The sequence below is a fragment of the Carcharhinus amblyrhynchos genome, chromosome 13 (genome assembly GCF_965287045.1).
Source record: "Carcharhinus amblyrhynchos chromosome 13, sCarAmb.v2.hapA, whole genome shotgun sequence".
Taxonomy (NCBI): Eukaryota; Metazoa; Chordata; class Chondrichthyes; order Carcharhiniformes; family Carcharhinidae; genus Carcharhinus; species Carcharhinus amblyrhynchos.
Window position 1 is genome coordinate 50110070 of NC_137336.1, and position 106953 is coordinate 50217022.

General features: G+C 40.5%; 3 protein-coding genes across 6 annotated transcripts; all 3 read left to right on the forward strand.

Moving 5' to 3' along the window:
* Window positions 1-31869: 31869 nt before the first annotated feature.
* Window positions 31870-40747, forward strand: pttg1 (PTTG1 regulator of sister chromatid separation, securin). 3 transcript variants are annotated; one of them, XM_080201112.1, is made up of 6 exons: window positions 31870-31953; window positions 32954-33053; window positions 33376-33572; window positions 36659-36743; window positions 38350-38508; window positions 40531-40747. In XM_080201112.1, the coding sequence occupies exons 2-6, from the start codon at window positions 32969-32971 to the stop codon at window positions 40611-40613; spliced, it is 609 nt and encodes a 202-aa protein (XP_080057238.1). In that variant the 5' UTR covers window positions 31870-31953; window positions 32954-32968; the 3' UTR covers window positions 40614-40747. The 3 variants fall into 3 exon arrangements, with proteins under 3 accessions (XP_080057238.1, XP_080057239.1, XP_080057240.1); XM_080201113.1 differs by lacking the exon at window positions 31870-31953 and adding an exon at window positions 31988-32300; XM_080201114.1 differs by lacking the exon at window positions 31870-31953 and adding an exon at window positions 32449-32803.
* Window positions 40748-45765: 5018 nt separating this feature from the next.
* Window positions 45766-54463, forward strand: rpl26 (ribosomal protein L26). Its single transcript, XM_080201668.1, has 4 exons — window positions 45766-45844; window positions 46688-46860; window positions 46977-47117; window positions 54281-54463. Exons 2-4 carry the CDS (start codon window positions 46693-46695, stop codon window positions 54407-54409), a joined length of 438 nt encoding a protein of 145 aa, XP_080057794.1. The 5' UTR covers window positions 45766-45844; window positions 46688-46692; the 3' UTR covers window positions 54410-54463.
* Window positions 54464-75280: 20817 nt separating this feature from the next.
* atp6v0e1 (ATPase H+ transporting V0 subunit e1) lies at window positions 75281-99795 on the forward strand. 2 transcript variants are annotated; one of them, XM_080201670.1, is made up of 4 exons: window positions 75281-75453; window positions 77367-77414; window positions 94767-94885; window positions 99289-99795. In XM_080201670.1, exons 1-3 carry the CDS (start codon window positions 75350-75352, stop codon window positions 94858-94860), a joined length of 246 nt encoding a protein of 81 aa, XP_080057796.1. In that variant the 5' UTR covers window positions 75281-75349; the 3' UTR covers window positions 94861-94885; window positions 99289-99795. The 2 variants fall into 2 exon arrangements, with proteins under 2 accessions (XP_080057796.1, XP_080057795.1); XM_080201669.1 differs by having other exon boundaries at window positions 75285-75453; window positions 94767-94890.
* Window positions 99796-106953: the final 7158 nt, after the last annotated feature.

The window sequence follows — 106953 nt, forward strand, 5'->3', positions numbered from 1 at the left end:
CACTGAAAGCTGCAAGATGTCACAGATGTCCCCACTGAATACCTCAATAGACCCAGTGGTATAGAAGTTGAGGGCCATTATGACCTTCATTTCCATTGGGAGAGGGTGTCTTCCTGTCCCTCAAAGTGCTAGGCCTGCAAGGACCAGACACAGATGCCACAATGGGCCCAATTTTACCAACAATTTGCGCCGTTTTCTGGCACAAAATCGTGGTAAATTCAGGCACCGGGCCTTTAACGTGATCTGCACCCGAATGCGAGTAAATTGCGACTTTATCAACACCAGATTCGGGTGTTGAATCCGAATTGGGTGGCTTGACAATTCAAATGCATTTAAAAGCAAGAGGGCTGATCGTTGTCTGGTGGTGGGGTGGAGGCCCAAACATTCACTGATGGGAGGGGGGGGTCTCTGCCACTCTGCAGGCAATCGGTGGGGAGGAAGGGAGGAGGGGCAAGGGTGTCCGCTACCAGTCTGAGGGCAACCCCTCCTCCCCACCAAAGGAACGAATCCTTCCTTCCAGAGTGGACGTGCGACCAATCCTTTTGAGATCCTTTCATCATCCTTTCAAGACCTGCGGATTCTGTAGACCATGGGTTGGCGCCTCCTCCTTCACCTGCATATTCCCCCCACCCCTCCCCACCCCCCGCCGCCACCCACCAATCAGCTCCCTGCATTCTTGCTGCAGCTTCTGGCCTGAGTTAGCCTTGCAGTGGCTAAACATTTCCTTCTCCTCAACAGCCACCAGAACGTCACCATCTCAATTGTGCCAATCTGAAATCCATAACTACATTAAGGTTGGGGAGGGTTGAATGATGAATGAGAAAAAAACATTTAGGACAGTTATCCATCCCAGGCCCTTCACTCCTTCCTGGAAACCAGAGTCCATGACTCTGGATACTGGCAATCCCCAATGCCAAGTGTCACCTCAATGGGTTGCTTACTGTTGACAACCTCACCACAACAGGCATGGAGAGCGATGCCCTCTTCAGTGATAGGACTGTTTATAACCATGAAACTCATTGAGACTGCAGAAATAATTGTCATCTTTGAGGGCTCATAATACTTTCCCAAACCTAAGTAATGGAAAAGCATCCTCATGAGTCTCTGAGTTCAGGTACCGGTAATCAACACAGATCCTCAGTTTTCTGTTTTCCTCATGAGAACTTAGAGGGAGCGTTCGCACTTGCCAGGGCCAAGGACTCTTGATCCCCACAGGCCAACTTAGTAATCTGTTCTTAATGGTTATCCCCTTCTGCATCAATAATCACCTCCCTGACAGTGGCCTCTTTCCTGGTCTGAAGATTCCCATCTTTCCCCAGGATGTGGAAGATGTGGTGTGCACTTCAAAGGAGGAAATTAGAGTTTGTCACAATTAAGCCTCCTCTACTTGATCCAGACAGTTCCAGCCCTTACTGTTTCACCTAGGAGGTCCTTCATCTGATCAATTTGTGGATTGAATTAAGTAGGACGATGTGGCTGAACAGCTTCACCAGCTACAGCAATACAGAGGTTCTCTCCCTTGCCTTGCTTATCCTCATAAAAGTTCTGTAGTAACTATGACAGAGTAGTGTTATCCCCAGAAACCTGTGTCAGAACACCAAAGGCCCACTGTGGACTTCTCTGAATGTCTGTATCTCTTCCTAGTATTATCCGACAAACATTTTGCACAAATGTTCCATCACAAATGCTGCCTGCTTGTTATCATTGAGGGTCCTTGATGCCATGACCAACTGTGCACCCTTGATCCAGTCTTCGGTTACTGGTTCCTTGGGTTTCCTTTCCTTCCCCCAAATATGATCAGCTTCCTACCTGTTGGCACATAGAATACCTGAGCAGGGGTATCATATTCTTCCTTCAGAGCACATGGGGAGCATCTACCCTGGTTTTGGCCTGAAGGTTCAGTTTTCTCTTTGAATTCCTGAGCTCCTAGCGATACTGGAGGAGCTGCAGCTTCTCTCCTGGTCATTGTCACTGTCAACCTTCCACTATCCTCTCCATCCCAACCATACAGTTTGCCATTTTGTCTGCGATGATGTGATGCCTGTGCTGTGGGATTTTGCCGATTGGATGAAAATGTAACATGCAATTTAAGGACATACAAAGCACAAAGGTGAAAAAAATAATAATACTTATAAATAATAATAAATAAAAAATAATAATAATAATACTTCAAAACTATAAACGTAAGTCGAAGAAGTTATTACTTAGTTAAAGAAAATACTCACTGCTGATGTGCCAGATCTTTGGTTTAATCAGTGTCTTGACTCTTCAATGCAGTATTCACCAGATATGTCCAGGCTTACCCTGCTGCCAAGCTCTAGGCTACAGTCCTGTTCCACTCTCCATGGGCTTCTCATACTCAGTTTGTCTGACTGAGTTTCAGTTTTCATTCCTGACTCTTCAAGCAGCTCTGGAATCCTGCTACACTGCCACTCAAGTCCTAGCTATGCTAAGGTTGCATTTTCCCTCCCCTCATGGAATTTGGCTGTGTCTTTCAGCTTGTTAAACATTGTTTAGTGACCCAAAGGGACTGACTGGGGTTCCCCTGCTTGGTGCTCTTACCCAACATCACTACTGACTGCCACACTTGATTTTGGTGTTCCTCTCCTACCCTGGATCTATCCTTGCCCCCTCCTGTATCACATCCACAAGCTATCACAGGAAGTTCTGAAACTGGAGTCCTTGAAGGGTTTCCAGGGGGTCTTCGAAGTTGGAAGCAGCAATGTGACCGACAAACACCTGTTCAAATCCAAAAAGTTAATGAAGAATTAGAGAAATAAAATGGGCCAATCTGACCAAGACCCCTTGGGAGCACTGCATGTTGACAAGCTTACTAGTCAGCCTATCAGCATCCAGTGCTCAGAGGCATTGCTCTGATTTGGCAAATTTGAGTTCTTCAATCTCACTGCGGTTGGGCAGAAAAGCATGCGAACAACAACGAGGCCGAGCAATGGCAGGATCAGGCAGGCAATGAGTTGGTCAGCAGCAGGGTGGAGATCAGTAAAAGACTCCTATAGGCAGCGGTGGGGTCTCAGGAAAGGAACGGTATTGTTTTGGGCCTCAGGAAAGGAGCGGTGGGGTTCATGTCTTGACAGAACAGCAGTGATAGTGGTAGTGGTGTGGAAGGGGGCACATTCAGCCTCAAAAAGACGCAGGCAGGCGGGGGGGAGGGGAGGGAAGCCTTTGGCACAAGTAGGATTCAGGTCTTGGGAAAAGAATGAGTGGTATTTAGACTCTGGGTCAGGGGCAGGAAGGGGGTTGGGTGTTCTGGCCTCAGGAAAAGTTCAATGTGTGGACAGGGTTGAATCTGTGGGTGAGAGCGCAGTGTGTATGTGTGAATGCACGTGAGAGTGCAGTGTGTGTGTGTGAGAGCACAGTGTGTGCATGAGAGTGCAGTGTATGTAAAAGCACAGTTTGTGAGAGCACAGAGTGCAAGGGCGAGAAATGTATGTGTGTGTGTCTCTGAGAGAAAAAGGCATGTGTGTGAGTGAAGGGAATGAATGTGTCCAGTATGAGAATCAAATTTTCAACACCATTTATCCCGTTAACAATACAAAGAGTAAAACTTAAGTTTTTTTTAAACAAGAAAACTTTTTTATTGTTACCAGGTTACCAACTTCTAAAGTAGGCACTATTTCCAGAAGTTAATGTTAAGGGACTATGGGAGGGTGATTGGCATGGGTTAATGTGAGGCGGTCTTGTAACTAGTGAATTTATTTGTGACTATGTGTCTCTTCCTAATGTATAGAAAGAAATTGCTAGCTGTTTACACCTATTACATGCAAAAAAGGATGACAATATTGGGGATCACTGATGCATTTGGGAGGTCTCAAAGCTTTAAGAAACCCTGTGCTACCACTTGACGACATCATCTGAAGGCAATGTTAGCTTTTACATGTATGCTGACAGCAACTAGCTCAAGTTAACTTCCACATCTACTTCATTAATGCTTTCGTCCGCTCTAGAACCGACTATTCCAGCACAGTCATGAATTTGTCTCCTACATTCTATCCTCCATAAACTTTCTTTTCCCCAAGTGGTAAAGATAAGCTAAAATGTCACAGACAAGATTTATTTACTATGGCTGTACAATTTATTGACAAATACTATACATCATTAACTCCTTATTCATTATTATTATTGTCATTATTCTTGTGAAACTCATCTCCAAAGTCTGTGGCCTGGGGCTCAGCTGGGACTGGATCCTGAACTTCCTAACCCACAGACCTAACCCACAACGCAATCAGTAAGGATAAGCCTCCTCCACAATCATCCTCAACACCGATGCCCCACAAGGCTATGTCCTCAGCCCCTGACCATACTCCTTATACACCTAAGACTGTGTGGCCAAACTCACCTCCAACTTGATTTTCAAGTTTGCTGATAACACCACAATAGTGGGTCAGATCTCAAACAATGACAGAAAAATAGAGAATCTGGTGAACTGGTGCAATGACAATAATCTTGTCCTCAATGTTAACCAAATGAAAGAGATAGTCATTGACTTCAGGAATCATAGTGGAGGACATGCCCAATGGGGACAAATTACAAATGGTCAAGAGCTTCAAGTTTTTGGGTGTCCAAATCATCAACTTGTCCTGGTTCCTCCATGCCGACACTATAGTTAAGAAAGGACATCAACACCTCTAAAAACCTAGAAGACCAAGGAAATTTGGCATGTTCGCTACAACTCTCACCAACTTTTACAGATGCACCATAAAAAGCATTCTTTTTAGTTGTATCACAGTTTGCTATGGCTCCTGCTCTATCCAAGACCGCAAGAAACTACAACGGGCCATGAAAGAAGCCCAGTCCATCAGTCAAGCCAGCTTCCCACCCACTGACTCCGACTACACTTCCCGCTGCCTCAGAAAAGCAGCCAGCATAATTAAGTAACACTACTTTCTGCACCCTCTTCTTTCCTTCTCCCTGTATGGTATGCTTTGTCTGCATAGTGCACAAGAAACAATACTTTTCACTGTATACTAATGTATGTGACAATAATAAATCAAACCCTAATCACGCACAGTACAGAACTTCTCATTCTGATTCACAAGTATTTCTCCCTCTCTTCCAGCACCATGCTGTAAGAAGTCATTGCTGCCCATGGACCTCAATGTTAATCTTACTCTGGAGGTGTGGATCATCATCTTTGGCAGTACGCGAGGCTCTTTAGAAAGGTCATTCTTTTAACATCATTAGACTTCATGATTTCTTATATGTCCAAGAAATTCCAACTGCCTCTTCCTGATCTGTCAGCAAAGTTCTATTGGTTTCACATTTTATTGGCACCTGTTCCTTGCTAATGTGACTTGTCCAAGATAGCTCAATCATCACAACTGTTCGCCTCAATTTATCTCTGGATCACTTCACCCGATCATACAACACTTGCTTCCATATGTCAAAACTGTGTGATTGAACATACCGTGCTTTGTTTTCATGGCTAATTCTGAGCTGATTATATTTTTCAGTTTTTGAAATGATCTTTGGCCATTTGAAAGCATTGCTTATTTCTTGGTTGAATTTACAGGGATGGGTGCAGAAGTGGGGAGGGCTGGTTGAATGTTGCTCAAAGGAACCACTGAGGGTGGCAAGGGCACTGATTGTATTCTGGCTGGGAGACTTCACATGGATCACCGAGAGTAAACCAATTGTACCACTACTGACTGAGCTGCCCGGACTCTGAAGCATATAGCTGCTAAACTGGGTCTGCAACAGGTGATGGTGAAGCATAAGAGGGAAAAACATACTTGATCTCATCAATCCACCTGCTGTAGATGCATCCGTATATGACAGTATTGGTTGGAGTAAATTTGTGGAGTTACGGTTCTATGTTCACATTGAGAATACCCCCCATCCTGATATACAGACGTGAAATGGGATAGATTCAAACACGTTGTGGGAAAACAATACTAAGCATCCATGAGGTGTTGTGGGACATGAGCTGCAGCAGAACTGGTGAGCTTGCCCCTTTGCCTTGCTTTCCTGTTCTTGATGATTAGATTTTGGATGGTGTGATCATTCTCAGTGAACTTGTCTCGGTGTTGCCTGGTCTTATAGCAGATGGTTGCTGCACAGCTTGAAATGATAGCTGTCTTTGGTCTTTTCTAAGCCTTAACTTCCTTAGGAATGTTGGAGAGTATGGTGTCCAAGATGGAGTAGAAACCTTCTTTGGACTCATCATTGATATCAAGATTTGGAAAGTAGACACTCGCGACCATTACCTGCTGGTTCTTGGCAAGTTGTAGAAGGAGGGTTATAAGATGATCATTGATGTCAACAAGGAGTTCCAAAAGTTGGTTGATGTTTTTGTTCTTGACAGGGAATCCAATTCCATGCGTCCTGGGATAATTGTTGGGTTTTCCTTTTCAGAAGGTGTAACCACTACCATCTTCTCTCAGCTGCCCTTCACCTGTTCTTCAGGTCTCTAATAGGACAACAATGTTGACGTTGAAGTACCCAAGCTCACGGGCAACGAGGGCAGTTCCACGTTCGGTCAATTGTTTCGCTCATTATCCATGACAATTTGTGAATTCACATTTCAAAATTGAGTTAAACTTTGATTTCCTGAAGAGCCTGCTGATGTAGTTTTTAAGCCATGTTGCAGATAGAACAGACCATTTTTAGTGCACTTTTTCTAGCCCTTTCCCCATGTAAGATGAGCAGAGTGTATCTTTAAGAGGGCAGTTCAGTCCTGAAGAAAGCTGCCAAAACACAGACAACTAAATCAAACTCCATCCTCCACGTGTCAGTCTGAAGCTAGGAACTTCCAGATCTCACGGTCATGTCCTTGTCACCTCTATACGATCACCAAAGGCCCTATGTTGGTTTCCTCTGATGCCTGGAGCGGGGCATCTTTTAATGTCGGCATGCTGCCACATATCAGCAGACACACAAAGCTTCACAGATGGTAGGTCCAGTTCCAGACAAAAGGGAACCTTGATGACTGGGGATTTCCTTACTGCTGCAGCCTTCACCCATCATCTCAGCCCTTGATATTGCAGGAGTATCTTCATCGTGATCTGCCCTGCTGAGGATTTGTTTTAGATTGCACTTTGGTTTCTCTCCTCTGACATTACTATGCCAGGGGTTTAAGGCTCCCAATAGTACCGACCTTAAGATCACTCAGGACCAAACAGCAGAAGCAGCATGCAAAAGTAAGAGCTAAATGATCCTGCAACAAACAAATCAGATGTAGGGTGGGATTTTTCAGCCATGTTCACCCCAAGGCCAGAAATTCCCGCATGAGGTCAAAGGACCTTTACATGGTCCACTCCCGCCCACTACAATTCCCATGGTGAGCGGGACAGGAAAATTCTGCACCTAATCTCTGCAGTCCTGCCACATCCAGTAGTCAATGGTGCTATACAATTAAACAACTCATTTGAGGAGGAGGCTCCACAAATACCTCATCCTTGACAACGGTCAGCTGGGCACATTAGTGTAAAAGATAAATCCTGAAGCGTTTGCAATAAACTTCAGCCTGAAGTGCTGACTGGATGATCTCTCTCTGGAGGTCCCCAGCATCACAAATAGGCTTCAGCCAATCCTATTCACTCAACATGATATCAAGAAATGGATCAAAGTACTGGATACTGCAGAGGTTATAGGCTTGACAATATTCCAGCAATTGTACTGAAGATTTGTGCTCCAGCACTAGTTGCACTTCTAGACAAGCTGTTCTAGTCTATCTATAACACTGTTTACATAAGAACATAATTTGCGCGTTAACAGCCCGCCCCATCTCCAGATCATTATTCGGGGGCCTATAGACGACACCCACCAGCGTCTTCCTCCCTTTGCTGTTCCTAATCTCCACCCACAATGATTCCACCCTCTGCTCCTTGGCTCCAATATCATCCCTTGCTACCACCGTGATGCTATCCTTAATCAGTAGAGCTACGCCCCCCGCTTTTCCCTCCTGCCTATCCTTCCTAAACACTTGATAGCCCTGTACATTCAGTTCCCAGTCCCTGTCACCCTGCAGCCACGTCTCTGTAATGGCCACCAGATCGTATCCATTTGTGTCGATCTGCGCCATCAGCTCATCCACTTTATTCCGAATGCTTCGTGCATTATTTACCCAGCAATATGGAAAATAACCAAGGTATGGCTGGTACATGAAAAGCTGGACAAATCTAACCCAGCCAATTACTGCCCCATCAGTCTACTCGTGATCATTTGAGAAGTGATGCTAGAGATCATCAATAATACTATCAGGTGCTTAGCAATAGTAGGCTCGATGACACTGGGGTTTGGGTTCCAGTTGCATTGCTCCCCATCTGACTGGGTTCAAATATGCACAAGAGTTGAACTCCAGAGGCGAGATGAGTGACTATCCTTGACATCAAGTGACATTTGACCATGTGTGAATTCAAGGAGCCTAGCACAACTGGAGTCAATAGGAATCAGGAGGAAAACTGGCTGCTGGTTAACTGATGTCTAGCACAAAGGAAGATGCTTGTGGTCGTTAGAGGGCAATCATCTTAGGACATCATTGCAGGAATTCTTCAAAGCAACACCCATTACTTCCACCATATGGTTTGAAGTGAGGATGATCGCTAATGATTGCACAAGGCTTAGCACTATTTATGAGTCTTTAGATACTGAAGTATCCCATGTCCAAATATCTGGACTTAGACAATATCCAGGCTTGAGCTGATAAATGGCAACAAGCATGTATGTCTCACAACTGCAAAGCAATAATCATCTCCATCTTGACCAAATCTAACAATTGCCCTTGAAATTCAATAGCATTATCATCACTAAAATCTCCTTTTATCAAAATCAAGAGGGCTATTGTTGACTAAAATGTGATCTGGACGAGCCAAATAAATACTGTGGCTCGAGGCGAAGGTCAGAGGCTAGAAATCTTGTGGTGTATAATTCACGTCCTGACTGTCCAAAGCCTGTCCACCATCTGCAAGACACAATTCCTGAGTATGATGGAATACTTTCCATTGGCTTGGATGAGGGCAGCTCCAACAACAAAGAAACTCAATATCATCCAGGGCAAAGCAACTGCTTGATTGAAACTACATTCACACCATCCACCACTGATGCAGACTGACAGCAGCTATGTACTGAAAGGGATGATACTGTGCTATTCATATATTTTATATTTGAGGGGAGCTGTTTTAAGATTAAACATTTTTCTGCAAGCAGTCAGTTTGCATGGAGGGAATGAAGCAGATGCTGCAAAGCAGGATAATAACTAATTTTAGCTAGGAATGTGTTACTTTGTAGAAGGCTTAATGCATTTGTGTTTACTTAAGATCTCCTGGGTTTTCAGAGTGGCGTGGTTGAGAGAGTCATGTGACAGGGAGAGCTAGGCTCTTAGCAAGAAAAAACATTGTTGTTTTCATTTTAAAGAGAGTTGCTACCTGCAGCTGGTTCAAGGGAGAAGTCTGGAGGTTCTTTCTCTCTCTCTCTTCAGAAAGCTCCAGGACTGTAACCCAAATTACAGCAAATATCTCTGCTAACTATTTTGAAAGTGGGTTTTAAATCTAAAAGAAAAAACTGCTTAACTGGAATTGAACTAGTGATAAGTTGGAAGTTAAGAGTTATTTCCTTTTATGTTTAAAGATTGTTCTATGGTTAAGAGTTAAACTATTCGATTGTTAGCCTTATGCTTCAACTGTATTTGAATAGAGCTTATTTTGAATTTTTTTTAAATCTCTAGTTTGTCATTGAAGTTAATCCTGAGGTGGGGCATTCTTTCCTCACATTTATGCCAAAGTAGAAAAATCGTTGAGGTCTGGTCTGGCTTCAAAATGTACCTTAGGATTCTGATCTGACACCCTAACAAAGAATTCACAAAGGCTTGTTTGACAGTACCTTCCAAACCCAGAACCATTACCATCTAGCAGTGGATACATGGGACATCACTGCTAGGAGGCTCCCTACAAGTCACAGATAATCCTGACCTGGACGAGTATCACCCTTTCTTCCCTGTCGCTGGGTCAGAATTCTAAAACATCCTCCCTGACAGCACTGTGAGTGTATGTACATCACATGGACTGCAGCAGTTCAAAAAGCAAATCATCATAACTTTCTGAAAGGTAATTAAGATTAGTCAATAATGTTGGCCTATTTATCAATGCCCACTTCCCAGTAATAAGTTTTTAAAACTTTTCAATCTAATCTTGACCTATTTCCCACATAACAAAATTTGTCTACCCATGTGACCTTTTCATTCTTCACTGTGACTTTAATTCCAGCATGATTTTCTTTCTGGACATGACTAGCCTTTTTGTTTCCTTAGAATTTCTGCTCAGCTCTTTCTTTGTACATTCATTCACTCTTCTACTCAAGATCTTTTACTGTTTCTCTTCAGAGCTGGCAATAAGAACGACACTATCAAAGTATTCCATGTTATTAAAGAGTCACCTCAAACTAACAATCCAGCAAGGTTTTCAACCTCCAAGAATATTTTCACTGTATAAATTGAACAAATATGGGACAGAATGCAACCTGGACTTTTTTTTATAAATTTTCACAAGATCAGTTTAAGTCATTCTCATCTATTACAGCTACAGTTGGTTCACAGTAAATCTTTCTGATTGCTAAGATCCTTCCCATCGAGATTAAGGGTCTCTACTATCTTCACCAGGTTTCACTTTAAGTGCCTTACTATAATCAATAAATTCATATTTTTTCATCACCATGACTGTTACTGTTCGTATGCATACTATAAATATGGCATTTCTTCATTCTCTATCTCTCACAAAAACATATTGAAGTGCTCAAATTTCAAGCTCTATCTTGCTCATCACTCTATTCATCAGTACTTCAACGATGATCTTAGCATTATGACTCAATGAAGTTCACATTCAGTTGCTCTGGACCTTTTTAGGAACACAATACAGATTTCCTCAAATCTTTTGGGATTTCTCCTGTATTGTAAACTTCATTAAAGATGAGAACCAGTTTGATAATTCCAAATTCTTCTGAACTTTTAATTTGTTCAATTGGTATTTCATCTGGGCCTTTGGCTACATTGTTTTCCATATTTATTGCAGTTCTTACTTGTCTTGATCTTCGGACCACCTGCTATGAAGTGCTGCTGGAATCTCTTCTGGTTTTTTGCAAGGTTGGCTTCCAAACTGAGCTCTGTCAGTGGTTTCAGAATTTCCACTGTCACATTTAGGTCATTTCTGACATCATGTCTTGTTTTTATGTTGCAGGATCACCAATTCATTTACATTTACATGTGTTATCAAACCCACAGGTCAGGTGACCACAAAGTACTGAGTATACCTTATTAGTTCTAATACTGGAATCCACTCCCACAATAACTGTAATATCATGACATGAACTTCCTTGGTTTGGCTTTCAAGCTGAACTTTGGCTGGTGGGCTAAGATGTTTTCTAGCCTTTGAAGGGTGTCTCCAAACATTGAGCCAAAGATAAGGATATTATCTACATAAACAAGGAGGCACTGGAAATTGAGGTCGCCAAAGGCCTTATCCATCATAAGCATGAAGGTTGACACGCCATTACACATCCAAATTGAATTCTCGTGTATTCAGTCTTCTAATGTCCATTCAGAATGCCGTTTTTTCCACTTTAATCTTCAGTGATGCATAGCTGATAGTAACCGTGGGCCAAATCGAGACTGCAGAAGAAGTTTGCATCTTTAAGGACTTATCCTAGGTACAGCTAAGCATTCTTTAAGTCTTGACATTGTGTGTTGATAATCTATACCGATCCTCAGTTTTTTGACTTCTACATAAGGATATTGGAGGAGGCATACAGACTTGATGACACTTTGTTCAAGGGATTTCTGCAGGTACTCCCTGACCTCGGACATCCTTCCACTGATAGGGTGGGATCCAGTGCTGAGAAATTTTTGCAGGGAAGTCGGTCTCTGTCACTACAATCCTGTGGCTCACCCGATCACAATACCTGATGTCAGCAATAAGCTACCTCATTCTTGATGAGAGTGGAAAGGGCCATTCGTGTTGCGTTACCTCCAACCCATTGATATTCATCTTTGAAATGAGGTTTGAAATTACTTCCCCAGTTGGTGCACTGTCCAAGACAGTGGACATCTAAGGGCATTCTTGGTTTCTTTATTACTCAAATGGGTGATCTGTGTGTGTACCCGACACTTTGTTCCACAATGACAAGTGTGGTTCCCGAAGCTACACTGGATCAACTGTAGCTCTCCAATATGTGCAAAACCTGATGTTCTGGCAAGCTCTGATGTCGGACAGCTTCATGACGGCTGGCATGAATCTTCAAGGACAGTGATGGTGGTTAAAGGAATAGCCAATTCCTTCATACTCAGTCAGTTCTAAGGTCTTGTTCAGCCTGATAAACATTGACAGCATGAACCAAGGCTGAAAATTTTTGAATCCCTCTGGCCAACTTAGTAACCATGATGTGGGTATGCCGGCGTTGGACTGGCGTAAACACAGTAAAAAGTCTGACAACACCAGGTTTTAGTCCAACCTATTTATTTGATAATATACTCACAAGCTTTCGGGGTTAGCCCCTTCGTCAGGTGAATGGAGAGTTCTGGCCTCAGACAGGGCATATAAAGCACAGACAGTTTAGAGATTACTGATTAGAATGCGAATCCTTACACCTAACCTGCTGTTCAAGACCTGAAGTGGCTGATAATGTGAGTGGAAGGAGCACTGATCACAGGTTAAAGAGATGTGTATTGTCTCCAGACAGTACAGTAAGTGAGGTTTTGCAAACCCAGCCAAGTCACGGGGGTTACAGATAGTGCGACATGAACCCAAGATCCCTGTTGAGACCGTCCTCATGTGTGAGGACCTTGGCTATCAGTCTCTGTTAGTAACCTCCAGTTCGTATTGGTCACCATACATGTGTTGTTTGGCTTTAATTTTAAGCACCTTCCAAACATTCCAGTTTAATGACAAAAACAAGGACAGTAATTCAATTATTCCTTTATTTCACACTTCTTTTACTAACTCAAACATAAACAACTGCAACTCAATAACTCTTTACTGAAATTTAACTCTAACTGAACATCAATTTTCAACTCTTAAACTGCAAATTAACTTTAACTAAGCATCAACTTTAACTATTTAACTGAAAATATATTATACCAAGTTTAAGAAAACAGTGGCCAAGAAATGTCCTTGATGTAGAATGTATCTTCTCCTTCTCTGAAATATCCTTCAGGGCACACTTCTTCTTGCGATGGTTGGTCTCTTCAAGTTATAGCTGGCAAACAAAGACTCATATGTCTTTGTCCACAATTCTCCATTCGCTTCCAGAAGATTCTCTGTTATCCTGCCAGCTGTGTAACCAGAAATCAGTCGTATGGTTCGAACATCCAATGAAATTACTTGTGAACAACACCATCACTTAGTTCATTTGTCATGTCGCATACATAGCAGCCATATAAATCAGAGATGCAATGTTTGGGTTAATGTAAACAACTTCCCTTGTCGGTCCAACACAGGAAGCTTCAGATCACAACTCCCAGACCAGAGCCTCTTTACAACCTGCATCTGATTTTAATCTATAAATTGACCAAAAATCCCAGCATGCTTCACTCTCAGCCAGAGATGCCATTTTAAAGCCACTATTGCCATTATTGTTGTTACATTATTGTTGCAGCCAATATTTCTCCATCCAGACATGCTTTCTGACGATGCTTGATTTCTTTTGCTCCCACTGGGGTTTTGGTCAGGTCACAAACTACCAGAAACCCGGGAACGGGAAGCGTGATGGAGGATAGAAAGGGAGAGATGTAGCTATGATAAAGAATATCTGGTCCCTGCAAAGGCATTGGGGAACACTGGATACGCAAGGTGCAAATTATTGGAAGGCAAAGCTGGAGCCAAATAGAGCAGTGTCTGGTTGTTTCTTCTCTTCTCTTAAGCAATCACATATACAAGCAGCATGATATCCTGCCGTTAGATTGTGTTGCTGCTCAACTGCAATTGCTTAACTACTGTATTACTTTTTGATCCTTGTCACTGACTTTTTTATAAGGTACAAAGTGTGACATTGGTCCTGTAACATAAGAAATGAATAACTTTGGGAGGTTGCACTGTCACTTGTTCCATCTTTTCATAATACCATCACAGAAATTGGTATCTCTGGCTTATTAGAGGGGTCTGTACAGGATGCTTATTCAGCTGCTGTGCATGAATAGTGATGGTGGATAGGGCAGAAGATGGTTCAGAGGGGGACAGGTTTAGGTCTTAGCTCTGGAAATTAGAACAGAAGTAGAAGATTCAGTGCTCTAACTTTCAAGAGAAATCTCATGTACGCATCAAGAATTGTTTAAACCATTGGACTTTCTGCCAAAGAGCTGCTGCACCATTTCTGACAAGAGTGAAAAATTCACTTCCAACTTGTGACATTCTATGTTGTATAAGGAAATCAAAAGTATATCAACAATGGGAACAAAGATCTGTTGAGGTGTTATCTACCACCGGAAGCTCCAGGTTACAAAATTTATGCTTTGTAGACAACGCAACACTACTCCAAAGAATCACTACTTCAAATCTGATTGAATTTCAATCAGATTGAAATGTTTTTGTGAAAACAACCTTATACTGTTGTTACACTACTCTATAATAGAGTTTAAAACTCATAAAGATGAATTCCCAATCTGCAACACAAAACTTTCTTCCAAACAAACATATCTAAAATACAATTAATTTCCATTGTACACATTCTGGTTGTCAAGACTTTAAATAGAGTATTTACAAAACCATAGGACAAATGATTTATTTGATAGTAAACTCACTGGTTTTTTTGAGTTTACTATCAAATAAATCAGTTGGACTTAAACCTGGTGTTGTCAGACTTCTTACTGTGCTCACCATTAATGACGTAGGTACAAACGTTTGCTGGGAATCTTTGTTGGGGTCTACCAATCTTCCACTTAAGTTTCAGCAACAGGTCTGTAGAAAGCCCCCATCCCAACCCACAGAAATTCCCAGCAATTATTCTAAAAGAACAAGTATTAATAGTTATCATATAAGCAATCTCAAGTGAGTTTAAATGGATGGTTAAAATATGTCTGTTTAAAGGCAAATGTTTTATGAATGTACAAAACTTAAGTTCAACGCATACCATACTTTTCTTCTTCTTATCCTTGTCCTTGGCAGCATCACTCTTTCCAGGTAAAGGAAACTTGTAGACATCAACATTCTCTGCAACATTTTACAAAACAAATGTATCATTTTGGTTGAAAGTTGTCGATTTTTTTAAACTATATTGTGTCTTGCGCACTGAAATCAGTGTAATTGACAAATATTTTATAATCGATCAGGAATTCTACAACAAAAAAGTAACAATGGTTGAGCCTAATCAGGATGAATTTCCACCAGCATTCTATTTATATGCCACATCTTTTGTGGAAAATTAATGTAAATTTGTCTGATAGAAATTCATTATGACCAATTTTTAAATTGTAAACTTATGCTGGTTATTCCTCTGTTGTTAGTGGTCGAATATTAGTCTCTAATAGTGATACTAGGGGGTCACAGGAAGAGGAGACTATGCCAGAATGATGCGTGGTGTGGGGTGGGATCTTCCACACCCTATAGCAGCGGGCATCTTGGTGGGCAGGAGTACTCAATTTGGCCTGGACGGAGAAATCAGTTTCCCACCATTTGCAGCTTAGAATTCTGTTCTCCCAATATTCAAGGTGGGTTAAACGCAGGTCAGATTTCCCACTCAGCAATGTCAGAAACCACATTTGAATTCATTAACATCTCACAAATACCCATTAAAAGGTCAACAGGCTGGTATCATGATCTGCTTCCAAATTAAGTGTCCCACAAGCAGCTAAGTAGTACATTATGTTTTACGACTATAAGTGGTGCGGACCTGGCGAGCTTCACTAGGTCAGTAGATGTTGTTTTCACTTTCTTTTCACACAGATTCTGAAATATATCAAGTGCCTGTAACATAGGCTATTGCCAAGACTGGGCACGGGAGACATGACCAGTAGGAGATGGTGAGATGGATGCAGGATAAGGGCAGGGGAGGGGAAGGGTGAGAGGGGATGGATGAAAAACTGTCCAGTCACAAACCTTAACAGACTTCTGGAGAAGGGTGAAAGACTGTCCTAGGGCATGTCTAAAAGACAATTTGGGGGATAAGGCCACAATGTCAGGGGAATACTCGAACAGTGTGTGTTGGAGCCGACGAGGGAGCGAGCTATCTTGGATCTGGTGCTATGTAATGAGGCGGGTAGAATTAGGGATCTTGTGGTGAAGGATCCTCTTGGGGAGAGTGATCATTGTATGGTGGAGTTTCTGGTGCAGATGGAGGAGGAGAAAGTGGGTTCCCGGACACGCGTCCTTTGTTTGAATAGAGGGGAGTACGGTAGGATGAGAGGAGAATTGGCGAATGTGGACTGGGGGAGCGTGTTGGAGGGAGGGTCTGTTGAGGAGCAGTGGAGGATCTTTAAGGAGATCTTTCTTGGTGCTCAGCAGAAATTTATTCCGATGGTCAAAAAGGATAGTAGGAGGAGAGGTAATAAGCCGTGGATAACGAAGGAGGTGAAGGAAAGTGTTAAACTAAAAGCGGAGGAATTTAGAGTAGCTAAGAGTAGTGGGCGAGAAGAGGATTGGGAGAGGTTTAAATGTCAACAAAGATTGACAAAGAAGTTGATAAAGAAGGGTAGGAGAAACTATGAAGCTGGGCTAGCGCTTAATATAAAAAAGGATAGCAAGAGTTTTTATAAATATATAAAAAGGAAGAGGCTGGCTAGGGTGAATGTTGGTCCTTTAGAGGATGAGAAAGGGGACCTAGTGGTAGGGGATGGGGATATGGCTAAGGTATTGAATAACTTTTTTGTTTCTGTCTTCACGGAGGAGGACGTGAATAATTTGCCGGGTGTTAGCGATGGAAACGTGGTAGGACTGGAGGGTCTTAATGACATTACTGTTACTAGAGAGGCGGTGCTCGAGACTGGAGGGGCTGATTGTGGACAAGTCCCCAGGACTGGATGGAATGCATCCGAGGGTTCTGAAAGAAATGGCGGAGGTGATAGTGGATGCCTTGGTGGTTATTGGTGCAGAGGGACCTCGGGGTCCTTGTGCATGAGTCGCAAAAACCCAGCTTGCAGGTGCAGCAGGTGGTCAGGAAGGCGAATGGGATGCTGGCCTTCATAGCGAGGGGGATTGAATATAAAAGTAGGGAGGTCTTGCTGCAGCTGTATAGGGCATTGGTGAGGCCGCAGCTGGAGTACTGTGTGCAGTTTTGGGTGCCGCACCTGCGCAAAGATATTTTGGCCTTGGAGGGAGTGCAGAGGAGGTTTACTAGGCTGATACCGGAGTTGAGGGGGTTGAGCTATGAGGAGAGGCTGAATAAACTGGGCTTGTACTCGTTAGAGTTTAGAAGAATGAGGGGAGATCTCATTGAGACGTATAAGATGATGAATGGGATGGATAGGATAGAGGTGGAAAGACTCTTCCCGCTCAAAAAAGACAGTAGGACTAGGGGGCACAGCCTCAAGATAAAAGGGGGGCGGTTTAGAACGGAGTTGAGGAGGAACTTCTTCACTCAAAGGGTGGTGAATCTCTGGAATTCTCTGCCCGTTGAAGTGGTGGAGGCTGCCTCGCTAAATATTTTTAAGACGCGGGTTGATGGGTTTTTGATAAGAGAGGGGATTAAGGGTTATGGGGAGAGGGCGGGAAAGTGGAACTCAGCAGCGACAGATCAGCCATGATCTTATTGAATGGCGGGGCAGGCTCGAAGGGCTAGATGGCCTACTCCTGCTCCTATTTCTTATGTTCTTATTATGTTCTTATTATGAATGTTTAAAACGTTTGCCAGGAGACAAGGTCATGCTGTTGAGGGTACATTTAAGGGACTCTCTGGGAGATAAGGCCATACTGTCAAGGATATGTCTAAGAGATTGTCCTGGCACTTTCCATATCATGGTAGAGAGCTCTACATGGCACATGTCCTGGTCCTGAGCAAGGGAAAGCCTCTCTGGGCAGTGTCAGTCATGCACAGAATGGTGTACAGGCAACTAAAGCATTTAATCTTGGAGGTTAGGGTCACGGTATTGGGACTGGGAAACAGGGCATGGATACATTCAGGGAAGGCATCTGGATTCTGTCGTTAGGCAATTGTAAAGTCAGTTATGGAGTAATTGGATGGTCTCCTGGTCGGGGAGAACGCTCAGAACAAAAAGGTGCATGTGAGTTTGAGAAGGGCAGGGGTCAGATCAACAAAGCACATAGGGACATCAACATTGAAGGTTACGGGGAGAACAAAAATATCAATGTAGACAATGATGAGATCAACAGTAATGGTGGGGTGGGGGAGGCTTGATAGCAACATTGAGGGATTGGAAATAGAAAGTGTAACTGAGGGGGTTGATGGAAGGAACTTGGTGGGTGACCAGGGGAGGTTGGACGGTGTTGGTCACACTCAACCATCTTCGTCTTTATTGCGGAATTATGCATTTGGAAAAATAAGCTTGATGTGGGAAGGGCCTCAAAGCCATGGGAGTAGTTCAGCACTACTATTTTGGGTCCAAATGAAGGAGCACCCGATTAATTATTTGCTCAAGCCATGGCAAGTCTTAGCTGAGGGCTGATTTTAAAAATCAAATGCCCATTGAAGGACTATTGGTCCTTTACTAATGAGGGGCATCATGCAAGAATCCATTAAGCCTTCGGGTTACATTTAAGATGGTTCAAATGGCCATCTGTTCCTGAAAGGCGTGTGAAATGGATCAATCGAACCATGGCTGCTAGGCAAAAACTACATGCACACTATAAATCTCAATATTCTTATTATAATGTTCATGACTTACAAAGCACTGGGCTTACAGTCATGACATTCAAACAAGTCTAGTGTATTGACAGTAGTGTCTAAACCAATGAGGCTTACAATAGCCTGACTGAGGGTGATAGCGCATGGTTGTACTTACCTTCATTGTGATTGCAGTCATGTCTGAGGGGGAGGCTCAGCCACCTGTGGACATCCATAATTTATTTCACCTGCAAGGGGTGGCCTGGGAATACCATCTCTAGACAAATGAGGTGGTCGGGGAACATTCAAGAGAAAGTTTCAATGATACCTCCATTTTCTTCATTCACTGATGCAATCTAAGTTGACAAATAAGCTGCAATGCTACCTTGTTGTTAGTGGTGATTTGAATAAGAAGGGGCATCACTGAATAGGACAGGTCAGAAGCATCAGCCTGAGCAGCAGTTGAAAGCGGTGCTTCGGGAAGTTCCATAAGTTGTGTGGGAGGTACCAGCGGTATATAAAAGATGCAGTGGAATACCTGGAAATTAGTGCAAGATAATGCCATTGGATCCTTGGTTTGTCTAGGGATTGCCACCTTCTCTTTGAAGAACTAATGTCTCAAGGACTTGGAGGGAATCCCATGCTAGTGACTTTGAAAGTGACCACTGCACTGATCTATTTTGCTAGTGGTTACTTCCAGGGCTCCACTGGGGACCTTTTCAGAATCACAATTGGCAATGCACAAACACATAAGCAAGGTGATGGATGCCCTTTCCAATAAAGCTCACCATTATGTCCATTGCATGGATGACCTAAGCCAGAGCTGTTGGATTTGCAACAATCACAGGTTTCCAGCAAGTGTAGTGCTACATCGGCTGCACTCCTTGTTTTAGATTCTCTGATGAGATGAAACATTCCATCCATATCCACCCTGTCAATACCCTTCAGAATCTCAAAAGGTTTCAATCAAGTCACCTTACTTTTCTAAATTTTAGTGGATACAAACTTAACCTACCCAATTTTTCCTCATAAGGCAACCCATTCCTGGTATCAGTCAAATAAGCTTTCCCTGAACTGCTCCTAATGCATTTACCTCTTTCCTTAAATAAGGAAACCAATCCTATACACCAGGGTTTCCTCAACTTTTCCAGCCATGGAATCTTTTTGACTTCCAAGAGTACTGAAGGAACGCCTGAGGAACATCCTTATTATAATAAAAGCTTAAACCACAGAAATTGATTATTGCACAACAGGTACGAACATACAAATATAAACTTATGTTCCCATGTCTTATACATATACATTTATCAAAATAATTTTGGCTAAGATCAAGTGTAGTATTGACATGCTGTGCTTGCTTGAAGTCATTAGGTTACATTTTAGCTTCATCTGAAGCAATTTTTAAAAGCGGCATCTCGGCCTTTTGGCTAAGATGCAAATGAGATCAAGCTTTGGAGGAGGAGGAGCTATGCCTACTCCAATCAGCTTGGATCATGTAGATCAAGCCCAAGATAGAAAGTGAGAGCCCTGTCTTGTCAGCTTGGATCGGGAATGTCTCAACTTGTTGAGACTCTGAATTGGACTTGATTGATTGAATTGGAATAAAAACAAAAAAAACAACTTTTTGTCATTTTTAATGAGAGCACCTTCTCACATATGCACTCTCTCACCCTGTCTCATACTCACCTAATCTCTCTCACCCACATCCACTTATTCTCCTTTTGGACCCCTCATCCCACAGGCTCTTGTCAGGCCACCTGACCTTAGCTTTTCATGCACCCCACCTCCACTCAGTTCTTCTTGGGATCTGGTCAGGCCAACTGCAGAACCCCTGGAGGAGTCCAGAACCCAGTTTGGGAACAGCCGTTGTACAGAAATTCGTCCAGCAACTATGTGGATCATTTTTCCAAATCAATACTAAATTCATTTAAAATACTTTGGGTTTACTCAAGGACACCCTATTATGTGTTCTTATTGTCATCCAGTACCCAGATGTTGTTAATAACCACACTTTAAACTTGTAAAGTTTAGAAATTCTTTTGCTTAATACTATAACATTTGGTACAATAAAAGGACTGAGTTCAACTGGTTTTGTTCCGCTTCAGGTGAGTCTCTACTACTGCAGCTGTGAAATGTGGGCCAATGAACACTTACAGACAATTAGTCCCCAGATATTTACAGATTATACAATAATATATAACACTAATTATCTGAGGAAGAGGAGATAGGAAATTAGTTTAAATTTGCATTAATTTCCTCACTGATGACTGCAAGGCAGGAAACCTACCATTATTTTGCATCAATGTCCCTGCATCAGTTAGTTCAGAGGACAACTCTGGGCTTTTAACGTGTGTTGGCGGAATGAAAGTTGCTCTATTCCCTCTGTGACTTTTCACACCCACATTCAGAGGGGAGTCCGCTGTGAGGGGACGTGTATTTCCCTCAGGTGAACACACAGCCGCCTGCTGCTGCTTCTTCTCTTCCTTGGCTCCGAACCTGATAACCGCGCCCGACAAATGTTTGCCGAAACGGTTCACATAGACGGCGCTGAGGAGACCTTTCTTTCCCTTGGGCTTCACCTTCGCCTTTTCTGCCTGCGCCATTTTCTCTCGGATATTTACAGGCTGGGGTGCAGGGGACGGTCTGAAAAATGTCTCTCCGCCGACCGACACCAACAGCTAATTGGAAGGGTTTATGCAGAAAGACCACGTCTGTTCAACTCCGTTTCAATATGTCGGAAGGGGAGATGATAAATATCTAAGATCAGCACGCGCACGACTTCCCGCCCAAAGCGTTTTGTGCTGTGATTGGCCCGTGAGATCTGCTGGCGTTCAATGGTCCAGGCATCCCTGCAGGAGTCCTGGCTTTGAGCTATCATTGGCCCATGCGCCCCGCAGGAGTCCAGGTTTTGAGTTATCATTGGCCCATGCGCCCTGCAGGAGTCCTGGCTTTGAGATGTCATTCGCCCATGCGCCCCGTAGGAGTCCAGACTTTGACTGTCATTGGCCCCGCAATCCAAACCATGAGATGTCATTGGCCTCTCTGGAGTTCAGACCTTGAACTGTGACTGGCCCACACGTCCTGCAGGTGTCCAGTTCTTGAGCTGTGATTGGTCCACACGTCCCGTAAATCTCCAAACCTTAAGCTGTGATTGGCCCACATTGACTATGTGAATGACCCACATGCGTGCGCAATATGCACTGAGCCGTTTTGAGGTGCTGACCGCGCGATTTGAAATGAAGCAACCGTCGGTGGTGACCGTGTGCTGCTGCGTTGCCATTACCGACACGTCAGGCAGTGAAACAGCTTTGTTTATAATCTGTCGACAGTTTTTTTATTGGGAGCAATACTTATATTAGTCCCAGCACAGGTATGTTTTAATATCTGTAGCTTTCCTCATTTCTGATGAATTTGATTTGATTTACTATTTTCACATGTATTAGCATACAGCGAAAAATATTGTTTCTTGTGCGCTTTGCAGTCAAAACATACCGTTCATAGAGAAGGAAATGAGAGAGTGCAGAATGTAGTGTTACAGTCATAGCCAGGGTGTAGAGAATGATCAATTTAATGCAAGGTTGGTTCAATCAGAAGTCTGACAGCAGCAGGGAAGAAGCTGTTCTTGAGTTGGTTGAGGTGGAATAGAGAATATCCAGGATGTATGGGGTTCTTAATTATGTTGGCCGCTTTGCCGAGGCAGCGGCAAGTGTAAACAGAGTCAATGGATGAGAGGCTGACTTGCATGATGGATTGCACTACATTTACGACCTTTCGTAGTTCTTTGCAGTCTTGGGCAAAGCAGGAGCCATACCAAGCAATGACACAGCCAGAGAGAATGTTTTCTGTTGTGCATCCGTAAAAGTTGGAGAGATTCATAGCTGACGTGCCAAATTTCCTTCGTCTTCAGAGAAAGTAGAAGCGTTGGTGGGCTTTCTTAACTATAGTGTAAGCATGGGGGGTTGGGGGGGGTGGAACTAGGACACCTATTGGTGATCTGGACACCTAAAAACGTGAAGCTCTGGACTCTTGATGAAGGGTCACCCCTGACCTGAAACATTAATTAACTCAGTTTCTGTCTCCACTGATGCTTTCTGACCCATTAAGTATTTCCAGCATTTTCTGTTTTCAAATTTCTATTTCACTGAGTCCACTGTTTAGAGAAGCTATGGCTCAGGATGTGATGAATCTGTATTTTAATATAAAATTGGAGCTGTTTTGAAGCATCTCAGCGACAAGATGTTTGCCAATAGCCACATTGTCAGTCAGTCACTTGACTTAACTATTTGGAACCATGCTTATTGTATTGGTTCCTATTTTTAAGATCAAAAGGTATGACTATCACATCCATTTAAAATATGAAATAAAATCAAAAAAGTTATGGAAATACACAAAATATGACGCTGTGTCACCAGTGTGGTCAAACAGATATTTTGGCCCAGATTTTCCAAAATGCCAGCACTCACCATCCTTACCCTTCTGAATCTGACCGCAATTTTCAGGATTTACCACACACACGGATTACAAGCTGATGAATAGTTCTGAGAAGATGGCAAAGAATATTTGAATTGAACTCGAAATATTGAACAGGATTCTTCAACCTCGCCTGAGCTGGGATACTCTGGTCCCGGATGAGTGCCAAATTCTCTGTTCTCGCTGGCAGTAGTGGCGGGGCATGAATGGGCCAGAGAATTTATGCCATTAACTCTACTTCTCTCTCCACTGATCCTGCCAGACCTGCTGGGTTTTCCCCTCACTTTCTGTTTCTATTTCTGATTGCCCAATATTTGTGTTTAGTAAATCCGAAAGTTGTGGTCTGGCATTCACTGCTCCAACTCAGGATATGTGCTGGATCAGTTCTCCACCACCCCACCCCTTTTCCTCCACTCAGAACAGGCAATCAGTTAAACCAGTATGTGTGGTAGAACTTCCCCAACCCCTCTCACATCATTGTTAGAAATTCCATAAAAAGTTACATCTTGTACAATCCAGTGTAACTGGGTTTTTAATAGCGATCACAGAAGTGACTGTTTTTGAACAACAGATCTAGCCAAATATTGTTAAATGTCTTCATTATAATTAATTGGTAGATTTTTAAACTATTTTTGCAAGTTTTTTTTCATGATACTTCAGTTTCTATCCTCACCCCATTCAAGTACACATCAATCTTTATTTTCTTCCATGTAAAGTGTTTTGAAATAATTTGATTTTAGTTCTTTTCATTTCCTGGTTGGCTGTACTGGAGAATTCTATATTCTCATTGGCTGCTTGGAGAGTCTGATGGTATACCTGCAGTCCCACACTGGGAATTGGCATTGACGAACCCTACAATCCACTGCATAGCATGGGGAAGTAAAGTTTTCATGACAACGATTGCTCAGTCTCTCAGCAAGGCTTTATTTGAGATTGGCAGAGATTCCCTTTGCTTTGCATTGACCACAAAATCCAGGCGTGTGTCTAACACTCTTACTATACAGTCAAACTATGGAGAAACTACCAGTTTCCACAGCACCTTAAAGCAACTAAAGTTTGCCATCAGAAGTGGAGACAAAAAAGGTGGTGAAATAAACATAAGAAATTGTAAGATAGAACTATTTGATTTATACTTTACTTCTGAAAACATTTTGAAATTGAGCTACTTCATAGCAACAAACCATTTGCAAATTCAATGTTACTTTGTCTAACTTTGAATGTAATTGATACCTATTGACTTTTAAAAATATATTGATCGTTTTACTCACTGCTATTACGTTTCACTTTCATCAAAGCTTTGAATTTCTTCCAAATCCAATATGAATGGTAAGGGAAATGTAAAACTATAAAATTATCTACTCTTTCAGGATATCTTTAATATGAAAGGGCAACACTAAACTGCTTGTCAAAATAACAAGGAAAATAGATATTTTTGAAGAGAGAGTAGGATGTAAAAGCATTTTAATATGGAATTTTAACGAACAAAATATTAATTAGAAATATAAAATCAGTCAGAAAGGTTTACCAGGATGTTGCCTGATATGGAGGGTATTAGCGATAAGGAGAGATTGAATAAATTGGGATTGTTCTCCCTGGAAAACGGAGACTGAGGGGTGACCTGATAGAAATTTATAAAATTATGAGGTCTATAGATAGAGTGAACAGTTGGAAGCTTTTTCCCAGGGCAGAAATGACAATTACAAGGGGCACAAGTTCAAGATAAGGAGGGGAAAGGTTCTATAGTGATGTGTGGGGAAGTTTTTTGCACAGAATGTGGGAGCCTGGAATGCACTGCCAAGTGAGGTGGCTGAGGCAGACACATTAGTGACATTTAAGACTTATCTGGATAAACATATGAACAGACAGGAATAGAGGGATACAAGCGGTTAGTCTAAATAGGACAATGTGATGGGCACAGGCTTGGTGAGCCAAAGGGCCTATTCCTGTGCTGTACCTTTTTTTGTTCTGGAACCTGGTCTGATAAATATAATGCATGACTACTCCATGACCAAGTGTGTGCTGGGACCCCAACTGTTCACATTATATACATAATCTCCAAATTTGCAGATGATACAAAGTTGGGTGGGAGGGTGAGCTGTGAAGAGGATGCAGAGATGCTTCAGCATGATTTGGGCAAGCTGAGTGTGGGCATCTGTATGGCAGTTTCAGCAAAATGTGGGTGAATGTGAGGCTATCCACTTTATAATAGGAAGATAGATTATTACTTGAATGGGTGTAAATTGAGAAAGGCAGATATTCAACGAGACATTGGAGTTCTCATGCATCAATCACTAAAAGTAAGTGTGTAGGCAGGCAGTAAAGAAGGCAAGTGGTATGTTGGCCTTCATAGCGAGACGATTTGAGTAGAGGTATAGAGATGCTTTGCTGCAATAGTATAGGGCGTCAGTGAAGTCGCACCTGGAGAATTGTGTGCAGTTTTGTTGTCCTTATCTGAGAAAGGATGTCCTTGCTTTAGAGGGAGTGGAGTGAAGGTTTACCAGGCTGAATGGATGGCAGGTCTGTTATATGAGGAGAGACTAAATCAGTTAGGATTATATTCACTGGAGTTCAGAAGAGTGAGAGGGAATCTTATAGAAACTTAAAATTCTAACAGGGTTAGACAGGATAAATTCAGAAAGAATGTCCCCAGTGGTGAGGGAGTCCAGAACTAGAGGTCATAGTTTGAGGATAAAGGGGAAACCTTTTAGAACTGAGGTGAGGAGAAATTTTTTCATCCAGAGGATGGTGAATGTGTGGAATTCACTACTACAGAATGTAGTCAAGGCCAAAACGTCTGATTTCAACAAGAAATTAGATACAGCTGTTGGGGCTAAACAGATCAAGGGATATGGAGGGAAGAGGGGAATCGGGATATTGATTTGATGATCAGCCATGATCAAAATGAATGGCAGAGCAGGATCGAAGGGTCAAATGGCCGACTTCTGCTTCTAGTTTTCTATGTTTCATTAGAAAAGTGCTTACATATACATGCAGACCTCCTTTCCCCAGGTGGGGCAGAATGCAGGAAGAAACAGTTGTGACTGTTTTGAACAAATCTGCTTAGATCTGCATTATCTGCTGCCTGTGGTCACAAACAAGCTGAGCATTGAAGGAATAGAATGCCTTTCTGTCGAGAAAGATGCTTGGATGTTGAAGTGAAACTTACATGTCGGTTAGATGCAACACATCACACCTTGGGTCCTGAAGAAGTCTTGGCCTTTGAGAAATGAAGTATTGGAACTGTTTCTTCTAGTGTACAAGTGCCTTGGTGACCTCTGATATAATGGTGAACAGCAAACTGGGAGGTGCTACTATCATTTGCTGCAGCCTGAAATAATGGCATGCACCTTAGGAATACATGCTACTTCTAATAATTTCCTTAGTAACAGAGCTATTTTGATGTTGAACTGAACAGCTGCATATTGAATTTAAACATGACTAAAGAATGAAAGTTAATGCATGTATTTTTTAAAAATATTTTAACTATTCTCATGTTTTGACCTACATTGCAAGTTAGTTATATTAGAATTTTAACAGCTAACATTGGTAGGATTCCTTGAGAAGGAACTCTCATCTCCAATTTACTACTTTGTCCAATTTTTTAGGTTTTGAAGGAGTTAGAATTTTTTCTAACTTCTGGCTGTCATTCTGAGTGGCAAAAGCACTCAGCCAAAGTTACTTATTGCACTGAAACACTGACACCAGCAGGGTGAAGAGTGCATTAACTGTCAGACATCTGCCAAAAATGAATACCATTGCATAGCGTCTCCTGGTGGCTATTGTAATAATTACTGCAATCATTGTTCAATGTCTACTGAGATTAACTCTTACCAATCTATTCAGTGATCTATTGTGGTTTTCAAATGGTTCAGAAGGCACAGTTTTTTTTTATTCTTGTAGGAGCTTTCTTTCAATTTATGTCAACTCCAAAGTAAAAGTAACCTCTGTTTTCTTGTTTATAATTTCAGGTGATTTGCTGTGAAATTGAATCACGTACAACATTATATTATCCAATCCAGTCTCTCCATTTTATCAGCATAAATTGGGCAGCTCAGATCAAGAAATAGACTAGTTTTCTGTTCTGCAATTATTAATCCTTTTTAGCACTTGTTTTCACTTGTTAACTGCAGAGATAAGAGAAAGGACCCTTCTCAAGCAGATGGGGACTTATTTGAATATTAATTTGGGGCAAAGATACACAGAGTACAGCCCAAGGAAGAACTGATTAATTTTTGGCAAAGTTGCAGATACTGAAATTTTTTAACATTCAGAGGTAGGATGAATTATCATCTTATAGAATATTGTGGATTGTTTTATTTAGAATTTTGGTTGTTCTAGAATTTTGTGATTTTCTCAGCTGTTGCAGTGGAACTTTTCACAGCTATCAAAATGTGAGCTAAGTTTTCAGAGCCGATGGTTGTATGTGATTAATCTGAAGCCTCCTCAGTAAGAGTGGAAGCTCCTTATTAAAAGTTTATAGTTACAGAGCATCAGTCAGGCATGGAAAAGCTTCAAGGAAGAGCTGCGTAATTGTAATAATGTTGAACTAACACAGCGTAGCAGAGCTTTGAGTTCTACTGAGTGCTGTGTTCACTTGTTCCACTTTGTTTTGCTCCTGACAGTTTTACTAACAGCCATTATAGCCTTTAACTTCTTATAGTGTGCAGGCAATTTGTTTAAGTTCACATGCTCTTTGCCTTACGCACATGGTGACTTGTATGAGACCTGCATGGGAACTTGTATGTCAAACTGTTGAAGAATTTTGTACCCACCATTATTCACATCTGCTCGGGAGTGAACAAATCTTTCTTCAGAAATGTGAGATCTAACTAATCAATGTTGGATGCTTCTTCCGACTTCTGTTTCTGGTGTGTTTTGGACTTCTTGAAGAATACTCATGTAATGGAGCCTAGAGAAAATAGAACATGAATCAATATTGGAAATTTGCCCATTGGCTGGACATAGAGTATCAAGGCTTGTTTTTTGTAGCAAAGAGATAAAGTAGGCCATCATTGATTTAAGGGTCAGGTAGTAGAAGATAAGGTTGAAGTTATTTTTTCGAACAACTGCGGCAAGGCAAGTTACCAGGCTGACTAATATCAATTCCCTTAACAACTTCCATGTTCATTATTTTGAAGGAATCCCTCTTGTTAGGTGTAGGTGCAGTGATAGAGATTAGATATTTCACCCTAAACACAGGTTTTCTTAATGGTTGAGGACAGCTTTCTTACAAAGCAAATAGATGATTTCACTTTTAGGCTAGGAGCCAAATCTTACCAAATGGTATGAGCAAGAATAAATAACTCAGAAATAGTTTGAGGAGTCACTGCAGTTGTTACAAAAATGCAACACTGTCATGCGCTTACGTTTGTTATCAACAGAGATATGATACAGAAGAGATGTAGGGATATTGGTGATCTGGCACATTCTGTAGGATGAGTGTTTGCTACACGTTTGGAACAAACATCTCTTTCCGTTCAGTGAGCATAATTAATACAGGCTTATTCTGACACTCTTCCTCAGCCTTCAACATTTTGTTTATTTGCGCCCATAAACATGGAAAACATTGTGAATACAGATCTCCATGTCTTGCCATACTTGCTGTTCGTTGACTCTATTATAAGGGCGGGCTCTCCTTTGGCACTTTCCCACTTCCTTCAGTATGATTTCTAGGCCCTTTTTAGTGGTGGAGACAGGGAATATTGCTCTGCCAGCTATTTATACCATAGTGTTTTGCCTCTCTTTTGAGTCCAACAATTATTTAAAAGCAGATATATTCAGGGTTCCAAACTACTGTGCCATTTGCCAGTTCAACATATACATGAAATCCAAGCAATAAAATTTCTGGAAGAGTTCTGCAGCTCTGGAGAAAGAAATTAAGTTAACATTTCCAGTCCATAAGAATCATCTGCAGAAATCCATGCAAGCTGTCTTAGTTAAATAAGCCAAGCTCACAGAATTGGGATGGTACACAATCAGTTTAAAGTTTATTTATTAGTATCACAAGTAGGCTTGTGGTGAAGCCACTGAAAATCCCCTAGTCACCACACTCAGGCGCCTGTTCGGATACACTGAGGAAAAATTTAGCATGGCCAATGCATCTAGTCAGCGCATTTTTTGGACGGTGGGAGAAAACCAGTGCACCTGGAGGAACCCATGCAAACATGGAGAGAACATGCAGACTCTGCACAGACAGTGACCCAAGCCAGGAATTGAACCTAGATCTCTAGCGCTGTGAGACAGCAGTGCTAATCATTGTGCCACTGTGCCATGCAAGTGGGCCTGGGAAATGTGAGAGCATGGACCATATTTAATGCTAATCAAGACATCAGCCCAAATAATCTAATTGTGGCTAAGGTAATTTTTTGGTGTAGCTTTACAATTCTATCTTAGCTTTGTATTCTGTGTGATTGTTTATAAAATCTATATCTGAATTCTACGATCTTTGTGCCATATGACTTCTTTTACACTTTAGTGCATGTCTCTTTTTCTTAATGCTTTCCCAGACTGTATCACAGAAAAGCAGAAATAGCCCATTCGGCCCACGAAGCATGTTTCACTATTATTACATTCTAAACTCCACTTTTCTGCCTGATCTCCATATCCCTTGATTCCCATAAAAGTCCAAAACCTATTAATCTCGACCTTAAATATACTCAATGCATCCTCAGCCCTCTGAGGAAGAGAATTTCAAAATTCACAACCTTCTAAGTGAAGAAATTTCTCTTAATTTCAGTCCATTTCCTTGTGATAATAGAGTAGATGCTGAGAAGTTATCAAGCCCTCTTAGAATCTGTTTGAACAAGATCATTTCTCATTCTTTTAACTCCAGAGAATATGGATCCATTCTACTTCATCTCTCCTGATAAAACAGCCTCCTCATCTTAGGAGTCCTTCTAATGAAATAAAAACAGAAATTGCTTGAAATAGTCAGCAGCTCTGGCAGAATCTGGAGAGAGAAACAGTTAAATGTTTCAGGTGAGACCTTTAGTCAGAACTGGGAAAATTTAGAAATGTAATTGAAATGGGGAGGGTGGCTGGCTCTTTGTCTTTTGGGATACAACTCTGGTGGACGGTCAGCCCTTGCTGTCCCTTCTAATGGCTTTTCAACTACACAAGACAACACCTCTTTCTCTGGGCCCATTTGGGAACTTTTCTGGTCACCATTAAAGACGTCAGAAAGTTATTGACTAAACCAATCACTGGCTTCCTCACCTTGACTTTGGAGAAGTCACTCTCTTGTTCCGTGTTCCCTTATACACCTCCCTCTTCAGGTGGAAGTGCAAGTCCAGCTACACTCCTTAGTGGCTTTTCAGCTAGGGGAGGCTTCTTACTCCCTATTTGCTCACCTGTTTGGGGACTTCCTTTGCCCCTATCTAATTTCATAAAGAAGGTTTCTCCTGTTGATACTTCAGGCAAGTCCTTTACCTTTTTTTCCTGGTTTTATAACCTGACTATCTTTAGGCCCTTTGACAATATGGGGCACCTCCCTCACTATTTCATCCCCAACTCTGGGACATCTCAGGTTCCTATTTAATTCTGGGATCTTCTGTGAATCAATTTTAGATTCAGGTGGCCTTTCCTGACCTCTTTTAACTTTACTGGTCTGGCTTCGATATTCAGTCACCCTGTTTGTGGACTTTTGATTCTGAACTGGACACGTGAAAAAAATAATTATTTCCTTTGTAGTCTTTGCCCTATAAATCTTTTTTCTTCATCCTTTTTTATTGTCTGAGTGAAAAGGGGGCCATATTGCTACCCTCCTCCTGAGTTGAGGTATGTGCAAAATAAATTAACCCTTTGAGTTCATCCTATCATCAGTTTGCTGTGAGGTTATTAAAAGAAGTTGGATCACAGCAAACCCAGGGACTGTAAACACGCCATTACTAATAAAGGGGAAACTAAATTAAACATCGCTTGTGCCCGTAACATCTGGCTGTTCTAGATAGTCCTACTTTACAAACGTACATTTCCTCCTCTTATTCCTCCAAATCAAACAAAAGAGGAAAATGCAAAGGTACTGGATATCTGAATAAAAAAATGTTGGAATACTCAACATGATGAGGCAGCATCTGTAGAGAGAGAAACAAAGCTAATATTTTACATCCATGACCTTTAATTAGAGCTGGAAATGACAACATGCCACACTGGCATTTTGAACAAGATCATGTTGATTTGTTGTACTGTGAAATCTAAATTTGAATCACCCACTGGAAAACAATTTAATGTGTGGGATCCAGAGACAAGAATCCAACTATGTCTAACTTGGCTTTCTAAATAAGTTTTGTAGGATTGACAAGTCGAACTAAAAACCAAATCAATTCGCCATACAACACTTGTGAAAACTATGTTCAGTTCATCTCACTTTCATTCCAAGCATTTTAATATAAATGAATGTTTACAAATGTAGTGCAATGTGTCGGTGAAGCTTGACCGGTGAGTATTAATGCTGTGTTTACACGTATGTCTTGTTTTGATCCTCCAAACTATTAAAGAGCTGAACATTTACTTTAGCTCCGACATTCTGTTATGTATCTGACTGTATTTATTTTTTTTCTTCCTTTATTCCTCCGACCTGCAGGGGAGCCCATGTTGAGGCGTTGAGCATTTTTAGCTTTGTGATTTTCTGGTTTTCTCTTCGGATTGATTTAAACCAATGAAAGTCTAGCTTGTCCCAGCGCATCATTTAAAACAGTTGCTGTGGGAGTATGGGACATTGAAGCGATATTTGGTTAATTAACGAAAGGGTGGTGTTGGTGAATAATTGTCGTAAGTTTCGTAAGCTTTAATTCTGGAGTGTGAGTTGAGTGTTCCAGTGATTTAGACGACCTAGTGATTGGGCTGTTTTATTAGGTGGCCGGTATAGTTTAGATAAATTTGGGGACTACTTAAATGCTTTTCGAAGTGACTGTCAATCTTTGTTTCTAAAACTTTTTAACTAGGCGATAAAATTATATATTTAACGAGGTTGACAATTTGATATATGAAATGCTGAAAGATTTAACGTGGAGCCGTAAGCTGTAACTGTTCGCTTTTAAGTAAAGTGACGGGAAATCAACACATTCATATGACTAGAAACTTCCTGAATTATCGGGCAGTTCGGAAATAGGATTATGGTCAGTCGAATACCGTGAATTAATATTATCATTGATAAACGGAGACGTTGTTAGCTGAAGAACATTAGGAAGTTCGTCTGCTGCGATGTATGAATGGGTGGTTATTAATTTTTCTCTATCGTGAATCCTCTTCGGTAGGGCCGAAGAACTTTTAAAACTAACTGGTGGCCGTACCTCATCCGCTTTTTTTACCGTCGCAAAAAACTCATCAGGATTATGGGAAGAATTGTTACTTTTAATGTGATTTTTTATTTGAGCTAGTCCCGCGCAGGAATCCACTTTCACCCTGGTTCTTTGTTTTCAGTCCGCAAGAGTTGAAAATCTGATTAGTTGTAACAATAACAAACCTACAATGCTGTTGTCGTGCATATGGGAGCTAGTTTTATTGTGATATTCGCCAAATGGTGATGAGGGTTCTATCCTGTTTTCTCTAATCTTGACCTTTGCACGTCAGTGGCTAGCTGTTTGAACCAACCTGTGGATCATTTGTAGGACCCTAACAGGTCATATTAAGAACTCCAATGATTTCTTTTATCGTTAAGATATTTGTATGGAGTTTTTTTAAAAGGAAATCTTTTGAACAGCTTTTAAGCCTGATTGAGTTAAATGTCTAAAGTACAGTGATGAAATTCTACATTTTCTGGTATTTTCAGTGATCTGTAACTGAAATGGCAGTGAGAATATTTGTTGAGAAAGAAAATGAGTTATTGAGTACCCACACAAAGAACCATCCAAGGCTACTTTCTAGTTCATGTAAGTAATGTTGTAAATGTAATTCAAATTGTTTTAAAGTTCTAACATACACTTGAGCAAAAAGTTTCAGTAACTTACAAAACTTTGACCTAAGTGTAATTGTCTTGATTATAATTTCTTTGAAAACCTACCTCCTTTGACCAAGCTTTTGGTAATCTCCTTTTGGCTTTAGTGTTTTACTTTTTGTACCTCCAAGTTTAAATGTAGTTGACTTTTAATTTGGTAAACTCGAGTTTTTGTTAAATGTCAACTATAGTGGCACCTTGTGTAAGGATGACACTTATTAACTGAACTTGTGTGAATTCAAACTTTCTTGTTTCAGCTATAACTGACACATCTTTACTGCAGACTCCACAGAGTGGAAAGATGCTGACTACAACTCCTCATTTACAGCAATCGGCAAGAAAAGCCCTGCGGGATGTTAATTGTTCACTGCGTGCAGGTAGCAAGACTGGTAACTCTCAGAAAAAGAAACCAGATAAAGTCCATAAAAAGAAAAACTCTACTAATTTTGTTAAGGTATTTAAATAACATGTTTTACTAGTCATGTTTGAAGAATGAAAGCTTTTTTTTTGATTACTAGAAAGCCTTTGGGGCACAAAATGGGGTTAAATTTTGAAGTCCACAACTTTGTAAACATGGATTGTGGATGTTGCTGGCTGGGCCAGCCATCCCTGAGAGCACTTAAGATCACACCACTGGATCTGGAGTCACATGTAGGCCAAATTTCCTTCCCTAAAATACATTTCATAGTCATTATTGGACTCTTAATTCCACACTTATTGAATTCAAATTTATCATCTAGTGAGATTCAAACCTGGGTCTCTAGTCCAATGATAAAGCCACTATCTTCCCCAATTGGGCAAACCATTAGAACAAATTCATTACTCAATATTAAATGTTAACCTTGAATTTATTTTTGCCAATTCAGACAGCATTTGTGGCTGTCTCAAATTTAACCTTTTTGTGACTGACCCAGTTTTCAACATTTTCTATTTTGATGGGCAGATTGGTACAGAATTCTTGTGTGTATAAACCATTTTCACTCAGTTTAGGCCCTTAACGCTTGCACTAAAATAATTCTTAACACATCTGTAGCTGGTGGTGCAGCTTATCTTTATTGCTATTTAATTGTTCTTGAAATATAGAATTAATAGATTCAGTGAACTGAATGCTTTCTCCCTATGCAGGATTAACTGAGCAAAAGAAAAATAACTAGAGGTTCTTTCAGGGAACAGTAAGCCATGATTGAGTTTTTTATATTGAGCAGGTGGCAAGGCAAACAGAAAGGTGCAATGTTCCTGTAGGAGTGCTGCTGAACTAGCAGCAACCAGGGAAAGATTACTGATTCAGATTGAAGGCTAATTTCAAGAATGCAAGATGGGTGGCAGTCAAAGTAGTGAAAATTCCTTGAATTGCTTTTCTATTTTAATACTACCACTGGGCACACTGCTGGGGTCTGCAACATTGTGACTTAAGAACATAAGAAATGGGAGCAGGAGTAGGCCATCTAGCCCTTCGAGCCTGCCCAGCCATTCAATAAGATCATGGCTGATCTGTCATGGCTCAGGTTCCACATTTCCGCCCTCTCCCCATAACCCTTAATCCCCTCTCATCAAAAACCCATCAACCCGCGTCTTAAAAATATTTAGCGAGGTAGCCTCCACCACTTCAACGGGCAGAGAATTCCAGAGATTCACCACCCTTTGAGTGAAGAAGTTCCTCCTCAACTCCGTTCTAAACCCCCCCCCCCCCCCCCCCCACTTAATCTTGAGGCTGTGCCCCCTGGTCCTACTATCCTTTCTGACCAGGAAGAGTCTCTCCACCTCTATCCTATCCATCCCATCCATCATCTTATACGTCTCAATGAGATCTCCCCTCATTCTTCTAAACTCTAACGAGTACAAGCCTAGTTTATTCAGCCTCGCCTCATGGCTCAACCCCCTCAACTCCGGCATCAGCCTAGTAAACCTCCTCTGCACTCCCTCCAAGGCCAAAATATCCTTGTGTAAGTACGGCGCCCAAAAATGCACACACTACTCCAGCTGCGGCCTCACCAATGCCCTATACAGCCGCAGCAAGACCTCCTACTTTTGTATTCAATCCCCCTCGCTATGAAGGCCAGCATCCCATTAGCCTTCCTGACCACCTGCAAGCTGGGTTTTTGCAATTCATGCACAAGGACCCTGAGGTCCCTCTGCACCGTCGCCTGCTGCAGTTTTTCGCCACGTAAATAATAATCCTTCCTACCAAAGTGGACCACCTCACACTTGCCAACATTAAATTCCATTTGCCATTTCCTGGCCCATTTGCCCAGCCTATCTAGATCCTTCTGTAGACTCTCCACACCCTCCGCACAATTCGCCGTTCCACCAATCTTGGTGTCATCAGCAAATTTCGACACCCTACACTCGGTTCCCTCCTCCAGATCATCTATATAAGTGGTAAATAGCTGAGGCCCCAGCACCGACCCCTGGGGCACTCCACTAGTCACCATCCGCCAATCCGAATAGCACCCGTTGACCCCCACTCTCTGCCTCCTATTTGACAACCAATCCTCTATCCACGTTAACACCCTACCCCCAACTCCATGTCCCCTGACCTTCTGCAATAATCTCTTGTGAGGTACCTTGTCAAACGCCTTCTGAAAATCAAGAAAGACTAAATCCACTGGCTCTCCCCTATCCACCACCCTAGACACATCCTCATAGAACTCCAGTAAATTTGTCAGACACGACTTCCCTTTAACGAAACCGAGCTGCGTCTGCTCTATCAAGCAATTCCTCTCAAGATGCCTCGCTATTTCCTCCTTGATGACGGATTCTAACATTTGACCTACAACAGACGTTAAACTAACTGGCCTATAATTCCCCACCTTTTGCCTGGCACCCTTCTTAAACAATGGCGTAACATTAGCCGTTTTCCAATCTTCCGGCACTTCCCCGGAATCCAGTGACGCCTGGAAAATAACCACCAAGGCATCCACTATCACCTCCGCCATTTCTTTCAGGACCCTCGGATGCATTCCATCCGGTCCTGGGGACTTGTCCACAATCAGCCCCTCCAGTCTGTCGAGCACCACCTCTCTAGTAACAGTAATGTCATTAAGACCCTCCAGTCCTACCACCTTTCCATCTCTAACACCCGGCAAATTATTCACGTCCTCCTCCGTGAAGACAGAAACAAAAAAGTTATTCAAGACCTTAGCCATATCCCCATCCCCTACCACCAAGTCCCCCTTTCACAAGGTATAAAAATTGTTCATTTTCCAAGTGGCATTATGCTTGGCCCACTCCAAAATGGAGTGAGGGCATCTCCCGTATTATGTAAAGATGGACACCTTTGTAGATATGAGTAGATCTCTTTTTTTTTAATCCCTCCTAATGTCCAATTGGTTGAGATATTTGGATGTGTTTTTAAACTTGCTATCAAAGTTTTTTAATCAAGCATTTTATCTCCAAAAAAAAAAATTTGAAGCTCTGCATTAAATGTGGTGAAAGAGTCCTAACTGATATCTTTCTGACACTAGAGAGCCAACAACCAAAAATCAGTTCACATGTTTTAGTGTTTTTTTTGGCAGAATATTTAACTACTTGTATTTTCAGTCCACAGAAAAACCTTCCATTTTGGAACCACCAAAAACTGAAGACTACCCTGAAATTGAAACTTTTATTCCATATGATCCTTTTGGTAAGTAACTAAACTGGGTGGAAAGTGAGTTTTGAAACTATAAACACATTGTACTTCAGGTTTTAGGTGGGTGGTGGTGGTGGGAATTAGATAGATGTCCCATTCGGTTTTTTTCAAACCATTTCTTGAGGGGTTTTTTGTGTATTATCTTTCTGGCATTAAAAATGCAGTTATTTATGTGCAATGGTGAGACTATCTGGAAGTTTCTGCTGTCAAGATTTGAAGTTCTATAACTAGAAGGAGACAATTAGGTGGAATGGTTACTTTGGATGGTTGTTGCTCTGGATCTCCATTTCCGTTCCATCCCATATGTTCTCGGGACTCCCAACTCTCCTGATGCAATCTGTTGTGTGGGATTTTAGCATAAACTTGGTTTCAAAGTAGTAAGAAACATCTCAATATTATTACCATTGCTGGTAACATCCAACAACACAAGCTTGACATCATCCAGGACACAGCACATCACTAGATTGGCATCATATCCACCACCTTCAATATTCACTTCCTCTATTAATGATACTAGCAGCAGTTGCTTACCATCTACAAGATGTAGTGTAATGACTCACCAAGGCTTCTCCCCACAGCATCTTCCAAATCCATAACATCTGCCACCAAGAAAGACAAGAGCAACAGATGCACAGGAACAGCACCATCTGGAAGTTCCCCTCCAAGTTACACACTTAGAACTATATCACTGTTTGATTCAGTGGCAGTGATCAAAGTCCTGGGACTCCTTCCTAACAGTACTGTGGATGTTTTTTTGCATCACATGAACTGTAACAGTAAAGAAGGCAACCCACCAGCACCTTCTCAATTAGGGACAGCAATAAATGCTGACAGCCATTGTCACTCAAACTATGGAGTTTCTGCATGGGTTCCTCCCACAGTCCAAAGATGTGTGGATTGGCCAGAGGAAATGTCAGATTGCAGGGTTATGGGATGGGTCTGGGTAAGACACTTCTTCAGAGAATCAGTGCAAACTTGATGAGCTAAATGGCCACCTTCTGCAATATAGGGATTTTATAGGCTGTAATTGTGATGGAAGACTTGAGAGAATAGGGGAGTGCAACCATCAGCATTTATCCCTCTTCTAACATTGTTTGGTTTTTTTAAAAATAACTGGTACTTAATTTTTCTCTTGCTAGCTGCTTCCTCCTCAATTGAAGTATTTTGGGTCATGAGCCATGATCTTGAATGACAATCTTGATTTGATGAACAAACTAAATTATTGTGGTGGTGGGGGAGGAAGTCATCTTGAATGTTTGGACCTATATTCATTGGAGTTTAAAAGAAAATGAGATCTTATCGAAAACTCTCCTGAGGGGACATGCTTTGCAGGGTGCCAAAAGGATTTTTTTCCCCTTGTTGGGAAGACTACAACTGGAAAGCACTGGATTTCCCACATTAAAATTGATTTTTTTTTTTAAAAATGGTTGTGGAGCTCTTTCTCCCCAGAGAATGGGGAGGTAAATTCCTCTTCTAGCAGAGGGCCAGAAAAATATTCAATGTTTCAAAAGTCATACATTACTTGGTTCCTTTTAAGGTAAGCAATCCTGCTGTCTTCACTATAGTTGGGTTGAACCTTTTCAAAATGTATTCATTGCAGACTTTGAAGACTTTAATGTGCCAGAGGAACATAGGCTTGATCACATCTGCCTGGCAGGTCTACCACTCCTCTGTCTGGAGAAAGAAGAAACTCTATTGAGAAAGGTGCTGAACAAAATCCCATCACCACTAGAATGGCCTTCACTTGCAAAAGAATCCAGTAAGTCCCTGTTAAAAGTTCTATCTAATGTCTTAGTTAATGGGGCTTATGTTGGGAGTCATTCTAATGTAGCTTTGTTCTGGGTTGGATGTAGTCTCATGACTAGATCAATTTTTTTGGCCTCTTCAGGCTTATGGTTTATCTAGAGTGTAAATTAGAATATTTCTCGCTTTTCATTGCTAAATGAACTATATAGAATATTTTTCAATATTAGGTTAAATTTAAAAACTGCAACTTTTTATATTGGTTCTACTGGGGGAAAATCTGATACACTTAAATCTATTTCTTTTAATGGGAGTCTTTAAGGAGTAATTGATTAGGAGTGCACAACAAGTGTGTGCCTGTTTTTATGAAGCAAGGATAACCTGGGTAATATAGGTCAAGTGAGCTTGACATCAGTGGTAGGGAAATTGTTAGATTCTTATAGGATCTATACACACTTAGAACTGATAGTATCATTAGCAATAGACAACGTGGTTTTATACAAGGGAGGTCATGCCTCAAATTTGATTTGAGGTGACAAAAATGATTGACAAGGGAAGGACCATGGATGTTGTCTACATGGATTTTAAAGCATTTGACAAAGTCTGTCATTGCAGGCTGGTGCAAAAGGTTAAATCTCATAGGATCAAAGGTGAACTAGCTAGATGGGTACAAAACTGGCTTGGCCATAGACAAGGTAGCAGTGGAGAGGTCTCTTACAGATTGGTCTGTGACTGGTGGTGCTCTGCAGGGACCTCTGGTGGTGCTCTGCAGGGACCTCTGCTGTTTTGTGATATAATTTTGAAGATGTAGCTGATCTGATTAGTACGTTTTGCAGATGACAGATCGCTGGAGTTGCGGATAGTAATGAACATTGTCAAAGTACAGCAGGATATAGGCTGGAAAATTTGGGCAGAGAAATGACAGATGAAATTTAATCCAGATAAATATGAAGTGATGCATTTTGGAGACCTAATGCAGGGGGGGGTGCTATACAATAAATGGCAGAACCATCAGGAGTATAGACACAGGGACCTGGGGATGCAAGTCCACAGATTCTTAAAGATGTCAGCACAGGTGGTGAAGGCATATGGCATGCTTTATTGGACAGGGCATAAGAGTATAAAAGTTGTCATATGATGTTGCAGTTATATAGAACACTGGTTAGGCCACATCTGGAATACTGTGTCCAGTTCTGGTCACCACTCCACCAGAAGGATGTGGAGGCTTTGGAGAGAGTGCAGAAAAGGTTTACCAAAATGTTGCCTGGTATGAAGGATATTAGCTATGAGGTGAGATTGAGTGACTAAGCTAGGGTTAGTCTCCCTGAAAAGACAGGTTTATATGATTATAAAGGACATAAATAGGGTGAACAGTTGGAAGCTTTTCCCAGGTCAGAAATGACAAACACAAGGGGTCACAAGTTCAATACAGATATGCAGGGGATGTATTTTACACAGGGTGGTGGGGGCCTGGAATGCACTGCCAAGCAAGGTGGTTAAGGCAGACATGCTAGGATCATTTAATACTTACTAGATAGCTGCATGAATAGACTGGAGGGATACAAACGAATGGTCCAGTTAAGAACACATGATCAGTGCAGGCTTAAGAACATAAGAAATAGGAACAGGAGTAGGCCATCTAGCCCTTCGAGCCTGCCCCGCCATTCAATAAGATCATGGCTGATCTGTTGTGGCTCAGTTCCACATTCCCGCCCTCTCCCCATAACCCTTAATCCCCTCGCTTATCAAAAACCCATCAACCCGCGTCTTAAAAATATTTAGCGAGGCAGCCTCCACCACTTCAACAGGCAGAGAATTCCAGAGATTCACCACCCTTTGAGTGAAGAAGTTCCTCCTCAACTCCATTCTAAACCGCCCCCCCTTTATCTTGAGGCTGTGCCCCCTTCTTACAAAAGGGCCTGTTCTTTGTTCTTTTCAGTTTCAGTTGCACTTTCAAGACTTTATAAAGAATTTCTCATTATGCATTGGCTCTTTTGTATTTGAGAATGAAGCAATATTACATTTTTTTTAATTGTAGATTTGATGGATTTTGACATGAATGCTGACATTTTGGCAAACTTGGATGAAGTTGAATTGCCAATGATGGAAGATGACTTCTAGCTTGAAACCAAAATTTTACCAGATCTGTTTGTAATTCAGGTGCATGTATCCCACAATGTGGGAGAGATTGTATCACTTTCAGCTTCTGTATTTATGAATACTGTTATCTAATTTTCTTTAAAATAAAGACTTGTGTGCATATTATATATACAATAAGGCATTCACATTTTTGCCATTCACAATGTGCAGGAACTGTCGCTATTCCAAAATATCAGATTACAATCAGCATATTATCTCTATAGTCACCCCTTTGTACCCAAGATAAATTTAGACCATTAAATCCAGACATTGATTTCATCAGTACTTATTTCTCTCACATTCAGATCTTAACGAAGTCATCTTTGTCTTGTGTAGGATAACTACATACTACAAGAACGTGTAAAGAGTTGAAGCTAGGAACTGTCTGTAGACTTGTGCACAACTTTATCCAGCACTAGACTAACACTTGCATCACAACTCATGTATTCTTTTGCATCATTGGGGGAAACAGTTCCCAGCCCTATATGTGCCAGATGCACCCAATTTATTTGTCATGTTCAAATTTCTCCGTTTTGGCCTTGAAGGGATCCATTTTTAACATGAGCAATGCTGTTCATTTTGAGAGAACCTCTTGTAGTTTTCATTTTTCTTTTTGTTGGTCTTTTGTTATGCCTTCAATTTTCAGGCTCGATATTACTTTTGGTAACATTGCAGGCCTCTTTGATCCAGTATTAGTTTTAACCTCCAGCCATCAATGGATTTGTGGATGCAATTGGCTGTATTTGACTCTCAACCTAATGTGAAATTTATTAATATTTCCTGGGTAATCTCTTTATTCAAGATACATTTAATTAATTAATCGTATTGTTACTCCTGGATATTGTTTAAAACCTCTTCTCTTGACCAAGTGTTTAGTTACTAGTGCTAATATCTCTTCCTATGGTCAAAGCACTTACCATGTGAAGTGCTAGATAGTTAAATCCTTCATTGTGAATTCATTAAGAATGAAGGGTTCATGGAGCACCATAATCAGTGATCTGAAGAAAATTGACCAGAGATTAAGTCATCTGCCTATAGGGATTTAGAAGCATAATTCTAATTTGCTGAATCAGCAGCCATCAATCTGTTATGATAGCAGTAACAAACACTAATATGGATGTACTATTGCTCTCTGCTGTACCTGCATTGTAATAATTTCAGTTTTATTTGCAGATTTGAGCACTTAATCCCAAAACTGAAGGAGTCAGGGATGAGAAAATGCCTGTGCATTTCATTCACTGTTTGTAGTCCATCTTACCCATCATCTAATCTCATTTGCTGACAGCAAGTCTCTAGTATAATGAAATAAAAGTACCATTGATATATTCCTAACTTCAATTCTACTGAATTGTGAAACTCCTGCAATAGAAGCAGAGCTCCACAAGCCTCAAACAATAGCAGTAACATTATCCACTGGGACAGTCAGTTTCCCTGTGCATGCTGATAACACCTAACTCAACTGTTTCACCACTACCCTCAGCTCTATGATTGCTGCTAGCTTTGACTCTTGAAAATAAGGTGGATCAACTGTCAGCAGGTGCATGTTTAGGGGGCAATGTTAAATGTACTTCAGTGACTGGAAAAGGACACATTAATAGTCTACAGTAAGAAAACATAATTGAAGAAAGGCAACTTCATTGAGATAAGAACAAATTTTGGCTGAATAAATTGGAGTCAAAAGTTGGCAGGAAAATCAATAGCTGATCAATGAGCTACTCTCAAATATTATGATCCCAGTTGATATAACAGAATGATAAGACCCCAGACTAGAATCCTGATGCAAATGACTGTTATTTTACCTCTTCATAAAATGTGAAGGAAGTCAAAGGAGTTTTAATACCAAGGAAAAACATTTATTCATCATAAAATTGGATTGTTACATATTCCTTTACTCCCTTTTTAACAATTGCACACATTTTAAGATTAACATGGATTACAAAGTGCATTTTAAACTAATAGTTTCATGAATACACGATGACCCTTTTTAAGCATACGAAGTGAGAATGCATTCAGTTCTGAAGCCAAGTTAGTTCTGTGTGGATTTCTCCTCAGATTGCCCCAACACCACCCCCTGCAAATAAGGTGATTGTCACGTGAGAATTTCCGAACACCAACCTCAAAAATATGCTTTAAAATGTTTTTCATATTCATACTTCAGTGGTTTGCCTTCTGAAATCCAGTCCAGGTTCTCCAAATGATACTTCTAAACAACTCTTCAGCTCCGCTTTTAACAGTGAATCCAGTCTAGGTTTTACATCGTCCCCTTTAGGATTTCTTTGCCCTAACTGCTGTACAAACTGCACATTTGCTTTAAATCTTGATTCTCAGATTGTATTAAAATGGCATCAAACTTTTGATAGTTGCTTTCCCACTCCAGCTCTGGTTACTGCAATTGTCTCTTTAACTCAGAACATTTTGTTCACTTTTCCTTGAATTCATCTGACAATACCTTGGTCTCTATTCTCTTAACTTCAGTCATCTTAAGACATTCTTTCTGTCCCAAATCCCTGGTTATCTGGATAGCAACTGATTCTTTAGGAAACCTGCCTCTTTACAGATCCTGTCATATTCAGTCTTCCTTCTGGCAGGGCTGAGAGATGTTCACTTCCTGGTGTCCTGTCTCCAGTTGCAATATATCCAGATAAAACTAATGCTGAAATGTTTTCCTACTTTACAAGGGCCTCCAGTTGCTAAACAGTGCTACTACTATTCATTCTTCACGCATAACCCTTCCAAGCATAATAAGAATCACAGTTAGAACTGAAACCAACACCCACATGTACAAACACCTTTGTCCAGCATGAATCTAACAATAGTTTATCTTTTCCAGACACAGAACCATTAAGTTAAACACACCTAAATTAATATCTTATTTCTAATGTTTACAAATACAAATATAAATCCCTTAAAACTACCTTTGTTTTTCCTAACACGAATAATGTGGTATATTTCTGGAAAGGGACAGGTAAGGCAAACAAACTCAGAGCTCCCTGGATAAAAAGATATTAAAATAGAGAAGATGTGTGCTTATGACAGGTATCTGATCATAAATAGAATTGAAAACCAAGCTAGAGGAATAAAAAGTTCAGAAGAGAGGTGAAGAAGCAAAAAGGATGTATAAGCTAGCATAATAGGGAATCCCAAAGTCTTCCCTAGGCATTTAAAGAATAAAAAGGTGGCAAAAAAAGGAAGAGGGCTGGTTAGGGACCAAAATGGGAGATTGCACATGGGTCAAAGGGCATAACTGAGGTACTAAATGAAATTTTGCTTCTAACTTTACAAAGTTAAGTATATGCTACTCAAACCTTGGTAAAGGATGAGGTAACTCAGACACTAGATGGGTTTAAAATTTACAACAAGGAGGTATTGGGTAGGTTATTTGTACTTAAAACTTGATAAGGCATTGGGACCAGATGAGCCATATCCAAAGATACTGAGGAAACTGAGAGTGGAAATTGCAGATGCACTGGCCATAATTTTCAGTGTTCCTTAGACTCAGAGTGGCCCCAGAGGAGTAGAGAATTACAAATGTTACACTCTTCCTCAGAAAAGGGTGTGAAGATAAGCCCAGCAACTGCAGGCCGGTCAGTTTAACTTTGGTTTTTAATAGGAGCTTTTAATTGTAGAACAACTATGATGTAAATATTTATTTTGTGTATTTTGAGGAAAGAGCTGGTAGTTTAGATAAAGGGGAACCGGTAGATGTAGCATACCTGGATTTCTACAAGCTATACAATTTGGGTAAAGTGCTGCACAAAAATTTTAATAGGCAAAATAAGGGCTCCTGAAGTTGATAGCAAAATGTTAGCATGGATAAGAGGATGAGTTAACAGATAGAAAAAAAAAGTAGGCATAGCAAGGCTTTTTCAAGTTGGTACGCGTTATATGAAATGCTGCAATGACCAGTGATGGGGCCTCAGCAATTTACAAACTACATAATCATTCAGATGAAAAGACAGAGGGTAATGTGTCTAATGTGTATGTTGTGGGGAGGATGCAAAGAGACTGCAAAATGATATAGGCAGGTTAGGTGAATGGACAACGAGACAGCAGTTGAAATATAAAGAGATGTGAAGTTATTCACTTCAGTTGGAATAATACAAAAGCAGATTCTTTTTTTAAAAGGTGAGAAACGTAACTACAAAGAGACTGGGTGTACTGGTTCTGCAAGGAATGCAGGAAGTTAACATGTAGGTAAAGTAAGTAATTAGGAAAGCAAATGGCATTTTGCCAATTATTGCAAGGGAATTGGGGTATAAGAATAAAGAAGCCTTGCTACAGTTGTGTAAGGTCTAGGTGAGGTTTCACCCAGAGTTGTATGTGAAGTTTTGGTGTCTCCGTTTCAGAAAGAATATACTTGCATTGGAGGTGGTACAGCAAAAGTTCACTAAATCGGTTCCTGAGATGAGGAGATGACCCATGATGAGAAGCTGAGTAAATTTGGCTTTATATCCTCTGAAATTTCAAAGGGAGGCAATCTCATTGAAACCTACAACGTTCTGAAGGGACGTGGTGGGGTAGATGCTAAAATAAATAATTCATCAGACTCAAAATATTAATTCTTTCTTTCTTCCCAGATGTTGCCAGACCCACTGAGTTTATCCGGCATTTTCTTTTCATTATGGGGCAGATGCTGATTGCCCAACCAATGGAAACGATCTAAAATATGGGGCAATCTAAAAACCAGGGGGCAATCATTTAGGACTGAGACGGGGAGAAATTTCTTTACTCAATGGCCTGTGAATCTTTGGAATTCTCCACCCCAGTGGGTTGTAGATGTTCTATCTTTGAATATGTTTAAGCAGGCTTGATATTGTTTCTTTATGAATCTATATTTTGGATTTAAACATGTTGCTTGACCTGGGAATTTGACCAGAATACAAGTGCACGGTCCATTTTGTTTCAGATTATATCCCATTTTCTAGGGTTCTTTCCTGCTCCTTGTTACTACAGAATATAACCTTTGCAAACTATAAACCACATTGGACAGAAACACTAGTGTCCCAGAACTAGAATGGCAACAGCAAAAAGAAAAAAAAACAAGTGCACTGTCCATAGAATTATGTATGCTCCCATTGTGTTCCTCAGAGCCACATGAGGTGGCCCTTTAAGAACCTGAAGCTGAAATCTCGCGCGATGAGAACTGACGATCGAGGCGCTGCGCATGCGTGCGTTCTTTTTTCGGCGGCGGCCATTGAAGCTGTAGAAGGAGGGTAAGGATTCTGTCAGTGATATCCATTAACATCCGAGTTTTACTTCCTCATCGTGACAAAGCCGTCTCAGCTACTGAGCTGGACAACGATTCGCTAGCCTTTTAAATCAATATTGTTAAGATGCGGGACAGGGGGCGACTTAAATCGGTGTAAAATGTAGAAACCGGTGGGGCCTACGCAGCGAGCGTCAGAGACAGGGTGGGGGATTCGAGGTACTCTGTCCCCAGTGTTACAGAGCTTTTGATAGGCATATAATTCACCTTGTTGTCCCCAGTGTTACATTTGGGACACTCCACTTTGCTGTCCTTAGTGTTACAGAGCTCCTAATTGGGACACAGCTCACCTTGATGTCTCCAGTGTCATAGCGCTCCTGATTGGGACACCATCCATGTTGTTGTCCCTAGTGTTACATTGGGGTAGTTTGCTACTGTCCTCAGTGTTACAGAGCTCCTGATTGGGGCATCGTCCACCTTACAGTCTCCAGTGTTACATTTGGAAATAGCCTACCTTACTGTCCTCAGTGTTACAGCACCCCTGATTGGGACACAGTCCACCTCGTCCCCAGTGTTATAGCACTCCTGTGTGGGATACAAATCACCTTGCTGTCCCTCTCCCTTCCCCAGTGTTTCAAAATTTCTGAGTGGCCAGAGTAAGATGGATTGTAAGCATTTTAACATCAGAGAGAGTAAGGTGGATTGGGACTCAGTGTCAGAGCTCTTGATTGGATCATAATCCGTCTTAGTTTATCCAATATTTCAGAACTCCAAGTATGATCGGATTCCTTTAACTCTCATGTTTGACAGTTAGCAGCAACTTTAACTTTTATGTTTGTTCTGTGTGCAGCCAGTATGAAGTTCAATCCCTTTGTAACATCTTCACGGAGGAAGAACCGCAAGAGGCACTTCAATGCTCCATCCCACATCCGCAGGAAAATTATGTCCTCTCCACTCTCTAAGGAGCTGAGGCAGAAGTACAATGTTCGCTCAATGCCCATACGCAAGGATGATGAGGTTCAGGTAAGTGAAGTGAACCCTGAATTTTATTCCATGAAAAGATAAAAGGAGTTGTGAATTATGATTGCATATATTAATATTGTTCAACTGATGTTCTATGTTTAATATCTTACATGTAGGTTGTCAGAGGACATTACAAGGGTCAGCAGATCGGTAAAGTTGTGCAAGTGTACAGAAAGAAATATGTAATCTATATTGAGCGTGTGCAACGTGAAAAAGCCAATGGCACTACAGTTCATGTTGGCATTCACCCCAGCAAGGTAGGAACTTCTTTGAAATCTAGGGTTTTGACTGGTTGATATCTGTTTTTTTTGGTGTAATTATATGCGAAGAAAAGTAACCAAGCACACATCCTGCTACAGAAGCAACATTTTATGTTAAGTTCTTAAAGAGAAATGTTGGTTTGTGCAGTTCAAACCATTTTAGCAGTGTATCTATATGTGAACGTGTAACCTCGGCAGATCCTTTGCAGTACAGAGGGAGTGCTGTGCTGACAGGTGCCAGCTTAATGAACAGACGTTGAATCGAGGCCTTAATAAAGAATTGTAAAAAGTAATTTTTTTTGGAGGAGAGCAGGGAAGTCCTTTCAATGTCCTAGCCAAAATTTATCCCTCAACCAACTCTACTGTCACTGGTGGTGGGACCTTGTGTGCATATTGGCTACTGTGCTTGTATATGATTCAAAGGTGACTGCACTTCAGAAATACTTGGATAATATGGGTCATCTGAAACTTAGCACTGTAATTTATAAAGATCTAAGAATATTAGATTTTGGTGCTCTAAAACTAGCATACAGCTTCATAGTTGTTCAAATGCTGCAGTTTAAACTAGTGGGTGACGAGGTTAGTTTGGATGAATTTAGTTGTGATCAAATTCTATCTAGAATATTAATTTAGTGCATATTCTCATGTGGAAATCAACAGTTGCAGCTTCTGAATCGTATTCCGTTTGGAGTCGTTATTGTTTACACTACTGAAATATCCACCTAAAGGTTACTTTGTAATCTTATAACAGACTAGGGGACATATGTTTGCCTTTTAATCACAGGTTAAGATTTTAGAGGCATAGGTAAACACAGGTATGGCACAGAAGGATGCCATTCAGCTCCTTAGTCCATACTAGTTATAATGCAATCCAATTAGCCCATTTCCAAAACTCAATTCCTGTAATTTTGTAAGTTTATTTTGCTCAAGAGTCAATTTCCTTCTATTTGTCTCCACTTCTGCCATCCTCTCAGGTGATGTGTTACAGGTCATTATCAGTTAATTGCAGCACAAAAAAGTTATTTATCATATTGCTAACCCTGAATATCTTGCCCAAAACTGAAACCTGACCATATATTCTTGTTCTGTCAGCTAATGGGAAATGCTTTTCCTTTCCTATGTTTTCTAAACCTGTTGCTATCTTGTACACCAATATTAGATATTCCCTCAACTTCCTTTGTCCCAAAGAGAACAACCCCAGCTTCTTGACCCTAACCTTGCATTTAACTTTCCTCACCCCAGAACTTCTGTGGTAAACACAGTAAGAAGTCTCTCAACGTCAGGTTAAAGTCCTACAGGTTTATTTTGTAGCAAAAGCCACTGGCTTTTGTCAGGCGAGTGGGATTTCAGTTCACACTTCGTTGTCACCTTCTTGGGGGCAATAAGGAATAGGCAACAGATGGTGGTGTGGTAGTATCTTACAGGCAGGGCAAAGAAATCCCACAGCTTACATGTCAAATCAAGACTTTGCAGTCCTGCCACACCTAGATATGATTGGCCCTGGACATTTTAAAGTGACTAAAATAACTTCATGAACATCAACATCATGATTAATGGCAGAGTGCAGAGGCTAAGACCTTAACAATCCCTCCTCCTGAGGTATCACCATCACAGAACCCAGTCAGTTTGCTTCACTCTAGGTTATATCAAGAGGTGGCTGAGCAAATATCCCTAGAAACATTCCAACTGTAACACTCAAGGTTTGTGCTCTCAAATAAATTATTTGTCTAGTCAAGCTGTTACATTGCAGTTACAATATTGGGATCAACCTGCCAAAGTAAAAGGCTGAAATTAAAACAGAAAAACTCAGCAAGTTGTAAGGCATTTTTGGAGAGGGGAAAAGAGTTGCTGTATCGAGTCCATATGACTCTTCAAGCACATTTATTAACATCCTGCTGTATCCTTTCCACAAAAAGGATGCATTCAGTCTAACTAATTATTGCCATGTTTTTTTCTAGATCATCAGCAGTGACTAAAGGTGTCTGACAGTGATACTCAGCAGCATTTAACAATGATATGCTCAATTTGGCTCACCTCTGCCAGAACCACAGCTCCAAATCTCATTATAGCATTGCAAAGGTCTTCCCTTGGTTAGAAGGCCAGCAGTCAGTGTTTGACAACATTAGCACATGATACAAGTTTATTTCACACAGTTAATGGCACAGTGCACTCACATGTGCAGCAAGGCTGGACCACCTTAGGCTCATCATTGGCATGCACATTCGCATCATGTAAGTTCTGAGTGGTATCCATTTCCAAAGAGAGCATGTCCACCCTTCCTTGACATCTCTTGTCTTTTGTGGAATCATCAATATCTTAGAGGTTTTGTAGAATTTTCCAAGGAGGTGACTTGGTATATAGATGAGGGCAGTGCAGTTGATGTCGTCTACATGGACTGCAGTAAGGCTTTTGACAAGGTGCTGCATGGGAGACTAGTCAAGAAGATAAGAGCCTATGGGATCCAGAGAAATTTGGATTGCCCTGGATTCCAAAATTGGTACGAAGCAGGGGAGGGTGATGTTAGAAGGTAGTTTTTGTGACAGGAACGTAACATAAGAAATAGGAGCAGGAGTAGGCCATCTAGCCCTTCAAACCTGCCCCACCATTCAATAAGATCATGGCTGATCTGAAGTGGATCAGTTCCACTTTCCTGCTTTCTCCCATAACCCTTAATTCCCTTGTCTATCAGAAATCTATCTACCCATGACTTAAATATATTCAACGAGGTAGCCTCCACCGCTTCAATGGGCAGAGAATTTCAGAGATTCACCACCCTTTTGAGTGAAGAAGTTCCTCCTCAACTCCATTCTAAACTGCCCCCCCGCCCCTTATTTTAAGGCTGTGCCCTCTTGTTCTGCTATCCTTTCTAAGCGGGAAGAATCTCTCTACCTCGACCTTATCTAGCCCCTTCATTATCTTGTAAGCCTCTATAAGATTCCCCCCCTCAGCCTTCTAAACTCTAACAAGTACAGACCCAGTCTATTCAATCTCTCTTCATAAGCTAACCCCCTCATCTCTGGTATTGGCCTGGTGAACCTTCTCTGTACCCCCTCCAAGGCCAATCTATCCTTTCACAAATGCAGGGACCAAAACTGCACACAGTACTCCAGTTGCAGCCTCACCAGTGCCCTGTACAGTTGCAGCAAGACCTCCCTGCTTTTATATTCTATCCCCCTCGCTATAAAGGCCAACATTTTTGATCACCTGCTGCACCTGCAGACTGGGTTTTTGCGATTCATGCACAAGGACCCCCAGGTCCCTCTGTACTGTAGCATGCTGCAGCTTTTCGCCCTTTAAATAATAATCCCTCCCACAAGGAAGCTTGTGTCCTGTGGTGGGTCCTTAGCTGTTTGTGGTTTACATTAATGATCTAAACACGAAAGATGTAATAAGTAAGTTTGCACTTGATTTGATAATTGTTGGTGTGGTAACTAGCAAGGAGAAGAGACTTGGGTTACAGAAGGACATAGACAAGATTACCAAATATTTTGCTTCTGTGTTCGCAACAGAAGATGCAATCAAAATTCTAGTCATGGTTATAAATCATGGAGGGGAGAAAGGAGCTTGGCAAAATTACAGTTGCTAGGGAAGTGAAACTGAGCAAACTGATGGAGCTGCGGGCTGACAAGTCGGTTGGTCCTGATGGACTTCACCCTAGGGTCTTAAGGGTGACTAGTAGATGTGGTGGTATTTTCCCAAAATTTGTTCGATTCTGGAAAGACCATTAGACGTAGGAGCAGGTGGAGCCATTCAACCCATCAGGTCTTCTCAATTAATGAGATCATGACTAATGTGTGATAATCCTCAACTCCATTTTTCTGCCTTTTCCCCATAACCATTGATTCCCTTACTGATTAAAAATCTATCTGTCTCTGCCTTGAACGTCTTTAATGACCCAGCCTCCACGGCCCTCTGTAGTAAAGAATTTGACAGATTCACTATTCTCTGAGAGAAGTAATTCTTCATCTCCATCTTAAATGGGTGACCCCCTTACTCTGAGGTTATGCCCTGTGGTCCTAAACTTTCCCACAAAGGAAAACAATCTGTCAGCATCTACCCTGTCTCGCCCCCTGAGAAGTCTGTATGTCTAAATAAGGTCATTCTTTTAAACTCCAATGAGTACAGGCCCAACCTACTCAACCTTTCCTCATAAAATCCCTCCAAACCCCAGGACCAACCTAATGAAGCTTCTCTGGATTCCCTCCAATGCCAGTATATCTTGCCTTGGGTAAGGGGACTAGAACTGTTCAGTCTTCCAGTATCATTTTTCTGGTGCCTTGTATAGTTTTAGTGAATCTATGTTTATACTTCATTCCCTTCTAAACAAAAGGCTAACATTCCATTAGCCTTCCATCAGACTAGAAAATAGCAAACAATTTGAAGAAGGGAGCAAGGCAAGAAACTATGGGTCAGTTAAATTGGAATATGTTATGGGGAAATTTTTGGAATCAATTATTAAAAAGGTTATAGCTGGGCATTTTAAAAAAACTCAAGGTAATTGGGAAGAGTCTGCATGGTTTTATGAAAGGGGAATTGTGTTTAACCAATTTACTAGCATTCCTTGAAGGAGTAACATGTACTGTGGATGGTTGGGAGTCTGTAGACGTACTATGTACTTGGATTTCCAGAAACATTTGATAAAGTGCCACATCGATGGTTATTATACAAAATAAAAGTTCATGGTGTAAAGGATTAACATATTAGCCTGGATTGAAGATTGGCTAACTGGCAGAAAACATTGTGTGCAGAAATAGGTCTTTGTCTGATTAGCAGGATGTTATAAATGGAGTCCCACAATGGTCTCTGCTGGGGGTTCAACTTTTTACAGTTTACGTCAATGACTTAGATAGGGGAGCGAAGGCATGGGGGATAAATTTTCAGGTGACATGAAAATAGGCAGGAAAGTGTGATTATGAAAAAGGCATACAAAATTTGCAGATGGATATGGATAGGTTGAAAGAATGGGCAAAAATCTGGCATGAAGTGTAATTGGGAAACCGTAAAGTTGTTCATTTTGCTGGAAAGAATTTTTAAAAAGACAGAATATAATTCAAATGGGGAACAATTGCAGAATGCCGAGGTGCAGAGCTGTCAACCTTTTACACTATTGTATTGAGGAATATCTCAAAAGGGACCTGGGTGATTGTAAAAGATGGTTGGTCTAGTTGCAGCTTAGGTGTCAGAAACTACAGCATGATATAGGTATCCCCTCTTGTAGGCACACAATGGGTAGAATGTAGCCTCAACAAACATTCTTCCAGTCAGCATTTGCTGGGCTACCTTGCAATATTTTAAAAGTTTCCAATTAAATCTAAACGTCCACAGGGTTTATATCAGTGCACAAGTTCTCTGAGTCTCATCCCACTTACAGGTTGGCATGCAGTCAGCAGCAGTTCTGTTTTCAACAAAAACCTGGGTGTTCTTGTGCATGCGAAAAGTTAGTATGCAGATATAGCATATGGTCAAGAAGACTAATTGTTTTCCTTTATTATGAGAGGAATTGAACATCAAAGTAAAGATGTTATGCTCAAGTTATAAAGAGCATAGATGAGACTACATCTCGAATGCTGTGTGCAGTTTTGGTCGTCTTATTTAAGGAGCAAAGTAAATGGAGGTGGTTCCAAATAGATTTATTAGATTGGTACTTGGAATGAGTGGGTTGTCTTATGAGGATAGGATTGAAAGGTTTGGCTTGTTTCCAGAGTTTAGAAGAGTGAGCGGTGATAGGATTGAAGTAAATGAGATTCCAAACACGGTTGACAAGGTAGATGTTGAAAGGATGTTTCCTCTTGTGGGCAAGTCCAGAACTACAGGGTGTTGTTTTAAAATTAGGGATTACATCTTACAGGACACAGATGAGAATTTTTTTCTGAGGGTTGTGCAGCTTCAGAACTCAAAAGGCGGTGGAAGCGGGATTACTAAATATTTTAAGGCAGAGACAGATTCTTGTTAGGCAAGATTATCAAGTATATTTGGAAATGTGGAACTCAGCACAAACAAATCAGCTGTGATTTTATTGATTGGGTAGCAGAGCATAGTCAAGGGGCTGAATTGCCTACTTCTGTTTTGTATGTAGTTCATTACTCAATGTCACTTGATAAGCATTTAGAAATCAAAACAAACCACGTAATTTGTTACTTAAGAAAGTGTTAGTTGTGTTGATATTAGATGGAGTAAATGTATATGGGGATCAGGAAGTATAATTGTAATCATGTATGAGTTTGTATTCCCTTAAGCCAGGATGATCCACATCATTGTGGGTTCCATGCAGAGCATGCAAGTACAAGAGCATGCAAAATAAATTGTACAATAGAGAGCCATGGAGTTTTAGGCATGGTGGAACAATGGAGAGCAAAACTTATGTGGGGCTATAGGAATATACTGTCCTTTAAAGGAGTATTAGATCCACCTGTCCCAAAATAATAACCAGACATAAGATATGGATCAGGAGACACTGTGGTGCAGGGCATTTTCGTATTGTGATAGAGAATGCTTAAAGAAAATTAAGTGCAGGTTTTTTGAATTTTGCGTCACTTTGATACAGTTGTTTTCCATGAGTCAATAAAGACATCCTTGAGTGAGAGAAATGTTTTTATATTTTATTGCTTTATTGGGTCATGTTATATTTTACCAGAAGAATTAATTGAGAGATAGAGACCATTTGATCTTTTAAGAAACAAGATAAATATTTATAAAAGAGAAGGCCTGTGGGGAAAGGGATAGAGTTTGATTTGCAATGCTGACAGGTGACACGGGAAGAATAGCTTCCTGTTGAGTAAACTTGTGTTTCTCTTGGTGTATTGGCCAACGTTCCTCATTCAGCCATGTGAACTGGCTGTTTTTTTCACTCAAGTTATGGCACTTGAAAATAATCTATTGTATTTATCTGGAGATGTCCCCTTTCCCCCAGTTATGTCATTTTTGGGGTTCAGTAATATTATTGTCATGATTAAAATTGCAATGATGTTTCTGTTCTGAAATGCTGGCTATTGATATTTCAGGTGAAAGGAATGCATACCCAAAATATTTTGACAATTTCTTCTTTAGAGTTGGCTGTGCTTCCTTTTTTTTGTGTGTTTCGTGCTGGTATATGAATTGGTCTATTTGCCATTATTGTACATATGAAGAATTTTCACCAATAAATTTGCGATCTCTTGCAGGTGGTGATTACTAGGCTAAAGCTGGACAAGGATCGCAAGAAGATCCTGGAACGCAAGGCCAAATCTCGCCAAGTTGGCAAAGATAAGGGCAAATATAAGGAAGAATCTGTTGAAAAAATGCAGGAGTAATTGAATGTTGGAACTTTATACTACTTTCAATAAAGATTCAAAAATTGCAACCTGGTTTATTTTTTACCAGAACTTTATTTTTCAGTTCTTACTTTCTTGTACAGTTATGGATTATATCTTTCAAACCTCTAAAATAAATGTGAGAAATCTACATCATAATTCCTATGCTTTGGAATTTTTCAGTGAAATAATGGGTTCAGCTTAAGATGGCATTCCTTTCAATTTTTCCTTTCTGTGGGAAAGCATCTTGCCATGTAGTTTCTGAAAACAATCACTGGATTGTAAATGTCAATCTTGTACCACTATATCATATAGCATTTGAATTTTTAAAAATCCGTTTATGGGGTGTGGACATTGTTGGAAGGGCCAGCATTTATTGAACATCTCTGATTGACTTTGAGAAGGTGGTAATGAGCTGCCTTCTTGAACCACAAACTTTATTTGAATGAACCATGTACCATTAAAACCCAGGCTCTGCTCTTAATTACAAACAATAATTTGGTATTCTGGGAAGGAGTTGTAACTAGAAACATACATAGAAAATAGAACCAGGAGTAGACCATTCAAATCCCTGAGTCTACTCTGCCATTCATTTTAATCATCACTGATCCTGTTTTTCTCCCATATCCCTTGATCCCCATTGCCCTAAGAGCTATATCTAATTCCTTCTTGAAATAACAAACGTTTTGGCCTCAACTACATTCTGTGGTAATGAATTCCACAGACTCACCACTGGATGAAGAAATTTCTCCTCACCTCAGTTCTGAAAGACTTGTCCCTTATTCTCAGTGAACCCTTGTGGACAGACCAACGCCCCACCCCCTACCCTCCATTAGAAACATTCTTTCTGAATATATCCTGTTTATTAGGATTGTGTAAGTGTCTGAGCTTCCTTCCCCTCATTCTTCCAAATTCCAATGAATACAATCCTAACTGACAGGCTCCAGCATATGCTACTCCTGCCATCTCAGGAATCAGTCTGGTAAATCTTCGCTGCACTCCCTTTAAAATAAGAATATCCTTCCTCTCATAAGAACAAGAAGAATGCATGTAACACTCCAGGTGTGGCTTCACTAAAGCTGTCCACAATTGCTGTAAAACATCCTTATTCCTATAGTCAAGTTCTCTCTGACAATTAAGGATTGAGAGGGGGATGAATTAGGCTAACAAACATAACCACTAACAACATTAACGTTAGAATGAACATTCTTGGGATAATGGGAATATAAACCAGCCAGGGCTATTGCCATGTAAGACAGCTCTGCGTTATTAACAAATATTTTTCATTTAAAACATGTATTTTGTATTTACAAGATGGATGTGTTTTGCTTTTGATGACATTTTGTGAAACTTTGATGTTTTTGACAAAATACAGGGAGAGGGAAGAAACAATAAATTCACTCAAAGCAGTAATGCTATCAGCAGTGGTAGGAAACAAAATGGCTACCAATGCTAGCCTTATGCAAAGGGTACAACTCCAACAGAAAACGCTGGTGATGAGCAGACGTGAAGAATTTCTCTAGGCCGGATGACAGTCACAGGGGTCCAATTCAGTGGGAATCATTCTCCCATTTCACTGTCCAGTATCCCATGGTAACATCCATAATTTAACAACAAATGAAATCCCATTAGGTCATGATGTGTATTATTGGTTGAAGTTAATGACGGGATGATTATTGACTGGTTTGTATTAATGTTTATTTGGCAATGCCCACTGGAAAAGTTGGCAGTATGATTTTGAGAATCTATAATTGCCTTCGCAGGGGCATTGTTCTTTAGACTGATATCCGGTTGTCCACATTCTATACTTTGAGTGCAGGGCTTCCTCATATCATTCTCCCATTCGATCATTTGATTAAATAAAGTCATGACTTCAACATCAGTGCACTGCATTTTTGAGTCTTTGTATTAGCTTTAGCAGTTACACGTAGCTTCAAGAGGAAGCCTCTATATACAATTTGATGCTGCAGAGCAAAGTGATGTCACTGGCTTCAGATGGCAGGACAGGACTACTAAGTGAGGGTGAGTATGTTTTTATATTGACCACCCCAATTAAAGAAGCCCCTGTCAGGCCATCAGGACCGTAACTAGAGTCACTCTGAGGTTGAGCGATCATTGTATGGTTGAGTTTTTGAGTAAAAAGTCTGACAACCCCAGGTTTTAGTCCAACCAATTTATTTGATAGTAAACTCACAAGCTTTTGAGGGGAATCCCTCTTCGTCAGGTGTCAGACTTTTTACTGTGTTTATCCCAGTCCAACGCCGGCACATCCACATCATGAGTTTTTGATGCAGATGGAGGTTGAGAAAGTAGGGTCCTGGGCCTGTGTCCTCTGCTTGAACAGAGGAGAGTACAATAAGATGAGAGAGGAATTGGCAAATGTAGATTGGGGGCGCAGATTGGTTGGTAGGACTACTGAGGAACAGTGGAGGATCTTTAAGGAGATCTTTTTCGGTGCTCAGCAGAAATATATTCCAATGGTAAAGAAGGATCATGGGAGAAGGGATAATCAGCCATGGTTATCGAGGGAAATAAAGGAGTATTAAAAGCTGATGCGTTTAGAGTGGCTAAAAGTAGTGGGCGAGTAGAAGATTGGGAGAGGTTTAAAAATCAACAAAGAATGACTAAGAGGTTGATAAAGGAAGGATAGACTATGAAGCTAAACTAGCACTAAATATAAAAAAGGACAGTAAGAGTTTTTACAAATATATAAAGAGGAGGAGGCTGGCTAGACTGAATGTTGGACCCTTAGAGGATGAGAGGGGGGATTTAGTGGTGGGAGATGAGGAAATGGCGGAGGCCTTCACAGAGGAGGACGCGAATAGTTTGCCGGATATTAAAGATAGAAGGATGGTAGGAGTTGAGGGCCTGAATGCGATTACTGTCACTAGAGAGGTAGTGCTTGATCGACTAGCAGGACTGATGGTGGACAAGTCCCCAGGACCGGATGGAATGCATCCCAGGGTTCTGAAGGCAATGGCAGAGGTGATAGTGGATGCCTTAGTGATTATTTTCCAAACTTCGCTGGATTCCGGGGAAGTGCCGGAAGATTGGAAAATGGCTAATGTTATGCCGCTGTTTAAAAAAGGTAGCAGGCAAAAGGCAGGGAATTGTAGGCCGGTTAGTTTAACGTCTGTTGTTGGAAAAATGCTGGAATCCGTCATCAAAGAAGAAACAGCGAGGCACCTAGAGAAGAATTGTTTGATTGAGCAGACGCAGCATGGATTCGTTCAGGGGAAGTCGTGTTTGACAAATTTATTGGAATTCTATGAGGATGTGACTAATGCGATAGACAGAGGGGAACCGGTGGATATGGTGTTTCTCGATTTTCAGAAGGCGTTTGATAAGGTGCTGCACAAAAGGTTGCTTCAGAAGGTTAGGGGGCATGGAGTCGGGGGTAAGGTGTTAGCGTGGATAGAGGATTGGCTGTCTAATAGGAGGCAGAGAGTGGGTGCTATCAATGGGTGCTATTCTGATTGGCGGTTGGTGACTAGTGGAGTGCCGCAGGGATCAGTGCTGGGGCCTCAGCTATTTACCATTTATATAGATGATCTGGAGGAGGGGGCTGAGTGTAGGGTGTCGAAATTTGCTGATGACACAGAGATGAGTGGAAAAGCAAATTGTGCGGAGGGTGTGGAAAGTCTGCGGAGGGATCTGGATAGGCTGAGTGAGTGGGCAAGGACCTGGCAGATGGAGTACAATGTTAGCAAGTGTGAAGTTATCCACTTTGGCAGGAATAATAGTAGGAGGGATTACTATTTAAAGGGCGAAAACCTGCATCATGCTACGGTGCAGAGGGACCTGGGGATCCTTGTGCATGAGTCGCAAAAACCCAGTCTGCAGATGCAGCAGGTGATCAAGAAGGCGAATGGGATGCTGGCCTTTATAGCGAGGGGGATAGAATATAAAAGCAGGGAGGTCTTGCTGCGACTGTACAGGGCACTGGTGAGGCCGCAGCTGGAGTACTGTGTGCAGTTTTGGTTGCCACACTTGTGCAAGGATATATTGGCCTTGGAGGGAGTGCAGAGGAGGTTCACTAGGCTGATACCGGAGATGAGGGGGTTGGACTATGAAGAGAGATTAAATAGACTGTGTCTGTACTCGTTGGAGTTTAGAAGGATGAGGGGGGATCTTATAGAGACGTATAAGATAATGAAGGGGATGGATAGGGTAGAGGTAGAGAGATTCTTCCCGCTCAGAAAGGACAGTAGGACTAGAGGGCACAGCCTCAAAATAAGGAGGGGGGGGCAGTTTAGAACGGAGTTGAGGAGGAACTTCTTCACTCAAAGGGTGGTGAATCTCTGGAATTCTCTGCCCATTGAAGTGGTGGAGGCTACCTCGCTAAATATATTTAAGTCACGGGTAGATAGGTTTTTGGTAGGCAAGGGAATTAAGGGTTATGGGGAGAAAGCGGGAAAGTGGAACTGAGCCACTTCAGATCAGCCATGATCTTATTGAATGGCGGGGCAGGCTCGAAGGGCTAGATGGCCTACTCCTGCTCCTACTTCTTATGTTCTCATGTTCTTATGGGTTGTGGGGCATAGTGTTACTGAAGACTGGAGAAGACAAGAGGAGATTGGGATGCTTAATATGGAGGACCAGGGGTAAAAAAGACCCTGGATCAGTCCGGCGGCAGAGCCAGAGAGAGCCGTGTCCACAGGGGGCCACACATCGGGTGATGAGACTCCAAAAAAGTGAGGGAGCAGCACCATTGGGAGATGAGTCTCCAAAAAAGAGAGGAAGCAGCACCATTAGATGACAAGCCTCCAATGAGAGAGAAAACAGCACCATCAGGTGATGAGACTCTAACAAAAAGTCACAACGGGGAGGTTGTGCCAAGGGGTGTTAAAACTAAAAAAGAAAATGAGAAGTCGCCAAGGAGAGGGGGCGGGTGGTAATGTGGGTGGCAGGAGAGCAATGAGAGTCCTGAGTGGGCTTAGAGCAGGACTCAAGGGGTTAACAGAGAGAGAGAGAGAGAGAGAGAGAGTCAAACAGGCTGTAATCTGGCAGCCTGTGGAGAGGAGAGAGCTAGACGTTAGAAAAAAATCCAGTGAGAAATTCTTAGAGAGGAAAGTAAGGGGTTAAAAAATAACGAAGGGGCAGCCAGTGCTCCGAAAGCTAGTAGCTTTTGCTTCCAAATAAACCTGTTGGACTTTAACCTGGTATTGTGAGACTTACTGTGTTTACCCCAGTCCAACGCCAGCATCTCCACATCTTAAAAAATAAGAGTCTAGTTTGGAAAGAGAGAGCGATAGGCAGGCTGTGGGTGAGAGCGAGAGCATTCTTGTGTGGGTGCTTGGGAATTGCAGGTGACAGCAGAATTAAGACTAATGCAGACACTTTAAAAATCAAAGTAATATACTAAAGTCTTGAATTACTCATTTTTGGGACTGATCAATGGCCAAATCAGTCTTTAAAAGACGATAAGAATTTGACAGGGATTTGGGCTCCTTGTGTCTGCATTAGTCTAAAAATGGCAAAATGTTGTATCTGAAAATTTGCAAGCAGGTGAAGAAAGTGTGATAGTCTTTAGCAGGTATGGTTGAGAATTGGGATATTTAAAAGTGATAAATCTTGTTTTGAATTAATCATAACAATGGAAAGATAGGGATTCATCTTTGTTTCAGGAATTCAGGGTTTTAATATTATGACGTTCAGCTGAGAAAATGTACTATACCCAATTTTGAAACAAGTAGAGAGTTAACCCATTCTGTCCCACACAGAATGGTTCTTTAAGATATTGTGATAGCTTTCAAATAATAAAATCATTAGCTTAAATCAAAATATAGCAGAGGGGAGAGAGAGCATTCAGGCATTTAGTGAAGTGTTACATAATGTAGAATGGAAGTGAGTTTAATGATTGGCAGATTGATGATAAGAAAGAGGTGAAAGAAATGATCCAATGGAATAAGTGAACACTTAAAAGAAAGGAACAATAAGCGAGGTACAGATGAGATGTGGAAAGTGAACAGGATAATTGAAGAGACATTATGGAAGAGATGATGATAGACAGAGTAGGACAGGATTAAAGGTGGAATTCATTTGGTGAATACAGAGAACAACAATGGTAATAAAAAGAGATAATTAGAGGGATTTTAAGAAGTAAAACACAGTTTAGATAATAGCCATGGATGAAGGAACAAGCTTTTAAAAAAGAGATAAAATAGACATTAATGGACAACTGAAAGCTCACAACATTGTGTTCATTTAGCGGGGACATACCTAGCATGAACATCAGGAATTTACTTCAGGCAGCTCACAGTTCCTTAGAAGCTGCAGTAATAAAAATACAGGCCCATCAGATCATTTCTACTCAAGTTCAAGAACAAAACATTACAGCAGATAAGGCAGCTAAAAACTTATTAGAATAGAATTTGGAAGAAATCCAAACAGCAAACGTGGCAGCAGCTTAAGCCAGGGAAGTCACAGATATTGATGTGAAACAGATACAGGAGCAGGTGGCAGAGGAAGAGAAACAGTAATAGGAATAAACATGGAGGACAGCGAGGTCAAGACGGCATGTGGAGAAGGGAAGGTAGAATAATAGCCCCAGAATATTACAACAGACTTCACTGGAGGGAGTGCATGCACTCTTGTGGAATCAGGTTGTCCCTGCAAGGTCAAGATGGGTAATCAACCATGGCCTAAAAGGACGATGAGAAAAGTTACAGATGGATTTTCCAGGGCCCTTACCCAGAGTGCATTGGGCAGCATGGTCTGTGCAGACTTGGAGGGTCAAATTTCCTGCGCTGTAATTTTCTTTGTTCTTTGTAAAGAAAGACTTATGCCTAGTCATTATTGATCAGTTTACCCAGTGGGTAGAGGCATTCCCATGCAAAGATGCTACAGCCAAACAGTGGTTTTGATATCAGAAAATGAGATAATACCCAAGTGGGTACGCCTCTTCAGTTAGACTCAGACCAGGGAAACCATTTTACAGGGAAAGCTTTAAAAGAAGCCTATGGAATATTGGAATAAAGCAAATATTTCATGCTAGAGTTCAGGAATGGTAGAATGGATGAACAGGATGTTAAAGAACAGTCTAGCCAAGGCTACTTTACAGAAAGGAAAGAATTGGGTGCGGGCTTTGCCTGCAATATTGTTACGACAAAGAGTTACTCCTTCTCAAGGAACAGGGTTAATCCCTTTGTGACTGATGACAAGAAGAGCAATGCAACTCCCACAGGATGCAATATCAGGTGGGGGAGAACTTAAAATTAGCCGAAGTGCAGTGTTTCAGCACATGAGAGAATTAATTGACCATTTACATTCTCTTAAAACATAGATGGTTACCTTAACCAGCACGGAGACTGGACGAAACTAGCAGAGCAGAACACTCCTAAGTTACATACACCAGGGGATAAGGTAATGGTGAAACTTATGACAGACACGAAAAGACTAGGGGTCAATTGGGGAGGTCATCAATGTAATCATTGCAGGACAAACATGTGCCCTTATTGATGAGAAACCCAGGCTGCAACACTGGACTCAGTTAAAACCTTATCTCAATAAATAATCCTGAAGGGGATCGCCCCAGTGGATTTATAATCCTACTGAACTGGGGGTAATAATGGCTCTTGTAGTAGCTTGAGAACCATGCTGGAGTAATTTGAATTTGTAGATTAGCAAATTGGTTAAATTGGATAATACTGCAATATAATCAGGGTAGTATCAGAGGGAAAGAGATAGGAATGATTGAATTGATAAGGAACTAACTTAATGTCGCGCAGCATCAGACTTATGTTTTATAGAGTTGTGAGAGAGAGCTCTTGAAAAAAGACAAACCATGCCCAAGTCCACATCCCAGCGGCAGGTCAATGGGACTGATGACAAGAAGACCACATCGAATGTGTTGTCATTGTAATATGGGATATAATTGAATTTTGCTTGTTTAACATTGACCAGCGATCGAAACGTGCGTAAAGGGAAAATCATGGCATTTTTTATAATGAATGTGTACGTTTCCATTTTTCTTCTAGTATTGAATATGCAGATATTGGCTCAAATAAAACCAGCATCTAAGATCATTCAGCATCTTCATCAGGAAACACAGGTTAATAATTGTATTTGGCACACACACACAAGGACATTACGTATCAGGATTTTTAAGTAAGGGAGTAGTTTCACAACAGTGAAGCCTGTGCAGGAAGGCTAACTGCACATAGAGGTACACATATTTATAAATCAATAGGATCAGTTCCTAGCCTAGATTTAAAGCAGCATCTACACCGAGAGAAATCTATCGCACAGAGAAGTTAGGAAATGTTGGGAAAAACTTAGGGGTTAACAGAAGTGATTCTACAGTAAGCCCAAGGAGAATACTATGCCTGAAGCCACCCAGTCATGACCAGTCATGGAATACATTGTATTGCTTTAGTGAACCATAATATTCAACTTAAAAATGGTACATTGGGTTCGTGGAGATACAGCCTCCGCTTGGCTCCCTGTTGGATGGAAGGGATCTTGTTACCCTAAAGAAACTTCCGTACATGTATAAACACCCTCATCTGCCAAGATGCTGGTGAGATATGACAGAAAGAGAATGGCTTTCGACATAATATTTACCCAATATGGAGTGGTTACAACAATGTGAGAGATAATTGTGTGCTCTATTGGGAACAAGTTGCCAATACAGAAGTTGCCCTCACAATGATCAACGGTGAGATGGTTGCCAAACATACAGAGGGGTTATAATGGCACTGGCTTGCATCTTGGCAGGAAGGGGAGAGACATATGCAGTAATTAGATCAGTGTGTTGCACTTACATACCAGACAATTCAGCAAACATAACTAATCTGGTTGTACACATTAAGTAGGTGGTGGGGAAACTTAAAGACCCTGAACCATTCATCTTGGATGGTTGTCTCTCGGGCTGGTTAGGCTCTTTGGGAACATCACCCTTGGAAGGGATTTATTATTTTCATTGTGATCCCAGTGTTAATAGTAATTGTATAACTGATCAAATATGGAAGTGCACAACTTTCTAAGTTCACAGAAGGAACAACATTTGTGACGGCAGGTCGGGTAAAGAAGAGAATCTGAAAGTCAAAATACTTAGTAAGGACTAAGGTTAGTTACTTAGATACATCAATTTAATGGCCTTAGCTGGTCCTTGGCCAATGGCCAAAAGGGGGGACTGATGTAGTGGGGGGGGGGGTTGCGATTTAGGTAATAAACACATAACCGTAGATTTAGGAACACTAACACAACACTAACTTTAGAATGAATGATCTTGGATTATGGGAGTGTAAATCAGCCAGGGCTGTGGCCTGTCTAATAAGAGCCTTGCAATAATTAACAAATATTTCTCATTTAAAACATGGACTTTGTAGTTAGTTTTTGTTTTTGATTACATTTTGTGAAACTTCAATCGGGAACAAAATACGGGGAGAGGGAAGAAACAGTAGATTCACTGAAAGCAGTAATGTTATCAGCAGTGGTCGGGAAAAAGACTACCAATGCTAGCCTTAGAGACAGAGTCAGCCAACTCTGAGAAATAAGGCAGGTGGTGGGCAGACAAGAAGAAATTTCTCAGGGTTGGATGGGTTCAATTCAGTGGGAATCATTCTCCCACTTCACTGTCCAGCGTCCCATATTGCTGGTCAATGGAAGGGAGGTACTGTCCATAATTTAATAACAAATGAAGTCCCACTAGGTCATGATGTGTATTGTTATTGGCTGGAGTTAATGACAGGATGATTATTGACTGATTTGTATTAATGTTCACTGGATAATGCCCACTGGAAAGGTAGGCAATATGATTTTGGGAATCTATAATTGCCTTCACAAGGGCATTGTTCTTCAGACTGATATCCAGCTTCCCACATTCTATTACCTTGAGCGCAGGGCTCTCTCATATCATTCATCCATTCAGTTAAAGTCACCAGTGCAGTGAGGAGGCGATAAATCAGAAATGTCATTTTCAGCAGATTCTTCACTGCTTACACATGTCACTCTGCTGCTTCAACATTAGTGCACTGCATTGTGAGTCTTTATATTAGCTTTAGTAACTATACATAGCCTCAAGAGGAAGCCCCCATCTACAAGAGGGTAGCATTTGAATTGAATAGTTTATAAGCAATGCATAAATTATTGAAGGATTAAATTAAAATTTGTGATAGATGAGACTCAATCATGCAAGGCACATACATCCCTGATTTTAATCACTCCACCACTGGCAGTTATGTCTTAAGATGCCTAAGCTCTCGAATCTGTCCCTAAACCTCTCTGTATCAGTGCCTCCCTTTCCTCATTTTGGAGACTTCCCAAAACTCTCTCTACCCCCTTGAGATGTTCCTTAAAACCTACTTTCAGCTTTTGGCCTTCTTTCCAGATTTTTCCTGTGGCCTGTTGTCAATAGATGAACATAAACACTGGTTCAGTGCTTCAGAATGTTTTACTGTACATCGTAGATAGTATTTTTCCATATGACTTAATTCAGATTTACTTTTTAATGGCATTTGGTAAACAAACCAATCTAATCACAAGGACAGGGAAGTAAGCTATCCATTTACCCATAATAGTCATCAGTGGCATACTTAAAAATGACTGATACATCACTTGGGGTTTGCATTGCCAACTTGTAAGTGATTCCTTTTAAGATAAAATCTGATGTATAAATCTTGTTCAATGAATATGATCAAAATGTATACTTTGTTAACTGTTTTTTAATTTTAAAACAGCAAGATCTCTTCAGTTAACTAGCCTGAACTAAGGCTGAGAAAGACAGCAGTATGTTGTTAATGAAGTGTTAAATTAGGCACAGTTTCTGTGCTGGTTTGGTGTACACTAAGGACTAATGAAATGTGCAGTTAAGGGTTAGATTGGGCACAATTGTGATGTCTTGCACAATTAGTAATATGCCATCCACTGTGAATTATATCTTGTAAAAATGGCAAGGTAGATTTTGACTGAACTAAAAACGTAGCCTACATGTGTCTCAGCATCTTCTGAACATATTGACTTCATGTTTGCAATGATAGCCAAAAGTGGACAGATTGCACATTTAGGGGGTGAGGTGGGCATAATTACATGTAACGGCTACCATTAGATCTAAAATGCCACTGATTTTAACTTGATATAACATATTCTGCACTTAAGGCCAATAAAAAATATTATGGCAAGATTGTTTAAAATTTAACAGTTTTCCAATTGCATACAATTGGGGGAGCTGGGCTAAAACAAAATTACTATTTAACCAGTGCAGTGAGGAGGTGATAATCAGAAATGTCATTTTCAGCAGATTCTTCATTACTTACACGTCACTCTGCTGCTCAATAATCTTTTGTTATTTGCAATACCCACCAATTTTAATTATTCTGCGAACATGTCTGCTGGCATTCATTCTGCGCCCTCTTGTAAACCAAGTACATGTGATACCACTTGTCCAATAGAAATTGCTGACTAGCTGCAGCATCAAGAGTGGCATGACAGTTAGAACTGCTTCCATGCAGTGCCAGGGACCCAGGTTCAATTTTGGGCTTAGGTGACTGTGGGTTTCCTACAGCTGCTCCGATTTCCTTCCACAGTCTAAAGCTGTGCAGAATAGGTGGATTGGTCATGCTAAATTGCCCCCTAGTGTCCAAAGATATCTAGGTTATTGGGATAAATGTGTGGGGTTATGGGGATAGGGTACAAGATGGGTCTGAGTAAAATGCTCTGTCATAGTTGGTGCACTCAATGGGCCGAATGGCCTGCTGTACTGTAGGAATTTTATGATTGCTGTTTTCACCACATGTACTAATTTGAACAGCAATGCCTTACACATGCTGTAGATAGATGTACTTAGTGTCCACTTAAACATGACCGTCATTCAATGCAAAACTTATTCAGCCTCACCAACCTTTGAAATTCTGACACAAATTTATTTGACACAGAGCCACTATGAAGTTTTTGTTCCATCAGTTACAGTACTTCAATCTTATTAGTGACGGCACACTAATGACCACAAGATGTGCTAAAGAGTGCAATCGATAATCAAAAAATAAATACAGGCTTTTTGTCTTGCCATTTTATCAACATGTATAAATGTTGATCACATTCACTATTCATTTTTTACTAACCAAAATTGGAGTTAGTCACATTTGGATTCTCAATTAGCCAGATGTGACAAGTAGTTAATATACTGGACAACATTGATAGCAAAGGAAGAGCTAGCATTACTTCAGCAAAACTGAACTCTATACAAAAAAATGTATTTTTTTAATTTAGATCTGTCATTTTCACAAGTATACTGTCAGGCAGGCGTTAGCTACGAAGAATTTTAAGTGTCTAAACCTTTATTTTCTGAAACGTGAACATGAGCTGGTTCCTCTAAATGTTCGATATCGCTGTCTGAATTCTCCTGAGATTTGTCTCGGTGGACCATTTTGTAAACTACCTTTGTTGATCCTTGGCGAGAGGGCGAACGACTCAATGGCTTTAGTGTTGTTAGTTCATCTTCAGTGAGGAGTGGCGACACAAGTCCATCTAAGCCACCGGAGGGTGATCTCCGGGGAGATCTGCGTCTGCTGATCACAAAAGTCCCACCCATGTGTTCCTCTTTCCGTACAGCCTCCACTTGCTTGTGATGGGAACTATTTATCCCAGTGCCCATGGTGGTTTGGGGTTTGCGGTGAATGTCTTTCCCAAATCCTAAATCATCCTCATCCGTGTTCTCATCATCTGCTTCAATCACGCCCTCGTAATTATCTCCCAACTGAGATAGGTTCTGGGAACGTTTCTGAGCGAAACTATCAGTTTCGCGGCGAGATAATGAATGGCAGAGGAAGCACAATCGCTCCCTCTTTGACTCACTTCTCCCGTATCTGGTTCCTTTGCCCTTTTTTAACAAACGCGAGTTTCCTGCATCATCACCAGCATTTGATAGTTGCAGGAGTTGCGCGAACGTTGCATAATCTGTGGAAAGGTCTGAAACAGAACGGAAAACTTGCTGGTAGTCCAGATATGAAGTATGCTTGACTAGTCTCTCTGACAGAGTTTTGGCTGTTAACAGCGTCTGCTCAGCATTATCAGTCACATCGCTCGCGTAAGATAGCACCTCCTCGGAATATTTAAAAGCAAGCTGTGCTTTTCTCTCACTCTCTCTTGCTTTTTGAGCTGTTTTGGCTGCTGTCGTAACTAAGTCAACCAGAGCTCGGATCAGGCTCTCCTCACTCTGGGGCGAGAAGGAACTGGTGCTAGCACTCGCCTCGGGTTTAGCCCCTGCTGGTTCCTTGTGTGCCTTCAGAGATCCCTGGGATAAGGGGTGGACTTGATTCTTATCTTCCACCTCCATCTCAATACTGAACGTGAAAATTCTAGCTGTTAGTCATTGATGCAGTATAATATGATGTGAACTACAGTATTATGATGTAGGCATGATGTAACAGAAAGGAGTAGGACATAAAAAATGGAACATCCAAAAACATAATGGCAGCATATAAAAATTAGAATACTTATGAGTGATTTTTTTTCACAATAGGATGATAATATAAAAATTTAATACCTTTAAATAGAAGTTACCTTCAATTTTACAATGTAGTATCAGGTCTTTGGATGTTACATATAGGAAAGTTCTTATGCCAACTTACTTTACTGAAGATGCTGATTTCACCCACATAGGTGGATGTCTCTAAGAGCACTGGAAATCATGGGGGTACAGTGGGATGGGAATTCACCTTTTGCCAACATTAAGTGTACTGAAAGGGTGCCAGAGTTAGAGTCATAAAGGTTTACAGCACGGAAACAGGCCCTTCAGCCCAACTTGTCCATGCCACCCTTTTTTTTAAACCCCTAACCTAATCCCAATTGCCCGCATTTGGCCCATATCCCTCTATACTCATCATACCCATGTAACTATCTAAACGCTTTTTAAAAGATAAAATTGTACTCGCCTCTACTACTACCTCTGGCAGCTTGTTCCAAACACTCACCACCCTCTGTGTGAAAAAATTGCCCCTCTGGACACTTTTGTATCCTTCCCTCTCATCTTAAACCTATGCCCTCTAGTTTTAAACTCCCCAGCTTTGGGAAAAGATATTGACTATCTATCTTGTCTATGCCCCTGATTATTTTATGGACCTCTATAAGGTCAAACCTCAGCCTCCTATGCTCGAGAAAAAAGTCCCAGTCTATCCAGCCTCTCTTTATAACTCAATCCATCAAGTCCCGGTAGCATCCTAGTAAATCTTATCTGCACTCTATCTAGTTTAATAATATCCTTTCTATAATAGGGTGACCAGAATTGCACACAGTATTCCCGGTGTGGCCTTACCAGTGCCTTGTCCAACTCCTGTATTCAGTGTTCTGACCGATGAAACCAAGCATGCTGAATGCCTTCTTCACCACTCTGTCCACCTGTGACTTCACTTTCAAGGAGCTATGAACATATACCCCTCAATCTCTTTGTTCTGTAACTCTCCCCAGTGCCCTACCTTTAACTGAGTAAGTCCTGCCCTGGTTCAATCTACCAAAATGCACCACTTCACACTTGTCCAAATTAAACTCCACCTGCCATTCGTCAGCCCACTGGCCCAATTGATCAAGACCCGTTGCAATTGGAGATAACTTTGTTTACTGTCCACTATGCCACCAATCTTGGTATCATCTGCAAACTTACTAACTACGCCCCTTAAATTCTCATCCAAATCATTTACATAAATGACAAATAACTGTGGGCCCAGTACTGATCCCTGAGGCACTCTGCTGGTCACATGCCTCCAGTTTGAAAAACAACTCTCTACAACCACCCTCTGGCTTCTGTCAAGCAGCCAACTTTGTATCCAATTAGATACCTCATCCTGGATCCTGTGAGATTTAACTTTATGTAACAACCTACCATGCAGTATCTTGTCAAAGGCCTTGCTAAAGTCCATCAACTGCACTGCCCTCATCTACCTTCTTGCCTACCCCTTCAAAAAACTCAATTAAATTTGTGAGACATGATTTTCCACTCATAAAGCCATGCAGACTGTTCCCAATCAGTCCTTGCATCTCTAAATGCCTGTAGATCTGTCTCTCAATCACTGCAGATATGAGGCTCACTGGCCTACAGTTCCCAGGCTTTTCCCTACAGCCCTTTTTTAAACAAAGGCACAACATTTGCCACTCTCCAATCTTCACGACATCAGGTGTTGGGATCAAGAGCAGAACAAGAAGGATTTTTCAGGATCTGGCAATATTGATGCATTTCTGCACTGAGGAAGAATATCAGCTACTGCAATTTGGGATAGAGTGATCTGACATCCAGTGTGACTGAAGAGGAATTGTTAGTAGATGAAGGAACAATTGCCTAGTAGTGTTGAGGGGAACAACATCTAACAGCATTGTAGAAGAGAAAATGGAAATCTTTGGCTCTCTTTAAAAATACAGGTTCCAACTCCCAATAAGCATTAGCCCATCAGCCCAATCAACCTATCCTATTTTGCAACATACACCCCCATCAAAAGTTATGAACGAACCTTGAAAATTTAAATGAAAAATTTCTGCATCTTAAAAATGTCAGTGGATGGAAAATCACAGTCTGTTGCTGTACACTCATGGTTTGCATCAGCTGCACAGCAATATAAAAGCTGGTGTATAACCACTGAGCTTGCAATTTGGAAAACAATCATTTGTATTCATCTAGCATCTAACCTGAACATTAGCCAAGGTGTTTCACAGAAGCATAAACAGTAACAATTGACATTGAGTTCTTAGATGAACATAAATTTCCCATTAACAGGCAGGTATTCCCTGCCAGTCTTGGCTCCATAGTATGCCTCTTTCGGATCAAGAGTTTTGTCATTTTCAAGTCCCATCATTGACTTGAGCACATGATGAGCCCGAGTCTTGAGAGCAGTACTGCACTCTAGATGATGCCATTTTGGAAGAGATGGTTGACAATGCTCTTCAGCCTCAACTGGACAAAAGAGGTTCCATGACATTTCAAAGAAGAGTTTGGGCAGCTCTTGATGACCAACATTTATCTCTCAACCAATGAGATAAGAGAGTCACTGGCCATTTTTCTTACTGCGCTTTGTGGGGACTTTAATTGTGAAAATTGGTTGACCTGGTTTGTAATATAACAACAGTGCACTTAAATAGTAATTAATTGGCTGTGAAGCATCCTGATATCCTGGGATATCATGAAGTTATGAAAGGCATTACTTAAGTCCAGGTTCATTCATTCTTGAGGACTGGAAGGACAATGTTAAACATAAGGGGTATTTGTTTTGGGTGTTGCTGCTTAATATATGTAATGATCCTCTTTGGCAGAAGGAAGAATTATCAAAATTTGCAAAAGACATGAAAAATAGCTGATTAAATATGAGCAATCACTTTTTTAAAAGATTGGAAGGAAGCTTGAATGTCATGTTCCTATGCACCTGTTGTCCTAAATGATAGAGAAAAGGAACAAGGTTTAATCATATTCCTTTTGTTTACAGAGAATGAATTCTTGCATATGAATGTATATCACTTCTAGCAAGCATAAAGAAGCAATATTACGAACTCAAATGATTATCTCAAATTGGTTGACAGTGTACATATTAGCACACTCAGAATTTTCAGTAAGTGCTGCCCAATTTCAGAATCACATCTATCAGTAGGTATTTTGTTTTTAGTTTTTTAAGGGTGCACTGGTTGAGCCTTTTATGAAATGTCAGAGGACTATAGTTTGCTTCAATCAGTCAATTATGGCATATATACCTGGCATCACACCATCACTGAAATCCATGTACGATGTTGCCCAATTGTGTGGTGAGCAGAACATCTTTTTGGCCCGACAGCAGCATCCAATAGAGAAGAACAACACTTGCATTGCCATTGCATAGCAGCAAAATGAACTGGCTTGCTTAAACTTTGGTTCAAATTTGTGAGGTACTTTACCTTTCCATGGTATTTTGAGGTAGACTGAGCACTTTTCAGGTCCAAAAAATGGCAGCCTGTGGATCATTTGCAAGCTTGTATGATGCACAGTAAACAATCTGATCAGTATAACCACTGTCCCACACAATGGCTTGGTGTGCTCTATTTCTGCATTGAGCTTGCAAGGTGAGCAAATAGCTCGGCCCTATTAAAAGGTTACTGATAAAAGCCAATCTTATAGCACTTCTGCACGGTTTACCTCAAGTTACGTTGGAAGGTCAGAGAGAGGGACAACACCCTACCTCACTACCATTGACTCCCCCAGTGTTGCTGAACGTACGTATGAACAGAAATTTCTTCCAGTTAAATATTGAAAAGACTGATGCCATCATTCTAGTTCTGGCTTCAAATGCTGTTTCCTAGCTAGCTAGACTCTAGCAGCAGATCTGGCATCATCTGTGGAGAGAGAAACAGAGCTAATGTTTTGGGTCCATGTGACTCAAACTGGCAGACCTGTTGAGTAATTACTTTATGTCAGCCTGCACAGTGGAGGATGAGGATAACATTATAACAGGAAACCCAATAATGAATCAATAATATGAATTTACTAAAGTTGAGCAGTGAGAAACAGTTTTTAAAAAAATAAACTGACATCCCCAAACTAGTGTTTAAAAGATATGGGTGCAATAATCTTCCAAAGATTTGCTGATTCAAGAATGAGATTGGAAAATAGTAAATTATTTCAGAAACGTGTGGGAGAGAAACCTAGAAATTAAAAATCTCTTAGTCAAATGTCTGTAATAGAGAACTGATTGGACTCTATAATTAAGGGCAGATTATCTGAACAATAGAAAAATTTAAGATGATTAGAGAGAGGGTAGGTTATGCCTAACAAAATTAATTGAACATGTGTAGAATTACTAAAGTAAGCCAGGATTTGTAAACTCAATTGTTTTAACTAACTTGACCTTTTTGATAAGATAACAGAGAGAGTTGCTGAAGGTATATGGTGTACAGTTAATATGTCTTTATGGAATTCCAAAAGGCATTTGATAAAGTGTCCCATAATAGGATTGCCAGCAAAGTTGAAGCCACCGGAATAAAAGGGATGGAGGGAGCATGTATACAATTTTGACTGAATGACAGGAAATGGAAGGAGTGGTGAACAGTTTATTGGACAGGGAAAAGAGAGATAGTAGGCTTCCCCAGGGATCAGTACTAGAATTGTTGTTTTTCTTAATGTATATTAATGACCTAAACTTGGGTGTGCAATATCAAAATTTCTAGATAACACAAAACTTGGAAGTATGGTGAACCCTGAGGAGAATAATGATTTCAAGAGGACACAGACAGACAGCTAGAATGGATGGTCATGGCAGATTAAATGTGATCTGATACATTTTTATAGGAAGAATAAATAAAGATAAAGTAAAAGGTAGAATCCTAGTCTAGATACAAGAACAATGTGATCTAGGGGGATGCCTGTGCACAAGTCATTGAATGTGGCAGGGTCGATTGAGAAAGTAGTTAAAAAGATATACAGGATCCAGAGTTTTATAAATAGGTGTATAGAGTACAAAAGCAAGGAATTTGTGATAAACTTTTATAAAATACTGGTTTGGCTAAACTGGAGAATTGTGTCTAATTCTATACATTGCATTTTAGGAAGGATGTGCAGGCTATTGAGAGTACAGAAAAGGTTTACAGGAATGGTTCCCTATATGAGGGTCTTCAATTAAATGAACGCATTGGAGACTCTAAGCCTTTAAAGCAGGTTCAAAAGAGATTTAATATAGGTGCTCAAAGTCATGAGGAGTCTACATAGAGTAGATAAAGAGAAATTGTTTCTATTGGTGGAAGGCTCAAGAACGAGAGGACACATATCTAAGGTGAATGACAAAAAAGGATCAGAGGAGACAGAGTATGAACTTTATAATGCAATGAGTGGTTGGGATCTAGTATGCACTACCCAAGATGGTGGTGGAAGCAGAGTCAATTGTGGCTTTCGAAAGGGAATTGGGTCAGCACAGAGAGGAAAAAAAAACAAGGCCATAGGGAAAGGATGGTGGAGTGGGACCAGTTGAATTGCTCTTTCAGCGAACTGACATGGACACAGCAGGTTGAATGGCCTCCTTCTGTGCTTGACCATTTTAGATTCGATGACACCACCTTGGAAAGAATGCAGCATAAATTTGCCAGGACATTACCAAGCTTTCAAGGGTTTGATTATGAGGAGACATTACTAAAGTAGACCTGTATCCGTTGGAATATAGAAAGTTAAAGGGTAATGTGATTGAGGTTTTTAAGATTTTGAGAGTTGATAAAAAAATTCCACAGGACAGAGAGCATCAAACAAAAATATAACCTTAAAATCACAGCTAGGCAATTCAGAAGAAAGAATACAAAGCACTTTTGCATGCCAAGAGTGGTAGATGTGCAGGTTAGGTGAATTAGCCATGGTAAATGTACAGGAATAGGTCAGAGGGGAGGGCCTGGGTGGGATACTCTTTCTGAGGGTCAGTGCAAAATCGATGGGCCAAATGGTTTCTTTCTGCTCTGTAGGGATTCTATGATTCTATTTTTTGATTCTATTCTATGAATTTTGCTAGGCAGAGGTGTGTAAGGATATGGAGTCAAGGCAGGTGGACAGTGTTAAGATACATATCAGCCATGAATGGCTGAACGGCTGAAAATGGCTGATACAGATCAGTGCTGAATGGCTTGTTTTTGTGCTCACATGATATCATGAGAGGATGTTAGTGAAATTGGAACTCATTTCGTTAGAATTTAAAAAATCTGTTACAGTCAAAATAAGGAAAGGTCTCAAAAGATAAATTGGGAAAGAAAAGTTTTTACTGGTGACTTGATAACCTGCAGGTGTTTTTGGAACATTGTTACAAATCACCTAAGGTTCATTATTATTTAAAAATGAATCCAGATCCCTCATTTTAACTAATAGAACTACTCAACAAGATTTCAACATTTTTCTCAAAACAAACTTTATATAATTACACTAAAAAGCACCATTAACTTAATAATGGTTTATAACTACATATGTTATGCATTCAGGTTTACATCTATTTAAAGTGGGGAATTGGCTCAAATGGTAAAATGTATGCTGAGCATGTAAGAGATAGCTGGATCCAATACCCACATTCTCTAATGATTGTTTTATGGGTGGCACACTGGCACTATGGTTAGCACTGCTTCCTCACGACTCCAGGGACCCAGTGTGGAGTTTGCACATTCTCCCTGTGTTTATGTGGATTTTCTCCAGGTTTTCTCCCATAGTCCAAAGATATGCAGGTCAGGTGGACTGGCTATAATAAATTGTTGCTTAGTGCTCCAAAATGTGCAGGTTAGATGGATTAACCATGTTAAATGTGGGAGATTAGGGCAGAGTGGAAGGCCTGGGTGGGATAATCTGTCAGAGTCGGTGCAGATACCAGGGGCTGAGTGGTCTCTTCTGCACTGCAGGGATTATATAAAGAAATCCGATGGCTGACGCTGGAAAAAGTCAAATGTCACACAAAGGCCATTGGTGCCACCTTGAGCTTCACAGTGACACTTAAAAATTGCCCAAAACGGGAAGATTCCAGTATTACCATCCTTCACCAAATAAGCACATTTGGAATTAAGAAAAATAGTTTACAGTTTCTCAAAAATTTGATTGACAAAAACTTTCACAAACAACTGGTAACTTTTCTTTCAGCAAACATCGCGTTTCGTCTCTGCGTGCGATCACTAAAGGACAAAACCTGGTTTCACACCCCCTTTTCAGCGAGGCTTTGATGCAGTTTCAGGACATTGAGGTATGAACTGAGCCGGAGTCTTGGTTGTGCTGGTGCTGCAGCTGGCAGGGAAACAAGCCGCAAATTTCCCATTCATTTCCACAGTGGGCATCAGCCGGAAGGGAGCGCCCGCCTCCGGGTGTTGCCGCGCTTCTGATTGGACGCGCTTCGCCGTCAATCAGATCCTCATTGTGACGTCAGGCACGCGCAAGTCGCATGACGCCGTGGGGCGGGGCTAATAACTTCGCGTCACATCCGACGGGCCAAGTTTCTGGGTGACTGTTACTGGCGGAGGCTGAAGGAGATTTGGGTGACTGCCGCAATGGGTTACAGCGGCCTAACCGTGCCCATTATCGTCTTGACCGTCTTCTGGGGTGTCGTCGGCGGGGTGGTGCCCTGGTTCATTCCCAAAGGACCGAATAGAGGGTGAGACTGAGACTGTTGGTGGGGGAGTGAGGGCACAACTTGTCAAGAGTTAGTCAGCAACCTGGGGGTAGTGGCTCAGCAAGCGCTTAGTGTGGGTTACACAATCTCGGACGGACTACTGGTACTAAAGCTGGGGACTTAAAACTGCATTAAGGTGTATGGGGGCTGGTGGTGAGGGTGAAACTGCCCTGCTGAGGTTCAGGAGGGGGCTTAAAATTGATTCTTCTCGTGTCTGCGTGGGTTTCCTCAGGGTGCTCTGTTTTCCTCTCTCAATCCAAACATATGCAGGTTAGGTGGGTTGGCCTTGTTAAATTGCCCTTTAATGTCTAAAGATAGGAAGGGAATTAGTGGGGTAAATGGATGGTGTAATGGGCTGGAGCTTGGGTAAGATGCTCTGTTAGAGGTGGCGTGGATCAAAGGGCTAAATGGCTCCCTACACTATAGAATTCTGTGAAAGTGCCCTGCTGAGAAGGGGGTAGCAGGACTTGCACTGGGGCGGGGGGGGAAGCAATGACTGTTTTTGGGGGGGGTGTGGAAGGTGAGGGACAAAGGGTTGAGGGTGAAGTTGAGTCATAGAATGGAATCATAGAATTCCAACAGTGCAGAAAGATGCCATTTGGCCTATTGAGTCTATACTGACAACTGTTCCACTCAGGCCTTATCTCTGTAACCCCACATATTTACCCTGCTAGTCCCCCTGACACAAAGGGACAATTTAGTACAGCCAATCCATCTAACCTGTGCATCTTTGGACTGTGGAAGGAAACTGGAGCATCTGGAGGAAACTCTCAGACATAGGGAGAACGTACAAACTTCATACAGACAGTGATCTGAGGCTGGAATCTGACCTGGATCCCTGGTGCTGAGAGGCACATTGCCAATCACTGTGCCACCATGCTGCCCATAAATATGAGACCCTTTCCACCCAACCCTTCTGTAGAAGATGAGAATGCCCCCTCTTTGGGGCTGCTGAGTAAATCATGTTTTGGGAGGAGGTGTGTAATGTGACCCAACATTTTGGGGTAGGTGAGAGAGATAGAAGAAATTTGAAGCAGTATCCTGCTTCAAGAATTGAATTAATTTATGTGGGGTGCTTAGAGGACAGAAGGGATTGTTGGAGTCTGATGTTGAGGCATGTGATTGGAGGAGGCAGGATACACTTGTGCAGAGTAAAATGTTGATCACTAAGTGAGGGAACAGGGAAGATAATCTATTTGAGGGCTCACCTGTGGTAAGGGAGGTGGGTGTGCTGGAGAGGATCGATGTGGTTAGAATGATTCTGATAGGCTGCTCGCAGTGTTAATACTCATACGGTTTGAGTTTGAAATTGAATCTGTCATTTTGGTTTTGTTAAAATCATTTCCATATCTGGTGCTGAAAAGACCATAGATGGTACTTTTGCAGGTATCAAATGATACTTAGTTTCCAGATTACAGCAGTGTTCCTGCAGTACATGTGGTTAACTGATTTCTGCAGTTAAACAACAAGAACAAAAAATAGTATGAGAATAATTTGTTTGCATGAAATCACATTCTCTTATGATATTGTAATAAGAGCTAAGGATTATACTGCATAATTTTCATATTGATGGGGGGAAAAAACCTAAGCTTATGTAGCAGTAGGACAGAGTTTTGAAATAAAATGGCATAGAAATGATATAATTTTTTTTAGGAGCATCTTTTTACAGGTTTTTGCTTAATAAGGTAGAATGAATTCCACTAGACTACTGAGGTGTGACCTGATGTAAACTGTTGGGTGTTTTTGCAGGGAAAAGGTGCTGACTAAAGAATTTCATAAATTGCTTTTAGCTTCGACTTTATTATAGGGAAAACAGGGTTTAAGATTAACGTTTTGGTGGGGGAAACTGCTTTAACCAGTGTGAATCATGCATTCAAATATTTTATTTCTTTCAGGGTTATTAACACTATGCTGGTTACAAGTGCAGTTTGCTGCTATCTTTTGTGAGTATGAACAAATGATTCTTGTTGAAGGATATTTTGAGTATCACATAAACTAATAATTTAGCCTGTAATGAAAAAATAACTAAACACTGTTCTGAAATTCTCCATTATTCAAAGTGTGACTTGTTTTGAACACTGCATGCCATTGCTTTGAATATTTCGTGGTGTGAATAGTTCCATCTTGAGTTTTTCTAAACTATAAGTTCTTTTCTGTTTTGAAAATTAATTACTGCTTTTAGCATAATAGTCAAAGTCTAGATAGAAGGCTGTTCTGTTACCTTTTGAAGGTATTGCTTTAAGGTTTTAATCTTTACCTTTGCTATCATTCAAGTTAGCATCTTACCTAAGAAATGTGATAACATATGAATTCATTATATTCTTAAGACCAAACACACAACAATTAAAGTTACATTCCTAGATTTTTATATTGACCATGTGTTACTTCCAGTAGTTTTGGTGGTGAGAGATGCATCCTGATTTTTTGCATTAATCATGTCTTGCAAAACTTGCTACTTTCTGTTGAAAGATACGCAACCACCTTCTGCCTTCCCAAAACAACTTAAGGAAAAAAAGTTTCAAATGTGTTTGCTGATGTGAGATTTTGCTCTGTTCCAAATATAAAGGTTGTGTGATTGTCAGGTTATTACCAAGTCTGAAGGTTTATTGTACGAATGACAAACTAGAAAAGGCTGGCTGCGTAAACAGAATTTTATGAAACAGTGACAGTGCGTGGTCTTTAGTTACCTGGTAAATAACACTGATCTTGTTGTTCTGGTTTCCACTGGATAATGCTACTAAACTGAAGGTTATAAGCTGGTTCTGTTCTGGCCTGTACAGTTACTAAAACTAGTTTGAACTGTTTGTATTGTCAACATAAGCAATTGAATTGATGTATCGAGTGAGCACCCCAGGGGTTTTAGTTTTAATCATTAACATCCCCTGCCATTCCCCACTTCACTAATGTGCCTTGGGCTGATTTTCTGTTGGAGGAGTTAATTCCTAAAGTGCTAAATACCAGCACTGGTGAAATAATGTATGAATACTCTTAGAATATGTTGCACGTATCATCAAGACTATGTAAGGAAAAGAAATGCACCCTGGCTTTACTTGCAGAATGCAGATCTGACCATGGCCTGCCTAATACTCTTTCACAATATGAAAATTGTCGTGGTCTTTTAAAATAAGGAAGTTGTGTCATAGCTGAAAATAAAGGGACTTGAATTATTTCTCAATCGTTGAGTTTTTTGTCTTTACTAGGTAAAAATTAGCATTAAATTAGCCAGTCGTCTAAACTTTCACTGTAGTTAAAAGCAAATTATTGTGGGTGCTGGAATCTGGAACCAAAGGAGAAAATGCTAGATGAAAGGTCATCTGGACTCAAAACGTCAGCTCTTTTCTCTCCTTACAGATACTGCCAGACCTGCTGAGATTTTTCACTAGTTATCAGTTATACAGATTTGTCTAATTTAATACTTTATTAAATTTGCATGTTTACTACTTTGAAAAGGGCCAGCAGGTGGTGCAATCATTAATAAAATGATTGCTATGATGCATTTTGAGAATGAAAATGTTTAATAGTCACACTTGCATTGAATTTTCTGTTTGAAAGCATTTAGCTAGAAGACAAGTCAGCCTAACTAGTTAAAGGAGTCTAAACTGATGGGCAGTCAGTTAGATAAACCAACAAAAAAAAGGAAAATTAAATGGTTTTTCATTTTAAAAAGAAACTCTCCCCATCCCATCTCCCTGATCCTGTGCAAAGCATCACTTAAGACTGTAGATAACTTCCTCCAGATCTCAACCAACACCTTTGATATAACAAAGGAAATGTGAAATAGCAGTCAAAGTCATAAGTGAACTAGAATATTGCTGCAAAGAGAGACATGGAGTTGAAGCTTTTTACCTTGCTGTCATCAGGGCAAAGGAAAGAATACCAAATTTCAAACAGTCACAACAATTTATACTACAGGAGAAAAGATGTGCTAATTGTGGGGTCAAGTGGCTGAGGAATTGCCATGGAGAAAGCAACAATAAGCTCCCCATGTTTCTGGGTAATTCAAAAAAATCAGAAGGCTTTAACATATTCCTTTTGTTTGTGGAACACAGGTGTGTGCATGTTTTGGACCAGAAAATAAACTCAAATTACCCTTGTCATGAATGTGCCAGCAGGTTCAAAGCCATCAGCATTTCAAAAGGTATTTTACAGGATGCACATACCTATAATGAGATTAGCAATTGTAGACAGAACAAAATAAAAACATCATCTTGCTAATAGGAAACACTTTGGATAGATTGCATCATTCAGGGAAGATGTATTTTAATTTTTTAGAACTTACAGAAGTTGCAGGGGGGGACAGAGAGCCAAATATACTTCAAAAGGAAACAATAATACTGGCAATTCTAGAAACGTTTGTTGTGTGATATGATTGGCAACCTCTTCATGGAAGCAGGGGGCAGATTATGAACTGATTCCATCTAGTAAACCAGAAGCAATAGTACAGGAAATCTTGGTAGAGGCAGTTAAAAACCATATCTTGAACAAAGTAATAATTAATGTTCACCAGAATAACTACTTAGTCGCATACAGTGTGCTAACTGGTCTTTACTTACAGATCTATTGGATTGGATGTTGTTTGGGCAGATGGTAGTCCTGAAAGAGTGCAGTTCTTGTAAATGTACTTCTGATCAAAGGGGTAGTTCTTAATTAAACTGTGTGGGTGTATTTCATAGTTTTCTTGTATATAACTGTCTTTGATCATTATAGTCCTGTTCATGTATATGTCTTTTCTTTATTGTAATAAGTCTTCAATAAATGTTATACCATGACTGGGTTGATTCCTGTTCTCACTGGATATCGCATATGGCTCCTTGCAGCATTCCTGTAGACAAAGCTATACACCATCATGAACTGGTGTTTCCAAGTTAAGGCACCCTCAGATAATGTCGACTGGGTTTGTGACACCTAGAAAAATGAAGTATCTCAAAATATTTGAATAACAAGTTAAGCAAGCAGTTTCATGCTGTTATGCCTTGGCGACACAAATTATATTGTCCACTAATTGGACTGGCTGTGAAACATATCAAACCTCACGTTCCTGCAGTTATTTGTAATGAACAGGGCACAGACAGTGCTGAACCTCAGGCGCTTGCGTAACACAAAACAAAACATTGCTATTGGATATAGTTATGATTCTGTGATTGGGAAGCACTTGCGGAATGATCGTGTGTATGAGAATGGTTCCACTAACAATCCATTCAGGATTATCAGTTGAGTTCGTAATGTGGCTCACTTATCCTTGCTAGAAGCTACACACATTCGAATGCAGGGACCATTCTCTACGAACAAAAGGAATATGTTCAACTCCTATTTTTTTTTTCAATTACCTGGAAGCATAGGGGGCCTATTCTCAACGCCCAGTGTCTTTTCTCCTGTACTATGGATTGTTATCATTTGAAATCTGGCATTCTTGCATTTGTCCTGATGAGTGCAAAGCAAAAAGCTTTGGAAATATGTGTCTCTTTGCAGCAATACTCAAGTTTTGTATTACCAGATGATTTTAGATAAACAACTTGGAGTGAGAATGTACTCACCTTTTTGCACTTTTTGGCAGTATGTCAAACTTAAAAAAAAGTTTAAAAACAGCAGCTAACTGCCTAAAAAAATGGCTGGGTGAATTTGCACTCCGGTACAATGCTAGGCGGAAATGAAATGTCCCTGATTCAGTTGCTGGTTGATTGGTTACTGCCTCGAGATCAATTAACTAATGTTGACCTTAATTTCCCCCAAATTTAATAGTATGGAGAATGATAAAGTCCTTTGATTTAAAATAATTTTCCATTGCTTACAAAAGATCCAGCTCCAGTTTAAAGTGCATCATTCCTGAAAAGTCCAAGTTATCAAAGCAGGTTTTACAGAAGTGGTTATTATACATTTTCAGAATAAATGTCAATTATAAGACCATAGTTTAGTTTTTAAAAAATAGTTTCAAGCTTATTACAAAGTATTTGATCCTCGAGGACATACAGAATCAGTTCTTCAGTGTTCAGCCAGAATTGGGGTGTGGGTTTCTGTTTGAAGAAGCGCATTACGTTGATCAAATTTAGACGACAAATAGTACGTGGCTTAAATTTGGAACCTACTTGTACTAAAGCACAATACATGTTGAAGTGCTGATGGAGATATGTTTTGAACCAACTTTTAATTTGGCATGGTGCTTAGTAAAATTGATTGTCAATCTGTAACAGTATACTTTTGACATCAATTGTTGATGTTTCAACTTGATATTTGGCTGTGATTGTTAGAATGCAGTAAAATATTTCAGAAGCTATAGCTGATCTCGTAGGGTAAAAGAAAGTCAACCAACTTCCATTTAGTACACTAGACTGTTTATTCCAATACTATGACAAATATTCAGTTTCTGTACAACTTGACATTTCCCAGCCAACTACCTAGCACAGTTAAATCACGTGTACAACACAACATCATTCAACCAGTATTTAGACTCTATCCAAGTATCCTATCGTTCTATTTGTTTCATTTTAGGGCAGCAAGGTGACACAGTGGTTAGCACTTCTGCCTCACAGCACCAGGGGCCTGGGTTCAATTCCAGCCTTGGGCCACTGTCTGTGTGGGTTTCCTCCCATAGTCCAAAGATGTGCAGGTTAGATGAATTGGGCATGTTAAATTGACCCTGGTGTCAGGGGTATTAGCAGGAAAAATACGTGGCATTATGGGGAAAGGGCTTGGATGAGATTGAGTCTGCAGAGTCTGCATTGAGTCACAATGGGACAAATGGCTGCCTCCTGCATTGTAGGGTTTCTATGATTTCAGCCAGTCCACATAGGTTCCTACTGTTTTCTTGTATTCAAAGTTTTGCTTACAATAACATTGATGTTCAGTAAATGAACTTTTCAAAATTTGCAATAAACACCTATAACACCTAGTGGTGGCAGTGGTTAGCACTGCTGCCTCAGCGTCAGGGTACCGGGTTTGATTCCTGGTTTGGGTCACTGAAGTTTGCATATTCTCCCCATGTTTGCGTGGATTTCCTCCCACATTCTGAAAGATACGTTGGCTAGGTGCATTGACCTGAACACGCACTGGAGTGTGGTGACTGGGGAAATTTCACCGTAACTTCATTGCAATGTTAATATAAGCCTGCCTTGTGACTAAAATAAACTTTATAAAAACAAGCCCAGCTTTACGTGGATAAAGTCTGAGCTTTCTAACCCTTTTAGGCACTGCAAATGTAAGCTACCATGGGCAAGCCTAGTTTATGTTTTAAGATTATAGTAATATTGATAAACTTAATTTGGGATTTGTTTCCATTCTTTTGCACTCTTTATGCCTAATTCTGGGTTTGTCACACTGGAGTTCAAAGCTGTTGGATTAGCTGACCCCTGAATCCCCTGTAATTGAAAACTGCTGTGGTCTATCGTAGACCTACAGACTGCAGTGTTGCAAATGTAGTTGGGCACTGTCTATCAGCAGCGATACGTATCGAGTCCTTTGCACAAGTACCTCTGCTAGACATTGCTTAAGATAAGAACATAAGAACATAAGAAATAGGAGCAGGAGTAGGCCATCCAGCCCTTCGAGCCTGCCCCGCCATTCAATAAGGGAGGTGGCTTGAAGTTTAACGGTTGTATTTCTAAAGGAGAATTGGCAAAGATTGTAAGTGAATAAAGCATACAGACTCAATGTTAACTCTGTTTCTCTCTAGAGATGCTGCCAGACCTACTGAATGTTTTCAGCATTGGAAGTATTTTGCTTTTCTTATGGAATTCAGCAGAGTGCTGATGGACATGTGAATTCTGTTGAATGTTAATTGAGTTAATGTATATTGTATGCATAGGATAATTTAAGATTGTATAATAGTTATATTCGAAATGGTATATGAAAACACAACACATTGGTGACGCTTAAATGGCCTTTTTGGTGGGCAGGTATGATGAGCTTTGGTTCATTATTATTTTGGAGGCAAGTTTTAGTTATGAGAAGAATAATGGTGCCTGATGGGGAAATCATTCTCTCCCAGACATCCTCGCCAGAGAGGCTAGGGAACAGTAGTCTTTAATCTTGATTACCTAATCTGTTTTCCCTACAAATTAAAACAGGGTACTAATATGTGCAAATGACTACACATCAGGGAAAACTCAATTACATCAAGTCACTATAAGATAATCTGAAATTCCAACAATAGTTTGAGTTAAGTCTAATCAAAGTGTCTAATACCCAGCCACACTTGGGAGCTCATCTTAAAAGCAACCTTCAATGTGGATTCCACATTCAGTGGATAACACCCAAAGCAAAGAGGACTGTTGGATTTCTGAGGAGGAATTTTTGGAATCGCAACCAAAATGTCAGTTGTAGCTTAGCAAACATTTGTTCATCCACTCCTGAGTATGCGAGTTGTATGTGGGACCTCAAACAATGAGATGCAAGTAAGATTGAAAAAGCAATTCTGCATAAATATGGGTAATAGACCAGTGTCACATCCTTGATTAAAGATTTGGAATGGGAATCACTGCAGTAAAGGAGAAAAAAACTGTTCTATAAAATATGGAATGGACTGCTGGAAATCGACAAACAAGTACCTAGTGCCCTCTGGCAATGTCAAAAGACAAAGCAAATATCCACACAAGCTACAAAGGCCATTAGTTTCCAAGATATTGTAATGACAATTTCCCCAATTGAACAAACTGACAAAGGGAATAATTACAGCCCCATCATTTGAAATCTTTAAGGACCATCTTTAAATTATTCCTATTTATAAGTTTACATTCAGGGCCACCATCTCAACAGGTCATGTCTGGCTTAGCTAACACTATCCATATCAATTCTGGCAGAGTACACATTAGTTTGTGATGCCAACACAACTGAAGCAGAAGCTTATCTTTCACTGGTATGTTATACTGCAAGCCCCAGCTGATTTCAGAGTACCTTTAAAACAGGTCATTCGTGGGTTCTAAGCATCAGAGTTTCTGTTCAAAGATTGGGTTTTGAATGAGCCACATTCTCCTCTTTATCCTACCAGCCTGCGTTCATAAATCTGTCAGTCAAATACTACAAAGATTTACTGGATCTCTAGAAGAGTCTAATAAATGTGCATTACTACCTTTTCAGTTTACTTGAGCCACAATTGTGGCACTGAAGTGTTGTGTGCCAGTTCACTAAACATTCAGTGCTGTATTTGGCAGTAAAATTTGCTTTTGATCTGTTTCAGATTTCAGCGTTAAGGTAGTATCATTCAGTTTGGGACTAGTTATGGACTGAAGAGAGTCAAAGATGATTCTTTGGATAGTAACTTTTCATCCAGTGACTGACTATGTTTGGGCAAATGTTAATGTTAAGCATTATATTGGAGGCTTGATGGCTGTAAAACACAGATGTTATTTTGAGCACAAGGCAACCAGCTACCTCAGTCTATAGGTATGTCTGCATGCAGGAGAATTAACAGTCAAACAGGGCCTATCCTGAAGCATCACGTCAGTTCAGGACTGAAGGAGTGCAAAATCTGGTATCTTTCATAACGTTTCCTCCTTGTTCCCAATTCTGCCTAATCTCTGCCATGCAGTACTTTTTTCATTTGCTTTTCTCTCTGCAGTCAGCAAGTCATGCCATCTTTCACTTTTTCTCACCCAAGTATTTCATTACACACCCCAGCCTGCACGAACTATTCCTACACTGACCCATTAAAATGCTTCTGCTTTGCTACCTTACTGCCCTGTACCAGGATTGTATCTTGTTTGGGCAAGTCCACAGCTACCCTCTGTGACATCTGGTGTTTTTCTAAAGGGCTGATCTGATCAAGGCATCAGTTATTGTCTTCTTGGGAGCCACATTGCTAACTGCTTTCATCCTCTTTGACGTTCCCCCCTCAGCACATCAACAAAGGGCTACTCTTGCCAATTTTCCATCTCACTGCATCACTAATGCCTACAAGTCATCCTGCAGATAACAGTCACTCCCCTTTCCCCCCGGAAAGTCCATTCAAGGACTTTGGTTTTGTGTGTCCTGGTTATTAATAAAAGTATACTAGCAAAGATCTGCAAAATATTTGTGGTTGTTAGCATTTTTGTTGCACAGTACGTCAGTAAATACAAGAATTCTAATTATTTCACTGAAGACCTTCTCCCCTGAATCTGGTTTCCAATGGGGGTACCATAAGCATAGACACGGGTCAAGGGAGGTGTAGGAAAAATACACTGTTAAGATGGCGGCGCAGGCTCGTTGGGCCGAAGGGCCTGTTTCCCGTGCTGTGTTGTTCTTTGTTCTTTGAATCAAAAGTTTTCATTTCGGTAAAAGCTTAGCGAGGGGGATTGAATATAAAAGTAGGGAGGTCTTGCTGCAGCTGTATAGGGCATTGGTGAGGCCGCAGCTGGAGTACTGTGTGCAGTTTTGGGCGCCGCACCTGCGCAAAGATATTTTGGCCCTGGAGGGAGTGCAGAGGAGGTTTACTAGGCTGATACCGGAGTTGAGGGGATTGAGCTATGAGGAGAGGCTGAATAAACTAGGCTTGTACTCGTTAGAGTTTAGAAGAATGAGGGGAGATCTCATTGAGACGTATAAGATGATGAATGGGATGGATAGGATAGAGGTGGAGAGACTCTTCCCGCTCAGAAAAGACAGTAGGACTAGGGGGCACAGCCTCAAGATAAAGGGGAGGCGGTTTAGAACGGAGTTGAGGAGGAACTTCTTCACTCAAAGGGTGGTGAATCTCTGGAATTCTCTGCCCGTTGAAGTGGTGGAGGCTGCCTCGCTAAATATTTTTAAGAAGCGGGTTGATGGGTTCTTGATAAGAGAGGGGATTAAGGGTTATGGGGAGAGGGCGGGAAAGTGGAACTGAGCCACAACGGATCAGCCATGATCTTATTGAATGGCGGGGCAGGCTCGAGGGGCTAGATGGCCTACTCCTCCTCCTATTTCTTATGTTCTTATGTACTTGTCTGTGTGCATTAAACAATTATCAAAGCTTCCTAACTGCCAATCTTGAACAGTTACAAAGTCCTTATTTGGGACTCATTAATCTAAATTTGTGCAGTGGCATACTCGTGGGAGTTGCATCATGTAGAAACTCTGGAGAGTATAGATTGAATTGGACTCATTCAGCACAGAAGTTGACCATTTGGACCATCAAGTCATGCTAGTCCTCTATAGAGCAATCCACTCAGTTCCATGCTGTGAGTTTTTCTCTTTTGTCCATCCCATTTCTATTAGAAATCCTTCGTCTGTTTCCACCATGGTATGATGCTATGGAGGTGCTGGCATTGGACTGGGGTGGGCACAATAAGAAGTCTCTATTAGGTTAAAGTCCAACAGGTTTATTTGGAATCGTGAGCTTTTGGAGCATTGCTGTTTGACTCACCTGAGGAAAGAGCAGTGCTCAGAGCTTGAAATTCCAAATAAATGCATTGGACATTAACCTGGTGCCGTGAGATGACTTATAGTGACCACAATGATGTGCAGAGGGTTTCTGGTCATTTCTGCTCGCGATACATAAATTCTTCCTCACATTCTGCATCTTTTGCCCAAAATCTTAAAGCTGTGTTCCCCAGGCCTTTTGTATTATCAGTTAAATGAAAAAGGTTTTCTTTGCCTATTGTAGAAGTTTTTCAGTGACTTAAATATTATGCTGGCTTTTATGCAGGAATTTCTCTTCTTTTAAAACCAGCTCAGCAAATTCAACGAACTTCTGAAGACAGGTAATCCTGGTTGAAGATGTAGTTTACTTTCCCAGGCCTGGCCCACACGTGTGGGGCGATAGTTTGAGGCAGCCGAAACAATTCCAAATTACATGGGAATCAGAATTACGATTGTACATTTTCCAGAAATCATTTGCCTGCCTACTCAGCCATCCTAACCTGATGAGCCAATTGTTTTAGTATGAATCATTTATCTTGGCCAATGACATTCCACCTTCTGGCAACATGAGAATATATTGGTATGTAAAGTCTGGACATTCTTGCCCATCATCTCCAGGTGATCAACATTAATCCAGAAAGTTCTTTCCCATTATCTCTCAGCAACTTAAATATGCAGGTTTGTAGTGTTCAAAAGTTTCTCACTGCCTTATGATGCATACTAAACAATTCTTATCTGGTGTAACGTAAGACCTATTCATTCAACTTTGAGAATTCCAGGACTGTCTGGAGTCCATACTGATAAATTCTGTGACTGTATTGTTCTTAAAAAAAAAAAAGTTCGTTACTCCCCTTTATCCCATTATGCCTCGGGGCAGTCTATAGTTGGCTAAGGTGTACATTTTAAGTACATGTTAAATTCATAAAAACGTGTTTAAATTCTCTAACAGTGGTTATGTTTCTACGCAAACAGTATCTTTGTAATGTCAGTACTTTGCACTTTACTATACTAAAGTATCTCTAAATTAGCTCATCACCTATTAGTCTTTTAGGCCCAGGTTATCTTAAATCCCTCTAACACTTACCTTATCTAAACTGTCATCTTGTATATCTCTATCAGATTTGACCTCAATATACTTTGTTCCAAGGAGAACAACCGCAACTGCTCCAATTTAACCTTGTTCTTAAAGTGTAGTTAGAACTGGATGCAACCCTATTTTACAGCCGTCAACTCTGGTCTCGGACCAGAGCTGTATGATGATTCAATCCGCATTTGTACTGAATACCTTTGTGATGCTGAAGGTCACATGCTTGCTGATTTGCTTTCTCAATATGTCCTGCTTTCAAATATTTGCGTACATGTGCCTGCAGGTCTCCGTCCTAGCACATGCTTTAGAACTGTGCCATTAAATCTAAATTTCCTTTCCCTTCTTGGTGGCACACTGGTTAGCACTGCTGTGCCTCAGTGCCAAGAACCTGGGTTCAATTCTGGCATTGACTGTCTGTGTGGAGTTTGCACATTCTCCTTGTGTTTGCACATTTCCTCTGGGTGCTCTGCTTTCCTCCCACAGTCCACAGATGTGTTGGTTAGGTTGATTGGTTAGTATCCCTATATATGTTAGTGGGATTAGCAGGGTAAGTATAGGGTTACAAGGTAAGCCTGGGTATGAATCAGTGCAGACTCTGGTCCGAATGTCTTCTGTCTGACTGCAGGGATTCAATAATTCATTGAATCAGGATGAGCAAGTATTCTGCCAAAATGCATCACCTTATACTTCTCCATTATAATCTATGGGCTACTTGTCACTTATGTATCCTAGTATCACCCTTGGTATTTGCCAACACCCAAGTTTGGTACCATTGACAAGTTTTGCAGCTTTGCTGTGTTCCAACATCTAAATCATTCATGCATAATAATGATCCCAGCTCTTGAACATTGGGGATCACCACTGTCTACCATTTCCCCAGCCTGAAAGACAACCATTTACCATGACTGTCCTTAAGCCAATTTTTTTCATTGAAGCTGACACAGCCCTTATTCTGTAAGCTTCAGTTTTTTTAACCAGTTTGTGGTTCTAGTCAAATTTTTTTTCTAAAAGCTATATATACAAGATCCATTCATTAACCTCCTCTGTTAATTCATCAAAAAATTCAATTAGATTACTCAAACACTAAATTCCTTTCAGAAATCTGAGCTGGCTCTTAATTAACTCAAACCTCTAAGTGCCTGTTGATTTTTTTTCTTTTCCCTGACGTTAAACTGACCTATAGCTGTGGACAGCCCTTGCACCCTTTGTTGAATCAAGTGTCATGAGGTGCAAAGAATAACTTCCAAATGAACTTTATAAAAGAATTGTCCATGTCATTTTGGCACATTTGGCAGTTCCATTATCTCATTCAAACACAAAAGTAAAATTCTGTGGTTTTTGGAAAATTAAAGATGCTGGATATACTCAACAAGTTAGGCAGTCTCTAGAATGAAACAGTTCTAAACTCTCAACATGAAACATTAACTTTTGTTTCCCTCCACAGATACCATCATCCCATTCTTCTGTCCCATGTCATTTAACCCTTCCCATACTGTCTCCATCCTGCTGTTGCCAATTACGTCCCTCCTGTAAATCCAAATTCTGCAACCAATATTTCCATTGAGGGTAACTTTGGGAGCCTCTTACCTTCTGCTATTTGTTGTTTTCTACCCCTCACCACTCATCCCCACCCTCCAACACTGCCAGCAACGTCACGCACTCCAGATGTCTCCAAGTGTGCCAGGTATTTATTGACCAACAAAGTTAAAGTTTATTTATTAGTTACAAGTAGGCTTACCTTAACGCTGTAATGATGTTACTATAAAAATCCCCTGGTCACCACAATCTAGTACCCGTTTGGGTACACCAAGGGAGAATTTAGCATGGATGTTGCACCTAACCAGCATGTCGTTTGGACTGTAGGAAGAAATCGAAGCACTCGGAGGAAATCCACACAGACACGGGGAGAACATGCAAACTCAGCACAGTGACAAGCCAGGAATTGAACCCCAGTTCTTGATGTTGTGGAGCAGCAGTGCTAACCACTGTGCCGTCGTGCAGCCCAACAATTTGCTCCTTAATATATTAATATAATATAGTTTGGGGAGACAAAACTGACTGTTGTGGAGTGAGAAATTGCTGTTCACTACCAAATGCTATTATAAATGATACTTGCGTTTATATAGTCTTGACTGTACTAAAACCTTGCAAAGCATTTAATAGGAACCTTATTAAACAATTTAAGCAATCACATAATTAAACAATACAGTTGCCAATACAAACAAGTTAATCTATGCAATGAGAACAAAACAATGACAAAATGTTACACTTGTTATGAAAATTACTAAAGCAAAATTTCTGCACTATACCTGAACTTGTATTCTGATGTTGTATGGTTGATTCAAGGCCTCAAATGAGTTGAGATTCAACCGATAAGGACTGCTCAATGTTCTTCTGTTCCGAGTAATGTGAAACAATGGTTTGCTTTGTTTAGTTCATTGTGAAACCTTTTAATAGGTAATTCTGGAAACCTGATGTGACTTGTATGGCAACAAAATAACCATTGGTTATTTGAATGACACAGTGGCTATTGTAAAACTAAAATAAAAGACATTCTGTTGGACAGTCTGTTAGTCAATATGTAATTTAGGAAATGCCCTAGAATCTGGGCAGACTTCCTCCTGATTCATCAATGAATTCTTCACATTTTGTTCTCATTTGCATTCTAGTGTTGTAGCAGCCAGCCATCTATAATCTGTTTTTGTGCTATGGTTCACAGGAAGCCCTGCAGACAGTTGCACACACTTCTGATTTGTGGTCAAAGAATGTTCCTTTTTATAACTTTCATAGTACTGGATTTAAATACTAAAGCTTGTACTAATTTTTGAACTGAAGCATACAAGTGCGCTAGATACTTAGTGAGAAGGTACATTAATATAGAGGTAACACTAGTCATGCTGTTCTGGAGCTTTAGAAAATAGTATCGTAGCATCTGTATTCATTGAAGAATTTTCAGTATGCTTTAAATGCCACCCCCAGTGTGTGTCAGCCTTGGCTCAGAACTTTTGAATCAGCTTGTGGGATAATTGATTCACTGCCAGTATGCCACCTTTCAGGTGAGATATTGAATAAATATAAAGGACCCCATGGTACTATTTGAACAGTGATGTGTTTTCCTCCTCTTTGCCTCTGTGGGTCCTTGCCCTGCAAATTGGCTGTTGTATTTCCCTCCATTATCGTAAGTATTTCAAAAAGTACTTGGTGGTAAAGCCCTTCCTGAGGTCACAAAAGGCACTCTACAAATGCACATTTTTTCTTTCTTCCACACTCCTTCCTCTTGTGAAAATGTTGATTTTTGCTGGAATATAATGTTCTGGCATTGGGTCCAATGAGTGAACTTGAATTGTTTAGAACCAGCAATCTGTTTGATCCTGGAAAGACATCAGCTGAATCTGATTTCTTACCTGATCATGTGACAGATCGGAATCATAACCTATCTCAACCCAAGCTAGCATCAATTAACTCCAAGCAAACCAGTGATTAGCCTGAATCTACCTCAACTGTGGCAAATCATGTTCTTCCGTTTCACATTTTGTCAACACCCTCCTCTCCCAACTCAACCATGCTGTGAACTTCAAAATTCTCTGTTAAATCATCTCTACTTTGCTTCATCTTTTTAAATCACACCTTAAGACATCCTGTAAAACTAGTTGCTTTAGTCACTTCCCCAACCTCTACTTCAGGGGTTGCAAAATTGTGGGTTTTGGCCCCCAGTGCAGTTCACATTTGTGATTATGAACTCTTGAACAGCAATGGAGAGGAGATTAGCGTGTCCAGAGACTAGAGCAGGACTGGATCGATTATGCTAAATAGCATGGGGTGGACATTGAGGTTCAAAATGCTCTAACCTCAAAACACTTGGGGCTGCAGATTTGAATGGGCTTGGGATGTTTGTGAGCCATCTTAGCATTACTAGAGAGTGGCAGGTGTAATTCAGTCACTGCTTGAGTATAGGCAAAAGTGGGTGATCACATGGCTGAGCCTGTAGGGTTCAAAATTTACCATTTTTTTCCCTGTCAAATAGGCTTTTAATACCAGGATAGTAACTCTGTTTCACAGGTTCCCTTTACATAAATCAAGGGGGTGCATGGCTAATGATTGGAGGCCAGTTGAGAGGAAGGGCTGGTAAGAGAGGCTGTCTTAGAGTGGGGGAGGAAGGTTTGGAAGTAAGCACTGAAGAGTTTGGGGTAGATGAAGGGGCTTTGGAATGTGTCTGAGTTACAGGACAAGGGAGTTTGGGAAGAGGGGCTGCTGAGTGAGAGGGGGTGGGAGAGGAGAGACTGATTATAATTTAAGTATGTAGAGATCCGAGAAGGGCTTTACTTGAATCTTCTGCCGGGAAAATGGAAAACTTGGCTGAACATTGAGCTCTTGTAAAGTATTTTAACACTTTAATATTTACATGATGTATATGGTGATCCGTACTTAGATGTTAATGTGCTCCTTTATTGATTTTTTGTTTTATTGATGCCAGGGCATGTTAACTTTCAGATGTTAAAATCTGGTCACAATGGAAAATAATTTGGAGAGCATTGCTCGACTTAATTTCAAGATTTGCTCCCCTACCTCCCCATGTTTCATGTTTCACTGAGTTTGTATTAAGTAATGACAAGGCTAGAATTTATTGCGTAACCTGACTGACCTTAAAGGTGATAAATCACCACCTTGCACTCTTGCCCTTTGTCTGGCAAATGTACTCCCATGGGGCTATTTGATAGGCAACTCCAGAATTTTGGCCAGCAGCAGTGAAGAAATGGCAATGTAAGATACCATTACCATATAGTCAAATTTTTTAGACCTAAAGTTTATAACCTAAATGATTGTAGTGGTTTCGCTAACAGGCTAGGAGTCTAGAGGTTGAACTCATTTTGTTTAGACGAATTGTGAAATTGAATTAATGAAACATGACACTTTGTGGGGTGGCACCATTCAAGAGAATGATGAAAGATGCTGGATTGTAAAAATATGGCTAGTTTCCAATCTGAAAAAATGCCACCCCCTCTTGTTTACAGGTGTTCTCTAGGTGTAAAATCTATAGCAATTAAGAATATATATTCATGGGCATTAAATTAGTTTTGCAAGTGCAAAATAAATTGAGTGATAGCTGATCATCAGAACATAAGAAATAGGAGCAGGAGTAGGCCATCTAGCCCTTTGAGCCTGCCCCACCATTCAATAAGATCATGGCTGATCTGAAGTGGATCAGTTCCACTTTCCCATTTTCTCCCCATAACCCTTAATTCCCCTGTCTATCAGAAATCTATCTACCCATGACTTAAATATATTCAGCGAGGTAGCCTCCACCACTTCAACGGGCAGAGAATTCCAGAGATTCACCACCCTTTGAGTGAAGAAGTTCCTCCTCAACTCTGATCTAAACTGCCCCCCCTTATCTTGAGGCTGTGCCCTCAAGCCTGCTATCCTCTCTAAGAGGGAGGAATCTCTCTACCTCTACCCTATCTATCTCCTTTGTTATCTTGTATGTCTCTATAAGATACCCCCCTCAGCCTTCTGAACTCTAATGAGTACAGACCCAGTCTATTCAGCCCCTGCTCATAGGGTAACCCCCTCATCTCCGGTATCAGCCTAGTGAACCTCCTCTGCACTCCCTCCAAGGCCAATGTATCCTTCCGCAAGTGCGGCGACCAAAACTGCGCACAGTACTCCAGCTGCGGCCTCACCAGTACCCTGTACAGTTGCAGCAAGACCTCCCTGCTTTTATATTCTATCCCCCTCGCCATAAAGGCCAACATTCCATTCGCCTTCTTGATCACCTGCTGCACCTGCAGACTGGGTTTTTGCGATCTGCGCACAACACTAATGAAAGAAAAATCGTGCTTATTTAATGGCCCCAATTTTTCAAAAAATGGTGTTAATGCTTGAATATTACACTACACTGGAAAGGGAAACCTTGTTTGTGCAAGTCACTTTCTGGTTCTGGATCTGACCTGTTTCACACAGGCTGTCTTTAGACCCATCCTGTTTTTGTGGCTAGCCTTTGGGCCATGGTCCAGTCATCTCTACTGTGCACATTGTCATTGGTGATATAGTGTTTATGAAATAGCCTTGGTAAAACTGCAAAGCTGTAATTAAAAATTCATAGTTCAGATGACAGTTGTCTGCCTTCAGTTTGAAGTTTTATTTGTTCAATGTGTCACTATCTATTGTAGTAAAATCTGAAGTAAATGTCTGATTAAGGTGTGAAGAAATATCAAAAACTCAGACTTTTTTCCAGCAAGGCAATCTTGCCATCAGTCAACTATTCCCTCCTGAGCTGGTTCTCCGCTCGTATCAATGAAAAGTAGTGTCATGGCACAGACTCACTGCACCTTTCCATAATTCTTTGAGGAAGTGAACTTGACATGTCGGAGTTCAAACTGGGGCCACTGTTTATTCATTGCAGTTTTCATCCAATGTCTTGACATTATGAACATCATTTTTGATCTTAAAACTTTTATCACTTAATTCATATTTTTCAGCAATGTGTATAATCTATTTTGATTTCATGACATCAGAGTATTGTGCAAAATAAATTATCTGATGTATCTTTCAATTATTCAGTCTGGTAACCAGAAGACAATATAAGTGTGTAGGTTGTGTTGTGGTTATTTTAGTATTGTTGAATTGATCTTTACTGAACTTGAAAATAGAGAATAGATCCACATGTTATTCGGTCAAGAATAGATGCTGGATAAGGTAACTGCTGTCAGTCAGTACTGTTTACCAATCAAATGGAAAGATGAACTTTGCACACCAAGTTATCACATTCTGGATTATTGAACAATTCAAACATTTCCATGATACGTTATTAGAACAGAAGATGGTCTATCAATACAATTAGAGGTTGAAAAGATCCCTTTCAGCTAAATGTGGCTGGTAACTTTTTCTTTTGTAATTACAGCTGGTTGATTGCAATCCTATCCCAATTAAACCCCCTCTTTGGTCCACAATTGAAAAATGAGACAATCTGGTACCTGCGCTACCAATGGCCCTGAATTCATCAAATATCTTTCTGTGGAGGTCAGGTGAGCTTTTGAGAAGTGTTCTGCATCTAACCTTATTGTCATAGATGTATGGTTTTAGAAGGTACAGTTTATTCAGTGTATATAGTATTAATATTTCTGACTTTGGTATTTGTTTCAAGGGCTGGCATTGTGCCCAGATTTTTGTAGTTAAATAAAACTAAGCTTTTAGGTATTTAAATTGAAAACATTTAAATTCCAATTAAATAGTTTCAAACTAATCCTTGTACTTATCACTTACGAATATGAAGTTTTATAAGATTGTTTTGGAAATGTCTCTAATTTAGAGTAAATTGGTGGAATGAAGGATTCATGTGGCAGTGGAGATGAAGTTGGAAGAGAATAGTGGTTGGGGCAGGGCAATTATCTGATCAGACTTTAGAATTGCTCACCAGAGGCAGGTCATTCAGAATTGTTGGTATCCTTACCATATCCAATCCACTACTCAACCTATAAAATTAATGTTAAAGTGGCAATCTTGTTGATAAAACACCTAAATTTTCTCCATTCTGGTCATAATCTTTCAACCCTAGTTATCACTTGAATGAATCTATGGTGCCACCTTTTACATTGTTTTTAGCATAATAGGATGCCTACTGTACACAATTGGCTTTGCAGGTTCAATCTTGCCTCATTGCTTTATGCCTCTCAAATGGCATCCTATGTGACTGCGATGAAGGTAAACTACCCTTCTCGTCCTTCTGGACACAGGTGACTACAGCATCTTCCTCTGATGCCTCTCCACCATCATCCAGTGGGTGGGGGCTGCTCTCATGGATCCATTCATAACCTGGCTCCAATTAGATATCAGTTCTTGCTCCCATAAAGTTACCCCTGCCTGCAAAGCCCCCAACCCCTTAAATTCCCATCTATATGCTGCCACTTAGTAGTGTCATCTGGGAACAACATTTAGTTGTTACATATAAGAACATGAGAAATAGGAGCAGAAGTAGGCCATCTAGCCCCTCGAGCCTGCCCCACCATTCAATAAGATCATGGCTGATCTGAAGTGGATCAGTTCTGCTTGCCCACCTGCTCCCCATAACCCTTAATCCCCTTATCGATCAGAAATCTATCTACCTGTGACTTAAACATATTCAACGAGGTAGCCTCCACCACTTCAATGGGCAGAGAATTCTGGAGGTTCACTACCCTCTGAGAGAAGTTGTTCCTCCTCAACTCTGTTCTAAGCTGACCCCCCCCCACCTTATTTTGAGGCTGTGCCCTCTAGTTCTGGTTTCCTTTCTAAGTGGAAAGAATCTCTCTACCTCTACCCTATCTAGCCCCTTCATTATCTTGTATGTCTCTATAAGATCACCCCTCAGCCTTCTAAACTCCGAGTACAGGCCTAATCTCTCTACGTAAGCTGACCCCCTCATCTCCAGTATCAATCTGGTGAACATTCTCTGTACTTCCTTCAAGGCCAATATATCCTTTTGCAAATAAGACAACCAAAATTGCACACAGTTCTCAAGTTGCGGCCTCACCAGTACCCTGTACAGTTGCAGCAAGACCTCCCTGCTTTTATATTCTATCCCCCTTGTGATAAAGACCAACATTCCATTTGCCTTCTTGATCACCTGCTACACCTGCAGACTCAATTTTTGCGATTCATGCACCAGGACCCCCAGGTCCCCCTGTACAGTAGCATGTTGTAATTTTTCACCATTAAATAACTCCATTTTATTATTATTTCTTCCAAAGTGGATACCTCACATTTGCCAACATTATACCCCATCTGCCAGATCCTCGTCCACTCAGTCAGCCTATCCAAATCTCTGCAGACTTTGTGTCCTCCACGCAATTTGCTTTCCTTCTCATCTTCGTGTCATCAGCAAACTTTGTTACCCTACACTCAGTCCCCTCCTCCAGATCGTCTATATATAGTAAACAGTTGAGGCCCCAGCACTGATCCCTGCGACATGCCACAAGTCACCAACTGCCAACCAGAAAAGCACCCATTTATTCCAACTCTCTGCTTCCTGTTAGATAGCCAATCCTCAATCAATGCTAATAGTTTACCCCCAACTCCGTGTACCCTAATCTTCTGCAGCAACCTTTTGAGGCACCTTATCAAACGCCTTCTGAAAATCTAAAAACACCACATCCACCGGTTCCCCTCTGTCAACTGCACTAGTCACATCTTCATAAAAATCCAGTAAATTTGTCAAACACGACTTCCCCTTCATGAATCCATGCTGTGTATGCTTGATTGAACCATTCCTTTCCTGGTCTCCTGCAATTTCTTCTTTGATGGATTCCAGCATTTTCCCAACTGTGGACATTAAGCTAACGGGCCTGTAGTTACCCGTCTTTTGTCTACTTTTTTTTAAACAGCGGCGAAACAGTAGCTGTTTTTCAATCAGCTGGCACTTCCCCAGAGCCCAGCGGATTTTGATAAATAACTGACGCATCTGCTATTCTGCCATTTCCTTCAGTACCCTGGGATGCATTCCATCCGGGCCCGGGGACTTGTCTACCTTCAGTCCCATTAGTCTATCAAGCACTACCTCTTTCGTAATAGTAATTGTATTAAGGACCTCACCTCCTACTAACCCTCGATCGTTAATATTATGTTAATATACACTGTTAATACGATCGTTAATATACACTGACACCCAACAGAAGCTTATCTCAGTTAAATTTGATACCAAAATTGAAAACATTCTGGTTCAATGTTGATTACCAGAGAAAGCGATAAGAGTTTGCAGCAGAGACTGATAAAAATGACTTCAGTCTGCCCAATATTTAAATGGAGAAATTTCTGCTCATTCAGCACTGGATGTTAGGTAAAACATAAAAGTGGAGGAGACTAGAAAGTTGACGCCCATATTGACCCTGAGATGAGCTTCTGACCACAATCCAGTCCACCACTGACTGTTGTTTTCACTGACATAACATAACATCAGTCTTTGCTGCCTCAGCTCATCTGTTGCTGAAACCATACCACTCATCTTGACTATTCCAATATGCGAATGGTCAGTCTCCCTTTCTATCTTCTGTGAACTTGAGTTCATCCAGATCTTTGCTATCCACGTCCTCAATCATGCCATATTCCCTTCCTCCAGCATCCTTGGTACATTGGCTCCCAATCAAGGAAAGCCTTTTTTTTAAAAAATGCTCCCTGTTTTTCTCAATCATGCCATATTCCCTTCCTCCAGCATCCTTGGTACATTGGCTCCCAATCAAGGAAAGCCTTTTTTTTTAAAAAATGCTCCCTGTTTTTCAGATCCCTTCATGGTGTTGCCACTCGTACTTTTAATCTCTTTCAACCCCATAACTACGTGATGTGTATGAGCTCCTCTAATTCTGGCCACTTCAGCATTCCCTATTTTCATTAATTTATCATGGTTGCTATGCCTTGAGTTTTCTAGGTTTTAAGTTCTGGAATCCCCTCCCAAACCGCTACCCCTCTCCTCCTGTAACACACTCCTTAAAATCTGTCTTTGATCAAGCTTTTGGTGAACTATCATGTTCCTTGGTATCTTTTTGTTTCATGATGTTCCTATGGAGTATTTGGAGACATTTTGTTCTGTCAAAGGTGCTATATAAATACTAATTTTGTCTGTATATCCAGTCCTTAATCTTTTTTGCAGAGCAAATGTAAATACCAACTCTGTGCTATTAGACTTATATAGCAGTGCTACTGACCAGTGCAATCCATTCAAATGTTCCCAAAAATATCAGTATATTATTAAGTATACTTCATCTGCCAGAACATGTAATTAACATTGTTTAATCTACTCATTTATCAGCTTTGATTTCCTTAAATATATGGAAGGCAGTTGCACCAATTGTCCAATTCATAAATTTCATGCCAGGAAAAATGAGAATGAGCTAAACTTTGGAGCAAGAACTGTTTATCTAACCTTTTCTGGACAACCTTCCCGTTGTAAATTATTCAATTTCATATAAATTTCATTTAAAATACCATGTGACAAACAGGACAGCTGGATGGCTGTGCAAAATTACATGGCTCAGATTAACCTGACAGTAATGAACAGTCACAATCAATTGAGTTGTGCTTACATGCATTACATGTTTGATGTGAAATCATTATGGGGAGCAGGAGAGCATATTCTAATAATCGTCCTCTGCTGCTTATTCACTTACACTTAAAGCCAAGTGCTGAATTGCATGCTTTTGTGAAACATTGCCCTTAATGTAACTGTGTTCCTCAGTTGTTTGTGATGTTGGAATTGCCTTTTACTTTTCTGCTTCAGTAGAAACTACCAATTTGAGTTGACTAATGGGCATGTGGCAAGCGTGGAAACCTGTAGTCACTGCTGCTCTAGAAGCAGCGATCAAGGTTCTCAATTTGTCAGTCATTTTTTTAGCAAGCCAACAAATGTGGATTTAATGCTTGTTTCTGCTTTATATCATCTGTTTTTCTTTTTTCAGAGAAAGAAGATACCTTTCAAATCACTGCAAATGATTCATTGCTTTTGCACCTGAGTAGCTTTCTTAAATGTGAACTTTCTCAAATGATGTTCAGCAGCAGTGAATTATTTTGAATTTTGCATTCTGATTTAAAATGAGAATTGGAATGGATTCTCGGAATTTGAAGTAATAAAACTAACATGAATATTTAGCAGCAATGTATTCGAAACCTAAATGTGTCTTAAACCCTTTAGCTGTGGAGCATTTTGGGCAATTTTTATAACATTTATACTAATGAAAAAAATCACTAGAATGTAGTACTATGGGGGAAATGTAATTTGTGTCAAACAAAAGTTTATTTTCTGGGGTCTTATTTTTGTACTAACCTGATTGTGTACCACCAAATAAATGTGCAGATCTAGTTAAAACACCTGTTTACTGTTTTCATATTTCTTGCTTTCTGTTTAATAAAATTGAAATTTATTTCAAATCTGATTCTGAAAACAATTTAATACTTGTTGAAAAGCTTTAGGTTTGGACATACTGCAATTTTTATCTATCAAGTGTTTAAAATGACAGAATATTGTACTTGCATGGGATTATCAGGAAATCCATTTGGTTAGTTAGTGATACAGTAACCTAAAAGTTTAATTGCTGTGATTTTGCAGTTGAGCAATGTGGAAATGACATAGCCTTTGGTTCTCATTGTGACCATTTGTTTCAGACGTGAAAAGGGAAATTGAAACTTCATGTCATATCTAAAAATATTGTAACAAATGGCTTTTCAATGTTGTGCTTACCTTTGGATGAGCTTTAATATTTCAAATACTGTGGAATTAAAGCGTATTTAGGTTGTCTATGAGCTCTTGAATTGATTAAGGTTGCAAAGAGTAGATTCTGCGTCTGGTAATAAAAAGCGGGACATTATTGTTCTATTTATACAAAAAAGTGGTTAACCCCAATTGGAGTGACGAAAAGGTAGCTCTCATCTAAAGGGTAAAATGACCATAATAAGGTTGTAACTTGCAGGTAATTGTATCTGTGCCTTTTAAGTAACTGATATACTTCCACACAACTTTTATATTCTATGTTCCCTGCAATTGGATGTTTTCAATATTTTATAAAGTTGATACTTGTATGATGTGCCATTGCCAGTTGGCAATATCTTTGAAGGATTAATGACCATTAGTCATTGAAGCTGAGGTCAGTTTCTTAGCAAAAATAAATTTCTGTAGGTCTTTAGGCTGGAACAATTTTGGCTTGTGTGGTATGAAAATCCATTTTGGGTTGAAGAACACAAAGTTCAATCTATAGCAAAACAATTCAGAATGAAAATAAGGAAAACATTTTCAATTGAAAAATTTGTTAAATATCTGCTAACCTTGCAAAATGTAATGATGCTCATTTGAGAAATATACGCCAGATATAAACCACTCTCCAGCAAATATTTTATATAATTCAACCAGTGGGATGGTAATATTGGATAAACCAATTTACCTTAGGCACATTCCTCAAGCTAACTAACCTTTCGTACCTCCAATTGTTAGGAGCCGTTAACATGTAAAGAAGAGCCTGAACACAGAATTACACCAAAATTTCACATTTGTTAAAATCAGACTTTAGAAAAATGAAACCAAGCACCACCAATTTAATGCTATAGCTTGAGATTGCTGCTATAAACTCAGTTCTACCTTTTACCTTCACCCTCCCCCAATATTTCCATTATCTTTCAAAATCTTGAAGGTTCATTCACCTCTTCTGGGATTGACCCAAAAAATATACGACAGCCCTCCAGAATTTACTTTAGTTTTTGGTATTCTAGCTATTCCTTGAAGTAATAATTATATACAAATATCACTCAATTAGCTTTTTGCTTGATGCTGCTCCAATTTTCTTTTAAAGACTTCACCGTTATACACTCTTCAGCTCTTTATCTTGGCTCTGGACATGCATTGATTTTTTTTTTCCAAGTCTGCTACCACAGATTCTTTGTTTCTAACCTAAGTTTTCTGCTGCAAGGTTCTGTGAGGAGCACTAGATCCCTAGTGGCCCTCACAGATGAGAGTTGAGGAAAAGCCTTCATGAGAACAGAAGTTCAGGGGAATTTGAAGGCATTTCAAAATTACAAAAAATTTTAAAAGGGTAAAAGACTGAAATGATTGTTTCCATTGTTTTATTGTATTGGTAACAAAAAAAGACTGAAGATTATTGAAATAAATGGATAGGAACAAGTTAAGGTTTGAAGAGGGGCGATAAATTAGAAACGAAGGACCAAGGATATGGGAATAAATTGGAATCCATGAATTCAATTTTAAAACTACCAATGGTATGTTACAGTGGATCTTATGGTGACTGTCTGTACCTAATCATCTTGATGTGGAGATGCCAGTGTTGGACTGGAGTAAGCACAGTAAGAAGTCTCTCAACACCAGGTTAAAGTCCAACAGGTTTATTTTGTAGCACAAGCTTTCAAAGTGCTGCTCTTTCATCAGGTGAGTGGGAGTTCTGTTCACAAACAGAATGTAAAGACACAAACTTAATTTACAAAATAATAGTTGGAATGCAGGCCTTTACAGGTAATCAAGTCTTAAAGGTACAGACAATGTGAGTGGAGACATGGTTAAGCACAGGTTAGAGAGATGTGGATTGTCTCCAGTCAGGACAGGTTAATGAGATTTTGCAAGCCCAAGCAAGTTGTGGGGGTTACAGATAGCATGACATGAACCCAAGATCCAGGTTGAGGCCGTCCTCATGTCCGGAACTTGGCTATCGGTCTCCACTCAGCGACTCTGCGTTGTTGTGTGTCATGAAGGCTGCTTTGGAGAACGCTTACCCGAAGATCAAAGGTCAAATGCCTGTGACTGCTGAAGTATTCTCCAACAGGAAGAGAACAGTCTTGCCTGGTGATGGTCAAGCGGTGTTCATTCATCTGTTGTCAGTGTATCATGCCTTGGGACATCCTTTCCTGAAGCGTATCAGGTAGACAACATTGGCTGAGTTGCAAGTGAAAGTACTGTGTACTTGATGGATGGTGTTGCCAAATAAGATGGCATCTGTAATCCATAAAATACTACAGCACATGCATGGTCCTACCACCGGCATCTTCGTAAAAATGTGTAATTTATTTAACTTCTGCTCCTTGGGGGGATTTCTAGGTGGGAATTTTATTACTTTCTACATTTCTGAACAATCGTTTTTTTCCTCTTTGCATTTTATTATTCTTTGCAGCAGTTGTCTATGGGTACACTTAAGTATATTTTCTATCATTTGAATTCCTCTTACAGCTATCTGTAATTTTGCTGCAATTCCTCTTGATGAACACCTTATCAACCTTTTGATGGTTGATCTTGATTTGAATCTGTTTCTCAGCAGTGTTATTGTGCTTGAACCATCAATTTAATGTTACACATCCTTGTTTAAGACTTAACTGTTGAACTGTTCCTATTCCTATATCAAAGTAATGGTGTTTCATGTGGAGATTGATAAGTCTAACTGTTAATACTGACATGTTTATTTTCAGTTGCAGCAAGAAATCATGAGGGTCATTTTTTAAACAGTAAATATTGATGTTTACATTTATACTTGTAACCCGGAATTTGCACAATTGCCAATTATTTGCTTTCATGGAGGACACAAATGGATCCAATCAACCACAAATAACAGCTTGCATTTCTTGAACTTCAATTTTCAAATAAAATCCCATGGTTCTTCAGAGTTGTACTCAACCAAGAATGGGAGTTGATCCACATAGGGAGACATAAGTAGGGGTTGATGGATGGACTTTTAAGGAGAGGGATGTGCAGAAATATGGAAAACGAATTTCAGGAAGTTGCACAGCTGTCAATCTTGAAGGTTGTTCACAAAATGAAGAGTGTCATAGACGTGAAGAAATTAAAACAAATTTAGTGTTACAATTTGGGTTTTTAATGTGTTTTCATTAAACTTCATGATCACAAAGTGAACTTGTGATCTTTTCTAAAGTTGCTCTCCTCTTGAAGTGTCACTTCAAGTCTTCTGCAAGGTCTGAAAGATTGCCTGCTTTCTGTAGCAAGCATTGGATATTGAACAAATTCTCTTTCATAAATGGAAACCAAGAGTTTATATTACAGGATACTGGGTGAGATAGGAAACATTAAGAGAATAGTAAGTTTAAGTCAGAATAGGGAGAAAGTAGTGATGTCTAAATCAGAGTTACTGCATGTAAGTTACAGATGCACATGACATTGTGGAAATATGATGATGTGATGAGGCTTGGCTTAAGGAAGGGTGGGATAGGGTGTTAAATAGTCCTTGGCTCAAGGTGCTCAGAAAAGAGAGTAGTAGTGGTGGAACTATTGGTCAAGGAGAACATTGCAGGGCCACTTCTAGCAGCTGTGTTCTTCAGGGTTCTGCAAATTCAGTCAGTGGTGGTATTACTGAGCCAGTTTTGATGGACACAGGTCTCCCATTCAGAGCACATTCTCTGCCTTTATGGGGCAGGATACATCTAGGAGTAATGATGGGGGCATCTAAGACATTATTTTGAAGGACTCCTGAGAGTTTAACTATCAGGCTGTTGCTTGTTGAGCCTGTGGGATAGTTGTCCCAATTTTGGCACATGTCCCAGATGTTGGTATGGAGGACTTTGTAAGCTTAATTTGATCCTAGATGGTCTGTCTAATGGTGTGATTAAACATTTTCATAGTAGATTGCTAAAGCATTTCAGAGGACAGTCAAGAAGCCAAACGTATTGCTGAGAGTTTGCAGACAAAAGCCAGACTAAATAAGAGGCAAATTTCCTTCCTTTAAGTTAGTATGACTATTATTAGCCAGACTGTCAAAAGCTAGATTGCATTTTGCTTTACTATAGTCTGTGTTATGAACCAGATGGATTTTTGCAACAATTTCTGACAATCTGGCAATTCTAATGTGTATTGCAATTTACTATTTGGGCAGCATAATGGTCATGAAGTATAATTGTTTCTCATGGTTGACAATCCCAAAATGTCTGCAGTACAATTTCCTTGAACTTATCAACAGTAAGTATCCATGTTGTGTGTATGAATGGACAGTTCTCACCTTTCACTTTGCAGGCTGCTGTGAGTTTTGTGATCACCTGTAATATTTAAGCAAATAACTTGTGAATTATGAATCACAAAGGGAATATTCAAGATTACATCTCTCAGAAGAGGAATGGAACTGTGCCCCACATAATAAGTATTTGGTTCCTGTGCTATAGAATTATAGAATATTGGTTCATAGTGATTTAGCCCTTGAAGAATCCTGCTAACTGATCAGGGACTAATCATTTGCTGTCAGCAGCACCTTGCTCATAATGTTTGGAATGGTAGGAGTGTAAAATACAAGGACTGGTTGAGGCCAATAGCATAGATGCATTTCAGAACCTAGGTAAATGCATCAGGAAGAAATAAATAAAAGGATTTGCTGATTGGGTTAGATGAAGTTTTGTGGAGCACAAATACCAATATAGATGAGTTGACCTAAACGGTCTGTATTTATGCTGTTGACCCTGTTTAACAGGAACTCAATTTTCCTGCCAGATCAGCAATTTGTGCATTCATGTTCACAGATCTGTGATCAGTAAATGTTAAATTATCAAGAACAGAATTGAAAAAGTCGTAGCAAAGCAATGCGAAAGTGGAAATAAAACTAAGGAGCATTGGAATTCCAAAGTTTTGAATAACAAGTTAAAGTGAAAGACTGAATTTTATATGGGGAAGAGGAATAACACGCAGGATGCCATATTTGCAGCATTGTATTGAGAGAAATGTTTGGAGATACACTAACCATAGCAATGACAAAATAAAGGAAATATCGTGATAAGGAGATCAGAAACTTATTCATACAGTTTGCCTGGAAATGCAAAGGAGAAAAACCCCAACTTTAAAATGGATAACTTTGGTAGCTGTTGCGGAGAAGCCTTTTGAACAAAAGGGGGAAAGGGGCTTATTTGCCTCAGTTTTAATAATGAAGGGAATGTTGCTGAACAGAGACATGTTGAAGTTTTTTATCTTGCACACACCAGGACAAATGCACAAATCACAGATTTCAAACAGTCACAATCTCTTCTAGAGGAAGAAAAGTACTGATTGGTTAAGTTGTCTCTGACCAAGGCATTGAAATGGAGAAAGCCATAGGGGACTATCGCTTTCTAAGCTCCTGGGTAACTTTTAAAAAGTTGCTGGGTTTGAACGTATTCCTTTTGTTTGCAGAGAATGGGTCCCTGCATGTGAATGTGTATTGTTTCTAGCAAGTATAATTGAGTCACATTACCAGCTTGATTGATCTTAAATTGGTTGTTAGTGTAGCTATGAGCGCACAGGATCGGGCATGACTAACTGAACAATCACATCTAACAGTAGACATATTTTTGGTTTTGAGTGTGAGCTAGTTGATTATGGTCTGCATGCTGCCTATTGAAAAACTGAAGGAATATACTGTTCAATTCAGTTAGCTAATTGTTGCTTTTTGGCATTGCACCAGTGCTGAAATTCATACATGATTGTGTGATAGGCAGAACAGCTTTCTGGACTGATAGCATCCTTTTAGGGGGAAATACTACTCATGTCTTGGCAAATCTTCCTTTCTCCTGTAATATAAATTGTTTTGATCATTTAAAATTTGGCATTCTTGTATTTGCCTTGATGTGTGCAAGATGAAAAGCTTCAGCGATGTTCAAGGTCTGTGCTCCCTACCAACTGAGTAAAGGAAATGTGGAAGTTCACGGAGCTCAAAGGGGATAATTAGGCAAACACCAATAAATGATCAAAATTTGAAAGGCAACTATTTCATTTGCAAGAAAAATAAAAATAAGGTTTTGGGTTTTTTATTGCCCCATTTTTGTGCGTAGAGGAAAGGTATTGTTCAGGTAGAAATTACAGAATGGCTGCATCAGCATTTTTCTGCTAAAATTATTGCACATGTGAAACTGTTGATAATACAGTTGAATATCCTTCATTATATATTTGTTCAATAAACATCTACCATCATTCTGAAACTTTGGCATCTTTCTATTTGTCAACATAGAAGCCGTGAACACAGTCTAAGTTTTTTTTAACTCGCACAATTTCTGGAAGTAGCATTCTGTGCAAGTCAACATTCAGTAATATGTGCCAGCCGCCACAACTCCCTTTTCATCCAAACCATAGCCAGATGCTACTTGCCCTTTGCTGTGATGCCCCCTTTGAGATATTGCTCCTTTAATGGCTGCTAGCAGGGCAGCCATGTCAATAATGGTGATATCTGGCAATTTCATCCATGTTGTATGATTTACCAGATAAACAACGAGCAGTAAAACACCCACAAAAATTAAACATTTTGAACACAATATTTGCAGTTATTTATCTTGCTATTTTCCCACCCCATACAGATTTAAAATACACATGTATATGCTGTACAATTTAGATAACATGCAATCGATTGTTTTAGTTGCTAATCAAAAGTAATTATTCATGTATGGCTTGCAATTTTTAATGTGTGGCTAATATACTTGATAGCCTCTGGTTACATAGCTAGAGATCAAGCTGAATATTGAGGCTGAGAGATTGCAATGAAGTAGATTAATGGAGAGTGGAATCAACAAAAGAATGAAGGTGATTATACTTGGGAAGAGTAAGTAAAAGCCCTGAGAGGAAATGAAGCAAGTTGAAATTTATATAGATTTGTTAGGGCCCTGCCAAAGGCTTC

What these genes read in the sequence shown, in the direction of transcription:
- pttg1 (XM_080201112.1), top strand. Translation starts at nt 32,969, where the DNA reads ATGGCAGTGAGAATATTTGTTGAGAAAGAAAATGAGTTATTGAGTACC. An exon ending in ACTCTACTAATTTTGTTAAG is followed by an intron (nt 33,573 to 36,658) that starts GTATTTAAATAA and finishes TTGTATTTTCAG; the next exon opens with TCCACAGAAAAACCTTCCAT. An exon ending in TATTCCATATGATCCTTTTG is followed by an intron (nt 36,744 to 38,349) that starts GTAAGTAACTAA and finishes TATTCATTGCAG; the next exon opens with ACTTTGAAGACTTTAATGTG.
- rpl26 (XM_080201668.1), top strand. Translation starts at nt 46,693, where the DNA reads ATGAAGTTCAATCCCTTTGTAACATCTTCACGGAGGAAGAACCGCAAG. An exon ending in GCAAGGATGATGAGGTTCAG is followed by an intron (nt 46,861 to 46,976) that starts GTAAGTGAAGTG and finishes TCTTACATGTAG; the next exon opens with GTTGTCAGAGGACATTACAA. An exon ending in TTGGCATTCACCCCAGCAAG is followed by an intron (nt 47,118 to 54,280) that starts GTAGGAACTTCT and finishes GATCTCTTGCAG; the next exon opens with GTGGTGATTACTAGGCTAAA.
- atp6v0e1 (XM_080201670.1), top strand. Translation starts at nt 75,350, where the DNA reads ATGGGTTACAGCGGCCTAACCGTGCCCATTATCGTCTTGACCGTCTTC. An exon ending in CCCAAAGGACCGAATAGAGG is followed by an intron (nt 75,454 to 77,366) that starts GTGAGACTGAGA and finishes TATTTCTTTCAG; the next exon opens with GGTTATTAACACTATGCTGG. An exon ending in GCAGTTTGCTGCTATCTTTT is followed by an intron (nt 77,415 to 94,766) that starts GTGAGTATGAAC and finishes TTGTAATTACAG; the next exon opens with CTGGTTGATTGCAATCCTAT.